This window comes from Gobius niger (genome assembly GCF_951799975.1).
Source record: "Gobius niger genome assembly, chromosome: 16".
In the NCBI taxonomy this organism is placed as follows: Eukaryota; Metazoa; Chordata; class Actinopteri; order Gobiiformes; family Gobiidae; genus Gobius; species Gobius niger.
In genome coordinates this window covers 2115730-2248626 of record NC_136867.1, presented here as the reverse complement: position 1 = coordinate 2248626, position 132897 = coordinate 2115730, and the positions used below count along the sequence as shown (strand labels likewise).

Here is a 132897-nt window from a genome sequence, read left to right as displayed (position 1 = left end):
AGGCTCAAACCCCTCCACTATGTTAAGGTGGCGGTTCCAGGAGAGGGTGAAGCAGTTCAATAAGGCCACAAATAATGGAGCTAATAATAGTTAATACTAGTTATTAGCAAGAAAGAGCTTAAATATGGAGGCAATATGTGTGCTGAAATATTTAAAGAAAGCATCGATGGGGAACAAGCGACACAGTTCAAGGCAAGACAGCAAAATGCAAACTGGAAAACAGCAGGTTCTGTGGATGTATGTTATCACCTAACCCCCAGATTGTTTGTTTTCAAAGCTCTTCGTGGTCTCATGGAGTTGTTGACCGTGCATCGCTCCAGCAGAGCTCTCTGGTCATCTGGTCATCTGATCAAATGGTCCTGGACGTGCTCAGGTCCCAGTACAAACAGTGGCTGATCGTTCCTTTTTGCCGCGCCTAAACGGTAGAACAGCTGCCCCCCAGTCTTCAATGGATCAGTCCCCTTGTAAAGACTCATCTCTTCAAACTTAGAACACACTGAATTATGCCTAGGATGCAATCATTGTGTCTTTTTAAATGGTTTTAATCTCCCTGTGAAGCACTTCCTGGTGTTGTTGTAAAGTGCCATATAAATAAACTTTGATTGATTGATGAGGGCCATGAGAACATGGTTCAGATCTTAAGGTCATGTACCTGACTGCCAATTGTCCAATCAGAAAGCGCCTTGAGAGCCATGTGATTTGAGTTGTCAAATCATACAGCTAAAACCAGTGGAATAAACCTAAATTTGCAACATAACGGCATACGTGAAGAGGACATTTTTAGTTTCGTGTCATAGGAAGAGAGAGGTTCCATATTCAAAGGATAGAACTGGGACATGTTCTCGACCCTTACATACAGTATGTTTGCATGGCGACAGTTATTATGCAGCGGACAGACTAATCATCATCTGAATTAAACCCTCCAAACGTCTGTGCATCCAGCTATGACTTCAAACCAGGCTTATTGTTCATGTTTTGTCTGATGGCTAATGCTAACGGCTAAGGGCCACAGAGTTCAGAAAGGTTCTCCAGAGTAGTTCCCTGCTTCCCTTTTTAGAGTTCTGGGTGTTTCCATCAGTGTGGAGGTGGGACGATTTTTGTCACGTGATGGGCGACCAAGAAGAGAAGTTCAAATGTAATCACGGACATGACACCCGCATAATAAAGAGTGATTGTCAAAGTTGGTTGCAGTGAAGCTCACAATGATCGCATAATTCATCCACTGATAATCAGAGCGAGCGCTGCACCTGCTCCTTGTCCGGTGCACGGAGGAGCGCCATATTGTTGAAACACGACTGATTATTCCCTTATCGTCACCACATCTGTGTCTCCGCAAACAATGGCCGCGTTCAGGACGGGAACCAGAGGCGGCGTGTACAGACTCAGCGGGATGGGGGGGGGGGGGGTGTTTGACAGTGCGCACAATGACGGCAGAGCTGCACGTGCGGCGAGGACGGGCCGCGGCAGCCATGCTATAACGGCACAGACCCGCGGCACAATGGCGCACAGCTGGCACATTCTCCTCCCAATCCTCCCCGTCTCGGCTTTGATTGGGCCCCACGCGAAGGGAGCCACTTCCTGTCCCTTTGTGCGGCCGTCCTTTGTGCGGCGGCGAGGTGGGAGGGGCCTGCGGAGGGGGGTTAACAGCTGCTGGAGACGACACAGACCGCGCCCCACTTCATACACGGGCACTATTTCACAGTTTTAAACACATGTGTGTGGGACTGGGCTGTGGTCAGGGTTTTGAGGTAGCCTGGAGCGCCCTCGGCAGGCCAGAGTGGGAATTGACGTTCCAAAAGAGCAAAAACAAGTGTTCACTATTCCAAAAAAACGACATGCTTGCAAAACAATGGTGCTGTGATGAACACACTTTACAGAATGGCTCAGAGCAGCTTCTGTGGTGGAGCATTAGTTTTAAAAACGTGACAGGCTGTTTTGTGCTCTTTTACTGATTAATGCAGGAGAGGAAGAAGCAATCAAAGGAAACCGCATCGCTCAAAACTGAAGTGAAATACATCTCCAGGTCTGTTTTTGATGAAGGAATCACGCTAGAACAGCTCAAAAGTGTCTTGATGGATTGATCTACAAATGCATTAGAGGACTGCACTACTTTGTGGCTGTTGTCAGGTGCTGACATACCACCCCCTGGTGCAGATATGGGCACACCTTTTGATGTAGGGGCCACATCGGGATTTTCAGACCAGGGTTAGAATTGTGTTGTTGTTTCAAACCAGTACAATTCTCAAATAGGCTGTAATTGCCTCAAGACATTTTAAAAAGCAACACAATTAGCTATGTGTTTTCTTTTTTCAAGTCTTTGAAAACATCTTACCCCCATTTTAGGCAATGCATTTTGGGTTTGATCATGTTTTGTTGGCCGCATTTGGCCCACAGGCCTTAGTTGGCCCACCGCAAATAAACAACGCTCGCTGTAATGTGGAATCCTATTGGAACTTACCTGACAACAACAACTTCACAGGCTCCGAAGAATATGATTGTTTCAAAAGACAGATTTTGGTTTTCAAAGTTTGCACGCAGGGCTTTGATGGGCCGGTCCTGGAGAGCAGTGGAGGCTCGTTGCCGCTCTATTGCAAATGTATCACTGCAGAAGTCTGGATGATCACTACAGTCCAGACATACAGAAGGTCTGCATTGTAGCTATTTGGTTGAGGACAATGACAGATGCAGGAGAATGAAGTCCTGGATATGTCCTTTAGCCCTGTAGGTCTGGAAAGTTTGCAACCTTATTTTAGCAGCTTGTCTCAGCTTTGGCAGCACCGTGGCTGAGTGGTTAGCTCTCTCACCACACCGCAAGAAGGGCCCAGGTTTGATTCCCGGATCCGCGCATGTGGGCTAAAGATGTACGGGTCAGCTTTTTATCCCACCCCCCCAACCCAACCTGAAAAAGAGTCCCAATTTGCCGACCCGACAGCGCATACGTGAAGCTGCTGTCACTCAAACGGGAGTGTGTGATGGGACTGTGAGTTTACAGTGGAGAAATGGTGCTTGATGCTTTGTTTCGTCACTGCACTGCTGAGGAACCTTTGAAATCGCCTTCAGACTTATCAGAAAATCAGTCGTTGCTCTGATTGGTTGATCCCGTCTGTCAATCACGCCCACCGGGAAATCGTGGAGGTCATGCTGCTCCCAGACTACATGTCTATATATATCTATGAAAAAGCAAGCACAATAGGTGAATCCTCCAGTGACACTGACCTTCAGCCTGGCCTCACATCTTGTGATGGGTCCCCACTGCTCCTGACGGGTCACCCCAGAGGAATGGAAGGATGTGTCAAATGCAGAGGACACATTTCACTATGAGGACAATAAAGTAAAGCTTAACCTTAATCCAGTCCATGAGCCTCTGCTGACCACAGTGAGTCTACACAGACACCGAGCTCTATCACTTTCACTGGTTTCCTCTGTTACACATTCAGTTCATTTCTAATAATGACTCACTTCCAGAACAGCTCTATACTCAGAGCACCATGAGTGTGTGCTGTGTTCAAATGACAAAGGTCTGATCTGAAATGTTGAAAATACCCCCTCCAGCCGCTCTGAAATTGAGTGTAGTCATTTCTGAGAGACGCCCGGGTGTGAAGGGAAGCGTGTGGTCTGTGAGCTCATCTGCAGATGTCTTCAACACTCCTCCGCTCCGCGAGGCGTTTGAGGAACTGCTCAGAGTGTGTTAAAGTTAGCGCTGACTCCGGTGCACTGCGCTTCCTGCCACACAAAGACACTTCTCTCCTGTCACGGCTGTGTAGTGCATGTGCCCAGCGATGGAAAATGATCACAGAGAACGCTGACAGGCTAAAGATAGAAACTAAAGAAGAAAAAGGCCGACCGCAAGACAACAATCACAGCTCCATCAGCAAAACAATGCAATGTTTTCCCTGCAATGTCAGTTTGAAGCGATTGCTGCAAATTGCTGACGGAAATATGAGGAAACAAATGTTTTGCAAGGTCCTGCCGTTTTATGTGTTCATAACCACCTATGTTTTCTATATAAGGGAAAGAGCCAGGTGTAAGTTTATGGCTTTACCTATAAACCAGGTAAAGGTTGAGTGTGGTCTATTCTATCATTATAACATTGAAACTAAGATGATCTTGATTACTGTTTGCAAGTGAGAGTCTCCTCACTTTTGTCATGTTAAATGTTTGCTTTATTTGTCATTGCTAAATTGTACGTTGACATTGTGTTCAGTTGTTGGGTTAGTCCTGAGCCGCATGTTTTTGGAGGTGGAGGAAATCGGAGTGTTACCTTCAGTGCACCTCTGAAACAGTGCAGCGCCTCCTGGGTTTGTCTCTGTTTCAGAGCGTGGTGTCCTGCACTGGTCAGCTCGTCCTCCTCTGTCTTTCTCCATCTTCTCCTTGTTTGCCCCTCCCTTGTTTCCTGTAGCTCCTCTTGTGATGCCTCCACTGTGCTGCAGCTGTGGGGGGCTCTTGGTGCCTCTTCAGTGTTTCAGAAGAAGACATTAATACAGTGGTATGCAAAAGTATGGGCCCCCCTTTAACTTTTCAACATTTTGTCATACTATGGATCATAGACATAAATACATTTAATTGAAATGTTATGTGAAAGACACACACTAAGTGACACACAACCGTGAAGTGAAATGAAATTTATACATGATTTTTTTTTAATGAATAAAAAACGTAAAAGTGTGATGTGCATAAGCACCAGCCCCCCTTTACCTTTTAGTGCAACCAGTTGCCTTCAGAAGCTCCCTGATGATTTCTGAATGATCACATGTTGACCTAATGACCTCATAGAGTCTACCTGTGTGTAATCTAATGTCAGTTCAAATACAGCTGCTCTGTGATGGTCTCAGGTCTGTTAGAGACTATTGTGGAGCAGAAGCATCATGAAGTCCAAGAACACACCAGACAGGTCTGGGATACAGTTATTGAGAAGTATAAAGCTGGGTTAGGTTATAAGAAGATTTGCAAAGCTTTGAACATCTCTCAAAGTACAGTTAAATAAACCATCCAGGAATGGAAAGAGTCTAGCATCACTGCAAACCTACCAAGACCCGGCCGTCCTCCTAAACTTACTGACCGAACAAGGACAGCACTGACCACAGCTGTTACCAAGAAGCCAATGATGACCCTGGATGAACTGCAGAGAGCTACAGCTCAGGTGGGGGAAACTGTCCACAGAACAACTATTAGCCATACACTGCACCATGTGGCTTCTGGCAAACAGCAAACGGGATTTCTTATGGTTTTCTTTTAAAAATGGCTTGTTCTAGCCACTCTGCCATAAAGACCAGATCTGTGCAGTGTATGACCATAGACTGTATATATAAATGGCAGCTTCTGCTCACTCCTCCCCGTTTGCCATAATGACTATGGTCATGGGGGAAGTCATGGTGGATTTACAGACTCCCCCTCCCCAGCTCTGACGAAGCATGTTCCTAAAAAGGGCATAAGGGCGGGATCTTCACTGTAGACTCGGCCCTTGCATGACGTGTAGCTCGCGCTGCTTCAATGCTAACAGTCCGACCCTCATTAAGTACGAGATTTCAAAAATTCTTTTTATGAAAACCAGCCTGGCTTCATACATTGTGACTAACCCAGCGTTATCTCAGGAGGAATATCTAGCCTAGTCTAGTGTTGAAAAAATTGAAACCAGGCGTTAAAGTTGTTTTTAAGGCGTCTAAACCCAAATGCTTTTCAATGGGGGCCTAGTGGCGATATGGAGGTACTACAGCAATGGCGGAGCAGTGTCGTGGTAATAAAACAGAGCAGCCAGCGCCCATTGTGTATGACTAATAGTTGTTCTGTGTACAGTTTCCCCCACCTGAGCTGTAGCTCTCTCTCTATACAGTAGAAGTATACATTATACTTTATATACTTTTGCACTATTATAACTCTGTCATAACTCTGTCATGACTCTATCATAACTCTATCATGACTCTATCATAACTCTATCATAACTCTATCATAACTCTATCATAACTCTATCATGACTCTATCATAACTCTATCATAACTCTATCATAACTCTATCATAACTCTATCGTAACTCTATCATAGCTCTATCATAACTCTATCATAACTCTATCATAACTCTATCATAACTCTATCATAACTCTATCATGACTCTATCATAACTCTATCATAACTCTATCATAACTCTATCATGACTCTATCATAACTCTATCATAACTCTATCATAACTCTATCATAACTCTATCATAGCTCTATCATAACTCTATCATAACTCTATCATAACTCTATCATAACTCTATCATAACTCTGTCATGACTCTATCATAACTCTATCATGACTCTATCATAACTCTATCATAACTCTATCATAACTCTATCATGACTCTATCATAACTCTATCATAACTCTATCATAACTCTATCATAACTCTATCATAACTCTATCATAGCTCTATCAAGACTCTATCATGACTCTATCATAACTCTATCATGACTCTATCATAACTCTATCATGACTCTATCATGACTCTATCATAACTCTATCATAACTCTATCATAACTCTATCATAGCTCTATCATAACTCTATCATGACTCTATCATAACTCTATCATGACTCTATCATAACTCTATCATAACTCTATCATAACTCTATCATAGCTCTATCATAACTCTATCATGACTCTATCATAACTCTATCATGACTCTATCATAACTCTATCATAACTCTATCATAACTCTATCATAGCTCTATCATAACTCTATCATGACTCTATCATAACTCTATCATGACTCTATCATGACTCTATCATAACTCTATCATAACTCTATCATAGCTCTATCATCACTCTATCATCACTCTATCATGACTATCATGACTCTATCATAGCTCTTGGGGTCATTCCTTGCACATTCCAAGGCTTCAATTTTAATTTCTGGATATTTGGGAGCCGAGCCAGAACAGATTGAAGAGTGTCCATTTCTTTCATATTCGCCGCCATTGCCAAACTACAACCAGCAAATCAGAGTTTACGGATGGCTAAGGCCAGGATAGGCTGGAACATGTAGGGGGAGGAAAATATTTGTTTTAACATTTTTTAAACTCTGTATAGTCCCTTTAAGTGCAAAAAGCTTTCACTTGTGTGGCATGCTCCGATGTTGGGCTGATTCTTGTGTTTTTTCGGGGGAGTTAAAACTGACTGGAATAAAGAACCGGCTCTTTTCACATTTCAAATTGTTCACATTAAAGAGCCGTTCAGATTAAAGGAGCCGTTCAAAAGAGCCGCTCGGTCACTAAATCTCATGTATGTGACCATGCTATTCCTCGTTTGAAGTGAGTGAAAGTCTCTTTTCTGTTCTGGGCCGAGCACAGGCCTTGTTAATCTTTCACTTTCTATGGAAGTTATTGTTAATACATAATCCAGGCCATAATGACGGGTTCACTGCCCTGTTACCCACCACTTTAGTCCTGCAGGTTTAGGTTGAAAGTCAGAGTTTAAAAGCATATTAACCAATGTTATATTTAGACTCACAGCACTTGCAGTCTTGTTTATCCCTCACAATCCTTAGTTTTTGTTGCAAAAAACAAAACAAAAACCATGTAATGCGAAGCGTAATAAAGAGTGAGCAGTTATTTGTATCAGTGCTCACGGCTGAACAGAGAAAATGAGCCGCATGTGATTTCAAATCACTGATGGGTTTGTGCAGATTCACCGATAATGTCCTCATTGTAGTGAGAGCATCGTCGGACACATGTGCTCATGTGGGAGGGACGGTGTGGGGTCAAAGGTCGTCAGCGTAGTCCTGTTTGCACATTGGAAAATTAGCTCGAACTGGAGGAAGGTCTTGAAGAAAATACTTCAATGAATGGTTTTAGTGACTAATGCAGTACTTTGAAGTAACACACGCAGTAACAGCTTGGTCACTGTTTGGTCTGATTGTTGATTGGATTTGAAGAATTTAAATTAGCATGGCATTTTTTTATGCTGGAGGCACAGTGACAGCAAATAGTGAAGGGCCTTTCTATGTGGGGCACTTAAAACATGTACAATCGGGTCAAATAGGAAAAATCCCTGCCTGTTTAGCCTTTTCTCAATCTGAATGTGGGTGAGCGGACACACCCTTCCACCCGGTCAGGACGTGGTGTAACTCTGCACCAATTTACACTCAACAAACACTCTTTGGTCTTCAAAAATATCGTTTATCGAAATATTTCCCCGCCTCAACATCTGGAACATCAAATTTTGTGATGGCGACATGCCTGATCATGTGTGAAGAAAAAAAACGCTATACAAAGAAGCTTTCCTTTTATTTATCACTGGTTCATATGTGAAAACCAGGAACATGTTTCACTCTGTCTTTCTGATGGGATTATCAGGGACGTTTTTGTGGGGATTCATTCAACATGGCCATGCCTCTTATCATCAGTAAAATGTGTACTTGATTTGAACATGTCGGACACTGAGAGGCTGTTTCTTCAGGTACAGCCTTGTTTACAAGTATTTGGCGTTTCCTTTAATTTCAGATGCCCACTCTGATCAGCCGTAATCACGAGGGAGACCGGGGCGAATGGTCACCCTCACAACACAAACACCACAAATGGACTGTGACAATGTGCCCCAATCTCCTCGGGTCTTCAGTCCAATTGAGGAAGTGATTATTATATTAGAAGAATATCAATAAACATATATCAGTACCAGCTGACGGGAAGTGAGTTTTGGTTTGACGGGGGCTCCCGTTGTGAGCGCACTCCCCCTTCCTCACACTTTCGGAAAGACGAGGCTATAAAGTGTTCCCAAGCTCCCATCCACGTCGCGCTCTGATGATGTTACCCATCATGCTTTGGATCAGATAAGAGCGGAGGAAATGAGAGGCCAGAGAGGCGTCCAGGGTGTGGGAAAAGAGTGGTAAAAATCAGTCACTCACGTAAATGATTCAGATGTGCAATGTGTGTGTGTGTGTGTGTGTGTGTGTGTGTGTGTGTGTGCGTGTGCGTGTGTGTGTGTGTGCTGCAGCTCAGAACCTTTCCTATATACTTTCTGTTTCCAGCGTTGTTCAGCAGTTTGCCACAACCGTCCACCTCACGCTGACCTGTGAATAGGTGCCGCGCTCTCACAGAGTAACACTGTAGTCAATGAAACACTTGCAAAGTTAATGTATGACCCACACAGATAATGATCGGCCTGTTGGGAAAGTCACGCAGCAGACAAGGGCAGGAATACCTCAGCGCAGAGAGGGGCGGGTCAGCCAATGTAAAAACAAGAACATAAGGCTCTTTTTATATTAGAGAACATCAGACAAAGAGATACAGAAGCCCAAAAAAGTCCAAACTAAAAGGCAGAGGGAAAAAGTGACGAGACGTTCCACAGTAGAGTTTGTGAAAAAAAAAAAACAGTCCTTCCTCTATACTAAATCAATACTAAAAATAGTATTGAAGCTAAATTTCAGCAGGTATCCATAGTCTCTGTTATTTCCTGCATGTTCAGCATAGCCCCGTGAGACCAGAATGACACGCCTCTGTATGTTTTATACAGAGGGATATCAGTCTGGGACCCTTGATGGCAGCAGAAACTCAAACGAGCCCTTGCATTTGTTTATTTGCAGTCACGTGTTGTTCACAGGATGCGGAAATCCCTCAATAACAATCTACGTGTGGCGCACATCGACAGTAGTCTGTGAATGTTAACGCAGAACCGCTAATAACACTGCAAATGTTCAGCACAGAGCAGCTCCTCTCTCCCACGCCCGGAGTGCAGTCAGTGCCATGTATCACAAGCCCATTTGAAGTCTCGCTGACGCTGGCCCTCAGAGAGTTCAATGTGAGTGGAGAGTTTGGACTATTGGGCGCTTGCTCATCCAGGTAAAGACTTTCTGCGCCCGTTGCTCCTCCAACGAAGAGGCCAAGGATGCTCCTGCCACAGCAAAGAGCGCTCTCCATGCTAAGATGCTACAAATGGTGACAAACTCCCTAAAGGAAGAACTATTGGCAAAAATGGATGTCACGTCTACTGAACTTCACACGGTTATCTAATCTGCCAACGACGACCTGAAAGCATAGATTGAATCACTCCAACGCCTGTTTGAATCTCACGAGGAAACCATAAAGGATCTCCAGAGAGCAGCCAGATCAGTGAGTTTCAGGCTTAAGTTAGCACGTTTACGACTCAGGTGACAATGTAAGGAACTCGGACGTTCTGCTCTCTCAAACCTTCGTCCACTGAGCGGCGCTGTGATCAAAAAATGACTCAGTTTGTTGCGGATCACACTTCGTGTTGCTATTATACTGCATTCAGACCAAACGCCATGGAGACTTGTTCAGTTTTGTTGCCTTACTGTTTTGTGCAGCCCTGTGAGGCGACTCCTGTTGTGATATTGGGTGACACAAAACCACTGATTGATTTAGACGTCAGGGGCGAGTGATTTTGAATGTGTTCTGAAGTGTAGGAAGGAGCTCTTGACTGAAACAGAACTGCTGTTTTCTAACTCTTTGTTACAGCCATGTCCTATGGATCTTTAACCATAGCTATACCCATGGTCTATGGGAGGATCTTACCAGTATTTAAGCACATATCCAGCCCATATGTCCGAATAAAAGACTATTATTTGTGCCAGTGGACAATAGTTATTCCAGGTTAGCCCCGTTAGCTTGTTACAATTGCCGACAGCTCATTGTTGATGAAAAGTCCGCAATAAACCACAAATGTGTCAAGTCCAGCTCAGTGTGTGATCATCTCAAAGGCTGCTTTATATACGTTATTCATGCATAATACTTGTTTACACCGGATCTATGCGTGCTCGCTGCTGGGCAGCCAGTTAGCTCCGGGCGAGCGGTTAGCAGCTCGGCTACGGACTTATTGACATGGCTGATGTTCTCACGTTGAAAACACAGACTCGACAAAGTTGTATTGGGCAGAGAGATAATCAGAGGCTGTCAGTGCTTTTACTATAGTCCCCCAGGCACAGCTCACAGACACCGGTTAGGTATCCGGCCGGCTCGGAGCCTTGACGGCCGAGACTGTAGAGCGGGACAGTGTGAAGGCAGGAGGGGGGGCGGGGAGGTACGAGCCCCAAATGTAGGGAGTCGGAACAGGCAAAGTTTGCATCATAAAATATCAGCTACAGAATTGTATTCCTCTCTTAGCAGAAGATGAAGCAAGCAGAGCGAACGAACATGCTACGGGAGACAGAACCAGAAGTTACGAAGACAAACGTTACCCTATATGCAACGCAAAAGTCTGTCGCTCCCCCGCCCACTGGATGACATTTTAGGAGAGCAGAACGCCCGATTAGAAGGCAGGCTGTGTATGAACAATATTCAGCAGGTGGGAGTCGCTTGGATGCTGCAGGATACGCTGTACACTCAAGATGACATGGTCAGAAGGAACAGTGTGATGACCCTTCTTTAGCCGCTGATTTGAAAAAGAACACAGTGCTCCAAATAGGAGCAAACTGTAGTATGCCACATTGCACCAGCACACCCCTTCAGCCTCATCAGTGTCCCACTGCAGCAGTCACCCACCTGCTGTGACCCACAAACACCTCTCACATCACATTCAGACGGCCCAACCAGGTCAGACAGCTGTGAAACCACTTTTATATACAGCCATTATTAGCGTCTGTGATACAGGTGTGTGCAGGTTTGCACAGCAAAGTTCAGTTTCTGACCCAAAAGGTCAATGCTTTCTGAATGAGCCCAGTCCTTATGGAGGACCTGCAAAACTGTGGAGGCACTGGAGGCAACGTGGGGGAAGTGTCTGGCCCAAGGACACAATGACAGTGTGTAACTGCAGGAGGCAGGATGACCTTCTGACCATGAGACGACCCACTCTACTATCTGCGTCACTGTCGCAGATAAAACAGAAATCTAACACACCATAAAAGTATTCAAGGTCTGTGTGTGGCTCTTCTTATTCTTATATGAAAACATCAAATAATAGAAAACAAACTATACATTATTGTCTCATATTTATATCAGTACTGTTCAGCAAAGGTTTGTATATATTTTCCCCCTATTCACCTGCAGCGTCCTAATGTACAGCCCTGAAGTGTTCTTCTAACCCCTCACCAGCTCCTCAGCAGGTAGAGCTCAGACGTGATCACAGCTCCATGCTGCTGGCTCGGGTACCATGGTTAGTCCCCAGTGCTGTCAACAATTCCATTTAAACTCTATACCGAACTTGTGGTCCATTAAAATAGTTAAAGGGACGAGACACACATGAGGCAAAGACAATCGTGCCATTGTCTCCATAAATCAGACTCTTTATGCAGTGTTTGTGAAGACACTATGATTTGATCAAAGTTGGGAGCACGGCCTGTAAAGTGCTCACTGGCTTTAACAAACAATAACGCTCACGTTAACACACAGTTAACAATCTTCTCACTTAGTGGCACATTAACAGTGGGACAAAGGCTGCCCAGTGCTGTGGATGTGGCAGGCACATGATCTGCACGAGCCCCTTCCTCTTTCCTGACCTCTGACCCCTCCCTGACCCCCATATAATGCTGTTCCTAATCAAACACAGTGATGGTCATGTATGGTCTCCTTCAAAGCTCACATACAGAACGAGCTACAGAATGAGCCTAATGGATCTTTGATAATGCCCATATGTAAACTCTCTGTGCTCTGACAGTTTGAGAGGTTCATGTTTGATAAAGCCTTTTTCTATTTTCACATCAAATGAAAGAATTGGATTAAACCTCAAACTACAGTCTTTTGGGGAACAACATAAATGATTTTGAAGACAGTTTCAGGCTTCTTGTTGAATTGGCACACGAGGTGGTACTTTTTACTGCACGTTTAATCATTCACACAATAAAGCCTCAGAAAGTAACATTTTATTGTGAGACAGAGCTGGTATTATGCTTCAAAGCCTAAACAAGGGAGTGGGGCATGGGGCACTTTTACTGCACTGACCACCTGTTAGCCTGTCATACAGCCAGGCTGACTTTATTTATGTATTTTATAAATACATATAAAGACAGTTTGAACGAGAGTGAACCAATCAAACACAAAGCGACTTTGCATTCACGTCCTCCGCCATGATTGTTTGTCGTCCACAATGTGCAGTGGAGTAAATGTTCCGGTGAAAGTGCTCAGAGCAGCTTCTGTGGCTTTAAGGACAAGTCCAGCTCATTCAGACGCACCATTAACTCCCGAGATTCAAATCGAACAATTCCAGACTGTATCCCCATGTATCTGTGAACATGGAGGATCAGTCACCAGCCTGTGGCCCTGCACACTTCCATATGTGGCCTTCCATGGAAAACCTCTTAGTTTAATTTATTAATATTATATACATTTTAGAGATGGATTAAAAAAGGTGTGGCGTCGCCCATCACTGGTCCGGTCTGATGGGTGTGAGGGTGGAGGAGGGCCGTCTTTGGTCTGGACTTTGCTCGTAAATCTGAAAGGCTTTGTAACTTTGGTCTTTAGTGATGCATCGTCAGCCGTACAAACGTCACCTGACATCGCTGCACTGCCACAGAAGACCTGAGCCCCCAAACTGTGCACAACAGTCTCAACATTTACATTCATGTTTACTTCCTCAAACGCAGTGCTCTGCCTGTGACATTGCATTTAATTTGAAATATCAATCGATATTCTCCAGACAGGAACTAAAGGCAATCTAAAGTGACATAAATAGGCGTGCGCTTGGCGGAGAGCCGGGTCTGTGCATCAGTACACTGCCATCTGTGTCTCTATAAATGTGCGAGCTGCCGGCAGCTGTGGCAGAGGGCGGACCTGCCCCAGCCCGCTCAGCCTCCTCAGCAGTGCGTGTGGTTGTGGTCAGAGGTATACATAGATGTGTGGTGTCCTGTAAAGGTCCGATATAGTTGTGAACACACCTGCTGTCAGGAGGGAGGCTCGGGTCCTCACTTAGGGCTGTGACCGTCTGGACATGAGCCAGGCCTTTTATGGGGACAGGCCCAGAAATCATTCATCTATTAACCCTCACCTGGACCGAGCACATTCCTACAGTTTGGTATTACCCAAATCTAAAAGCTTCTTGGACAAAGAGTCGAAATAGAGAAGAAGACGAGGATGAAAACACAAGAAAAAAGCAAGAAAAGAGTGACAAAAATGTGACCATGAAAGTGAAAAAACACTGCAACAATGTGAGATCGATCACTTTGTAGGTCTTAGCTTTCAAATGAGGTGTCGTAGTGGTCAATATGCTGTAATCTCTGCAATCAAGAAGCGTTTAGGTTTGGAAAAAGCTGAACTGGATGGGATTTTGGCCTCTCCGACCACCTCCAGTGGACAGTATGGACCTGTTAGAGCTGGGATCGAACAGTCGACCTTTGGAGTAAACAAAGTAAACAAACCCTCTCACCTCTGAGGTGCACGCCCACGTTTAAAGAGACATACAGTCCGACATCAGCCTGTTCAAAAAAAATATTCCCTGGCTCTTGTTGAACCTGGAAGTGTCTCAACTAGTTCAGTTCAGATTCACAAACCTCCGCTGTCGGTGAAAGAGGGGAAACGTCTTTAATTGAGTCCATGGAGTTCTTTACTTCAATCAAGAGCACTTTGAAGATGGGTTTTATGTAAAAATTGTAAATCAATAAAAAAAAAAAAAAAAGATAAAAGTGCTTGTGCTTTTATTTCTAAACGGTGAACTGTGCTCTTCTGTTTGTTTTTGTGTTGATGTGATTATTGTTGCTTTGTGCAGCACAGACACTGCTGTTGCTCCAGCATGAAACTCTGCAACACTGCGGTTGTTTTTGGTGCAGAGAAAATGTGCAAGACTAAACCTGAACCAACTTGCATTTCGGACATTTCTCCAGCAAGCTTCTGTTTCACTTACCATAGGACTAAGGGAACTGTTGTACATGTTTGCCATTTACAAAGGTGAACTCAGGAAAATAGAATGCATCATCTGAGGCACTGTACCTCCTCTTTCGACCACGTTTATCCCCGATTCATCTCGAGCGTTGGAGAGAAGAGGGGTTAGGGTTACCCTTAAAACATTTGTTACTCATTTATAAGCGCTTTAATAATGATGACATTATTGTTCACTCCATGAATAACTTTACACTCGATTATACTCACGCCCGAAACTGAAACATTTGTGACTTGTCCCTGACTTTAACCAGACTCTTGTGGAGCATGTGACTGAACTCTCTGTTTAGAGGCTTCTTCATGTAACAATGGTTCATAAACTGTGGAAATGTCTTGTAAATGATGATGAAGTATTTAACAGTGCATTACTGACTGCATGATCCATTTCAACACAAAAACACATTATATTCAAATGTGGTGTGATGGCACAATGTGCCCGACTTAAGGCTGTTTGTTTTCCATTGTGTGCTGATAAAACAAGAAGCCTGAGGGCCATTACAAACTGGACCTGAGGGCCACATTTGGGCCCCACTGGTCACAAGCAGAGCGGCTGTAGGTGTAGACTGGCAGCCATGTCTCTGCAGCTCAGCCCCGGGGCCCAGCTGTCACTTAGAGAGGAAAAAAAGCCTCACCATGGCCCAGTGTGACCGAGCGGAGGATGAATGAGCCTCAGACTGAAGCCACTGTGAGGGACGAGACACTTTATCTACATGAAAAAAAACAATGAGGGAACAGGACAACACCACACGTCTCTGCATCATGCAAGCAAAGACACGAAACATATAAAACATATCAACTGTGACTTGGCACATTCAGCCTAATCTTTACAACATCGCACCCATTCAAAGAAGCACCTGAAACAGTTTCACTTCTCTGTGCAAGAGAATCACATTTTGTGATAATGTTCTGTATTTTGTAATCATCTTCATTAATTTATTACAAAATGTATTATTACTATTTTTATTTTATTTTATGTATTTTATATCATTATGCAATAAGACGCAATAAATCGTGTGTTCACACTTCATGACGACAGCACACTATTAAAGTATCTGTTATATTTCATATTTGTAAAACATGTACAAAACTTTCCTCAGTTGTTGCTCATTTATGAGCAGTTTAATAGGATGACTTTAAGTTTACGCTCTATTATTAACATGCTCAAACCGTTTTCCTGAACTGTAGGATTGTCCCTGACTGTAACCAGACTCGTATGGAGCACATGTGACTAAACTCTCTGTTTCATGTCAACAATGGCTCATAAACATGAAGTATTTAATAATGCATTACTGACAGCAGTCATCCATTTGATTACAAAATGTGGAACATGCAGTTTTATTAAGCAATCAATGAAAAACATTGACATTTTGAACAGTTAATACATAATGTGGCTTTTAAATAACACACGAGGAGTGGGTGGGAGCAAGCAAGTGTTTTCAGCTCTTGAGGAGGAAAACTTTACTCAAATATAGCTCTAGATTCTGTATGTCATTAACTGGATGATAAAAACGTTCCGTTTTAGAGGTAAGAAATATCAGTCTGCTAAATCATATCAAAAAGCTTGTTTTAAGATATGCAAATTTCCTAAATCAAGTTTTTTATATGTAAAGAAAATATTGAAAATATGGAGAAGAAATCGGGGGGAAAATAGGGGCAAATGGGAAAGCAATGTAAATTCAGATGTTAGCAGCACATTTTTTAACATTTCTACAGGTTTGCAAAAATATAGCTTCATCATTGTTATCAAGTAAGTCCAAAAACATGCCCTGAGGATGAACTTGCAGGTGGAAGCGCGTTGGCGATGTCCCGCGTGGGCCTTTTGTCCACATGCCTTTAATGGGCTTTAACACAGGTTCCTTATGATCATCTCTGGTTCATATGTGGATGTGTCCTCGCTCGGTACAGCACACAGGGCCTCTTTTGGCTCGGCCCGCCCCGCGCTCTCTCTTCCTCTGTCTGTGCCCCCCCGGCAGGATCCCCACAGCTGCGGGGCCAGGTGCGATCCGCCCCGGCACGCACACGCACGCTCACAGGCACGCGCTCACACACAGCAGGAAGTGGCTAATACCAGTGCAAGAGAGATGCCAGTAACGGGGTGACACTGGCTGATAGTGTGCACACAGCTGATTGGAGACAGGACGTGCAGTGACGAGCCTACAGTCTGCTTCATTAGATCGCTTTCATCGGGCACAAAGTTCAAAAGCACTTTATTCAACTCACCAGGGCCTGACCCCGGAGGGTTCCACCTGCTGATGTCACAAAGTACTCCAGAGGTTTGCAGAAACCTGTGCCAACAGCAGTTCTACACACAGGACAGGATTTATTTACACTTTTGACTCATAGGTATAATAGTAATGTTCAAATTCAACAAGTGAATGAAAGAGGCATAATAAGCCTATTTAGGGGGTAAAGTATAATAGGAAACTAAACCAAGTCCAAACAGCGGCTACAACGCTCAGAGGGTTTAATCTGGAAAAACAAAAGAAAACTAAACCAGAACTAAACCAGGTTCAAACTAGGACTAAACACAGAAACCAAGGTCCACATTTGGGCAGTTGTTCTTGTGTCATGATGTAGCTGCATGTGGCTAATAGCCGCTAAAGCAGGAGGAGCTAACGCCACAAAATATTATTTACTCTCTCTCCACAGAAGTCTTTAATCCACAAAATAAACTCTTTATAAATCTTCATAAAACATGTCGTCCATGACTGAAAGTCCATCTCTGTGTTGGTCTCATCAGCTTCAGTTTCAGCTAAAGCTAATGCTAATGCTAATGCTGCTCTCACAGACACAGAGCAGGAGCTGTCAGCCAACCAGCATTCAGCTGGTGGGTGTTACTCGGCCAATCAGAGGCTGCTTTCTAAAAGAGAGCTTCAATGGGATTTCCCATGGAGCTTCAGCCGCTCTGAGGGACAGGGAGACGTCAGGTAAGCCCTCACTGAACCAACAACTGACTTTCATTAAACATTTAACACACTCTGGTGTATTTATTATGACATTAATACCTGCATTCACAAAGTAAAATGGATTTGAAACCCCCTTGAGATAAAAATATAAATAAAGTTGAACACAATACAGTATAACACAGGACAAGTTACACAACAAACAGTTACAGACAAACATTAAAGACCATTTTTTATATATATATATTTTCATATATTACATAATATAATTAATTTAATTTGTCAAACTTTCCTTGTAGTCAATGAAGCATACACTCCCATACTCCTGATCATTCCAGCACTCAAATTGCCTTCTCTGATGAACTCGTCTTGCCAATAGCAGTTTATTTTACAGTAGTCACCTGCAGCACAAAATTGGTGATCTGGTCCAGGGATGTCCAAAGTGGGGCCCGCGGTCCAAATAATGGTCTGTGAGATGGTGCATACATTTGTAAGGAGTGTCTTTGTTGATTCATGTTTGCAACAAACAAACATTACAAGTTACTTAGTTCTTTTCAATGTTTTATTATTATACATATGAAACATAATCTCTGATTCATTTCCATGTTGGTCCTCCAGGGAAATATCTTTGAGTATTCCTGCTATTTGGATCAAACACCTCCAGGTGCTACGGTTTCCCCGACCTCAAAAACATGCTGGTCAGGTTGGCTCACAGTGGCAGTGCAGCTCAGGAGAAACACCTCAACATTATTGTGTACTATGCACGTATGTAGTACAATGACAAATAGAGCACCAACTTACTACTTACTTACTTACTTACTTACTTAGTTATTCCTTACTTATTACTTATTACTCACTTACTTATTACTTACTTATTCCTTACTTATTACTTACTTACTTACTTATTACTTACTTACTTATTACTTATTACTCACTGACTTATTCCTTACTTATTACTTACTTACTTACTTATTACTTGCTTACTTAATACGTACTTACTTATTACTTACTTGCATATTACTTACTTAATACTTATTACTCACTTACTTATTACTTACTTTTTCCTTATTTATTACTTACTCACTTACTTATTACTTACTTATTACTCACTTACTTATTACTTACTTATTACTTACTTATTACTTACTTAATGCTTACTTATTACTCACATACTTATTACTTACTTATTACTTACTTATTACTTACTTATTACTTACTTAATGCTTACTTATTACTTACTTAATGCTTACTTATTACTCACGTACTTATTACTTCCTTATTACTTCCTTATTACTTGCTTATTACTTCCTTATTACTTCCTTATTACTTCCTTATTACTTGCTTATTACTTCCTTATTACTTCCTTATTACTTCCTTATTACTTCCTTATTACTTACGTATAACTTACTTATTACTTACTTCCTTATTACTTCCTTATTACTTGCTTATTACTTCCTTATTACTTCCTTATTACTTCCTTCCTTATTACTTCCTTATTACTTCCTTATTACTTACTTCCTTATTACTTACTTCCTTATTACTTCCTTATTACTTGCTTATTACTTCCTTATTACTTACTTATTACTTACTTCCTTATTACTTCCTTATTACTTCCTTATTACTTACTTCCTTATTACTTCCTTATTACTTCCTTATTACTTACTTATTACTTACTTACTTATTACTTACTTCCTCATTACTTTCTTACTTGCACTGCCTCAGCTTTACTAATGGCACCAGTGACAGATGTGTGACTCATGTGTGACTGTTGGTGCAGGTCCTGTTCTTGCGGTGAGGTCTGAGTGGGTTCCTCTGTAGTGCAGGGCTTCCTGCTCACAACAACTCACACCAATCCAGCTTCCCACAACAACAAATCATTGACAAAGCTAGTTATTCAGTTCTGCCTCGACCTGGACTTTATCACTGCCTTTTATTGCATTTAGGAAGTCACTGTGTTTCTCTTCAAATCAACAACAGGAAACCTATTCAACCCTTTCACACCAGTGTTCCCTGGTCAAACACAGACCTGGTGTAGTGTTTGTGTCCTTCATTTCATAAAGCAACTCCTTCAGGGAGAATCCACGATGGTAAAGAGTCTCGAATTGTTGTTGTGTTTTTTATTTTGGTGACTGTGGCTCACCACAGCTCTGTCTGGCTGCCTCCTGCGCAGACGCTCACAGTCACAGGTGCAAAGATCAGTGACAACGTGCAGACATAAGGCGTCTGCTCGGAGTCTGCATAGGTCTCTCCTACCACTAAAAACATGTACAATAGGCCACGATGAATGAGAGTGTGTTAATGTGTTACTGTGTTCGTGTGAATGGAAATGATGGACTGGAGATCCGTTTATATTTGAAGTGAGCCTATGGAGAGAGAGTTGGTGATTTGTACTGAAATAAGTGGGTGAAGGTCCTTGGTTCAGTTTGAGGGCCACAGTTTGTCCATACTGAGATATGTTCTTACCTGAGCTTAGACGAGTTGATGTGTAATTGTCTGGTCTTTGTGTGTGCGCTCAGTCACGCAAAACGACCAAAGATGTTGTTAGCATTTGGTCTCTTCCAATGTATTTGGAGCTATTCCAAACGGGGGTGAAGTTAGAAGTGACCATGGGCACGAAGACCAGACAGGTACGTATCAACCATAGACTGTAAAAAAAATGGACGTCTTATGCTCACTCCTCCCCGTTTGCCATAATGACCACGGCCGTGGGGGAATTCATGGCGGATTTACAGGCTCCACCTCCCCAGCTTTGATGAAACATGTTCCTAAAAAGGACATACGGGCGGGATTTTCACTGTAGACTCGGCCCTTGCATGACGTGTAACTCGCGCTGCTCCAATGCTAACATTTCAAAAATTCATATTTTACAAAAACCAGCCTGGTTTCATATATTGTGATTAACCCAGCGTTATCTCAGGAGGAATATCTAGCCTAGTCTAGTGTTGAACATTTTTAAACCAGGCGTTGAAGTTGTTTTTAAGGTGTCTAAACTCCAATGCTTTTCAATGGGGGCCTAGTGGCGATATGGAGGTACTACAGCAATGGCGGAGCAATGGCGGCCCCCACGTTCGTGGTCAAAAAGCAGAGCAGCCAGCGGCCATTGGTATCAACTCGTCTAAGCCCATTTAAGAACATATCTCAGTTTGGAAGAACTGTGGCCTGTTCCTTTAAAGGGGGGGCATTATGCAATGGACTTGTTCAAGCTTTCCATCATGTTATTCTGTCACTCCCTCATTAAAAACATGCCTGAAGTGTTGCCTTGGCACATTCTCGTATTTTTGAGTAATCTGTAAAAACTCTAATGGCGGCCATTTTAGGGATAGGTTTGCCTGAGTCCTCCTAGGAACGCCCCCACCTCCTGGAGACGCCTCCGAGCTTTCGTCACCAGCCGAGTAACCAACCACTGCTCCTCAGCAGAACCCCCTCCCCACTGATGCCACAGACAGCGTGTGGAGGGGGCGTGTCTAAAGGCTCAGAGGTTCTTAAAGAGACAGAGGCCTATTTCAAGACATTCACTACAGCCATTTTGAGAGAGACATTTTATACAAGGCAGTTATTCTAATTTACTGCATTTACAGACCAACAGAAGGTTTGTCATCATTGTAGTGTGATATAGACTGGTGCTGTGTGATTGAAAAAAGCACAACACCCCCTCTTTAACATCACGGTGAAGCCCTGTTGCATCGTCCCAAACAAATAAATTAAAAAAACAATTTCCTTTGAGCTGTTTCCACTTTTATTTTCTGAACTCTCTTTGATTGACAACAGTGGAAATTCCAGCTCACAGGAAATGCAACTGCTCCAGAAGTGGGCGGGGCTGACTCAGGTGAATAGATGTGATGTGTCCACTGTGTGCCCCTCAGTGCGCTGGTGGAAAAAGCCCCAGCTGCTGTTCTGACTGTTGTGGTCCGTCCTGTGATGGAAAGACACATTGTGCAGGTTTAAGTCACCTCAGTGCGGCCGCCTCGCGACCTCAAAGCTTTCCATTCACCAGGAGGCCACCGGATGTTTTTCAAGGTCACAGTGCTGCTGCTGTGAAGACGCTGGGAGGAGAGCGGAGGACTGAGGATGTGACAGCGGCTGCTCTCGAAAGGCTCACTGCTATTTTTAAGATAAACGCAGAATCTTTAGACGCACAGCACCACAAACCACAGCATGAAGGCACAATGGCAGAAGAACATCAGTCCTCCTCAGTCAGGCCAATTGTTGTAAAAAAAAGAAAAGACGGAGAGCAGTTTTTTTTAACCGCATTTTAACAGTTCAAAATGCCACCGAAATGTCCCCTGATTGTGTAATCAAACCAGTGCGTTACGACATAATGTGTCACATCTACGCACATTTTACTCACACAAGGGCCTGATTTGCTAAACCAGGTGACAAAGGTACATAATGACCTGAATTCTGGCTGTATTTGTGCGTTCACAAACACGTGGGAATCCGCCGGTGTGAAGCCGCGACAACATGAGCAAAACATGACAACACAAACGCACATAATGTTTGTCAAAACAAAACTTTGACTGTATTTTCAGTGTGCTTGATCCAATCAGCAGGAAAAGCCGGAGCAATCCCAGATATATAATGTTATTGTATCAATGTGGCTCCTGCAGGTTATAGAGCCAGGTTTGAATTGATGCTTATATTTGTGACACATTAGTTACATAGTGGGGACTTTGGATGTCTTGTTTAGTTTTTCAAAAAGCTAACTAAAAGTGAATAAAATGTTTAAAAAAAAAAAAATAATTGCCGCACTTCAAAGCTCAATAAATCAGGCATTCATTCATCATTTCATCCTCGTGCAGTCTACTCGGATCTACAGTAAAGGTGACCAGAGCATGTTAAACTTTGACAGAGATAAAAAGATTGTGAAAGCACCTGCTTTAGAAGCACTAAGGTTGATGTAAAAATAGTCTTGAGTCTTTGAGGAGAAAACACAACATCATTCTGAACATGTGAGGAAGATACAGTCTTCTCTGACATGGAGGCTGACTGCAGCGTGGGTCACATGGCGGGACCTTTAGGATAAGCAGACTGGAGTGAGGTGTTCTCCTGTGTTCTCCTGTGTTCTCCTGGTCAGGGCAGTGATGGCTGCCTCTGCATCACTCATGCCCTCCCCCAGCTCTTCACTGAGCAGCAGTTATTTGGGGATTTCCTGTGTTGTACTGGTAACGGCTGCAGTGGCTCCCAGGTGCTGATGGTGTCAGAGAGAGTAGGCCCCCAGCCAGGGCCCCCTAGCCCAGAGCACAGCCAGGGCAGTGGACAGATTGTCCCCTGGCTCCACAAGCCGCTCACTCTCTGAACAAAGGTTTGGATTTGGTTGTGTTTCAAAGTCCGACGGGTCGTAGAATGGGTCAAATGCAGACCACAGACTTTCCTTACGGGCGTCGTTAAGCCACATTGTGTAATAGCACTGCATTATAACTGACCAAAATGTAATAACACTTCAACTCATTGTGTAATAAAACTGCATTTGTGATACACTCTAGTCATTGTGTGCTATACTTGTTGCACTACACGGTTACACAACCAAGCAGTTAGTATTGCATTATTCATAGGCAAGGCAACTTTATTTATACTGCACATTTCGTACACAAGGCAACTCAAAGACCATAATAAGACATGTACACAGGTGACTGTATGTTAGCATGATGGGTCAGTCACATGTGCTCCACAAGAGTCTGGGTCACGTTACAGACACATTTGGTTCGGTTTATGGAAACGTTTGGCCGTGTTTAGAATCAGTGTTTTGGAGAATCCTTTTCAATTGTATTTAGATGCAGAATATTGAATACTTGCCTTAAAGTGTATTCTGTAATGTATTCCATTACTTTTACAATGATCAAAAAAGTATTTACAAATACTTATCATAGAATAAGTTATTGTAAGATGAGAGTTGGTTTTATTAAATGAAGAAGAGGATGGTGTTGCTGGTGTTGCTGGTGTTGGTCGGGGGGGGCTCCTGGAGCTGAACTCTCTTCAGGTCTATCCCTCAGGCTCTCTACATTTCCACTGTCAGGACCTGGCTCAGGGTCAGGCAGAAAACGTAGCAAGCAGCTTGAGCATTGTGATCTATTGTACAGGAAGCAGCAGAGCCAGAAGTGAGACTTTGGGTGTGGCAGACCCTCCAGGCCTCCTCTGTCATGCTGATTCCTCTGCTCTTTGTTCGGCTGGTTCACCATCACCATTGTGGCTGCAGCCCTCATGTCGCCACTGGCTGACTGGGAAATCAAGGTTCCATTGCAAATACGTGTGCAGTCCTACTTACTGGGGACTGCTCCATGGAAACCACTCAAAGGTGCTTAGACAGTGCTTGAACAGGCTGTGTGAAATGGAAATGTTGCTATAGAAATGGAGGTGTGAGAAGAAGAGAGGCTGAGTGTGAGAGTGAGTGGGCGCACCTCTCTGTGCGGCTGGCTCCGGCTGGGTGCTGCAGGGTGCTGCAGGGTGCTGCTGTGGTGCGTGGGTGCTGACGTCTGCATTAGGCATTAGCACAGTGTGGTTGTGCACCTGTACAGCCCCCTCACCGCAGCGGGGCCTTTCAAACACTGAAGAGCACTGTCCCTGAGAGCATTGTCTGGGCTCAAACATGAGTCCTGACTGGGATCTGAGACGAGCACAAAGGATAACCCTTACTTACTTTCATAACAGAAGAACTCAGTGCTCAAAAGACACATTTTTTTAGATTTATTGGTTTCTTTAGAAGAACCACCTCCGGGAACCACCACCTTAACGTGGTGGAGGGGTTCGTTTGAGCCCGAATGATCCTGGAGCTCTGTTGTCGGGGGCTTCGTGCCCCTGGTAGGGTCTCCCAGGGCAAACAGGTCCGAGGTGACGGGTCAGACAAAGAGCGGTTCAGAAGCCCCTTATGAGAGACTAACAGGCCCGGTTAATCGTGAGGCCGTCCTTCTGTGGACCCACCACCTGCAGGGGGAGCCATAAGACACACTCTCATTCATCCTGGCCTATTGTACATGTTTTTAGTGGTAGGGGAAACAGGAGTACCTGGAGGAAACCTACGCAGACACGAGGAGAACATGCAAACTCCACACAGAAAGGCCCCGTCCCTGGTGGGAATTGAATCCGGACCTTCTAGCTGTGAAGCACGAGTGCTAACCGCTGAGCTAGAATGCCGCTCATTTCTATTACACTTACAGCCTTCACAATAAAAGTAAAGAGTTCCTGCTGTTTTGGATAATGATTTGTAGAGAAAGCGATTTGAGAGGTGAAAGGATCAGAACAAGTCTGATGAAGCAAAGCGCTGACGCTTCATCAAAGTTGTTCTGATCCTTTCCCCTTTATAAAACACTTTGTGGGTTAGTTAAAGCCACAGTATGGAGCGTCTGCTGTCTGTGGATAGGTAAAACATAAACAAACCAAACACGCTCCTAAGGCTCCGCCCCACACTGACACTGGGTTATCAAAATAAAGCCATGTTTCCATGGAGACGAGCTGGTGACGTCCCGCTCTCAGCAAAGCTCCGAGTCAGGTTTGAGAGACTCAAGTCCGCTCACAGTAAAGGCACGTGTGTGAGACATCCTGGTTACTGAGCAGCACAAACGTCCTGCACTGCATCAAAGTGGATTCATCATGGCACAATTGTTTGTCTAGCCTGGCCGTTAGCTAAAATCCTAAGCCTTGTATATTCCGTTTCTCACTGTATCTTCATTCCTAATAACACGGTCCTCTTAAACTGTCGGTTCCATACATTATTTCAAGTGATGAGAAGTGAAAGGTGAAGGAGTCCTCTGGTGACAGTGCCATGTTGTGGTGTGCTCTGATAACAGCTGTGGAGCCAGAGGCCATCTGTGGACAATAGGCCCAGTCTGAGGGCACTGCCTGCTCACGCCCTGTGACACAAAGCACCAGGCCATCAGGAAGGCGTGAGGACGTGAGGACTCTGAAGCTGCGTGTACCAGCGGCCGACAGAGAGAGTGCACTGTATCCACTGCATAGACACATAGTGCCGCCCTGTTTAGGAGATAGGGGTTAATGTGGGGTTAGGGGCCTGTAAGGTTAGGGCTAAACAGGGAAAAGATCTAAAGTCCACATTACAAGAAAGCCACATGCAGAGATTCCGATATAGGATTTACGCATCCTCACTGAACCTCCCACAGTTTTGACGCCATGCTGCTTTAAAGGCGGCAGAAATGACAGGAAATTGTAGCGTTCATCCAGGCGTCTCAGCACAGAGCAAACTGACTCCATTATGGGGTTCAGTCGAGTCAAACAGGCGGTGAATAAAGGTTAGTGGCGTATATGTGGGAAAAGGCCAGGCCGTCACTGAACATTCGAAACGAGAGGGCAGACGTGGGCGGGGCCAAACCGCACGAGCCATGGCGTCATTCACAAATATCCCTTTAAACCGAGGAACATTCAGTCAGTGATGCCAAACAGTGGAACAGACAAGTGTGATACAGTGGACAGTGTGGGAGCAGAAGGAACTCACCGGGCGCCCCCCAAACTCAATTTGATATTTTTAAATTGAGTTTGCTGATGAATAATTACAGACGGATCTGCTGCGTGCACTGCAGTAGCATGTTGTACTACTGCATTTGTTTGATGCTCAGACAAGACTCACGGCTCAAACTCTGCTTCCCCCAAATTCACAGACCTTGCGATTCAGTCTAATGGAGCGAGCAGCGGTGACTTCTGCCTGTCCCCACTCCCGACCACAGACCCGCCGTACACAGAGTCTCACACACGCACGCCCACACACAAATCTGTGTCCCGGGACGGAAATAGGCCCGGAGCAACCACTGCACCTGCACGTCCACGCCCACACACAGGTGTCAGGAAGTGACACGCAGCCAGAGCAGAGGAGAGAGAGGAGAGGGGAGGAGGGGGAGAGAGAGGAGAGGGGAGAGAGAGGAGAGAGAGGAGAGGGGAGGAGGGGGAGAGAGAGGAGAGGGGAGGAGAGGGGAGAGAGAGGAGAGGGAATCAAGGGGAGAGAGAGGAGAGGGGAGGAGAGGGGAGAGAGAGGAGAGGGGAGGAGAGGGAGAGAGAGGAGAGGGGAGAGAGAGGAGAGGGAATCAAGCAGAGAGAGAGGAGAGGGGAGGAGAGGGGAGAGAGAGGAGAGGGGGAGAGAGGAGAGGGGAGGAGAGGGGAGAGAGAGGAGAGGGGAGGAGGGGGAGAGAGAGGAGAGGGGAGGAGGGGGAGAGAGAGGAGAGGGGAGGAGAGGGGAGAGAGAGGAGAGGGAATCAAGCAGAGAGAGAGGAGAGGGGAGGAGAGGGGAGAGAGAGGAGAGGGGGAGAGAGGAGAGGGGAGGAGAGGGGAGAGAGAGGAGAGGGGAGGAGGGGGAGAGAGAGGGGAGGGGAGGAGGGGGAGAGAGAGGAGAGGGGAGGAGAGGGGAGACAGAGGACAGGGGAGGAGGGGGAGAGAGAGGAGAGGGGAGGAGGGGGAGAGAGAGGAGAGGGAATCAAGGGGAGAGAGAGGAGAGGGGAGGAGAGGGGAGAGAGAGGAGAGGGGAGAGGGGAGAGAGAGGAGAGAGAATCAAGGGGAGAGAGAGGAGAGGGGAGGGGAGGGGAGGGGAGGAGAGGGGAGGGGAGGAGAGGGGAGAGGGGAGAGAGAGGAGAGGGGAGGGGAGGGGAGAGAGAGAGAGGGGAGGGGAGGAGAGGGGAGGAGAGGGGAGAGAGAGGAGAGGGGAGGGGAGAGAGAGAGAGGGGAGGGGAGGAGAGGGGAGGGGAGGAGGGGAGAGAGAGAGGAGAGGGAATCAAGGGGAGAGAGAGGAGAGGGGAAGAGGGGGAGAGAGAGGAGAGGGGAGGGGAGGAGGGGAGAGAGAGAGGAGAGGGGAGAGGAGAGGGGAGGGGAGGAGGGGAGAGAGAGAGGAGAGGGGAGAGAGAGAGGAGGGGGAGAGAAAGAGAGGAGGGGACAAGAGAGGAGAGGGGAGAGAAAAGAGAGGGGAGGAAGGGGAAGAGGAGAGAGAGAGGAGAGGGGAGGAAGGGGAGGGAGAGGAGAGGGGAGAGACACAAGAAAGGGGAGAGAGAGAGGAGAGTGGAGGAAGGTGAGAGAGAGGAGGGGAGAGAGAGGATGGGGAGGAAGGGGAGAGAGAGGGGAGGAGAGGAGAGGAGAGGAGAGAGAGCGAGAGAGGAATTGGAGAGAGTGGAGAGGTGAGGAGGAGACCGAGAGGAGAGGAAGGGGAGAGAGAGAGGAGAAGGGAGGAGGGGAAGGCACAGCAACCTCTCATATACCTGTGACTAGGGTTCCAAAATTCTGGGAATTTATGGGAATTAATCGGAATTTATGGGATTTTATGGGAATTAACAGGAAATGGATGCAGCCGAAGGTCGCTTCTGTACAGACAGATATAAATGTGATTGTTTTACACAGGGTCTGAAGAGGACCGTGCTTACGGTTGTGGCCGATACAAAGTTGTGTCCATCTTGCAGTATCACAATATTGTATTTATAGTTTAGTGCAGCTACACTCTTCCTGTTGGTCACTGTTTGTCATGGTCAAAGTTAGAGACAGGTGAAATTAACCAATCACAGTGTGATCAAACGAAATCATTATAGAAATCTTTGCAGTTTGTCAAATTTCGGTTTAGGAAAGTTGAGGATCATGTTTTGACTCTATGGTGACTCAAAATGTATGTTTCAAATGAATGGGTCACTAATAGTTCACAATGGTGTGTTCATGTCAAAGTTTTGGCACTTTTGCAGCCCTGTCATATGACTGAGCCTGAGAGCGGGTGGACTTTGAGCAGGACCTTCACAGGCTGTGACATGAGGAAAGCACACAGGTCATATTAAAGGTCTGTTCTGCAGAGGTTTACAACCAAACTCTGACCAGGTTCAGCATCTTCACCAGGTCTTTGTTCTTGGGTTGATCTTCACATTTCAGACACAGCACGTTCATCTGTGGGACACAGAACCCGCCTTCTTTCTGATCTGTATGATGATTGGTAATTTCCATCATCGCTTTAACCAATGAACCTGAACCTTCAAGTGTCTTGAAATTAAACCAAGGATGAACCAGACTTGTGCTTCAAAGGTCATGACATCATCATCTGGGCTTTCCCAAACTGTTTAAAGGTACGATTAGTATTCGCACACCCACACATCAAAACTGAGCTCAGGTCCATCCTGTTTCCACTGCTCGCTCTGAGATGTTTCTCCAGCTCTCCTGGGGTCCACCTGTGCCAAAGTCACTGGATCGGACGTGATTTGGAAAGACACACAGCTCTCTCTGACTTCCCACAGCTGACAGGAACTGTCGGACTCAGAGACAGGTTTGTATCGAGGAATACATCTGAGGAAGCTATAGAAGGACTGTTTTGAAGAGCACCGTGGGCTCCATCACTCGTTATAGTAGACGTTCAGAACCACCAGGGACCAGAGCACAGGAGCACATGACTCCTGTGCTGGCCTCTGGCTTCCTTTGACTTTTAGAATCCAGTTTAAAATGTTACTGTTTGTTCTGAAATCTCTCCATGGTCTGGCACTTTGCATGCTCCGGGCAGAACATTGAGCTCTTCTGACCAGCTGCTTTTAAACTGTAGCCCATGGTCCAACCGAGTAACCAGAAGTGACCGAGCCTGTGCTGAACTCTGGAACTCAGAGCGGCCTCTTCTGTTGACAATTTCAAGTCAAACTCTTTCCATAATTCAAGCTGAGCTGGACATTTTGACTCTGCTGCAGTTTTTATTTAAAGGGCTATTTTATATCTTGTACATGGCTGTAGTACTACATTCTGTTGTATTATTCCATCAAGTGTGTTGTGTGTGTTTTTTTATTGCCTTGAACTTGACCAGGACTCTTCCTAGAGCTAGAAGTGCCTTGGTCAGAGAAGAGACCACTCAGGAGAACCTACAGACGGACGACAGGCCTGAGAGCCGTAGACATGGCTTCATTCCTACATTTGGTTTGTTATTTTCTCATCAATGTACACACAATACCCCATAATGACTTAATGTCTTAATGCATGTCCCACTGGCAATCTTATTTCTACATAGTCCAAACCTATAATCTGCATTGATTGTCTTCATTCAAGCACATTTCAAGCCATTTCTTTCAGATCATTTGGCTTTGTTTGACCCGTGGCACCGGAGTGTGTTCTCTGGCCTTCTCAGCTCAATCATTCATAAATCTATGGAGTAACACTGACCCGGAGCCCAAGTGCAAAGATTAGGCAGTGAGTGAAGTTCATGTGGTTGTTCACTTTGTCCCGACACTGAGGAGAAACAATACAGTTATTTTGAAAATTTATTTGTACTGATTGCACTGCCACATGGTGAGAAAGTAAAAACGGACATAAAAGTCCTTCATCACAATCTGACACAGGCATGCTGATGTACAGTACTGTGGTGTAATGGCGCCACCTCCTGCTTACTTAGCGGTACTGCAGCCCTCTCAGCCCTGGCACACTACACCATTTACATCAGCGTTCAGAAGATTACAGGGGCCACTGAAATGATGCTGCATTTACATGAATGGAAGTGATAGGGCAGTTCTAAAATATAAACAGTATGTCCACTCATATCGATGATCACATGTATCTATCGCAGTAGTTGTAGTATTAGAAGAAGAGTAGTTTTCATATATATTTATTTGTTTTCCGAGGTTTCAATTCTCTTTTCAAAGACTTTTTGCCGTAAGTTTGTTTGTTTTTACACCACACACTATTTACTTTGATATGCCCTTTTTTACTTGTAAAACCTTAGATTAAAAGTGTGGATGTTTTCCATGTAAGTGATGAACACGAGGTGAACACGAGGTGAACACGAGGTGAACACGAGGTGAACACGAGGTGAACACGAGGTGAACATCGCTGATATTCTTTATGATCTCATCTCTGTGTTCAGATCTTTTGCACATGCAGTACCTCAGGTGTACTAATATGTGTCTGTAAAGCTCTCTCTGATGAGTAGAATTCACCAGGGTCACCAGGGTTGAATCTATATGGAGAAAATAGGCCTACTTTTCTTTTCTTTTTTCAGCCTTTTACTAAATCAAATAATAAAGGTTGTACTTTTTGAATATTGCCAAAATGATTATTATTATTTGTAAAAAAGAAGGTTGAGGAGCTCACCAGGATTTAAACCGGTGCTCATCGAGGTTCCAGAGTGGCTCAAAAACATGGGTAATGTTAAAAATGGGGCCGAGGCGTGAAGAGGTTTTGTGAAATGCCACACTGCCGTTTCTCTGGTTGGTTCAGTGCTGCACCCTGAGCCCTGCTTAGACCTGGTTTATTCCTTTTTATAGAAAACAATTGTGAAACCGCGGCACAATTAGACCCGGCACTCGGTGACCTCTGCTCTGAAGGTTTGTTTTGTGCATTCCAAGAGCCGATCCTGCAGCAAGTGATTGTAATCTAAAAGTGTGCCTCGTTTATCAAAACAACAATGAAAATGACTATATGAACACAGCGATACTACGAGCGTATGTTCACTCCGGACCTTGCTCTTCAAACCCACGCTCCACTGGGATCCCCCTCTACACTGCAGGTCTAGAAGAGGTCGGAGTAACGCCTACAGCTCCTCATGGTTCTCCTCGTGGTTCTCCTCAGGGTCATCCTCTGCACCTCCGCCCAGGGGACAGCTGACCCCCGTGCCCCGCAGGCCGCAGTAGCCCTTGGGCACCTTCTTCAGGTACTGCTGATGGTAGTCCTCGGCGTAGTAGAACTGTGTGCGCTCAGAGATCTCTGTGGTGATGGAGCCCAGGCCTTTCCTGTCCAGCTCCTGCAGAAGAAACACAACGAGAGGCTTAGTTCACAAGCAGACTGACGGAGTAGGTTTGTGCGGGCAGAGTCTCTCCATACACCGCTCTGACCCGGTCAGACTTTATGTGCTTCAAAATGAGAAGGACATAAGTGAGTTCTCTGTGACGCAGAAAGAGAGATGAAGAGAACAGGTCTGGTTCTGATGATGGCTTCACCATCACAGTGTAACAATGGTCAAAGCTCAGAGACTTTACATCCCCATCTGAAAAGTTAGGGAACCTCTATAGATCCATCAAAGTGTATCGGAATAGTTCTTAGTCCATTGAAAAGAAAGAAAGAAAGAAAAAAGAAAGAAAGAACAGAAGTTACATAGAATATTCTAATCCAGACACAATATTGTGTAAAATCAAATGCAACAATCTGTGCATTTATCATTTCTAAAAATGTGGAAACATTAGATAAAGCCAAGGAATTCAGATTTGGATATTTGATCAATTGTGTAGTAAAGATTCTGAAAATGGCACCAGAACATGCAGCTGAATGTGCTGGGGACCATACTTTGGGGATTTTTACACGAATACATGGCCTAAAAGATCAGGAAGTGTAGATTTAAACAACTGTAATGCTTTTCAGTGACATTTTTATTTATTTATTGAAAAAGTGGAACATGATCTTAAAAGGAGGCTGATCAAAAGAGAAACGAGCTCTCGCTCTACCTCCCTCCGTCCACAAGGTGGTGGTGTAATCCTACTTTCTAACTCCGCTCACACTGACCTGCTGTAGGAAACATCACTGCATTCAGTCCACATTTTGTTTTACACCCACTGAAGTCTGAAGAATGAACCCATGAGCTAATACTAGAAACAATAGCACCACCCAACTTGAGATTTTGATTTCATTTGTGACAAATGGTGTGATGTCCTTAACTAGCGGCCCACAGGGAGACACAGGCTGACCACCAATGGGTCACTCCAAGCTCGGACAGTGAGGATCCGGCTTCTCAAGGCCATTTTCTGTCCAAACTCTTCACTAGATAAAAGCCATCAGCCGCACAAGAACATTCCACATGGCTGGCATTTACAAAGGGTTTCCAAAGATAAAACATCTTAAAGGTCTCGTTGCAAACGTTCTCAAACTTGGATTAGATGCTTGATTTAGGTTTTAGATCCAGATTCAGGTCACTGCACAGAAGAAAAATGAGCCGCAACCGAATATTTAATGCACTTACTCCGCAGTGGTTAGCGCTCGTGGCTCACAGCTGGAAGGTCTTCCCTCTGGACCAGTGTAAAGCCTCATTTGAACGCTAAGACCTACAAAACAAATCTTTTTCCTTGCGTTGTTGCTGTGTTGTCACTTTTCTGCCTTTGTTGCATTTACGTCACACATTTTTGTCACATTTTCCATCACTTTTTTATCATCACGTATGTGTCATTCTTTTGATGCATTTTTATCCTCGTTTTCATTTCATTTTTGTTACTATTTTGACTCTTTTTTATCTAGAATCTTTTAGATTTGGGTAAAGCCAAACTGGAGAAAACGTGCTGGGTTCAGGTTAAAGGTCGTCCCAGCGCCATCAAAGGATGGGTCAAATAAAGCACCTTGTCCTTCATTAGAAGAAGAGGAAGCTGCACGTCCAGGTAAAGCAGCCTCTGGATTTTCAAAGCGAAGCTGCACAGATTTGATCTAACAGAAAATATCACCACCAGGAAAATGACACTACCGTCGCTACGTTGCCCTTAAATTAGGTTGGACTTATACAACTTATGAACGGTGCACAAGCTCAAAGTGACTTTTAAGAAGAAAAGCACAAAGGGAAGAGCCAAAAGTCCCTTTACTCTTTTTGAAACACAAAATGATCCATTTAGAATGTGGAGAAAGGGAAAACAGGAGAAACCATGTCCTCAACTCTGTCCCATTTGGTCCATTCATAAACAGCGGCACATTGGACACGCCCACGTCGCATTAGGACGCGCCCACGCACGGCCACGACTCACGGAAACACAAAGTGAGGGTTATTTTATTCTACACAAGCGCAAATCGAGTTGCAAGCAAACGTGGATCAGAGTTATTTATTCACGCGTCACATTTACACATCAGATCTGGAGCCCTAATTCTGTGAAACAAGTTCAAATGGTTCATGAGGTGCTGGATGATATTTAGCACCTGTCTCCATAAAGCACTCCCATGTTTTTGAGTTCATTTCAAAACAATCCTGTAAGTTTAAAACCAATGAGATACAGCAGTGCTTCAGTAGTGTTTCAGTAGTACTTCAATAGTACTTGAGTAGTACTTGAGTAGTACTTCAGTAGTACTTGAGTAGTACTTGAGTACTTCAGCATGCAGCATTATGTCAGATGTAAGTATGAGAATGCAGCGCGTCCCTCCACACACTAACCTTACAGTCTGTGGCTGCACTGCCTCTGCTCACTGCAGCAGCACAGGGGAGGGGGGAGGATGGAGGGGGAGGAGGGAGGGGGAGGGAGTGAGTGTGCAGAGAGTGAGGCAGCACCTCAGCCACATGAGACAGTGCCCCCTACTGTTCACCCAATGTTGTTTACAAAGACTAGCTTGTGTGAGTTGCAGTGTCCAGTTGTAACATCAGTCCCACTCTAAACTAGCAGCTTTATGAACTACTACAGAGGCCCTGCGTGTAGTATGTGTACTACATCTGACATCTTAGTACGTGTACTACATCTGACATCTTAGTATGTGTACTACATCTGACATCTTAGTATGTGTACTACATCTGACATCTTAGTACGTGTACTACATCTGACATCTTAGTATGTGTACTACATCTGACATCTTAGTATGTGTACTACATCTGACATCTTTGTACGTGTACTACATCTGACATCTTAGAACGTGTACTACATCTGACATCTTAGTACGTGTACTACATCTGACATCTTAGTATGTGTACTACATCTGACATCTTAGTATGTGTACTACATCTGACATCTTAGTACGTGTACTACATCTGGCATCTTAGTACGTGTACTACATCTGACATCTTAGTATGTGTACTACGTCTGACATCTTAGTATGTGTACTACATCTGACATCTTAGTACGTGTACTACATCTGATATCTTAGTATGTGTACTACATCTGACATCTTAGTATGTGTACTACATCTGACATCTTAGTACGTGTACTACATCTGACATCTTAGTACGTGTACTACATCTGACATCTTAGTACGTGTACTACATCTGACATCTTAGTACGTGTACTACATCTGATATCTTAGTACGTGTACTACATCTGATATCTTAGTACGTGTACTACATCTGGCATCTTAGTACGTGTACTACATCTGACATCTTAGTACGTGTACTACATCTGACATCTTAGTACGTGTACTACATCTGATATCTTAGTACGTGTACTACATCTGACATCTTAGTATGTGTACTACATCTGACATCTTAGTACGTGTACTACATCTGATATCTTAGTACGTGTACTACATCTGGCATCTTAGTATGTGTACTACATCTGATATCTTAGTACGTGTACTACATCTGACATCTTAGTATGTGTACTACATCTGATATCTTAGTACGTGTACTACATCTGGCATCTTAGTATGTGTACTACATCTGACATCTTAGTATGTGTACTACATCTGATATCTTAGTACGTGTACTACATCTGGCATCTTAGTATGTGTACTACATCTGACATCTTAGTACGTGTACTACATCTGACATCTTAGTACGTGTACTACATCTGACATCTTAGTACGTGTACTACATCTGACATCTTAGTACGTGTACTACATCTGACATCTTAGTACGTGTACTACATCTGACACCTGGACGTCATGCAATTTTAGAAAACACACAATAGCTTCTGAATGAAGCTGAGGAGCATCACAAACCGTGAAGAACAGGTAAAATACAGGTATACACGTATATTTGAGGTTGATAAGAAACAAACTAGTAAAACAGGAGGTTTCAATGTTTTCAGTCAACATGGGGCTCGTACATGTCGACTGCGCGTCAGTGTCATTTTTATCCAGCTGAATATCAATAACAAAACATTATTCATATAAAGATAGTTTCATTGAATGTCCTTCAGACAGAAGCAGCCACACACGACTGTAACCGAGCAGTCATTTAAATATAGTCGGCCATTTAACATGAGCCTATGAATAAAACACGGCTGGCACCTCAGCCTGAGCGGGACCAAAGACCTGCAGTAATGCTGCAACATCCTGTACTGTCTCTATAGGCTCCAGACTTTGGTCTGAGCGCTCCTCATCACTCCAACACCCACACCTCATCTTTGTGATGGGACTATGGATCTGCAGGAGACAGATCTCTGAGTCGTGTGTTTGAGAGAGCAAGTGTCGCACAACCAGCACTGGATGCACGCCTTCCTTCCTCTGTACATCCAGTGAAGTATGCAGACGACCTCACACTGACGGAGCTTCTGACGGGCTCAATGCCTGGTCTGATGCAGAGGGCTCTGGACTCTGTGGATGAGTGGGGTCAGGAGTTTTCCCTGGCAGTCAATGGATCAAAGACTAAGGACATGCTGGTCAGAACCAGGAGAGAGTCTAGCATCCCCTGCCCTCCCCCACCTGAAGTTGGTGGTCAGGCAGTAAGCAGAGTCACCAGCTTCAAACTGCTTGGTGTCCAGATATCATCTGACCTCTCCTGAGATGCTCATGTGCGGTACATGCTTTCTAAAACACGCCCCAGGATATACTACCTGAGTGTGGCCAGGAGAGCTGGACTTCCCTCTGATGTCCTCACAATGATCTGACTTTCATCAGACCTGTGCTGGAGTGTGCCAGTCCTGTGTGGGGCGGCCTCTCTGAGAGCCTGTGGCCCGGAGCAGGTGCAGAAAAGGTGCTGCAGGATTATTGTTATCCCACCATCCTCCATCCAATCTGTGAGTGAGAGGCGGGACATGGCCACACTGCAGACCCTCCAGAATATCCTGAAGGACAGTTCCTCTCCTCTGCACACCTTCATAACTCAGGCCCCCACCATTGGAGACCAGCTCAGGCACCGAAGACCATATGCAGCCAGGAAGAGCAACACAAAAAACATGAAATGTCTTTTATTCCTCGAGCATTAACGTTGTTTTACAAATCTGTTTTAAAGATGTTTTTATTCATTTTTTTGCATATTGCTGTTTTTATTCTTTTGTAATTGACACAATTCAGGTTAAACATTTTGTTATTTCCTGCAATGTCATATTTAATAAACCTAAACCTAAACCTGAACCTAGGTGGAGAGGGTGAAGAGGAGGCAGAGGAGGAGAAGGGATAGAGGAGGGAGAAGGGGAGGGCGAGGCAGAGGAGGAGAGGGTGAAGAGGAGCTGCAGAGGAGGAGAGGGTCCAGATGATCTGCAGAGGAGGAGAGGGTGAAGAGGATGGGAGGGTACAGGGGGGGCGGGGCCAGTGAGTCATGTGACAGAGGGATGTGACCTGATTTGGTAGTTTATGTAACGCTCCAGTCGACTGCGTCTCTTCTGTCAGCGTTGACCCGAGGGCTGGTTAGTCTGTGACTGCATATGTGCACCCTCGCCAACTCATGGGACTCACACACACACACACACACACACACACACACACACACACACACACACACACACACACACACACACACACACACACACACACACACATTCATGCAGGATATGTTTCCCTTTTGGGGTGAGGCGTAAGTGGGTCATAAAAAACATATGACGCAGCGATTCGTTCTGACAGATTTGACGATGATATAGAAATGTCCATATGTGACGATAACAGATTCTTACTTTTATCCACAGTCCGCCGCTCTCCGCAGAGCCTTCGCATTTACAATTTCAACGCAATCCTGGATTTAGAAAAGCTGCTTTGAAAACAAAAAAGCGAAATGGACATGATACGTTGCCCTGTGTGACCTCGGGACGGGGATGGACAGAGCAGAGGAGGAGAGAGCAGAGCGGGATGAGTGAGGAGATTAACGTGACAATGAAGGCGCTCCGCTCGCCAAACGCCACGGCGGAGCGCGGCGCAGAGGAGGAAAGCTTTTGTTCTGCCGATTAACATCTAAAAATACGAAGATGGAGCGCGGATTTGGAGCGAGTCGGCTGCGTCGCTCCGGGCCAAGGGGAAAACTTTTTCTTTGAAACATCCACAGCGCTGATATTGATTGTCAGAGTGAAGTTTGCTGGGAGAGGGACAGAGATGTTAGTCAGTGGAGCTCACATGCAGCAGCAGGAACACACTCACACCAGAGGAGGGTCTGCATAGAGCTGTCACAACAACAACAACAATCACAAGTGCGCTGTGTTGAGCCAAGAAACCATATTATTGAAGATGTTTTAAGGCCAGTCTAAATATGACAGTTTAAATATGAACTTTGTTTGAAAAGTATATGTCACACACGGCTCATCTACAGAAAACCCCACACATCAGACCTGCGTTCAATGAAAGCTTGAACCCTTGACTTGACCTTGGATCATATCGTGATAAATAGTAATTAACCGTGAATACAAACAAAATCCACTGTGACAATGTGCCCCATGTGAGTTTTTTATGTTAACTTGAAATTTGATAAGCCTTTGTAACTTTTTGGTTTCTTTTTAAATAAAAGGACAACATATTTTTAAAACTGTCGCAGCGTGATGCCAGATGTGTTCATGACACACATCTGTGTCTTTTGCAAATGCTCTGAGGTGTGAGAGGCACATTCACTAACATGACCCAAACATAAAAGCTAATGTTAAAATAAAATGTCCCACCATGTCATACCCCATGTGACAAATGACCAGTGTTGCCACAGATCACTTGAAAAAGTAACAAAGTTACTTTGCTGATTACTTGATTTTAAAAGTAACTAAGTTAGATTATAAGTTACTTTATTAGTTACATTCAGCTGCGGCCGACAACATCTCCACCGTCACAACACAGTCATGACAAACCTTTAACCAACAGTCACATCAACAAAGCTGAGCAGACTCAGTAAAGTCACGTATGTCCCCGTCTCTCCCCTACCAGTGTGAGTGTCCTTATATCACGTCACTCGCCCAGATTCAAAAAGAAATGTCTTTTTCTCCATAGCAAAATCACGAAATAGTAACTCAAAGTAATTTGAAAAAGTAACTTAAATCTGATTACTTGTTTGGAAATAGTAATGCGTTAGATTATTAGTTACTGAAAAAAGTAATCTGATTACAGTAATCCGTTACTAAGTAATTAGTTACTGGTCATGCGACAAATTACCCCGCGTGACAAATAGCCCCAGTCTCCCTTACTTCATCTTAAAATATCCCACTATAAACATGAAATACAGCCTACTTGAAGTGAAATGGAAGGTATTACAAAACTGACAAAAGATGGACATATAATAAATCAGAAAGGAGATTGTTTCATAAAACATACAATATCTCAGCTGATTTTGATCAAAACTGTTTTCACCTACGGAGAGCTTAGAGTCTGATCTTTCAGACGAGCCACAGCATGTGTCCATATATAACATAGAAGACGCTGTGGTGCTAAGAAGATCAATGAAAAAATGATCACACCACTGAAATAAGTTATGCTTGAATGTCATTAATTGCAATACATTAATGCCAAAGGCCATATTAACTTGATTAAAAAATGTAACCAAGTCCCACCAAATGAGGAGATGTCTGGTAAAACGAGGACTTCTGGTCGCCCTAAAGTTAGGGCTCATGTACAGTTGTGATCAAAAGTCGACAAACTCTGGTGATCTGGGCCTGATATTGTGCACACTACAAAAAGGTTTCAATGGCTACTAAAGGTCAGCATCCTCACCTTGACCTGTGACCTGTGCTTGTAATGACTGTGTGTGTATAAAAGGTCAGTGAGTTTTGGGATCCTGACAGACCCTAACATCTTTCATCCAGAGCTGCACTGACGTGTCCCTGAGTCATGAGGAAAGCACGAGAATTGTCAGAGGATCTGCAAGAAAAGGTCGTTGAACTGTGTAAAATGGGAAAGGAATATAAAAAAGATATCCAAGGTACTGAGAGCATCAATCAGCAGTGTTCAAACTCTAAGTGGAAAATGCAGGATTCTGTTGAAACCAAACCACGTTCAGGTCGACCGACAGGATATGCCAAACAGCACAGAGACAAGCCTCAACATTTCTGAAACAATGTCATTTAGAAAGATGAAACCAAAATGTAACTTAATGTAACTTAATGTTACATTTAGAGGATCAACAAGGCCTGTGATGAACAGTGACCATTCCTCCAGTGAAACACGGAGGTGGATCACTCATGTTGTGGATGTGTGAGCTTCAGGGACATGTTATTAAAGAATACTGGAGGAAAAGTGTCTCATCAGCCTGGAAGCTGCACATGGACGTTCCAACATGACAACGATCCAAAGCACAAGGCCATGTCCACCTCTCACTGGCTACAGCAGAATAAAGTGAAGGTTCTGGAGAGGCCATCTCTATCTCCTGACCTCATTATCATTGACCCACTCTGAGGAGATCTCAAATGTGTAAATGAGCAAACTCAGTTGTTTGACCACAAATGACTTCACACAACTATGAGTGAAAAAAGCCTTCTTGTGCTGTCATTCATATTCTCTGACAAATGGCCCCCAAAAAATCAAACACTCTGCCTGGGCTTATAAACTTTTGAGCACAACTGCATCATTTTAGTATCATTATACTCCACCAGCTGCTCCCAGCCTTTTTTGTCCCACTTTTAAGAAAGTAGCGGCGCAGTGCCGAAACATGCTTTCCAAAGTGGTGATCATCATGATCATCATGATTATTATTATTAGTCTTTCCTCTTTGCACATTTTCTGTCAGGGTAAAAAATCCTACCCACACATTCTGAAAAACATAAAGAATCCTACAAAGAAAGATGAATATTCAAATAGTATCCATGACGCCTTTTTTTGAATCCGCACTGCCCCCTGCTGAGTGCACGCGGACCCCCTGGATGGGAAACATCGCCGTACACTACACGTTTTACACGAAAGAGGAGCAGGCGAGCGACTGTACGACACGCTCCTCCAGCTTTTACAAAAACCCTTTAGCTTCTCCACATTTTGCCACGATCTGGTCCACAAACTTACATATATTTAGTTGAAATTTGATGTGAAAGACACACACTAAGTGACACAATCGTGAAGCGAAATGAAGTTCATACATTTCATTTGAGAGATGCTCAAAGCTTTGGAAATCTTTTAATAACCTAGCCCAGCTTTATACTTCTCTGTAACTTCATCCCGGACCTGGTGTGTTCTTGGTCTTCATGATGCTTCTGCTCCACAATAGTCTCTAACAGACCTGAGACCATCACAGAGCAGCTGTATTTGAACTGACATTAGATTACACACAGGTAGACTCTATGAGGTCATAGGTCAACATGTGATCATTCAGAAATCATCAGGAAACTTCTGAAGGCAACTGGTTGCACAAAAAGGAAAGGCTATGGAGACTTTTGCACATCACACTTAGTGTGTGTATGTTTTTGCAAAGATCCAGCACCAGCACTCTCCAGACCATTCCAAGTGACACCACCAAGTCTTTCTACATTTCAATATACGATTGAGAAATGCATCTTTGTCTCATTTCACATGTATTTATTTCTCTCTCTTGGTACGGCGTTTTTGTTTTTTTCTGCAACCTCCATTTGCAGTTTCTGTGTTCCACATTGTTTTACTGGATGCTTTTCTACATCTTTGCTCTGTTTTTGTGCGGTTCAGTGGATTTTTTTTTACTGCAGAGAGTCCGTACTGGCCATGAAGGACCCAGGGTCTACAGGAGCTACAATATGAGCTAAAGACATTTTACATGTCTTCTTCTGAAACACTGAAGAGGCACCGATCACCCCCCACACCTGCAGCACAGTGGAGGCGTCACAAGATGAGCTAAACGAAACAGGAAATGGACAAATGAGGAGGTATCTGGGCAAGGCTCACAGCTAAGCTACACACATTTTTTTTGATCAACTTTTTATTGGTGCAATGCCATTATTGCAATTTACAATTTTGTCCAGTATAGTATACAGGCTTAGCACCCCCCCCCCCCCACCCCCCCCCATTTCTTTTCCCCAATCCCTCTTGAGATGGGCATCATATCTGTTGAATCATCAAATGATACCCAAAACTGAAGAACCTCCGGGCATTGCCACACTATATGGAGAAAAGTACCATTAGTATTATTAGTATTATCTGGACAAAAATCACAATATTGATTGTCTTTTATTTTCATTAAATGTAGTCTCCTAGGATATAAGTACGCTCGATGGATAATTTTATCGTGGATCATTAAGTAATTAGGGTTTCTAGCTACACACATTTTCTGTCTCGTTTGTTCTGGCTAATGTATGTTCACTGGAGAAAAATACGGAATATATTCGTCTGCTACTAGAAGATGGTGAAAGACTGTTGTGGAGCGGAGGGAGCTGTGCAGTAGGAAGAGGAAGGAGGAGCCGACTAGTGCAGGACACCACGCTCTGACCCAGGAGGCGCTGCACCGTTTCAGAGGAATATTGAAGGCAATGCTGAAGGCAATTTCGTTGCACAGCTGTCCAATGACAGATAAACCATTTACTTACTTACTTAAAAAAAAACACTTCAGTTCCTCCGGGATTTTTCAATGATTATAACTATTCACACCAAATCTAGCAGACTCTGTGGAGAAGAATGTCTTCAATCTGGTTTGTTTATGAAATGTATGAACTCGAAGTGAAGGCTCTCACAGGTGCTGCTCTGGCCCTCTCATTATCAGTGACAGATCCTACTTACTGGCAACACATTCAACAGAACTCTATGTCAACATGTCACAAGTTCTTTGGGAAATGATACATTTATGAAAAGAAATGCACTTTTTTTAATCTCCCTTCCCTTTAGCCTTGGTATTTTTGTAGCTCACTGGCATAGGGGTGATTGGGAAGAACGTCCTCCCCAATCTGAACCCGCAACATCGCGTGGTGGTCAGGGACAGTGCCTTTGGACTGGCTGACCGGGGTGGTGGTCCCTCTCTTTAAGAAGGAGGATCGGAGGGTGTGCTCCTCCTACAGAGGAATCACACTCCTCAGCCTCCCCGGTAAAGGTCACTTCAGAATCATGTATTTATTAATGGCCACACAACAGAGATGGTGGAATCAGCACATTCTGCTCACATCTCCTGTGTCAGTCACATACAGAGTCAGTGCAACATTACAGACAGATTTAGGTAAAGTTACTATGGCAGCTGGGGAAAAAGTATTCTTAAATCTGTCTGAGTTGGCTTTCAAAGACCTGTAGCGCCTCCCAGAGGGCATGAGTGTGAACAGGTGGTGAGCAGAGAGTGTGGGGTCAGAGGTGATTTTCAACACTCGCTGTGTGACACGTCTTTGATACAATGTCTCTACAGATGGGAGTGTGTGGCCAGTGAGGAGGATTCTGGAGGAACAGCTTTCATCCTGGTCTCTATACTCTCAGTCAGGTGCTCAAGAGTTCATAGGAGTTCACCCAACCTGTCCACATGTGCTTTGTGGAAGTGGAGGAGTTAAAGTATCTCGTGGTCGTGTTCATGAGTGAGGGACGGATGGAGCGTGAGATGGACAGACAGATCAATGTGGCGTCGGCAGTGATGCGGTCGCTGTATCAGACGGTCGTGGTGAAGAGGAGCTGAGTTTGGGGACAAAGGTCTCAATTTACCGGTACATTCCTACTCTCACATGTGGGCATGAGATCTGGGTAATGATAGAAAGGACAATGAGTTTCCTTCACAGGGTGGCTGGGGGTGAGGAGCTCTGTTACCCGGGAGGAGCTCGGAGTAGAGTCACTGCTCCTTCATGTCGACAGGAGCCGCTGAGGTGGCTCAGCCATCTGTTACGGAGCCTCCTGGACGCCTCCCTTTGGAGGTGTTCCAGACACCTTATTGGGAGGAGGCCTCGTGGTAGACCCAGGACACACTGGAGGGACTATGTCTCTGAGCTGGTCTGGGCATCTCTGCTCAGACTGCTGCCTCTGCGATCGGGCCCCGGATGAAGTGGACGAAAATGGAAGGCTGGATGTATTTTTGCAGGTTAGTTTGTATTTTCTGCTCATAAAAAAATATTTCTATATGTAGTCATGCCAAACACCAACAGAGGGCACAGTTCTTCCTCTTTTGAGATAGTGAGCAGAGCAGAGCAGAAAGTTTGACCATGAAAAGGATCAGCACAAGTTCGGTGAAGGTGTCTCTAAACACGTCAGTGTGACGTCTGTCGGAGCATGCGCTGGTGTTCAGAGAGTTTGAAGGATGACCCACCACCTGCACGACAGACGTGGGGCCTTTGGTTTACTGTATGCAGAGTGTGATGTCTTTGGAAGAATCATTTGTCATCAAAAGCAAAGTGTGACCTACTTAGTCTCTCCGTTGCCATGTTTGCAGTCTCTCCACATCCTTTCACTGGTGTGTGATTATCAGTTTTCTCACGCCCTTCCCCTGCTCCATCCACACCTCCATCTGCTGAAGGACAGCACAAGCAGACCTTACTGTCAGGCCAGGGGTTAGAGGAAGAGCGGGGAGGTGAGGGGTTAGAGGAAGAACGGAGAGGTAAGGGGTTAGAGGAAGAGTGGGGAGGTAAGGGGTTAGAGGAAGAGCGGGGAGGTAAGGGGTTAGAGGAAGAGCGGGGAGGTAAGGGATTAGAGGAAGAGCGGGGAGGTAAGGGGTTAGAGGAAGAGCGGGGAGGTAAGGGGTTAGAGGAAGAGCGGGGAGGTAAGGGGTTAGAGGAAGAGCGGGGAGGTAAGGGGTTAGAGCAGTGGTTCAAAACCTGGGTTTGATCGAACCCCAGGGGTTCGGTGAGTCAGTCTCAGGGGTTCTGGTCAAGATACACCTGACTCACATGAGCCGTGATGACACGCCCCGCTTCAAGGGTCTGGTGAATATGAACCTCCAACAAGGTCAAGGACCACTGGGTTAGAGGAAGAGTGAGAAGGTGAGGGGTTAGAGGAAGAGCGAAGAAACGAGGGGTGAGGAAGTGAGGGGTTAGAGGAAGAGCGGGGAGGTAAGGGTTTAGAGGAAGAGCGGGAGGTAAGGGTTTAGAGGAAGAGCGGGAGGTAAGGGTTTAGAGGAAGAGCGGCGAGGTGAGGGTTCTCTCTTGCACCCTCTGCTATCCCCCAACATCCTCTGCCCTCATATCCACGCTTCCTCTGCGTTGCCACCATCATCTCCATCCTCTGCACCCTCTGTAATCATCCCACGTTCACGTCACTCTCGCCCATATCCACTCTCCTCATCTCCACCTCCCATCCTCTGCATCGCCGCCATTATCTCCATCCTCTGCACCCTCCCTCTCCCTCTCCCCCCCCTCTGCACCCTCCCTCTCCCCCTTGTTTTGCCTTTCATGCTCATTAAGTGGGGTAGCCTTATCAGAGGGCACAGTCGGCGCTGCGAGGCCCTCCGCACATACACGCGTCTCCTCACTGGCTCCATAAACCCTTTTGTTCACACGCCGGTACAAAAAAACCCCAGCCCGATCCTCCTCTTCGCCTCTCCAAAGCCCCCTCCTCCTCCTCCCCCGCCTCCTCCACCACCACTGCACTCGCTCCTAATCAAGCCCTCACATCCCTCTTCCCCCACACCCATCCCGCTCTGGGGAGACAGTCGGGCTGGGTGGAAAGCCTTTGATGTTCTGCAAATTTCAAATTTCATTATAGCGAACCCCTTCTTCTCCTTCTTCTGCTCCCTCTATCCTGCACGACTCCCCACCCCCCTCCGCTCGCTTTCTCGCTGCCAGCCCCAACCCCAGCTGAAGTTAAGAAAGTGAAAGCCCTGCAGAAGAGGCTCTTGCGATGGGTAAATTATTCATCGTCTTGGAAGCGTGGATGCGCCAAATGCACGTCTCCTCCAGAAAGTGGGGAGAGGAAGGTGGGACCGGGGTTTGGAGGAGACGGTCTCGTTAGACGGGACGTGTCTCCGAGAGGGACAGGGCTGAACATGTCCACAGGCGGGAGGTCTCCTGGTGTGCCTCCTCGGCCTCATGTCAATATAAACATGAACGATGTAGAGCAGAGTCAGATCAAGGCAGAGATGGATTCAGATCTGAGCCACAGCACCCACAGAGGCTCATGGTTAGAGTCACCTGCTGCAGGATTCATTGTACATGTTTTGAGTGGCACCTATACACAGAAACAGGGAGAACACACACACTCCACAGAAAGGCCCCGCCCAGAGGAGGAAACACACTGAAGACTCTCTGTGCTCGCTGCTCGTCTTCATGCCCCCTCACGTCTGCGGGGCAGCCCCCCAGCTGATCAGTGCTGGGTCCACCGGTCTGTTTGGGACAGTGGTCAGTTCTGGGTCCACCGGTCTGATCGGGACAGTGGTCAGTGCTGGGTCCACCGGTCTGATCGGGACAGTGGTCAGTACTGGGTCCACCGGTCTGATTGGGACAGTGGTCAGTGCTGGATCCACCGGTCTGATCGGGACAGTGGTCAGTGCTGGGTCCACCGGTCTGATCGGGACAGTGGTCAGTGCCGGGTCCACTGGTCTGATCGGGACAGTGGTCAGTGCTGGGTCCACCAGTCTGATCGGGACAGTGGTCAGTGCTGGGTCCACCGGTCTGATCGGGACAGTGGTCAGTGCTGGATCCACCGGTCTGATCGGGACAGTGGTCAGTGCCGGGTCCACCGGTCTGATTGCTGCATTGACATCAGTTTGAGAGTGACGCCTCTTAGAGAGCATGTAGGCGGGACTTCCCCTGAGGCTGAGCAGCAACAAGCCTCCACAGAGCTCCAACCTGTCAGTCAAAACCTCAGGCTGAAATGTTTTCATTCCATAGAACAAAAACCAGAATAGTTCAAAATCTGATACCCAACCCAGTGTTGTCACTTGGGTCACAGAATTTAAATAAATAAATAACTAAATAAAAAAAAGAAAGTGTTTGGAGCCAGGCTCCATTGGAATCCGTTTTAAAAAGTATCTACTGGAGTTGCCCGGCAAATGAATCTGAAAACAAAACAAAAAAGCTTCACACATGCACGTGCACGCACACACACGCGCACGCACACGCACGCACACGCACGCACACGCACGCGCATTATTTTACATTAGCGTATTTTAATCGCATAGGCAAAATAAATCAATCAGTCGATAAATCACTCTCATTTGTTATGAAAGTGCATTAATGGTGAAGATTCCCAATAATAAATACTCTGTGCAAACATTAGCAGAGCAATAATAGCTTATAATTCAGTTGTGATTAGAGTATCCAATCACAGACAACCTAACACGTGACAACGCGGTGCTATTGGCTGTCACAGTCAGCTGTGGAGGCGAGCGAGAGGGGGAGAGATGGCACTGACGGGATCTGATCCACATCTGAGGAGTCAAGTAAAGTTTGTGCGGGACACAGCTCCATCTGTGGAATTTGAAAATGCTGTTCAGTCCCGCGTAATGTGGGACGTCTGGTCACGCTAGTGGTACAGGATGAGACCCGGGGCCGAGGAGAGGCCAGGCTGAGGAGGGGCAGAGGAGGGTCGCAGCACAGCGGGGAAACGACTGAGCGCTGTCCTGTGAATGTTTACATGTTATGGCCAATACAAACATGATAACATGTAAATGTTTGTTTGGTATTAGTTTAAGCAGACACTGTTCATTCATTCTAGTGATTTTGATGAAGATCAGACCACATTTTATGACCAATTTAGGCAGAAATGTGAGAAATTCCAAAGCGTTCATATACATTTTTGGTGCCACAGTAGTGTCACACTGCGAGGCTTGGTGATTTTTAACTATTAAAAACTCTAAACAACCAATCTACACTCTACAAACGTCAAAATGTATCTTTTTTTTTTTTTAAATGAAAACGTGTCTTTGGTAGAAAAATGAGATTGATTTGTGCAAGGAAATGATAGAACTGTGTATCAGTATTTTAACCAAACCTGCAGGTGCTTGTATTTTCTACACATTGGATTAGTTGCATTGCCTAAATAACTATGTCAAATTTAGTTGATCATTTGAATCCTATGTGTGTTTTTGCTTTCAGAATTCTATGGAAACAGTCTTTAGCATCTTTACAAGATCTATCTCCGTCAATAAGAAGCACACAGAACAGAGCTGTAGAGTTACATTTACGGCTGGTTCTAACTTCTTATTTTGGTCAGCCAGTGAGTGCAGCTCAGGGTGGAAACTTAGCATCTTGCTGAATCTCCCCCAGCAGTACACAGCGGGACGAAGCATTGGTGATTGTTCCCACCTTTTGCTCTTTGTACAGCACAGCGATCTTTCCATTTTTATGTTTTGGAGACCGCCTTCACAGATGGGAAAGACCCGCAACATAAGGCAAGCAGAAACCAGCATGTTCTCGTGCACAGGGTCTATTTCCCTATGTTAGCTCTGGGTCTGACCTTTACGTCACCTACACTTCAGCACTGAAAACATACAGACTGTGTTAAGCATAATGCAGACTCTGAGATGATAAAGCCTTCTCCCTTAGGCCGATTGTAGAGAGTGGTGGTTAATACCTGCCGCTCCTGTGTAGTGATATTCTTCTGACTTACTCTTTCACAATAAATCTCTCAGTTGCTGGAACAGTGACAGCTTTTATTTTGTAGGGCCAACAGGAAGTGCAGAGGTCTGTACTGTCTATAGGTTTTCAAAGGAATCCCAAATGAAGCATGATCTGTGTGTGATTTGCTTGCACCAGTGCAGAGGTGTCTCTTGAAGCTGTTCTAGCTCTGGGCGAGTGCTTCAGGACCGTCCCCTGTGAGCTCCCTCTCCGGGCCCTGCATGATCAGCACATGAGGGGAACATACATTTTTCATGGCAGGTTGCAGGATTCCTGTTGTCGGCAAAAACATGGCATTGTTGGAGTTTTGAGAGCCATGAGTGAATGGATTATTGATGCTGTCATGTTTTATACACAAGCACCTTCTTCCACTTGGTTTACACTTGTTTGGAGATTCTGACTTTTAGTCCATTCACAGGAGCTACGTCCACACACACAAAACATACGTTGCATCTCACACGGAATAGGCCATATGCACGGGAACGTCATGATTCTCAGCCATCATCCTGTCTCTGTTATTTCACTACGTGGTCTTGTCTAAAGTGAGTTACTGGTGGACAGTGACAGCATCATGTGAAAAACATCGCGTCAGGACTCAAAGAATTGAAAGTAAGTTTTTTTCTTTTGAAGCTAATGGCTAACAATAACTGAACATGAAAATAGCAACAATATTTTGAACGAGCAAAAAAAAAAAAATGGGCCTGTCTTTAATATAACTACTTTCAAATTGTTTAATTGTTATGGTGGTGTTTTCTGATGCTAGCCGCTCTGAGAGAAAGGGCCAGATCTTGTGGTTCACAGCGCAGGCTGTAGAGCAGACGACTGCGCAGACGACTGCACAGACGGGTGGCGCTCCTTGCAATCTTCAGTGTCATACCTGGCGCAAAAAGTGGGCAGGACAGGAGGGGGGGACAGACTCGCATTGCGATGTTGTGGTGCCGCCCCCTCCCCATGCTTTCCCCAGACCTGCGGGAGGCGGAGGTTTGCGAAAGGGGGGGTTCTCTTGTACACGCGTAACATGCACGATGCGAGCGCAATGTTTAATAAAAATAAAATAAATAAAAGTGTCCCTCCGCTGCTGCAGATCCAAGACGAGCGGGCGGGACAGAGAGGCAGCAGCCTCGCGCTGGACACCGTTCGAATGCGCAAAGTTACGAAATGTACAGGATTTAATTGTTCAGAAACTGTCATATCGGCTGCGGAGGACTTGCAGAGTCATGCAGCAGTTGCAAGACTGACACACGATGGAAATGTCTCCTTAAAACTCAGATCAGACCTGGTGTTGTGGCACTTGAAGGCGTGTGTGGTTTATTTATGGAAAACTGTTGTTGTCTTGGTGTTGGGGGTGAGCGCGTTGATCTACAGTATCAAAGTAAACCCGTGCGTAACCTACGCTCAAACAGACTTTTCAAGGCAATTTCGCTTTTGTTTTCAATTTGACGTCGATTCTAAGGAAGAAGACAAGGCAGCGCGATGTAAAGAGGAACATAATGTGAAGGTTACCACAGAAGAGTAGCACGAGTGCTGCTTGTAATAAACCACGCCTCAGTCGGCCTCTTTTTCTTAAAAAAACGCCCTCTCCCTAGAGGCGCAGCAAACCCTGCGCCACATGCAAGATCGTGCGTGTATTATTTTGCGTTTAGAGTTGCGCACGGACTGCGCCAGTCACAAGATCTGGCCCAAAAAGTCCTACCTCAAAAAACGCAGACGTTTCCTGCAGTAAAGTTATACTTTATTAATCTCTGTAGATAAATGTGTTCTCTGCATTTGTCCCATCCTCAATGTCACTGGGAGACCTGTAGGAGCAGTGAGCTCCAGCATGGGCTGGTGCTCCATGATGTGGAGCCAGGCTGGTGGTCAGAAACACCTGGCTGGAGGATTAACCTATTGCATATGTTTTGACACGGGAAGAACATGCAAGCTCCACACAGAAAGGCCCCGTCCTGGAAGGAATCGAACCCGGGACCTTTAAGCTGTGAAGCACGAGCGCTAACCGCTTCTCCACCGGGCTGAAACATCCGACGTAATGTTTTGAACACATAGCGAGTGACTTCGATCAGGAACTCACGCTCAGGGATGTTTTCTTGAACTCTTCGTTACAGCGCTGTCTTAAAGGGCATGTGTGCACAGCTTACTGTGGCCAATGTTTGGTAAGTGACAGGAAATGACACTTTATCACCATGGACTGTTCGGATGCATGTTCAAAGGCAGGAAATATGCAGCACCAATTAAAATACACCATCAATGGCTGATTACTGCACTACATTGTGTAGTAGTAGTAGTAGCAGTAGCAGTAGCAGTAGTAGTAGTAGTAGTAGTAGTAGCAGTAGCAGTAGCAGTAGCAGTAGCAGTAGCAGCAGCAGCAGCAGCAGCAGCAGCAGTAGTAGTAGTAGTAGTAGTAGTAGTAGTAGTAGTAGTAATAGTAGTAGTAGTAGTAGTAGTAGTAGTAGACATGTGTCTTTGGTCTGTTCTCAGTCTCCTTTATGAAGGGCTCTTATCAGAGTTACATATGGGCTCCTGGCGCTCACAGAGACAGGAAGGAGCCTGTTTGCTCCACCCACTGTCCACAGATGATGGGTCGGGGGGGTACAGGGTTAATAATAATTACCCATTAAATCAGGTATTTTAGCAACAATCAGGGAAAAGGCTCGTTAAATCCTGGAGGGACTGTTTCTTATTGCCCTGGTGGGTCTGAGATATGTTCTTCAAGTAAACTGCGCTCTGTTTACGTGTCTGAGGGCACGCGTGAAGACCAGACAGCTACATATCAACTCGTCTAAGCTGAGGTAAGAACATATGTCAGTATTTAAAAACAGTGGCCTGTTCCTTTGACCTTACTCAGTAAACTTCAAAACAACATTTAGCCTCTCCATGTAAATATTTGTTTCAATGTGCATTTTTTATTTATTTCAACACCTCCATGAGCACTGTCAACACGCAGCTACCAGGGGGCGCTAGTGCAGTCACTTCCATGGAACAGAGTGGTTTAGTGTTGTTATTGTAATATTCAGGACAGTTATCTCCATATGGAGCTAAGACCGTCCTAATACTGGTCACAAAAGTATTGGACAATGGTCCACACTCCGCAGATGTGCTTTTATCCGTATATCTGGCGTGTGCCTGGGTCAGCGCGGGTCAGTGGGGGTCACCTGGGGGGGTCCGTCACGTAATGGTCTGTCACTCCTCTGCCTCTCATCTTATCGCTCCATCCCCTCCAAAACTCAAACCCACCCCTCGTATTGCACCGTCCCAGCTGTGACCCTGCCCGACCTCCGACCTCCTGCTCAAGGCCAAGGTTGAGAGGTTGTTGCCACGGTAATTGAACTTCTCCTGCCCCAGGAGACCACTGACCCCACGTCTCTAAGTAGCCATGACGATCTGCCCCCTCCCCATATTGTTCATGAATGTCATTTAAGGACAAAGCCCTGAGCTAACCAGGACAATGGGGATGGAGTCCATATCATCTGACACGTCTTCACAAACCTCTCTGTCACCACGGGCTGGACTCTGCATGTGCTTCATGTGAAGATGAAATGATAATAATAATACAATTGAACTGATCTGAAACTTGAAATCAATATAATATATCTTTTGTCCTTCGCAGAGACCTTATGGTGGTTTTCCATTGAATACATTGTTTGACCAGAGTACACGCGTTTGCCCGGCTTCACTCGTCTTCAGTTTCCATTAGAAACAGAATACACATTACTGCAGGGACAACAGAGCTGCCATGAAAGTTTGTGAGGCCCGATGACAACAATGTGGACACATACTGCCTTTCCATGGGGGTCATGGAATTAGCCAAGGCAAAAAACAGAGGACAAAAGCACCTAAATACTATATACTGTGAAGGTAAGCTACGTGCAGATGTGATGCTAACACTATCTAAAGCTGTGCTGAAAGATGATAACGTTACATCACCCTTTTTAAAAGAGTACGATGTTGTGAAATATTAAATCTCATAAGACCTGCCTATGTTAGTGAGGGCGGTCCTCTCTCGTCTGGCCAATCAGATTTGTTCACACCACACTAGCATCGGCGCTATAACGCACCACCAGCACAAACTCATTGTTGTTTTTCATATCCGCTAAGCTAAACAAGGATGGATGCAGTTCCTATGTCAAAACTCCATGTATTATGGCTCCAGGTTGTTATTTTATTTATATTTATATTTCATGTATTATCTCCACTGATGGGGGTTAATCAAGTTTTCTGAATTAGATTTTCCATCTCAGCATCTTCCAACAGTGTTTCAAATACTACCTGTGCAGTAAAAAAGACGAGTGTCAGACTTTGAATCCCACTATAAGGACCCAGACCTGCAGTCACAGCACATCTGACACACTGTACTGACGTCTGCGCTCACACTAATCCACAGTTAGCACTCACGCCTCACAGCAGGAAGCTCCCTGGTTCACGTTGAGCACTAAAAGCATGCACTATGATTCCAACCATTCCATGGGCCCAAGCATCGAAGGATGGGCCAAAAGCAAAGGAGCAACAATAAAGTTCTCCATAACACAGTGTTTTAAAACCACAAAGAGAAGTTTCCAACCAATAAGAAAGAGTCTCTTAATGGTTCCCCAAATCAAGGCAAAGCATAAAAACAAGGCACTCACAGAAAACACAATAGTTAGACCATCCAGAGGAAAGAGATCGTTCAGCCCATGTCAATCATCACACAATATATTCAGGATTTTTTTTTGTGAAATGTACATTTTTCTACCACATTGTCAAACTCTTGTCCTATATTGGTGATGTGCGGTTGGTGTTGGGGGACGGGTCGACAGAAGGACAGGAGGAGGACGCGTGTGGGGTCAGGGACATGTTGGTGACCTCTGGACCTGCTCATACCACCTCTGCCTGGGCCTTTGTGAGCGGCGCGTGGCGTGGATGGAAATGGGATTATCTTAACCAAGTGGAAGAGTGGGGGGTCAGCGCCCCAGAGACCTCTGCAGACCAGAGGGACAAATGGGGCGCTGCACAAAGGGTTAAAAATGCATGACTCTTTGGGCTCCTGTGTTCCATCTTTTCATACGCCTTAAGACCAGATGATTTTGTAGAGCAGCCGTGTCCCAACGGTTCCCCCTAAAGTAGGGGTGTTAGAATAGTTGGGCGTGATGATGACAGTGGAGGCATACATGGAGCAGAGATGAGGCGGCGTAATACACGTCCCACGCATAAACACAAGCAGAGATGTTGGAGAAACCTGCCGTCACAAACACACCATGGCTCTGTGGTTCCACAATGAAGTACCAAAATCACGTTACTTTGCCATGAGGAGTGACATGGTGACTCAGCTAGTTTAAAAAGTGACCACAGCCCAACCGTAAAGCCACATTCAGACCGAACGTGATGGAGGCAAAAACATTGCAGATTCCGTCAGGCGTTTATGGCTTGAATATTTGGGGATCACTGGCTTCTATCGCGGGATTGTCTCCATCGCTTCAGGCCGATCTACTGCGCCTGTGCAGTTCAGTGACCAACTTATTTCTTTCCTCCACACTTGGGGCCAGGTTGGGAACAGAAACTATCGCTTCTTATTTTGTTCACATATTATTTAATGCTCGTTGATCTAGCGCTAGAAAAGTTGTGTAACTGATATAATGCAGACTTTGACTGTTCCAACTCCCTACACTTGGCACTCGTATCTCCCTGCTTCTCCTCCTGCCTTTGGGGGACACTCAGTCACACATTGCCCCGCCCGGCTCGGAGCCTCGGAGGCAGCCCGGGATGGCTCATCGCTGCCCCCGGTGTCCGTGAGCTCTCCCTGGGGGAGACGACAGTAAAAAAGCAGGTCCATCTCATAAGCACGGACAATCCTCTCATGTGCTCTCTCTGCCCAACACTGCGTTATTGTGTCTTTATTTTCAATGTCACTAAATATTTCCAAGTCTTTGAGTTTGATCTGGTTTACATACGCTCCTCCATCGTGTACGGTCTGAATGTGGCATAAGAGGAACATATCAAGGAAAATGGACTTGACTGAAGCTTTGTGGTTCTCCGTCAGTAACAGACCTGCAGTATTTTGCTTCATGGACACAGGTTTGAGTAACCTTCACGTAGGTTGCTTCCTGTCGAAGTGCTCCAAGGTGTATTTCCTGGATTGAGTCGAGTAATAGGTGAACATCACTGGACCACATTATGAGCACTACTGCACGCAAGCTGTGCCGTTGATTTGTTAGCACGCCGGACAAACCTTCTTCCTTGCCGTGAGTGAGTGCATTAGACAGCACATCAGCACAGCGCCACCTGCTGTTGTGGAGTGTGCATCTTTTAAAGGGGACACAACATGTTGCACTTTGGCACTCTAAGCAAATATGAACAGCACGGGAAGTCCTTAAAAGGCCTTTGTTTAGAAGGCCAAGACCACCAGGTCTTCATCATTTATTAATATAAAAAGGTATATACTAGAGGCCATAGGTGAGTGAGTGAGTGAGTGAGTGAGTGAGTGAGTGAGTGAGTGAGTGAGTGAGTGAGTGAGGGGGTGAGGGGGTGAGGGGGTGGGGGGGTGAGGGGGTGAGGGGGTGAGGGGGTGGGGGCTGCTGCACCGAGGAGTATGGAGTGAATGAATAATGACAACATTGTGGCGCTTTGAGAAACTTGGTAATGCAGGCTTGTAAAGCGCAATACAAGTGTAAGACATTATTATTATTATGACTTTGGCATCTTTACAGAAAAGTATTGAAGTATCTTTCAACTGCAGTAAAGATCATTACAGAAGAAAAAGCTCAAGTGAAAGTAAAAAGAATGATACAAGTGAGTAAATGTATGAGTATACAGTATCTGCCTCTGTGCAGGCCATTGCCAAGTGTAAATGGACAGAGCTCGCGGTAGTGTTGATTTCTAGGAACCTTCCATATCAAACCAATGATGTGTCCGTGCTGTACCTCCTGATAGAGCGCCTTGCTCTGCAGCGCCACCTGCTGTTGCTCAGGACAGGAGGTGAAGATGACAGAGCGATACTGAGTGCCGATGTCGGCGTGCTGCTTCATACCTGCACACAACACAAGCATCTCGGGTCAGCCTGGAGAAGGTGGAGAAGGTGGAGTTAGTCCTTTCATGAGGACCCAACTCACAACGCAGATATGAGCTTTCATAATACTACGTATAATATTGAAATATTGTACACAATAAAAAAACACACACATTACAAGAAACAGCAACAACAGTAACGGAAAACAGTTCATTTCAGAGAAAATCAGTGACAATAGGAGAGGAAAACGAAAACATGGCTTTACAGCCAGTTTACAGTTCATTAAAAGAGACCTGATGCAAGTTGGTCATTTTATACTCATTTTATACTGAATGCTTTTTTATTTGTGAATAAATCAACATTACACAGTTTTGATCAAGGTTAAAGATGAGCGCATCAGTGGGTCCAGAGTTGTAGAGGAATGTTCAGGTGCTCTTCGAGGACAAAAACCTTTGCAAACATTGGGAGGAAATAAAAGTGTCCAAGGCTCTCTGAGAGATCTAGAATAAAAGTCCTTTATTGGGCAGGGGGCGGCTGTTTTACAGTTTTTATTTGAGTATGTTTACAGCCCGTGGTCTCATTCATCCTGGTCTATTGTTTGTTTTAAGTGGTCGGGGAAACCGGAGTACCTGGAGGAGACTGCGCAGACAAGGGCAGAACATGCTGGCTCCACAGAAAGGCCCCGTCCAGGTGGGAAAGCAGACAAGGGACCTTCTGGCTGTGAAGCACGAGTGCTAACTGATGCTCCACTGTGCCGCCCATACCTTTTAAGTTGACAATACTAGTTTCAACGGGTTGAGGATGTAGTGATATAATAAAGTCATTTGAATACATTCTTATTACTGATTTATTTGACCGGGACAAATGCAGTCAGACAGTAACAAAGCAGCTGATGTGATAAAGAGTCCTTCTCGGCTCCTGTCCCAGGGCCTTTCCACATTATCTTTACAATACTTTTACAATGACACATTCATTCATTGATCCTCCCTCGCTTACAGGTCAGAAAACTTTTTGAGAAGGTTTCTGACCTATAGGCGAGGATAAATGAAAATAAATGATACAACCTTCACCCCCAGTTCACTCCAATATGTGCAGTTTGGCTTGTTTCTGAGCTCAGTCGTTTAGTCCAGTGGTCCCCCTGTGCTCTGTGGCCTGGGCCAAGGCTGTCCTGCAGGGATCCATGCGCAGGAGAGCGGGTTAGGCTTAGTTAGAAACCATTTAGATGACTTTGTATTGTACATCACATTTCACTTGAAGATCAATGACCAACCAGAATGTTAGAGATGCAGTTTCTGCTGCAGATGAGATGTTTTGATTTGAAAATGCTGTTCTTCCCCGTGGCCCCGGGCCCTCAGTGCCCTGTCCTCGGCCTGTGCTCTGATGAAGCTAACATGGCCTCAGCCTCAAAGGCCACCACGCAGCGCTGCCATTGGCTGACCACCAGGGCCTCTGCTCTGATTGGCTGTTGGCAGGGCTTCTATGACTGTGCTGGCCTCAATGACCTCGGGCCCCCAGGCCACGCTCGACACTACCAACACTGTGCCACCAGAAGATCAGTGCCACCACGGGGAGCGGTGCCACTGTGATGTGAGGGACATCCACACGTTTCAAGTTCTCTGTTTCATGTTGCTCATTTGTGAACCTGTTCACTGACAATGGTAATAAATCTATTCTGATTCTGAGGTGGAGCTTTGTCAGTTGGCAAAGTGAATCAGGGCAGACTGCACAAATATATGCACTGATTTAGACTCTTGCTCCCCTGTTCATGATCAATAAGAAGTTCTGAAGCCGTCATCTGGACTTGGTGAAGACTCACAGCTGAACAAGTGCAGAGGGGAAGATGAGAGGAGAACATCACATCCAGTCTGTGTGACCCAAATGGACGACTTGAAACCTTTTGTCTCATTATTCCAGAAGGAAAACACTCTCCTCATCTGGTGCAGCGTCTGACCATCCAGCACTGGCACAAACCGGATCTGACCCAGAAAGTCATGCGAGCTCCACACAGAAAAGCCCAACAGTGAGGAAATCCAATCCAAGATCTTCCTTTCTGTGAACCCAGAACAGCATGGAAGGGAAACCAGCCCTGAATATAGGCCAGTGGCATCGTTCCAACGAGAGGAACTAGCCAGAGCTGTTTACAACGCCTCGTGTCTGAGCTCGGGTTTAGTGCGCTTGATGGAACAACAGATAAAGTAAGAGTTAATTAGTCCGCTCCATCAGCCGCTCTGTTTACCAGGATTTAGAGGATGGATTTGTGTTCGCAGACTCCATTGTCCCTGTAGGGAAAGTTGTTCTCTGCATTTCCCTGATCCTTCATCCGGCGCCTCAGGGCGGGCAGGGACCCTTCTCCAAATCTTGCATCACAGTTTTTGATTTGTTGTATCGCTGATAAGTCCAGGTAACTCAGGTCAGACAGACTCACTCTGTTGTAAGTCTTTAAAGGACTGTTGCCTGGTCTTAGCGTTACTTTGCACCTTTCATTCATTCTGCACTTTGTTCATCGTCATGTTCATCGTTCAGCCTGTGACAAACTAAAGGATTGTTTTGGAAGGTGAGCATTGTCAACGTACCGTGTTCTTTTCTTCTGTGACTCAATATTATACTTATTAAACGCAAGTGTAAAAAGGCCAAATGTGCGCATATACACTACAGCATTACAGATGTGAACTGGAAGACAGCTCAGTTGTCATGGCAACGTTTGGCAGACCAACATGGAGGCTCTGAGGGGAAGTTTGATGCAAAGTTTAGATGAAGGAGGCTGTGTCAGAGTGAGCGGATTAAATTAGAAAGGAAAGTGCTTTTTTATGAGAAGAGGAAGCTCCCACAGACCTGACGCTGACATGGTCCGTCGTCACGTGTGCCGCGCACCTCTCGCTAAAGCCAAGCTCACAGAAACAAACTCGCCATTCTCGCCATTCAGTGTTCCTTATCTCGCCATCCTTTCCAGAAAAAAGTCTGTTGTATAAATTGTGAATTACTGACTTTGCTGATCCCGGGCGACTGACCTTAAAAATGGCCTGACGTCCTCGGCCGCAGGGGTGTGGAAGTTGCTTGGGTCGAGGGCCGAAATTCAGCCCCCACGGCGGGTTGTGGGCCGCATATATTGTAAGGACTGTGGCAACAGCTTACACTTACTGTGCTTCATCAGCCTGTGTCATTCACTCCACACTCGATGGCAGTAAGTTACTATTGTAGCCACAGCCGCCCTGGGGAAGACTGACCATTAACCGTGTGGCTATAATATGCTGTTTATATCCTGATCTCTTATTATTAACACGTGTGGAATTATTTCCTTTTTTAAATGGAAGCTGCCCCCTAGTGTTTGAGGATAACATTAAATAGCTCCTTCTCACACTGGGTCAGGCTGTGCAGTCGTTCTATCTCTATCAGAGCCTTGACTGTGGAGCTCAGACTCTTGTGTATCAGTCTGACTCTGAGTATTTATGCCTCTACTGTGGAAGCACAGACAGACTTGAATGGTAGGACTAGCGCATTGTCTCGAGTTCATGTCTCCGGGTCCCGCACCGATGGTAAATAAACATCTCCTGTATAAGACATCCAGACTGCTGCCTGTTCATCTATCCTCTCCAACACCAGTGTTAATTCTCTAACACCTAGTGGCTGGAGTGAGCAAACTGGTTATTTCTTTAAAAATCCATAACTCATCATCTGGCCTTGACCTTTACACATGTCAAGGTCATTTCAGGGCTTTCCTCACTTTGCAAACTTGCACACTATCACTTTAATGTCCAACACTCATTGCTGTCATTTAGTTGTTGTTTTTTTTTACACATTTTTGTATTTTATGTACAGTATTTACAAATACTCAAAATATAAAACCATCATATTCATGTTGGTTCACATCAATGAGCTCACATTATTCATGTCCAAATCTAATTTTCAAACTTTTCTGGATGTGTATCTATAATGCCAGCCTGACTCTTTTATTTCTTTCCGAAGTGCATTCCATAAACTCATTTAAAAAGGAAACAAACAGCTAGCTTATGAGCTAAAGACATTTGAATGGACAAACAAGGGGGTATCCGGGCAAGACTCACAGCTAAGCTACACAAATCTTCTATCTTGTTATTGTTCTGGCTAATGTTCATTCACTGGATTATATTCGTCTGCTACGGTTTTCAAATCTTTCCTGAAGAAAATGAAAAGGGTTTAGTGACTTACATTTAAGATAAAGAGGGTTTGACAGAGCTCTAATATTATACAGGTATAGAGTGTTTTTCTTTGGAAGCTGAATAGTGATTTACTGATGTATTCCAAAACATGTATAACTGTGCTCACTTTCTATGAGAAATATTGAATCTAATGGAAAAAATGCCAGGGGTGCCAACACTCCTGTCCATGATTGTGTATGTTTTAATTCCAAGACATATATCAGACCACAACCCCGGCAAACAGCAGCCCCGCCCCCACTCCCCCCCCATCCAAACCGCTGTTCGTTATTTTACATCCATCAAAAGGCCGCAGTAATTATTAATGATCCCCTCCCTGTTCCTGTGCATTATGCATGAGTCTGGCCTCCGAAAGCGCCGGGTAATGGGGGGAGGGGCCAGGGTCACACGCGCACATTCACACATGCACACTCACCAAATCACTGAGGTCACAGCTATACGCCCACCCAGACAAAATATTAATTAAGCACCCCCCAGCAGTAATAGGCATGAGGCAATTTCAGGCTGCACCCAGTGGGGGTTTGGGGGTCTCCGCTCAGCTATAGGCGTCACTCTGTGGTCAGGGAGCTCAGAGCAGCATGGGGTCACGCCAGGGCAAGCACCAAATCCTCCAAATGTGATGAAAAGACAGTGTTTCCTGCAGGTCTTTCTGCTGGTAACATGAGAAAACAACAGCAACGTCAACCATTAGGGGCTGAGACGGTTGGAACGGTCAGGAACCGCACTTTCGGGGGTAACGGAAGGAAAAAATCTATCAAACAAACAGAGAAGACGAAGAGAGCTCGCAGGGAGGCTTCTTGGTCATTTGCTGAAGCTGCGTTGGACAGAAGTCTGCGTTCCAAATTATTATGCAAATGACATTTTTCTAAGATTTTCTAAATTGTCAACTCAAATGAGAGTCAGTATAATTTTCAAGTCTTTAACTGGTAGAGGATCATTTAAATGTGGTGGAAAAACTCTCCCAGTGATAACAGTATTTTTTTCATAAATAAATATAGTAAAAACCTCAAAATCTCCTGTTCCAAATGATTATGCAACTCATCGTTTCAATACATTTTAAAGCTTGTAATTAACTGAAAATGGTCATTTGTTGTATTTGTAGCATTAGGAGGTCATATTTACTGAAATCAAAAGCTATTTGAATCAAAAAAATATTAACAGGTCAAGTTATATTTTACCATAGGAGCCCTTGTGTGATAGCAGCTTCAAAATTCTTAAATCCATTAAACTTGTGAGTTTTTGACAGTTTTTGCTTGGATTTGTTTGCAGGATGTTAGAATAGCCTCCCAGAGCTGCTGTTTGGATGAAAACTGCCTCCCACCCTCATAGAAGTTTTTTGTTGAGGCTCCAAAGGTTCTCAACAGGGTTTAGGTCAGGAAAGGATGGGGTCCACATCATGAGTTTCTCTCCTTTTATGCCCATAGCAGCCAGTGATGCAGAGGTATTCTTTACAGCAGGACATGGTGCGTTGTCATGCATGAAGAGGACTTTGTTCGGGAAAACACGGCTCTTCATTTTGTAGCATAGAAGAAAGTGGTCAGTCAGAAACTCCACATATTTTTCAGAGGTCATTTTCACACCTTCAGGGAGCCTAAAAGGGCCTAAAGGGGCCGACCAGCTCTCTCACCATGATTCTGGCCCAAAACATGACTCCGCCGCCTCCTTACTGACGTCACAGCCTTGTTGGGACATGGTGGCCATTCACCAACCATCCACTACTCCAATGATTTGACCATCCAGGGTCACACGGCCTCATCAGTGAACAAGACTGTTGAAAATGAGTCTTCATGTATTTCTGAGCCACTGCAGCCGTTTCTGCTTCAGCTTCAATGAACAGTTTAGGGGAGGCCCGGATAGAAGGTTTATGCACAACTGCAGCCTCTGGAGGGTCCGACACCTTGATGTTCGGGAGACTCCAGAGGCACCAGCAGCTTCAAATACCTGTATGCTGCTTTGTAGCATCTGTTCTCTTAATCTAATGTCTAATGTCTGGCAGAAACCGTCCTCATTGTGCCTTTATCTGTACAAACCCGTGTGTGCTCTGAATCATCCACAAATTTCTTATCAGTACGATGATTACGCTTAATCTTTCATGAAATATCAAAGGTTTTCCTACCTAGACCAAGACATTCGACCATTTCACGCTTTTCATCAGCAGAGAGATCCTTTTTCTTTCCCATATTGCTTGAAAATGATGATCTGCTTAATAAAGTGGAACATCTTTTTTCAGTATTTTTTCCCCTACTCATCCCAGGTCTCTGAGATTGATGTCAGTGATTCAAAGAGTCCTGAGACACAATACCATCCATGAGCTTCATTAAATAAATATTTTTTTTCAACCTTTTTGACACAAAAATGCAATTTGCATAATAATTTGGAACACAGTGTACAGACTGGAGGAAATATGCCTCATCAGCAGCATTGGTCACAGACACAAAAACTCTACCCATAGAAAGTAATCCATACATGTAGAGGTCACGTCTGTAGCTTGTCAGCCTTTTCTCAGAATAATCTATTTAACTGGGCCTGTTGCAAAGTCTGGGCACTCCAGCTTTAGCTGTAGTCAGGCTGGTTACCGTGAAACAGTAGCAGTGGTATCATGAGATGATGATCAAGTATTGAAAGCAGGAACAGAATTGAAGGAAGTAACTTGGTTGTTTCAGCTCAAATAAATGATTTTTGCCATAAAAAAAAAAAAAAAAGTATCCTTATTTTTTTTGTTTTATAAATTTTTCCCAATGTTTGCCCCATTTTTCCTAAATTTTTGCGTATTTAGTTTGACTAATGTACCGGTGGGCTGTGACAGTGCACCGGTGGAAGTTGATATAGTTACATTTATAAGCTCTGTAGTGCATTTCAAACACAGTGCATGTGTGTCAACATCACATCACAACAACATAACCACTAAACTGAAGGCTTCTCCTGCTGATGACCAGGCTGTGGTGAGTGATCGATCCAGTGTGTAAAAATCCTAAAGAGAAGACTTAACCAGCACATGGCACACTGCATTTAAAAAACAACTTTAGAGCTCCACCATTTTGTTTTCTGTGTTGTTTTGCGTTATGAGCCCAGGGGAACATTTATTATTAAGAAGCAGATTTGAAAAATAGAATATTTCCCAATTTGATTCTGCGATTATAATATATGGCTTAATAATGAACATATTTCATTTCAAAGCCAGAACTGTACATATAAACGTGGAAGAGGACAGAGTGGTTCTGGACATGAGCCTGTTATTTGCATGACCTGAGCTTGGCTTTGACGTCCAGATCAGCTGCAGGAGTGTCCTGGAGTGTCCTGGAGTGACCCTGTCATCACTGACAGTTCGGGAAAGGAGCAACAGCACCATCAGCACTGAAGGCTCTGACCTCTGCACGACTCTTCAGGTCATTTGATGTTTTTCCTATAAAAGACATTTTAAGCCTAAAAAGCCCCAAAATTGCAAATATTTCTAGAAACGTAATCTAAAAAAAATGAATCAAACCATGTTTAAATGTAGTTTTATTAGTTATATCATTACTTTTGTTTCAGAGGAGATTTTGGATCTTAGGATTTTACTTTTAAAATCAGCTGTTAGTGGAAAAAATCTGAAGAAAAAATAAATCAAATTTCTTCCTGTCTCTTTAAATAAATCAGGCTCGGAATTATATTTTTTTTTTTAAAACTGAAAAACCATGGAAAATGTGTGTGTCTGAGCTACTGACACGGAGGGATTGTTGAACCAATGTGAGAAAATGCATTTTGAACAAATTGTTGTTGAAATGACTATTTCACAAATACATTTATTTAACACTGACTCAGTAAACATGTTACTGTGACGATGAGGGACTTTCCCAAAACATTTGTAACAAAGATGAGTTCATCAGTTTATCAAGTTGGTTTAGGAAGTGTCTGAGGGGGGCCTGATTTGGTCCCCAGGCCGCCTGTTGGTGAGTCTCATGCTGAGCTCCATGCATGTCTGATGGAAATGCATGGAGCTAAATGTTGGGGCCTTTGTGGGCGCAGCGCTGGAGAAAAGGTTCTCCACTCTCCCTTCCACCCCTCACCTCTGTGTCATAAAGTCTGCTGTCATGCTCCATCAGACCGTGTGTGTGTGTGTGCGTGTGTGCGTGTGTGCGTGCGTGTGTGTGTCTGTGTGTGCGTGTGTTTTCATGAACACATCTGATCATGTTAATGCTCTGCTGACTGTACACCAGTGGCTATCTGTGCACACACGTGTTCATGTGCTTCTTACTTCTTCCTGCTGTGTGTGTGTGTGCCCATGCACGTGTGACTATCCGTGCACGTGCATGTGTAAGCACTTGAGTTGCTGTGCCCCGCGGTCCCAATCTGACTATGTGCGTGCCAACCTCTCCCTCTCTCCTCTTCCTCCCCTCCTCTCTCTCGCCTTGCACTCCTCGCCCACTTCTCTCTCTCCTCCTCCCTTCCCTCTCCTCCCCCCTCTCTCTCTCTCCTCCCCTGCCTCACTCTCTCCTCCTCCCCACCCCCCCTCTCTCCTCCTCCTCCCCTACCTCTCCTCCCCCCCCTCTCTCTCTTTCCTCCCCTGCCTCTCTCTCTCCTCCCCTGCCTCACTCTCTCTCCTCCCCTACCTCTCCTCTCCCTCTCTCCTCCTCCCCTCCCTCTCTCTCTCCTCCTCCCCTCCCTCTCTCTCCTCCTCCCCTCTCTCCTCTCACTCCTCATCCCTCGCTCCTGCTGCTATTTTTGCTTGCTCTTATGTAAGCCGGTGGAAGGCGCTGGAGACAGAGGCAGAATAGAGAGCATCCCCAGCGGACGTGCACACACACACACACACATACATGGGCACGCTCTCACACGTGCACACCCCTCCTCTATGTGCTGTGTGTGTGTGGTGTAGAGCAGTGACAGGGCAGGATTATTTCCATGAAAACTGTGTGCAGCGCTGACATGAGGGGGATGACTGTGTACTCTGCCTTCGTCTGTGTCAGGAGCTTATTCAGTGACCTGGAGATCGACCTACACATTCCTACCACAGTCACATTAGGCTATTGTTAATCATTTATATCAAACGCACAACATACACTTACTAAAAATACACATTTGCAGTTTTTTTCCCGCGCTGCCTTACATGAAGCCAGAATTTACTTTTACTTTATTTATACTTTTTGTTTTTTTAGGTTTTAAGTACAATTTAAAAAAATATGTATTTCTATTTCTTAAATTCCAGAAGAATGAGAGATAGAATTTTCTACATGATTATATATTACTCTATACAAAAGAAAATGTTTACATACATTTTATTAATATTTTGTATCATTTCCTTCAAATTTCTCACAATAGTTGGAGGAGTTTTGGTCCATTTCTCCAAACAGAACTGGTGTAACTGAGACACATTTTATAGCCACCTTGCGTGCCTATGCCTTTTCAGCTCTGCCCATACATTTTCAACTGGACTGAGATCAGGACTTTGTGATGACCACCTCAAAACATTGACTTTGTTTTCCTTAAGCCACTGAATAACCAGTATTGACCATATGCTTTGGGAATTGTTCATTTGGAGACTCATCTGCCCCCAAGCTTTAACTTCCTGGCTGATGTCTTGAGATGTGAAGTTGTATTTATTTGTTCACCATGGATGCTGTCCGGTCACAGTATATAACCCAGACACAAAAGCAGCGGGGTCTTTTTCTCTGTGGGGCCCCCTCCTCCACAGACCGGCACGTGTGTGGGGCCCCCTCGTCAGAGCGGCACGTGTGTGGGGCCCCGTCCTCCATCTGCAGAGTCATGCCGCCTTGCATGAATATTCCATCTTTACAACAACGTCACCCCAGCTGTTCACGACACACGCCGTTTCCCCCGGGACCTCACCCCTCATGACCTCCCCCCCCACACCCCCCGAGGCCCGGCCCCTCAGCCCCCAGGAGACAACCTTGACCTCCGATCTCCGACCTCTGCCTCCCCCCCCCCCCCCACACGCCGTGTCCGGCACCCCCCATGACTTACGATTACATGCATTATTAATCTGAATTTGAAATGTATTTACGTAGAATTGCGGTTTCAGTTTAATATTGTGAGTTCTAACACAAGGAGAGCTCATAGAGAGTGTTCAAACACAAAAGCATGGATCATTAACTAAGACAGTTGTCATCTTTTTCTCACAATTTCAATGCAATTTTAAAGTGACGTGGCTGAAAAGACAAGAGAAAGCTTAATAGCAGAGCAGGCACCAGTGAACGCAGAGAAAGCTTTTGGAATTGGGCTGGACAATAGGGCAAAGAAAACAAAAGAAACATCTCCATCGCACTTTTTGATTTGATTTTTTCATCCTGAAAAAACAAATACATGGACAAGACAAAGCTTTATTAAAAAAAAAATCAAACATTTTCCACGGCAGCGTCTTTCCACACACATCAGTCTTCCATTGTCTCCTCCAAAGTCCACACCAGCTGCTGATCCTGACCATTATAAAGTCCATGATGATTATTGAGCTCGACCGAAGCTGAGATTGTGATTTCCATTTGGTTTATCAGAGTGGTTATATCTGCAGAAAAATGAGCCTTCTTCTCCTTCAAATGAACAAATTCCAAACAATCAACATTAAGAGAAAGTCCCATCTACAGATGTCCAGATCAACCAGTTAACGCGGTTATAAAAGCTTTATCTAGGGAACTCTTTCGTTATTATAGGGAATTCATGAGACACAGTAAGAGGAAGATCTTATTATACATACTTTTGAAAATATTCACATTAGTTTGTTTCCAACGGATAAATCAATGTTTAAAAAGAGAAAGAAAAAGGCCATAACATGTAAACTTTCAGCGTTGAACTTTGGGTCCAGCGGTCCACAGTATGTTTGTGCAGTAGTGCTGTGGAGCATCCAAGAGCTCCTTCACAAACCAAAGTTGAACAGTTTGGGAGGAACACACAACGTCATGTGTGGAGAAAAAATGGAACAGCTCCAACATCAAAACCCTCTCCTCACTGTGAAGTCTGGAGCAGGAGCATCATGGTGTGGGGCTGTTTTGTTTCCTCAGGGACAATCTGCTTTCACCAATGGAAACAGTTGCAGATCAGACGCTCACAACAATGAGGATACATCTTGAATCATTCCTCTTTACAAAACTGCTGCAGTTCAGTCAGATTCAGGGGTGTACTTACTTATTCCTCCATCTCCTGTGAATGTTTACATGTTATGGCCATTTAAAATATGATCAAATGTAAATGTCTGGGTGGTATTTGTTTAATCAGACACTCAGTCTTATGATTTTGATGAAGATCAGACCACATGTCATGACCTATTTAGCCAGAAATGTGAGCAATTCCAAATGGTGTACTTACTTTTTCTTCCCACTGTATGCTGGTGCTTGCCATATTATTAGAATATCATGAATACATTTATTTACTTCTGTTATTCAACTTAAAACTGTGAAACTAATATATGATATAGACTCATTACATGCAGCGTGACACATGTCAAGCCTTTGTTTGTTATAATTTTGATTCCATTTTCAAAATATTGTAATTTTGAGATTTTTCATTTCATTTAATAAAAGCTTAGCATATCTCACTTTGCATGCAATGAGTCGATCATGTATTAGTTTCAGTCAGAATAACAGAAGTGAATGCACTTTTTCGTGATATTCCAATTATATGCCGAGCACCTGTAATGTCAATGTTATGCACCTACAATTGCAGGTAGCACTAAATGATGAATGGAGCCTGGGTGTGTCTGTGGGGCCTGGGAGCTCACACTTGTCTGGAGAGCAGCCAGACTCTGCCCGTGTGGAAGCAGAGTACTTTCCACTCTCACATGCAGAGCTCTTAGTCACTGTGCTTACGTCTTATGCAACAGCGGCATGGTTTTCACAGCCAAATACTGCCAAACACCTCCTGAACCTCCTATCATAGGCCCAGAGCAGGGGCGGAGCTAGAGGGGAGGCACATACACGGATGCTGCGTGCTACCCGTTTACAGGTACTCATCATATAAATAGAATATCATGAAAAAGTGCATTCACTTGTGTTCTTCTGACTGAAACTCATATATGATAGACTCATTACTGGCTCCTGGCTCCGAAAGCCTTTTTATCACGGATCTCAGAGTCCCTGTGTAAGTCACTGCTGAAAAGTGACACTTTAACTTCTGAACCGAGCACATACATTTTTCTCCAGTTTGGTTCTACCCAAATCTAAAAGCTTCTCGACTGAAGCTTATGACCTATAGGCCAGTGTAACGCCGCATTTGAAAGCTAAGACCTACGAAACTCATTTAAGATTTTCCTTGCGTTGTTGTCACTTTTTTTCGTCTTGTTTTTGCCGCTTTTATGTTGCCAGTTTTGTTGCTCTTTTGTTGTTGTTTTTTGGATGCTTATTCATTCTCATTTACGTCTCGTTTTTGTCGCTATATTTAATGTGGAACTAAAAACTCTAGTAAACAGAGCCCAGCCTAGTATCTTGTTGTTTCTCCTGTTAGCAGTGGTCAAAGACAGCTCTCTGAACAGTGTGTTCTAAAATAAGCGCTGTGTGGCTGACAGGTGAAGGTCCAGCCGGTCTTGGGACTGTACCGAGCATATGGCAGTGTGTCCGCACCGTGGGGGATATTTGGTGCTGTTTGCCAAACTTACGGAACATATTGTCAGGCCGGTCTCTTTCAGACTGATTTGGTGAAAATACTCTGCAAGTACAAGTGTGAAGAGCGAAAAAGTCTTGCTCCCTTTAGGGATTGTCATTGCAACATTTCAAATGATTATGCAAATAGTATTTATGTGTCATAAAGGTAAAAAAAAGATTGATGAAACTCATGGATGGTTTTGTGTCTCGGGGCTCTTTGAATCACTGACATCAATCTCAGACACCTGTGATGATAAGTCGCCAGGTAAGCCCAGTTAAGCAAAAAACTACTGAAGAAGGACATTTCACAGTATTAAACAGACCACCATTTGGGAAAGAAAAAGGATCTCTCTGCTGATGAAAAGCGTGAAATAGTTGAATGCCTTGGTCTAGGTATGAAAACCTTTGATTTTTTCACGAAAGATGAAGCGTAATCATCGTACTGATAAGAGATTTGTGGCTGATTCAGAGCACACGCCGGTTCAAGCAAAGGCACAATGAGGACGGTTTCTGCCAGACAAATATCCGGCCTCCCCTAAACTGTTCATTGAAGCGGAAATGGCTGCAGTGGCTCAGAAATACATGAAGACTCATTTTGAAACAGTCTTGTTCACTGATGAGGCCGTGTAACCCTGGATGGTCAGATGGATGGAGTCGTGGATGGTTGGTGAATGGCCACCATGTCCCAACAAGGCTGTGACGTCAGTAAGGAGGGGGCGGAGTCATGTTTTGGGCCAGAATCATGGTGAGAGAGCTGGTCGGCCCCTTTAGGTGTGAAAATGGCCTTTGAAAAATATGTGAAGTTTCTGACTGACTATGGTACAAAAAGAATAGCCGCTTTCCCTAACAAAATCATCTTCATCATGACAACGCACCATGTCCTGCTGTAAAGAAAACCTCTGCATCACTGGCTGAAGGGATGTCACGGTTACCAGTGTAGCAGTAACCCCCGATGTTGACTATAACAATTACCATTTCAATAAAAAAAAAATATATATATCTCAATGAATTACCGCGCCCGCAGTGTCGGCACTGTGAGCGTGGTGTTGCGCAGCGAACAGCTGTAAATCCAACACTTCAAAGCAGGGCGGCTTCACATGGAAAGATCGAAACAGTTCAGATTTTAACATTTATCTGAGTTTTTAAATGGTTAAAATCGGGACGGCTGAGAAACATCCTGTTAAAGTTTTCAATCCAAGAACCAGAAGGCTGTTTAAAAGTACATGCCATAAAAAGAGATCGATAACACGCGGTGTTTCAAAACATGTCAACAATGTTGGAGAGAGGAGTTAATCAGAAAGGAGAGTGTTTCATAAAACATGCAATATCTCTGCTTCTAGAAAAAAATCTGTGATTTGACAAACTTGCCTCTGTTTAGCTTTGGATTTCTCACAAACCAAGTTAAAGTGTTTTCACCTGCGGAGAGCTCAGAGTCTCCCCTTTAAAACAAGCCATAGCATGTGTCCATAGCTATAACATAGAATATCCTGTGGTGCTACAAATATCATGAAAAATATCTTTGGATTTCAGTAAATATAACCTCCTAATGCTGCAAATTCAACAAATGACCATTTTCAGTTCATTACAAGCTTTAAAATGTATTATTGTACGGCTCTTCACAACGTAAGTAGAACGCTGCGTTGATTTGAATGGGACTTTCCAACGTTCTACCGGTCATTATTTTCTGATAAATAATGACACTGCCAATGGCAACGGAGTTGGTGCTTTCATATCACTCCGCATGTACGTAGTAGCGACACTATCTGTCCCGTCACTGCGAGAGAAGTTGGGGAATTGCTCGTGAAGTTAGCGTGAGTCTGACTTTCAACTTACCCAGAGATTTACCACCATTCCTCCAACTGCGCCTTCAACTAAGCAGCTAGGCTAGCTACTAGCCTTGCTGCTTCTAGCCTAGCAAACTTTTGGGAACTATTTGTCGCGGAAGTCATTAAATAAACCTTTCGACCTTCATAAAAGTGTACTACGTTTATGTTGTGTGTGTTCAGTTGGCAAATGGCCGTATAATAAGCGGGATAATGTATAGAACGCTGGTCATTATCGGTAAAATAAGCACCTTCAGGGCAAAACCAGACCCCTCTGCATCGCGTCGGGGTCCGGTTTGCCCTGTCGGTGCTTATTTTCCCGATAACGACCAGCGTTCTATACATTATCCCTTACTTGAAACACAGCTGTGCATAATCATTTGGAACAGTACATTTGAAATTTTTAATAAAAAAAAGATACTGGTAAGATACGGTTAAAGAGTTGAAAATTATGCTGACTGTCATTTGCGTTGAAAATTTAGAAAATCTGAGAATAACATCATAAATAATAATAATTGGGAACTCGGTGTACATAGCGCAAATGCCAATGTCAAGTTTGGCTTTACCTTTAAAATACAACGCACAAATGTGAGGTGCCCAGGGTGCGTGGGAACCCACAGTACGTGCCGATGTTTAGAAATGAGGCCACGGCAGCCATCTTAGATCTAGTCTGTCTGTGAGGTCTGTGAAGCCTGGGTACTGACACAGCAGCAGCAACATGAATACTGCATACACTCACAAAACAGAGGAGGGAACCGAGAAGGAGAGTGGAGAGGGGGAAGGAGAGGAGAAAGGAGAGAAGAGAGGAGGAAGGAGAGTGGAGAGGAGGAAGGAGAGTGGAGAGGAGGAAGGAGAAGAGAGGAGGAAGGAGAGTGGAGAGGAGGAAGGAGAGTGGAGAGGGGGAAGGAGAGGAAAAAGGAGAGAAGAGAGGAGGGAGGAGAGGGGAGAGGGGGAAGGAGAGAAAAAATGAGAGAAGAGAGGAGGAAGGAGAGTGGAGAGGAGGAAGGGGAGTGGAGTGGAGAGGGGGAAGGAGAGGAAAAAGGAGAGAAGAGAGGAGGAAGGAGAGTGGAGAGGGGGAAGGAGAGGAAAAAGGAGAGAAGAGAGGAGGAAGGAGAGTGGAGAGGAGGAAGGGGAGTGTAGAGGGGGAAGGAGAGGAGAAAGGAGAGAAGAAAGGAGGAAGGAGAGTGGAGAGGGGGAAGGAGAGGAGAAAGGAGAGAAGAGAGGAGGAAGGAGGAAGGAGAGAAGAGAGGAGGAAGGAGAGAAGAGAGGAGGAAGGAGAAGAGAGGAGGAAGGAGAGTGGAGAGGAGGAAGGAGAGAAGAGAGGAGGAAGGAGAGAAGAGAGGAGGAAGGAGAAGAGAGGAGGAAGGAGAGTGGAGAGGAGGAAGGAGAGAAGAGAGGAGGAAGGAGAGTGGAGGGGGGAAGGAGAGGAGAAAGTAGAGAAGAGAGGAGGAAGGAGAGTGGAGAGGAGGAAGGAGAGAAGAGAGGAGGAAGGAGAGTGGAGAGGGGGAAGGAGAAGACAGGAGGAAGGAGAGTGGAGAGGGGGAAGGAGAGGAGAAAGTAGAGAAGAGAGGAGGAAGGAGAGAAGAGAGGAGGAAGGAGAGAAGAGAGGAGGAAGAAGAGTGGAGAGGGGGAAGGAGAGAAGAGAGGAGAGAAGAGAGGAGGAAGGAAAGTGGAGAGGAGGAAGGAGAAGAGAGGAGGAAGGAGAGTGGAGAGGGGGAAGGAGAGGAGAAAGGCGAGAAGAGAGGAGAAAGGATAGAAGAGGGGAGGAAGGAGAGAAGAGAGGAGGAAGGAGAGTGGAGAGGAGGAAGGAGAGTGGAGAGGAGGAAGGAGAGTGGAGAGGAGGAAGGAGAGAAGAGAGGAGGAAGGAGAGTGGAGAGGGGGAAGGAGAGAAGAGAGAAGGAAGGAGAGTGGAGAGGGGGAAGGAGAGTGGAGAGGTGGAAGGAGAAGAGAGGAGAAAGGAGAGAAGAAAGGAGGAAGGAGAGTGGAGAGGGGGAAGGAGAGGAGAAAGGAGAGAAGAGAGGAGGAGAGTGGAGGGGGAAGAAGAGGAGAAAGGAGAGAAGAGAGGAGGAAGGAGAGAAGAGAGGAGGAAGGAGAGTGGAGGGGGGAAGGAGAGGAGAGGAGGAAGGAGAGAAGAGAGGAGGAAGGAGAGTGGAGAGGGGGAAGGAGAGGAGAAAGGAGAGAAGAGAGGAGGAAGGAGAGTGGAGACGGGGAAGGAGAGGAGAGGACGAAGGAGAGAAGAGAGGAGGAAGGAGAGTGGAGAGGGGGAAGGAGAGGAGAAAGGAGAGAAGAGAGGAGGAAGGAGAGTGGAGAGGGAAAGAAGAGGAGAAAGGAGAGAAGAGAGGAGGAAGGAGAGAAGAGAGGAGGAAGGAGAGTGGAGACGGGGAAGGAGAGGAGAAAGGAGAGAAGAGAGGAGGAAGGAGAGTGGAGAGGGAAAGAAGAGGAGAAAGGAGAGAAGAGAGAAGGAAGGAGAAGAGAGGAGGAAGGAGAGTGGAGAGGGGGAAGGAGAGTGGAGAGGTGGAAGGAGAAGAGAAAGGAGAGAAGAGAGGAGGAAGGAGAGTGGAGAGGGAAAGAAGAGGAGAAAGGAGAGAAGAGAGGGGGAAGGAGAGTGGAAAGGGGGAAGTAGAAGAGAGGAGGAAGGAGAAAAGAGAGGAGGAAGGAGAGTGGAGAGGGGAAGGAGAGGAGAAAGTAGAGAAGAGAGGAGGAAGGAGAGTGGAGAGGGGGAAGGAGTGGAGAGGGGGAAGGAGAGTGGAGAGGGGGAAGGAGAGGAGAAAGTAGAGAAGAGAGGAGGAAGGAGAGAAGAGAGGAGGAAGGAGAGAAGAGAGGAGGAAGGAGAGAAGAGAGGAGGAAGGAGAGTGGAGATGTGAAGGAGAGTGGAGGGGGAAGGAGAGGAGAAAGGAGAGAGGAGAGGAGGAAGGAGAGAAGAGAGGAGGAAGGAGAGAAGAGAGGAGGAAGGAGAGAAGAGAGGAGGAAGGAGAGAAGAGAGGAGGAAGGAGAGTGGAGAGGGGGAAGGAGAGGAGAAAGGAGAGAAGAGAGGAGGAAGGAGCGAAGAGAGGAGGAAGGAGAGAAGAGAGGAGGAAGGAGAGAAGAGAGGAGGAAGGAGCGAAGAGAGGAGGAAGGAGAGAAGAGAGGAGGAAGGAGAGAAGAGAGGAGGAAGGAGAGTGGAGAGGAGGAAGGAGAGAAGAGAGGAGGAAGGAGAGAAGAGAGGAGGAAGGAGAGAAGAGAGGAGGAAGGAGAGGAGAAAGGAGAGAAGAGAGGAAAAAGGAGAGAAGAGAGGAGGAAGGAGCGAAGAGAGGAGGAAGGAGAGAAGAGAGGAGGAAGGAGGAAGTCGAGGAAGAAGGAGACACACAAAATACAGAGCAAATTATGTAAAGGTAGAAAAATTATTCATCACTTTTAACAGCGGTTCTTTGGACAAGAATAATCGTAATGAAATAGAAAAACAAAATCACAATTTTGCAGGGTGTAAAATAGCTGTAACTTCACTTATTGAGGTCAACAAAACACCTCGCAGGCGCCTCATCACAAGCCTCCTCAAACACATCCTAAAATGCATGTGGCTCAAACGTTAATGCTCCTTGACCTGGTCCATTGTGCCTGCTGTAACCTAAATCAGACTGGCCCGTTGTATTGTCAAAAAAAAAAAAAAATCTCAGTTACTTTCTCTCTCCGAGCGGCTCCGACAGGGCACCTCTGCACGTATGGCTTTGCACACACTTAACCCCCCCCCCCCCCCCCCCCCCGCAGCGAGCCGGCGAACTGGCTGACCCGCGCTCCGGAGCCAGATCCCTCCGCTGTACATGTGGTCATCCATGCGTCCACTCATTACCAACGCACATCATCAACATCACCGCGTCGGGATCCCTCCACGGCCGGCGCGGCTGGAGGTACGGCGGCGGCGGCGCGGGGGGGCAGTCCAGTCCTGGAGAGCCGGCCGAGGCCCAACACTCTTCACCCCCCCCCCCCCCCCCGGCAAACTTCAAACCCGGACAGGCTGAAGTTCCCATACGATAAATGGGGCGGGGGGGTGGGGGGGGGACTTTATGCAACAATCCAGAGGCAGGCGGCAGATCGAGCCTGAGTATGGAAAGAGGGCACACGGCGAAGGCGGATGGGCGTTTGTGATTGGTTGCTAATGTTGCTATCCAGGCCGGGATTGGTGGAGGCGTCCCAGTCCGAGATCACGTTGCCGGGACTAAACCCTTTTGAACTGAAAGCAGAGATCTCCCCCAACACACACACACACACACACACGCACACACACCTACACAAGCACACACACACACGCACACACACACGCACACACACACACGCACACGCATCACAAAAGCAGACGATATGTAAAGGACAGTAATGGCAGACACAGCGCTCGGGCCGCTCCGCCGCGTCATGTCAAACTGTGGTCGAGAGTGGGAAGAACCAACTTTGGGTCGTTGGCGCGAAGGTGGCCGGAGGAGATTGGACCTAAGCATGCGTGAAGGCCCCCCCGTCCACACGGCGGGGAACGCTGAGGTCTGCGCGTGGAACAGCAGAAGACAGGGATTAGCGGCGGTCACGTGTGCCGGGGAGAATGTGCATACGAGTTTTGGCGTGAGCGTGACTTCATGTTGGAGGCCGGCTCGCGGCTGCTCGGGCGCCGGGCCCGGACCACTTTAGGGAGAGAATGATCAAACTGGTTTGTGATGTTTTTCAAGTCAACATTTGAGAACATCACGGAACACGAGCAGGAGCGAGAACGTTTCAGAGACGACTGAAATCTGACCTGCTGGACGGAGACAAGGACCAACATACAAAATGACACCCAAACTCCCCTAAGCCAGTAAACTACTACTACTACTACTACTACTACTACTACCACTACTGTTACTACTACTACTGCTATTACTACCACTACTGTTACTACTCCTATTACTGCTACTACTACCACTACTGTTACTGTTACTACTCCTACTACTACTACCACTACTGTTACTACTCCTACTACTGCTACTACTACCACTACTGCTACTACTCCTACTACTGCTACTACTACAACTACGCAGTGATGTGCGGTGAGGTTTGTTGCTGGTCAGGCAAATGCTGAATAGACAAAATGAAATCAACAAAAGTGCAGGACCGTCCTCTTCACACAATATCGACAACTGATAAAACATTTGGGCCTTTTTAACCACAAAACACTTTAAAATCATAGGAAATGTTTATCATCATCATAAACAACTTATAACAAATATTCTGACCGCACAACACTGCTACTACTACTACTACTACTACTACTACTACTACTACTACAGTAAATTTCTCCATTGTGAGATTAGTAAAGGCTATCTTATCGTATCTTATCTTATCTTACTACTACAACTACTACTACTACTACGTCTACTACTACTACTACTACTACGTCAACTACGACTACTACTACATATTTCAGAACATGTTAGTAGAGCTCTAAACCACTTAAGCTCGACTTTGGCTAATTGAAACCACTCAAAGGGCATTGTTCTTTTGATTGCAGTTCATCTGCTGAGTTATTTGTCGACATTTTGAGCAGATATTGAAATTGCACATTTGGATGAATATTTCAAAGAAACAAAAAGCTGAAGCTGAGTTAGACTTTGCGTCGTGTGCAGCCAATTACAATGAGCCCTCCTTAATGACCGTGGGTCTGGTCCACTGAGACTCATTTCCCATTGGATGATAAATATTACAGTTAAAAAGGAGCCTCTGTTTGGAGACCTTTGAAGATTGAAATAGAACGTGTGGCTGAGTGCATTCGGAGGAGGCTGACAGTGCTGCACGTCGTGAATTAAACATGAGGGAGACGAGGCGTGAGTCAGGCCCAACGCATGGCTTCTCCAGCCCCCAGTGCCCCAGGCGCCCACTCCAGCCCCTGTCCAGCCCCTGTCCAGCCCCTGTCCAGCCCCTGTCCAGGACTTCAATATTAACTGCAGTCAGAACCATTTTTGAGCACTTAGCGACAATAAAAAGGTGCAGATTAGGGATGCACCGATAACGATCCCAGTATCGAGTATCGGGCCGATACCACGTGCTGGTACTCATTTATCAGGTCCTGATACCAGAAACCGATACCACTTGACGTGTGTCCGGCGCTCCTACAGGACGCAGCTCCACTGAGGAGAGAAAATAATAACAAACTGGAGAATAGTTTAGTGTAAATCCAATATTCCACATAGAGCTGACTTTATCACAGACGACACTCCCTAAATCAGAGTCTGTTATGGATTTAACCAGAGCTAAATGTCGTTAGTGCTGCAGCGTCGAGTCTGCAGTTTTTACAACATACAGGCTAATGTTGCTAACTAGCTCGAGGCTAACAGTTCTGGCAATTCTTACGCCGTTTTATGCCCGGGGTTTATCCATCTGAAAAAACTAACCCAGCGACTAAAAAGTCCTCAGAAAATCCAAATTAAAGAGATACAGCTTTATATCAGTTTATATTGAGCCAAAATGAGCTGCAGCAAAACAACCAAAATGCTGAAGCTACTGGATAAGTTACTATAAACACACGAGAAAATCCACACGGAGCAGCAGTGATAAGTAACCATCTCAGTACTATTGTTAAATACAAATACATAAATGAATAAAGCACAGAGGGAAAAAAAAGGCATCTGTTCAATATTGATATAACTTCTCTTCAAAGTGTAGACTACTTTACTCAAGGAAACGTAAATGAGTAAATGAACTAATTGCTAACCAATCTGCTGTGAAAAAAGTCAGTCTTTAAACCGTCTATTCACTTCAAAGAGTATGTACTTGTATCGGTTTTCGGTATCGGCAAGTACTTAAATCAAAGTACTCGTATCGGTTTTACAAAAAGTGGTATCGGTGCATTCCTACTGCAGATATCTTCCAAAGAATCCTGGGCCTTCTCAAACCTGCTGACCATTGGAGTTTAGACACACTGGTGTTGACATGGTCCTTAAACACATCAAGTATGGACTGATGACCACATCATGTGGTGAGATCTGAGTATGTGCATGTGTGTGCAGTAGCTCAGCCTTTTGTAGTAACAATACAATGGAACACAGTGTCTACCTGCCAAAGGAAATGATCTCTCTTATTGTGTCAGTACACACAACACTATAGACCAGTGGTTCTCACCTGTGGGTCAGGACCAGAGCTTTTACACACAGGAGACAGGCAGTGGTCATTCAGCCCCATTCATAGTAATGGGGCCATATGGCCTGTGAAATGCACATGGCGCACCTTGCTCCTCCTACAGAGCATGTTCTTAAAAAGGCTTAAACAAAAACCCTTCCTAGAGTTGTCACATCGGTCACTGTGATTATTAGAAAAAGAAAACTCTTTGGAGCCAAGCTTTTGGGAGGAATAAAGACCCCATTGGAAGCTGTTTTAAAAAGTTTCTCTTGGAGTCAACGCTGGCCAGTAGGGGGTGGTACTGCAGCCATATCAGCTCCAACAACAAGCGCTTTCCAAAAGTGGGTCACAGGACCATTTTCAAAATGGTTGAATTGTTTAACGTAGATCAATGCCTGAATCAACAAAAGACAGATGACAAAAACAAACAGCTGGTCAGAAATGGCTGTACAGACACTTGAGTGGGGTCTTCTTCCACTCACATATCGCTGTGGTTAAACTGGATGAAACTGGGGAAGCCTCAGGTGCAGCTGTGGATCCAACATGGCTGCTGTTTACACTAAATGAGGTCAGGCTGCGCAGAGGGGACGAGAGTGACACATGCAGTGACACCAAAGACTACAGCAATGTCAACACACGCTCCGAGTGAGGGCTGCTCCTGACGGGCTTACCACGTCCTGCCGTGGAAAGAGCGAGGGCCAGAATGTGCTTTCTGCACGTTCAACTACCTCCGGAACGATACTGGGCAAGACCACGTGACAATTCACTTTATTTCAATGCTTTTGGGGGGCTGTGGTTGTGGACTTCAGTTACACCAGCCCCTGATAAGTAAAACCACCCAGCCTAAACAATCCTTATAAATGAGCCAATAAATGTTTGATCAAATATTTATCCAAACGCTTAGAACAAGGTCATTAGTGAAATCCATAATAGATGCTGCTGTAATTGCGATTCGTTATCGCATTAGTGGCCCCTGTGCGTTCAGTCGAGTGTGTTCACCGTCACATCAATGTTTCATACCTGTTCTCCAGCTCACCCCCCACAGCCTCGCCCTGTCCTCAGTGACCCACCCCCACCACTCCACAGTGTAGAATCTACACCGTGCACCTTTGCTGGCACTTCTGCCTCATTCATTATGTTTCATGCACAAACACGCTCTCATTCGAACTCTCTCACCTATTCTGGAGAGAACAGGATCGTCCAAACCCATGTAGACCCAGGAGATGGGACTGATTTTCCCCTGAGCCGATGGCACCTGCCTGGGCTGTTTCTCCACGGTGCCCACATTTCCTGACAGCAGTGGCATGACCATATTCTTGACATGCAGAACATCTGAATGGTCCCCTTTCAACTGGCCATACACGGTAACAAATGTGATCCAAATTCACTCGTTCCGCCACATTGCCAGAATAGGTCAAACAAACAGAACTCAATACTCTCTCATCTTTCTCCATTCCAAACACGAGTCAGTCTCTTGCCTCCACATACATCATCAAACAAACTCATCAAAGCGTCAGCATCGAGGGACAAAGGCGCGCCACTAACAACCCCCTCTTTGGCAGAAACAGCTCCTAGTTTTGGTGTTTGGACAAAGCAATGGAAGATCTTTGTGTGTTTCATGAAGGTGGAAGAAAGCACTTGTTATTAGTTTCGGTACTTTACTCTCCAGACGTCAGTATATGACCAGCAGTGAGTAGGGCTGGGTACCGTTGTTTTTTTTCGATACCACTACTTTAACGATACCTGCTGTTTGGTACCGGTGCCTTAACGGTACTTTTTCCAATACCTATGTTATTTTAATTGAGTTAAAATAATGTGTATAAAAAGTATGGTTCAGGAGAAAGTCCAAACACGGCACATCAGAAAACAGGAGCAGCAGCGTCACCTGGAACTTCATGTTTTGAGCAGAATTCCCACTAAAGCCGTGATAAAAAGAGAGAAAGGACGTTATTACCTTCTGAGCTGCAGGAACAGACCAGATCCACATCAGGCACCGTTTACTGAAGATAAACTTTTCTAAACTCACTGCACTGTTCGACGTTAAAGATCTGTTACATAGTGAGAGCGCTCACTCTGTCACTGAAAATGCACCATGACTGTTCCAAAAATGGCTAATGCAGAGTGAGCGCTCACCTTTTCCAGAAACAATCTTTGATCCCAAACGCTCCGGTGCAGCTGGAGTTTAAACAACAGCAGTAACTTCAGGCTAAAGGTAAAGGTAAAGCCGAAGAGTTTCTTGTTGTCACTGCCGTGTTGTCACTGCTTTTTCTATTTGTCTAAGAGTCTAGTTTCTTATTCAGTCCAGGTTTAGTCCTGTTTTTTAACCAGTTTACTGTAAGTCCTGGTTTAGTCCTGGTTTAGTCCTGGCTCAGACCGCGGCTCTGCCATCTCTGATAATGACTGAAGTGTTAGTAAGTTACAGCTTTGCTTCGCTTCTGCATTTGCGCTGAAGCTGCTCATGAGTTCAGGCTTTTTTAGACTCACTGCGGATCATTTATTGACGTTTGGAGAGAAAAAGTACCGAAAATTTGCACCGAAACCGGAGCTTTTTGGTCGGTACCAAATAGGTATCATTTAACGGTACCCAGCCCTAGCAGTGAGTGTAAAAAAGCAACATGAGTGCGTGCTCATAATGAAGAGCCAGGACTAAACCAGGACTTAGACTAAACTGGTTGTAAACCCTGGACTAAACCATGACTAAATAAGACACTAGAGTCTTAGACCAAGAGAAAAGCCCAACACGGCAGTGACTAGACAGACATAGCTTTAGCCACAGACCCAGAGAGTGAGCTCACGTGCTGTTTACTAAACTCCAGCTCACCGGAGGAGGAAACCAAAGGTTGACTCACTCTGTATTAGGCACAGTTTTGGTAAATTATTAGTGACAGAGTGAACGATCACACTGTGTAAATATCTTTGAAGTTGGTTTGACCTCAAGCGCAGCTTATGTTTAGAAAAGTTTAGCTGAAAGAAAGCGGTGTCATGATGTGGACCTGATGTGGTAATAATGTAATAATGTCCTTTTTCTCACTGCTCAAAACATGAAGTTACAGGTGACGCTGCTGCGGCCTGTGTGTCTTTCTGTTGTGCTGTGTTAGGACTTTTTTATATCCAGGTTATTTGAAATAAAATAAGCGACTCTGTGGTTATTTTAATGAAGTTAAAAAAGCGTAATGTTAAAGTAGTGCTATGGAACGGTACCCAGCCCTACTTGTTATTGAGCTGAGGTTTGGGTAAAAGTTCAGGAATGTATTTATTCATATTGTGAAAAAAATCAAATCAAATTTAAAATCGAGATACAAAATGCCATATCGTCCAGCCCTGACTTCCCTCACATACTGTACACATCTTACTCCGCAGCCACGTCACCAAAGAGGTCATGGTCCTTTTGTATAGCACATACTTACACGAGCACCCAAAACACTTCACATTTTATGTTTATTTGGTCGAGACAGTGTGTGTTAACACTCTCAAACACACTCTCACTCGACCTGGCCTACTGTACATGTTTTTAGTAAAGGGAAAAATCTTAAAAAGCTCCAAGAACTGCTGAGAAAAGGCCTCACATGTCCTCTGGAGCCGAGTGAGGCGAGAGAGGCGAGAGAGGCGCACAGAGAACACGTCTCAGCTTCTGGGGCACTAACCATTACACGTCCAATGATTTATTTAGTTTTCCATCTTTTGTGGTGCGAGTGGGCCGTGAAAGACTGGAGAGGTTTGGAGTGTCAGGTTGATGAAAGCCATATATAAGCAGAGGACATGGACATAGAGGAAGACAGTGTTGAGTCTGCAGCTCAAACTGCACCTCAGACACATGAGCACAGTCTGGGGTAGACACCACCCCCATACCCCGACCCACTGCCCCCTGCCTCCCAGGCCCACAGGCTGGGGCACACGGGAGGAGCCTACTTGCACACGTTTCATGGGGAAAGGAGACGGTTGTGTCCAAGAAGGGGGCTTGAGGAGCCGAGGATCTCACCTTGAGTTGGATCATGGTTCTCCCAGAATGTCTTCAGGAGCCTCTCCAGACTGATGTCCTCAGGAGAGAAGACCACCCGGACCACCTCAGCGTGAGCCGTCAGACCTGCACACATAGATCCACATGCTCTTCACTAAGTATTACAAAAGGTCTTAAAGGAGCAGGCCACCGTTTTGACACGAGCTTACCTGAGCGCTTTTTGGGAGTTTTTGTGACCATTTAGTGTTTTCACTAACCACACATGCTTGTTTTGCTCTTTCACAATCAGAAAAGTCAGAGATGAGTTACTGCTATAAAGACGACGTTCACTGCACAGTCACAGCTGGTAAAGGGACAGAAGTAGTGTGGTGCCTAAAGGTGTAACAACATGGTAATTATGGTAGAGTGAACTGCCTGATGAATCATTTGCATTAGGATAAATGGTAATGGGTGGTTGGGGATGTTTAAGCTCTTCTACAAAGTCATTTCAGATCAGTGTCGTGACATTTTAATATTTGTACTATCCGTGCTGTTGGTGAGGACATTTGTTCGTTTTAGCATGTGTATTCGTGGAACTATAAAGATTTTGATCCATCTCCAGGATCGATCCGTGAACCGCACAGGCTGTCATATTTAGGCTCAACAACAATTATCTCGACAAAGATCTCAATCCAGGCCAGGTCCAACCGACTTAATGATAGCTTCCTCCACCTGGCCGTCAATGCCCTGCCCTCCACCCTCCACACATATTGCTCTGTACATTGGAGCTGATACTGGAAACATAAATATCGGGTATTGGTTCCAAATATCCGATACTGAATCAATACCTGTTTTGGCTCTCACCATTTTAAAAACCCAACTTTCACCACTGAATCTAGGTGAACATGGACATGCTGCAGCTCATTGTGAAGCTCTGAGCCTGGAGAATTTAAGAGGAAGTAACAGCATGCTAATGCTAGTAGCAACTAATCAAGGCTGGGACAGAAACTATGATCGGATCGCCTAAAGTAGCCTAAAAAATAAAACTGTCCCCAGCCGAAGTGACCGAGTGTTTGTGTTTTAGTTCATGAAACACTGTTTCATAACAACATAACTGATGTGTCCAAGGATATTTAGTGTAGAAAAGTCCTTGATGTTTTTCCATTAGAAGCTGCGTCCCGCCCACGGGACGTGCGCCATCAAAGACCTATACGCACCACAGTCACATTGCCCGACATGTTCCTGCTCAAAATGATAGATTAGGCTAAGACAAAAGTCCCCTATAAAACACATGGACACATCCATGTAAAAACTTATGTGCAATGTTAATTTTACAGATATTGTTGACCTGTTTGAAATATATGTTCAAGTGATTTTATAGGCTCAGAGTGCGTTTTGTTTCCCACTTATCTATTGCAGCTGTGGACCTTTATTTTCATCAAAAAATGTAGGCGAGGTTAAGGAAAATGATTATTTTATTCAGTGCTGTAGTTGATAACTTGCCAATAGTGGATCTGATAGTCATGCTGATTGTTGTGGCTACAACGAGAGACTCACATGCAGAAGAATTATGTAAATTCCATAAGGGACATTAACAGCAATGGTTTTAATTTGGAGACGTCATTTTACAGGCGAGAAAATCAAAATGGCCCACTTCAGCAAAGGGTTAATAGATATAATTATTAATTAATCTGTAAAGATAAGACTGTATTGATCTCACACTGGAGAAAAGAGATTTACTTTTTTCACTCACAGCAGCCACGTTTAAAAAAGTCTCTTGGTATTGGTTAAAATCAGATATCGGCAGATACACAAAACACCAGTATCGGTATCGGAAGCCAAAAAGCTGGATCGGTGCATCTCTAATTATGAAGTGAGTTACTCAAAAGGAAAAGGAGAGAATTAGAGATAGTTTTAGCAATGGGAAGTCCCATGCAACATCAGCCATTGTTTCAGAGAATACAATGGCTACTTTTCCACATCCTTCCTACCCTGAGCGCTGTGTGAAAGAAGAAGCTGATTGTGGCTGAATGTGAAGGGACAATTGGGAGCTTACGGCTCAAAGGCACAGACAGTGGGATTTGGATGAAGGGCGCAGCAGAGGTAGAGTATGTGCAGAGGAGAGGGTTTGAAGCCAAAAGACTCATATCTGCCGCTGCCAGAGCCGGCGCGCCTCCACCAGACGCCCGCGGCCACTCGGCAGGTGAGGCTCACAGCAGGACAGCTATGGGGAAACATGTCCGGGCTGCTCCACTGCCCGGTCCATGTAAGCTAACAGCGCTAACATCTCTGAGGCAGAGCCCATGCTGTTTATAGTCTCATTCATACAAGTAAACGCTGTGTCCAAAAGCATTACTGGAGCAGGTGGGTCGGAATTAACCCCCATTTTGATGATTAAAATGGAAGGAAAAAAGACACGTCGATAAATGCTGAGTGTAAAGAGTAGAGTAATAGTGTAAAGTGATGGATAATGGGAAACAAATCCTGATTGTTCTAATCACATTGCCCAGCTCCTCCAGCTCCTCCAGCTCCTCCAGCTTTTCCAGCTTTTCCAGTGTGAGAGCTCAAATTGTTGTGCTTGGCTCACTCCACACAAAACTGTACAAAGCACCTCACTGCAATAAAACTAATTCATAAACCAAAAATGTGTGTACCTCAGAATTCTTATACACTGCGTTCCAAATTATTATGCAAATTGGATTTTTGTGTCAAAAAGGTAAAAAAAAAAGCAATAATAATGAAACTCATGGATGGTATCATGTCTTGGGGCTCTATGAATCACTGACATTAATCTCAGAGACCTGGGATATTATTAGTTTTCAGGTTAAGCCCAGTTAAGGGAAAAACTACTGAAAAAGGATGTTCCACTTTATTAAGCAGATCATCATTTTCAAGCTATATGGTAAAGAAAAAGGGACTTTCTGCTGATGAAAAGCGTGAAACAGTTGAATGCCTTGGTCTAGGTATGAAAACCTTCGATATTTCATGAAAGATTAATTGTAATCATCGTACTGATAAGAGATTTGTTGATGATTCAGAGCACACTCCGTTAAGTGCCGATAAAGGCACAATATGGACGGTTTCTGCCAGACAAACACATCAGATTAGGAGAACAGATGCTACAAAGCAGCATACAGGTATTTGAAGCTGCTGGTGCCTCTGGAGTCCCCCAAACATCAAGGTGTAGGACCCTCCAGAGGCTGCAGTTGTGCATAAACCTTCTATCCGGGCCTCCCCTAAACTGTTCATTGAATGTTCATGAACAGAAACGGCTGCAGTGGCTCAGAAATACATGAGGACTCATTTTCAAACAGTCTTGTTCACTGATGAGGCCGTGTAACCCTGGATGGTCAAATCAATGGAGTAGTGGATGGTTGGTGAATGACCACAATGTCCCAGCAAGGCTGTGACGTCAGTAAGGAGGAGGCGGAGTCATGTTTTGGGCCAGAATCATGGTGAGAGAGCTGGTCGCCCCCTTTAGGCTCCCTGAAGGTGTGAAAATGACCTTTGAAAAATATGTGGAGTTTCTGACGGACCACTGCTATGCTACAAAAAGAAGAGCCGTTTTTTCCCGAACAAAATCCTCTTCATGCAAGACAACACACCATGTCCTGCTGTAAAGAATACCTCTGCATCACTGGCTGCTATGGGCTTAAAAGGAGAGAAACTCGTGATGTGGACCCCCTCCTCCCCTGACCTCAACCCTGTTGAGAACCTTTGGAGCCTCAACAAATAATACTTCTATAAGGGTGGGAGGCAGTTTTCATCCAAACAGCAGCTCTGGGAGGCTATTCTAACATCCTGCAAAGAAATCCAAGCAGAAACTGTGATTATAATAACAGATATATCAAAGTTTTACAGACAGAGCTCCTGCGTGCACATAACAGCTGAGATCAGCGGCTCTGTGTTCTGGCGAGATGATGCCTTCTACAGACTTCTACAGTTGTTTAAACCTCAAATACCCTGGTTCTGCAGTGAAATCGCTGACACACGAGTCTGACACCTGTCCTCTGTCCTCTTGTCAAACACGGGATAATGAAAGTGAAAGTGATCACGTCTCCGCTTCATTCTAGCTTTTTCCAAGATAAGTCGAGGGGCTCCACGTAACGTGAACTGATTCATCAGTACACCGCAACATTTGAGAACAAGGACGATGATCATGTCATTATAACTACTATTACCTCCACTGAAGGTTAGGGGAAGGGCAGATGAAGGCAGAATGTTATACCCATCATTCAAAAGCGCTTGGATAGACATTCTACCTGCACACTTGCCCCATGTTGGGTGTTTCTTAATTTCCAGGATCCTTCCTCTGTGGTCCAAGAAAGGACAGGATCAGCGACTCTTCTCTCTGTAAACTTGCAGTCGCAATTCTATATTTTGAACTTTCATTCACTTTGCACCAAAGGTTCACACTTAACAACTTCTCAGTGAAACAACTTGCATCGGGTGCACCTGTGGGGCGAAGAGCTGGAGTACCGGTCCCTTGTGAAGGACTTCACCACCTGGAGTCACCTGAACCACCTTCAGCTAAACACCTCCAAGACAAAGGAGATGGTCCTGGACTTTAGGCCCATCTCCTCAGCCTGTGACCATCAATGGTGAGGAGATCGAGGTGGTGACCTCCAATAAATACCTTGGGCTACAGGTGGATGAGAAGCACTTTCTGAGGAGGTTTGCTTCTTTTAAGATCTGCAAGACAGTGCTCCAACTGTTCTACCAGGCAGTAGTGGCTAGTGCTCTTTTCTATGGTGTTGTGTGCTGGGGGGAAACATCAGGCAGAGGGACATTGACAAACTGATCTGTAATGTCAGTTACGAAGAGGAGGACCCTGGAGAAGCTGCTCTCTGTGATGGACCACAGGACCACCCCCTGCATGAGCTGGAGATAAGGCAGAGGAGCTCCTTCAGTGAGAGACTGCTCTCGCTCTCCTGCTCCGAGGATAGACTCAGGAAATCTTTCTTGCCCAGAGCGATTAGGCTGTATAACAAATCCTTGGGCTTAATGGGAATGATATCTTTACAGTACTTTTATTTATTCTCTGCACGGTCCATTTTATTGATTCCTTTTATTTTTCCTAGTTTTTAATCTGTTGTTTTTATGTATAATTTATGTGTGCAGCTGATAAACTGAATTTCCTGAGATTTATAAAGTATATCGTATCGTAAACTATTTTATAGCCATTGGACTTTGGTTCAGTGACAAATTCTTGACGGAGGTTTAACAAGGCAAAAGGACACGGCGACACTAGTGTGCTACAGGAGTGCTAACAGCTAACAGCTAACAGCATGATGATTTAGCATCAGAACAGACGATCTGCACATGATGACAGACTTATCTCCTTTCTCCCCTCACCAAACAGACTTTTACACCCTATCTCCTCCTCCCTCGCTGCAGAGGCTTATGAACACATATTTTCAGCCATGGTGACGTGTAAACAAGTAGCAACTGCTGAGTTTTTTTTCTGTGAACTACATTTATTACTGCCATGAAGGGCCCAGCTTTTTTAAAAGTAAACAAACAGCTAGCTATGAGCTAAAGACATTTGAGACAAGAGGCGCAACAGGAAACAAAAAAGGGACAAACAAGGAGGTATCTGGGCAAGACTTGCAGCTAAGCCACACAAGCCTTCTATTTCTACAATTGTTCTGATGTCCGTTCAGTGGGGAATCAGACAGATTATCTTCGTCTGCTATGCTCTTCCCAGAAGTCAGTGAAAGACTGTTGTGGAGCGGAGCGAGCTGCGCAGGAGGAAAAGGGACAAACCCAGGAGGCAGTGCACCGTTTCAGAGGAGCACTGAAGGCATGACCTCCGAAAACATGCTGGTCAGGCTGGCCCAGAGCAGCTCAGGACTAATCATCTCATATCTATATATATAATCTCATAAAAGCACATACTTATTTATTATTACATATGATCTGTATCATCGTGTGTGTGCTAAATATCTATGCACTGTATGTAAATGAAGATCAAATAAATACACAGACCTAAACCTCTTTTGGTTGTACTGCAGAGCCAGGCCGGTCTCTGTTCTCATGCTTAAGAGGTCCCACTTTTACATTGAACCCTACCTCATGATTTTTTATGATTTTAACTGCTTTATAATATCTTGTGATCTGTTGCTAGCCAGATGTTATACAAGTTGTAATAACACAAAGGTGTGTGTTTTTCTGTAGTGGGATAATCTATGAAACAACAAACTGATTCCTCTGTTCTTCAAAGTCCTGCCATATTGTCCCACTGGTCCCTCTTTTTATTCCATTCGAGGTGGCCACACTGTTTCAAAAGCAGAACAAAACACAGTCACACTGTTTCACCTGTACTTAAAAGTTTCTCACATCCATCCTTTCATAGCTCAAAACAAATATATGTATAAGCTACATGCTATATGCCAATGTTATAACAAAAATCAGTACAGTGTGTTCTTTCTCCAAACCGCTGGGAAAGCAATTTATCACCTGAGCTTCAGCAGAACATTTCCAGATTCTGTCACCAGTCAGGACCTGCTTCACTTTGAGTAAAAGTACTGAAATAAAACTATGAAGGGGCTCTCTCTCCTCATGGGCATTAGGACCAGTGTCTATATGAGAGTGAAATGTTGCTGCTTTTGGGACAAACTGATGAAAAATTAAGAATAACTGGTGGTATTTGTAGTAGAAACAACGTTGTTACATTTTTAAATCTGCTCTTTTTTTTAAAGTAAAATATCCGATTACTTGTGGATGTGAATAATCGATAGATGAATCGATGACTAAAATAATCAATAGTTGCAGCCCTCGTGTAAATAGTTTGATATTGTTTGGGTCTCATCTGTGAGCAGATCGGCCCTCATCGAAACACCGTCTCCATAAGTCCATCCATCTGTGCACCTGTCCGTCCGCCACTCCTGACTGCTTTGACACGTCCATCATCTCCCCCTCTCTCTTCTGTCCGTCAGTCTGTCCCTCCCTGTCTGCTGGCTGCTGACAGCTCCTGGCTCTGCTGCAGCCACTCTTCTGCTCCGTCATGGCCAGTGGAGCGGCGCCTCCTGTCTGTGGGCCGCGGACAGCATCCCCACAGCCCCCCTCTGCACTCTCTCTCACACTTAGGTTCGCTTAAACTCAGGCCCAATATCCAGGTCTTTCATGGCCGCCATCATTCCACGCCATACCAGACCATGTCCATGCCAGGAGCAGGCTGACTGACGGCTCGTGAGGCATGCTTTGTGTTTTGTTGGTTAAACTAAGAGTGGAAAACGTATGTGGAGTGCATTAGCATTAGCCTGCTCAATGCATTTTTCCTATAGCCGTAGCATTAGTCATTAAACATCACAAATTATGAACGATACAGATGTTTTCAGCTGTTGTCAACCCATCAATCACATTTAAATTATAAGATAAGATAAGATGATACTTTATTGATCTCACAGATGGGAGAAATTGCATTCGATGAGAGAGCATCCGGCAGTAGCACCCATTCAGTGCGCACCACTTTTTTTTTTTTCTTTGGTGAAAGATGGTTGTGTCGCGGCCGCCATCTTCCCTGCTTTGGTCACAGGAGGAGCACTGGTTGATGGGAAATCCGTAGACGATGACCACGGCGGTGGAGCTCTTGCGCTTGGCCACGATGTTCTTGGCCACACAGGTGTAGTTGGCCGTGTGGGACAGACGCGCCTGCTTGATGATCAGGTTGTGTCCACGGTGATGTAGAAGTTCCTGTCCTCGGCCGGGTCCATGATCTCGTTGTCCTTCAGCCACTCCACCCGCATGACCTTGGAGGATGGAGAAACTGTAGCTGCCCTCTGTCTCCTCTGATCATCTGAAACGGTGCACCGCCTCCTGGGCTTGTCCCCGTCTCAGAGCGTGGTGTATGAACACAATCATCAAAGAATGATATTTTACTTAAGACACAAATTACCGTAGTAAAAGTGTCCTCTGAGTTAATGCTAATTCAGTCAAGTTTCTGCTTTTTGTGGGTTGGAATCACATCCACTAAAGTAAAAATAAAAAACTACAGAGATTATGTAAAAGCCATGAAAAAGAGAACACATACGTCTCCATAGTTTAATGTTGTGCCTGGCTTCCCTATTCATGTGTATGGGGGAAGAATGTTCAATGTAAGTGGGAACAGGGCGATCCTGGGCGATGAGTGGCTGAAGCAGCCTGAGCAGCTGCGATGACTGGCTGACATGAAGGTGGGCCGTGGTTATGATTGGTAAAGGATGCCGTTGCTTAGGTGATGCATGAAGGCTGCAGGTACGTCTTCAAGGTTGAATTTGCGCTGAAGCTTCATGAAAGGCCTTTTAGGCAAGCCTGAAACACCTTTCGTTGTTGGCTCACACTATGCAAACAAATCAATGGTGCCATGGTTTGACTGTAAAAACATGGCGGACATGCACTGGTCCTATAACACACTACACAACAAAATCCGACCAAAGTGCGCAGCTGATGACACTGGATTACTCAAATCTTCACAAATGAAGCAAAAGACTTCGGTCAAAGCTCCAAACGTCCATTTTGCATGACATCCCATGCGACTTCCCCCCGCTCACTTCCGTCAATAACCTTTAGGAGTTACTGCGCGGACGTTTTGCTCCTCGTATCATTACGCCTCACAATATAGTCCCCCTTTTTATTTGCTTATAAAATCGACATGCTACATTTCTGTGTAAATATACTTCGCATGAAAACACTTCACGTAACTTTATTTAAATAGGGAACACGTGGAAGAGCTTGGTAGCTTCTATCGTGAGCTTTTTTGGAGCTATATGACATGTGGGAGAGGCTGCGTATGTGCTCTGTTTGCCTGGCAGAGCGCACGGACAAAGACCAGACGGGGATATATTAACTCAGCTAAAGTGAGGTAAGAGCATATCTCAGTATGTAAAATCGGTGGCCTATTCCTTTAAAGGAATAGGCCAGTGTTCTTCCATACTGAGATATTTTCTTACCTCAGCTTAGAGCGTGGTCGCTTCCAACTTCACCCCCGTTTGGAGCTATAGGAATATACTGGGAGAGGCCAAATGCTAACAACATCTTTGGTCGTTTTGCGTGACTGAGGGCACACACGAAGACCAGACAGGTATGCATCAACTCGTCTAAGCTCAGGTAAGAACATATCTCAGTATGTAAAAACGGTGGCCTGTTCCTTTAACACAGAGATAGAGAGAGAGAGGGGGCGCTGCCTGCCGCATGTGAGCCCATGTGACCTGTGTCTCGGGCCTGTTCTCACGCTCCGCGCTTTAGCCCCGGTTGTGAAAATCGAATGAACCGCTTTCTTCCATTTTCATCTCTAAACTCATAAACATGTAGTCATGTTTTAGTCGCCAAAGCGCGGTCTTTAGCTCGTCATCGTTGCGTTATCGTTATTACAAAAGGTGCATCAGCGTGAAGATATTGTTATAGTCTTCGTTGACAAAAACAAGATAGCATGAACTGTTCCATGTCACATCCCCAACTCGTTTCTAGCTATGCAGTATCCTCCTCTTCATGTGAATTGATGTGTTTCGGCACGTGTGTTCTCTGTCATATTCTGTATATCATATATCAAAATATCTGTCTTAAGATACGGGCAAATAACACAAGAAAGTGTGTCCCTTACTGCGAGAAGGCCGCCACAAGTTTGTTGCTCTGAACTGGCAGAAGTCTGGCCATGTAAATTTAAGTTGCCAACCGCCTGAACAGTTTCCCAAAGGTAGCCCACCGCTGTCAGCTCTCCATAATCAATGACATGAGAAAACCAGGAGAGCTAAGAGGAAAGATAAACCGGGACGGAGACTTTGAACAGCGAGATAGCTCACAGTTGAGGTGATTTACTTTTCTCTTTTTTCAGAAAAGGAATCCGACAGCCCCGGTTTCAGGGGAAAGCTTGGCAGATGAGAGTAGGTCTGCAGAAAACAGCATGGCTAACAGGTTTGTGCACAGAACCTCAGCCAGTCAGGCCCACTCCTCCCCTGGCCCGGGCACTGCACATCATGGCTGTCCACGGAGATGTTCTGCTGCAGACTCCAGGAACGCACAAAGGGACATGGATTCATCGAATTCTCATGTTCGTCTCTCAGTATCTGTTGTAGAGTTTTTCAAATATCGTCGATGGGGCTGGGTACCGTGAATGGATACCAGTCTGGTATCGGAAAAGGTTTACACTACAAAAAGTCAATATCAAGCATTGGCTTAAATGACTTGAATTGAGGAAATGTTTCTTGTTTTGAGCGGTTTTCACTCATTCAGACACTTTTCCTGATCGGACCAAGTTTACTTTGCTTGTTTGAGGACATTTCACACCAGTTCTAGGGTAAATCTCGCTTGAAATAAAGTAAAATTGCCAATGAGATAAGACCAATTTTCTTACCCCATTGGCAAAGAAAATGACCTGAAATAAGGACGAAATGTATCGAAACGAGTCAGAAACATCTCAGAACAAGTAAAATAATACAGGACAAATGCCCAACAACTTCTTAACTAGTCAAAACAACTCAAATCTGGATTATTATGCTCAAATTGAGATGTTTATACTGATCTAGTTAAATACTTTTTGCAGTGTAGGCACTAGCTTTCATATTAGGCAATATGAAATCTTTAGATCCAAGTTTTGATGCAGTTGGTCCAGGCACAGCACTAAAGGAAGTGACTTGATTCCCCCCCCCCCCCCCATTTTTGCCCAATTTATTATTATTATTTTTTTAAATTTTGTCCAATTTAAAAAAAAAAAAAATGTTGCCCCAATTTTTTTTCTCGTTTTCCCAATTTTTAATTTATTTTTTGCTAATTTTTATTACTTATATTTTCCCTATTTCCCCCCAATGTATTCCCAAAGGTTTTTCCAACACAAATTTTCCTTATTTTTTGGAACAATTTCTCACAATTTTCCCCCATTGTGGAAGCAATTATTTCCCAATTTCTTGACATTGGAGATGAACCCGATTTTCTGGTTCTAGATGGGACACTTTTCCTCCATCTTCAGAAGCTTCTTCTTCTGCTTAGGTCAAATGAGACGGTTAACATAAATGCGCAATAAAGAAGACCATCTTTATACAACAGACCACAGTTTTAGCATAAAGAGGACAGAGGGTGGTCATAAAGAGCTTAAATAGACCTCTCGCTTGTCTGACATGTGACCATAGGAGCGAGAAGAAGCTCCTAAAGATAGAAGTGAAATGTCCTCCACTCCATTAACCAATGCATTTCTCCACATGTTTGCAGAGCTCCCCTCGGAGGCAGGGTATTTGGTTATTTGCAGGACAAAAACATCATCGAAATTAATCCGCTTATGCAATTTACTGATTTGCAATTTGTGTCCAATTGCAATTAATATTGGAGGTAAGCAAATATGTGAAAATGTGTGACTATACAAGGTCTAAAATTGTATCTTGGGCGCCTTGTCTGCCAGAGCATAATCTCAAGGAAAGAAGCCAATTTATGCCGTTTCATACGCCATAACCTCTGTTGGCAAAAAAGAGAGAAAAAAAATCCGCAGTACAGAGCCCAATCCTTACAAGTAGGTCATGGGGGTGGGGAGGGTGAGCATCTGGAGCGCTGCATTCTGAGCAGTTGACTACAGATGAAGGCAAAGGGATGAGGGGGTGTACTTAAAAATAAAACAGCATTCTGTGTCTTCTCCTTTTCCCCCCACGCTTTTTTTTTTTTTTCACAAATTCTGGCTGATGTTGAACTGGCGTTCCCCTCGCCAAGTCGCACAGGGACCGGCACAGACATGGAGATCAAAGCTCGCTGTTGAAATCAGGTGAGCTGCTCAGAGTGCTTTTTAAATCTGGCAAAATGGGTAACCCTTTTCAGTCCCGACCGGCAACAGGGTTGTCTGTCCAGCCGTTTGCATCTGTTCAAAAAGCAGGACCGTCTGGAACTTTGCGAACAGCCAATGGAATCTCCAAAGGTTTCATATTGATCCAATCACAGAGCACGTTGTCCTGACAGGAAGACAGAATGAACTGCTCGTAAGATATTTCCTTAAATGTACTTAACAACAATGTACTTGCGAAGATGTTGGTGTTATTTTCTTCTTGATGCAGTATATTGAAAGTCCAGTTCCAAACGTACATTGAGTCACCGCCATTGGTCATGGCTGTTTCTCCACCCCACGCACTTCCCACTTCAATGTGCTAAGTCTGAAAGTGCGCTCCTCGTCAGCACAAAATGTTACGCTCCGGTCTGCTTTTAGAAACACAAGACGCAACTTTAGGTTTTTCTGGCAAAACAACACAGATTGTTAACAATTGTCTCCACTCTTCAGCCGATGCTTCGTAAAACCAAAAAACCTGAAAAAGTGTTGTTCAGGGATCGGTATCGTAAACCAAGTATCGTTAAAGTACCGGTACCTGAGCAAGAGGGGCTGGATTAGTTTTATGGTTGGTTTTATTTTGCACGTAACAGTTTGCAGGGACAGACCCCGTATCTGCCCGGCCTCTATTGGGTCACGAGAAGCCCCTGTTCACCGCTGGAGTTTAAAAAGAGGCAAGGATTTCATTTCAGATCACGACTTGACAAACAGGAGCTCCATACTTCAAAGATAAAAGATATTCACCAGGCCAGTCCCTCCTCTCCTGTCTGACAGAGGGCCTTGTAAATCAGCTGCAGGGACAGTCTTGAGCCGATACAATCCTTTATCACATGACCAGTCCTCTGGGAGTTTGGGTCAATAGGTACAACTCCTGGACGGTGTATAAGCAGAAGCCAATTTTTGGTGAACTAAACAAATTTGAGATTTAAATCCACAAACGGAAACAACATTCGGGGACTGGAGAGTGCCATGCCGGACACTCGGAATGGGACGTGAAGGACAGAACCAGGTATATTGTGTGAGTTGAAAGGCTGGTCCGTGGGCGTCACATGACTTTCAGTCATTTGACCGGTAGTTCAAAAGATGGCTGACCTGTGCAGACTTCTTCGTAGGACGGGTTGGGCGTCAATCCGCCAGCGTAGCCCACCTGAGTGGAGAAGACCCCGGGCAGGCGCCAGAGCAGACGCTCCGCTCCCCAGAAACAGCCCATACCTACAAAGTGTAAATAATAAATAATAAATAACAAATAAATAATGAAATCATGGGATGTAGTAATGGGGGCTGGGTGCACAGGATGTGTTGGCTCATCTTGACAGAGAAATAATGTGTGTGCTGATTGAGCTTATGGCAGGAATGGTAGAGTCACTAAGAGGAATCAGAGGACGGTGATGTCAAACTACAATCAACATAACTCCGAAAATTAGGATATCATATATATTAGGATATAATAATCCAAATTATAACAAAAAAAGGCTATACATATCTCACTTTGCCTGTAATGAGTCTATGATATATTAGTTTCACAGTTTAAGTTGAATAACAGAAATAAGATACGATAATCCTTATTGATCTCACAATCAATCATTGTACGGGGTACAAAGGTACAGTGGTCTTCTTTGATAAAACTAAGCACAGTGAGCATGTGTGTGGACCAGGCCTCACCAAACATGATGGTCTGCATGCCGTCTGGAAAGGGCTCCAGCATGGGGTTCCCATTGACCACGTGCTTGTCTGTGGAGAGAGGACAGAGTCAGTGCTGTAAGCAGAGGGCCCCTTACAGACGTCAGGGCCCCGGGAAGTGGCTCAGAGCATCTTATACTGCTGATCATACTTGGATTTGTGTATTTGTTTTCAAGTACTGCAGGTCAGTTTACAATGTGCGTTTTAAACACAGCCTTCATTTTTGAGGAAATGGAAATATGAACTGAAGAATTCACACAACAATCGAATACATTTGCAGAGCTCCAAACTACAGGGTTAGCAGAACACCCTTTACCCCCGAGCCCGAGCCTGTAGGGTTAAACAGGGTCCAGTTACAGTATAAAAAACACAGAGCACTGTCAACGTGTAAAAGGACATTACACAACATCAACACAAGAACAAAATATAGCCGCAAAGCGGCGATTATCAGCCCTCGCCGACCGCCCTGCCCAAAGCAAGGGGGCGCTTCGCGCCCTTTTGTTGCCCATTGAATTTTATGGGCTCTGTACAATTACAATGTTGATTTTTGCATTATATATGTATGTACGACAAGAAGAGCGCGTTAGTGAGTGTTTGAGAGGAGAGGAGCACTTCGCACTCGTTTCATGTGCGCCCCCGCGCACTTTGGGGGACTCTATACGATTACAAGAGGCCCTTCGCCAGCCCTGATGGCGCTCGGGCCTAACAAATGCCACATAAAATACTTGAAGTGCATGTGACTCATTAGACACATCCATCCATCCATCCATTTTCGGATGGATGGATGGGGGCAGCAGTCTCAGCAGAGATGCCCAAACTGCCCGATCCACACACACCTCCTCCAGCTGTTCTGGGGGGACCCCGAGGCGACACCAGGCCAGCTCGGAGACATAGTCCCACCAGCGTGCCCTGGGTCTTCCACGAGGCCTTGTCCCACTAGGACATGCCTGGAACACCTTCTGCGGGAGGCGACCAGAAGGAATCTGAAACAGATGCCCGAGCCACCTCAGCTGCTCCTTTCGACGTGAAGGAGCAGCGACTCTACTCCGAGCTCCTCCCGGGTATCTGAGATCCTCACCTGATCTCGAAGGGTGCGCCCAGCCACCCTGCGAAGAAAACTCATTTCAGGCGCTTGTATTCGCGATCTTGTCCTTTCGGTCATTACCCAAATCTCATGACCATAGGTGAGGGTGGGAACGTAGATCGATCAGTAAATCGAGCACAGTTTCTGCTAAAACATAGTTAACACAGTTGTATTTAAGATTTTGCTTCCTTTTGTGATGTTTATAGTTTCACTTCCTTATTGGACACTGACAGGTGACATAGATGTAGGTTTGTCTGGAAGTGCTCCAGCACTTCCACCCATCCCGTCAACAGCATGAGCGGGGGATTTAATTGATCTTTATTTCGAATGGGGTTTAAAAGACAGAGAGTAGTGCTGGCTAACAGACATGGTATTCCTATAGGCTACATGGCAAAGGGGCACTCAAGGCGTAGCCTAATGAATACTCCGACCTAACGATTCTTGTTGAATTCATAACCAGAATGATATAGTTGTGTGTACGGTTGTGGACAGCCTCAGGGACCAGTGGATGTACGCCAAGTGCAGAGAAAATAGTTACACCGTGAAAAAGGAAGACGTGCATTATCCTCAGGGAATTGGATCCAAACAGTGTGTCCAGAAGGCAAACCAGGAGACTTCAAAGAATTATTTTTCAGAAGACCTAACTTTATCTGGCATATACAACAAGTTGAAGAATTCATAATCACTTATTATAGACTTGAGCAGTGGTAATTTCCGAGCCAAAAGAGCGCACAATGACCCAGAGGCAATGGGTGGTGCGCGCTGGGAGATGGTCGTTTTCGGCCAAACTTTTAATTCAAGAGTAGCCAATGCTCCTTAACGAGATGAGTGGAAGTGCTGGACCATTTCAGGACGAACCTGGTGCCTGTCCGCGTGCTGGTGCCTCTGACACACTGCTGCAGTGGGTAAGACGCACCGCCTTCACGCAGCTCCTTGGGGATAAGCGACAACATTCACCCCCGGGTTGGTGGATAGTGCAGGTGCTGAATCTGTACGTATTCTGTAGGCTATGAGGTCCTAGGGACGTGGGCTGCACAACGCAGGAATCTGGGGCTGACCCCTCAGTCAGCTGGACAGGTAGACCCTCTCTTGATCTCGGGGCCTGGCTGTGCTAATCTGAAATTTGAGGTGATCAGCAGAACATTTGAAGGAGGGATACCTTTTTCCTGAAGGGAGCATCTCAAAAATGGCCCTAGCAGCTCGGTCTCAGGCATCATTAACAATTTGTAAAGCTTGATTTGGGAACCACCTCGTTCAAGGTCCTCTTTTCTTTCAGAGTGAGACCAAGCTGGTTAGGACACTCTCAATTACACAAAAGTAAACATTTACAATAACCTGAGTGTTTTGCACACATGCTCGAAGCTTGCGTTAAAAGAAGAGGCGCTGTCTGGCTTTCTTAGCAATATTGGTATTAGAGATCCAATTCAAGTCATGAGAAGACACCCAGGAATATACATTTCTCAACAATCTGCACCTCAGAATCATGGATCGTAATAGGCAACTTATTCCTATTAGGACAAAAATCAATAACAAGTTGACAAGCAAGTTGTTTTCTTTACTCTATTTAAAGAAGAGTCCATTGAATCAATATGTGGATACGGCTTGAACATTGATGGGCTATCATCCTCCTGACCATGCACTGGCCATTGATTGATTTTAAATGTAAATGACTGATTTCAGTTAACCTTGTGACTTTTGTTTGTGTTGCATCATCTCTCAGGCTGCCGACAGGCGCTGGGCCACTACGTCAGAGGCAGCAACAACACAGGCTGAATCACTTGGTTCACCTGCACGGAGGCTGTTCTTTTAAGTCAGATACAGACAGGGAGGAGGACAGAAAGCACTGAAAATGCAATGAATTGCTTTGTTAAACATAATCTGCTTGTTCTTGTCCTGCTCTTTCCATGAGTGTGATTATTTTCATTGTTTTCTATCTTTCACTCTGGTTGGTTTAGCTTGGCACTGATACGGCTCATATCAGATGGGTCTAGATGGTCCCTCTCCTATGGGCCTGCATGTGTTTGGAAGCACAGATGTGAGGCGGATTTGGCTTAAGAAGACTGAGGTGACTTAGCGTGTAAATCTGTGCTAAGCGAGGCTGGTTAGTGGTTCCTGTGTGGATAAACAGGCCACAGAGTGCACAGAGCTTAGGACCATAACCCGGGAGTGTGAGGGACACAGAGAGGCCACACCGCCAACTGTCATCTGATACAGACTTTACTCCACTCGGGATTAGGAGCACACGCATACTACTGCTGTGTTCTTAGTGCTTACTTAACAGCACCACATGGACATGCGCGAGCTTAATATACTTCTAGTAGTGAAACAAATTTAGTTTGTCCTCCAAATTGTAAACTCAGACAGTTGTCCATCTACTTACAAAGCAGTTGTCTCAATTTCATGAACTCTCTGGTGACTTTTGGAGGATTTCTGTGTGTAATCCTGAAAAGTGACCCTGCAAATTGTGAAACGTGCATATAATCTCGTCCCTGTGAAGAATAGGGACAACATTACAAATGTTACAAAAGGAATGAGTTTGGACCACAACATATATAACAACAGAATATTCATTTAGTGGCTTCCACTTTCATTGATTGTAATAAAAATAAAAAATAAATCAGGTATAGGGCCTTTAAAGGGGCTAGATGCAAGTTTGCCATTTTATACTCACTACTGCCATCTCAGGTCATACGTGTAACTGCACCTTTTATATTAAAGGGATATTTTTGACATAGGGCCTCATTTCCTAGTTATCCAGAGTGTTGCTGATTTCTGGAGATATTTTTTTTGTAATTCATGCAGTTCTTATATTTGAAGAGTTTCGTGGCGCTAGGCTAATGCAAGGCTAGCGCATTTCTACGATATCAGCTCGCCTGCATAAAAAACAGTGTGACCCGCTCCACAGCACCTGAGGCAAATCACTTATAATACCAGACTAATGATATAAATGTTTGTGTCGATAGAATAATTTTAACCATTTTGCATTTAAAATACCTTATATTTGAGCAGCATCTGCTTCGTGGTTGTATAAGCTACGCAGCGGCGGAGTGATCTGCTAGAAAATAGTCCCTCAAAATGCGATCATTCATGTGATGCAGGTCAGTTATATTCCAAACATTATTCTATGGACACAGACATGTATATGGTTAGTCTGGTGTTATAAAGTGATTTGCCTCAGGTGCTCTGTGGAGCGGGTCACACTGTTTTTAATGCAGGCTAGCTGATACCATAGACATGTACTAGCCTTGCATTAGCCTCGCCCCACGAAACTCTTCAAATATAAGAACTGCATGAATTACAAAAAAAAGATCTCCAGAAATCAGCAACACTCTGGATAACTAGGAAATGAGGCCCTATGTCAAAAATCCTGAAATATCCCTTTAAGCTCGTGCATGACGGCACTTCGGACCCGAATTAACACCTTTTTGAGTGACAGTGCAGGATTTTAGAGGCAGTTGTGGTGAACAGGTCTGGGCTCATGAAGGGGGAGGAAAGTACATTATTTTAAAATGTTTAACTCTGTATAGTCCCTTTAAGTCATAGAAGCTGATGACAAAAATGTGTTTGTAATAGTGAATACTGTTATCAGAAAAAGCCATTTTGAATATGCTGACCTTTTTTGTTTTTCTTTATATGGACTTATATGGAATATTTATTGACTAGGTTGGGGAGCAGGGCCACACCTCAGCCAATCACAATCACATACCAACCACTCCTGCTTTCACCTAACCACACCTCTAATTACCCACGAGCCATAGATACCATGCCAAGCCTCGTCCTCTCAGTTTGTTTGAAACTGCCGACCAAAGAGCTGGGCTCATCTCAGACGTAGCCCTGACCCACAGTCTCACCCAGATTCACTCCACACTACAACCTCGTGAATAAATGTTAATTGCACTTTGTTGTGGCGTGGTCCTTGCTAGTGAACACACCTTCACATAACAGGAGCTGCCCTAGCCCTGATTTAGACTTGGTAATAAGAGGGAAGAGGGTAAGTAAAGGTGCTATGCTAACCACCTACCGGTCACTGAAAGGTCAAACACGTATTATAATTAACTCTTTTCATAACATAAATAGTTGCATAGTGTACCTTTAAGTCAGTGGTTCTCAACTGCTGCAGCTTCAGGACCAATCATCAACTCAAAAAGACAAGCCGCGTGGTTAGCGCTTATGTTTAACAGCTGGAAGGTCCCGGGTTCGATTCTCACCTGGACGGGGCCTTTCTGTGCGGAGTTTGCATGTTCTCCCTGTGTCTGTGTAGGTTGCCTCCGGTTTACCATACTACAAAAAACATGTACAATGGCCCTCATTTATCAACAATGCGTACAAAAATGGTGTATGCGTAGGTGTATTTGCAATATACACCAGAGTGCGCGAGGCATTTATGAACCTGTGACCCGCCCACAAATATTCATAATCAGGAGGCCTCACCCACGGGTTTTACAGCACACACGCACGAAACACGGCAAAAAAAGAACATTTCTCCAACCAGGAAATGATAAAGAGTTGGTTTTAACACAACAGATGTGATATTTTTGTGCATGAGGAAAATGAAAGAATCTGTCAGTAAACCCACATTAACCTTATAGCCAAGATCACATTTACTAAATTAAAAAAAGAGGGAAAAAGGAATAGGCCAATAATAAAAAAGTGTGGAGTGTCTCTATGGCCCGCAGTCCAGGATCTAGTGTCTCTAGTCCGGGCTGTGCCTCTGCGCTCGGTCCGTGGGGTGGAAGCGCAACATTGAATCAAGTCTGCCCATAAATAGTGATGTCACGGTTAAAATGTTAACGGTAATAATTAATGTCTTGTTTTTGAGTAAAAATACATTATGTGGGTGGATTACCGCGCACCCGGGGTTTAGGCATAGTGAGCCTTATGAGCCGCCGTCTCATCTCCTGAAGTCAGCTCGCAGGCGCCTCTGTAGCTACAACCAAAACAAAACTTTCTCGAAGCTGGAATCATGTCCGACACGACAGCGCAGGATCAGCCTCAGAGACCGAGCCTAAAGTCTGGGCACATTTTGGGTATTTTAAGAAAGCTGAAGGGCAGTTGATAGAGACAGTTTTCCTGTTTGTGGAACGTGCAGGAAAAGTGTCTCTAAAGCAGCAAGACTTCGAACCTCTGACTCACCTGCGTGACCGTCTCCACAGCTCTATAGCTAACGTTAGAGTTTTAGCTGAAATGCTGATGTGGGACTTTGGGTTGAAGGAGAATGTAACGAGTGGCCCCATAGTGCGGCTGCAGCGCCACCGACAACATATAAACCGTGTCCGGATACCTCCGCACAATGGCACAATGCATTACGGGGCTCCCAGTGGCAGATTGCAATAGATTCATTCTCGCCGCAGTATTCTGAATTTAATAATGATCACTGTCTGATGGCATTTTCCCAAATCTGCAAAGCCAAAAGCTCACTGGAAGGACACAAACTGAGAACAATTTTCCTGATATAGACGGTTTATCGAGTTCAAAAATATTCTTCTTCTTCCTTTCTGGCGCTATAAGTAGTACATGTAATACCCTTGAAACGATCAACAACACATCGTTATAGTTCCTCTACTTTGATGTGAAAAGTTGCACTTTTGATAAGGCTTTGTCTTTTTTGTTTTGTTTTTTTCTTTGTTTTTTTTAAAGCACTGTTAAACTTTTTTGAAACTATTTCAGTTTGTGTAGGACTATCAATACTTTCTGAGCATATTTACACACATTAAAAAAATTAGAGAGTTCTTTCACACCTCAGTTATGGCCCCGTACCAACAGACGATACAAAAAGTTGGGGGTCAGTGATCCACCGCAGAGTCCAGTAACTCATTGAGCAGCCCCTTGTTTTTGAAGGCCTGGTTTTTGAAAACCTGCTCCAGAGCTCCGGAACTCAGACTGGGGCGACTGTTCACCTTCCAACAGGACAACGACCTGACGCACACAGCCAAAGTGACCAGGGAGTGGCTTCAGGACAAGTCTGTGAAGGTGAATGGAGGGTCTGACCTGAACACGTCCACCAGCCTCAGACTGAACTTTGACCTGATCATCTGTAACAGCAGACAGAGCTATCAATGTGCACCAGGGTTGTGATGGATGAGCAGCATCATGGACAGCCACCTTTGTGATGCCACGCCCCCTCCTGTCAGAAACATGCACTGATCTTCTGTGGGCCGAGTAAACCTACAAGCGTTGCAGGGATTGCGCTGTAAATGAAATCACAAATGTAACTCATTTGCATGCTAGTTTAAGTAAACCAGCCAGAGACATGATGTGTTAGCCGTAATTTAAATAAAGACTCAGCTCTGCTCTGTTTCTCTCTCTCTCTCTCTCTGAAAGCAGCTTCACTGTTAAACACTGCGTGGTTTTGCTTTGCTTTTCACACGGAAACTAAACAGCTTAAAAGTGCCGTAGTGGATCTCACATGGATGACATGAGTTAGCTGAGAGCGCATGGATTTCGATATTCTCGAAGGACCGAGAGAGAGGAGAGAGAGAGAAGAGGAGCAGGAGGTATAAGCAGACAGATCGAGCGGCGTACAGCGGCAGCTTTAAAAACATAGACCACGATGCAAACTGCTAAATATACATGTCCTGTTCACCCACTGTTTCTTAAAGGGATATTTCAGGATTTCCTAGTTATCCAGAGTGTTGCTTTTACCTGGAGATATTTTTTTTGTAATTCATGCACTTCTTATGTTTGAAGAGTTTCATGGCGCTAGGCTAATACAAGGCTAGTGCATGTCTATGGTATCAGCTAGCCTGCATTAAAAACAGTGTGACCCGCTCCACAGAGCACCTGAGGCAAATCACTTATAACACCAGACTAACCATATACATGTCTGTGTCCATAGAGTCATTTTTGGAATATAACTGACCTGCATCACATGAATGATCGCATTTTAGGGACTATTTTCTAGCAGATCACTCCACCGCTGCGTAGCTTATACAAACACGAAGCTGATGCTGCTCAAATATAAGGTATTTTAAATGCAAAATGGTTAAAATTATTTTATGGACACAGACATTTATATCATTAGTCATTAGCGTTTTAAGTGATTTGCCTCAGGTGCTCTGTGGAGCGGGTCACACTGTTTTTAATGCAGGCTAGCTGATATCGTAGAAATGCGCTAGCCTTGCATTAGCCTAGCGCCACGAAGCTCTTCAAACATAAGAACTGCATGAATTACAAAAAAAAATATCTCCAGGTACCAGCAACACTCTGGATAACTAGGAAATGAGGCCCTATGTCAAATCCTGAAATATCCCTTTAAACATTACCTTAAAATTGAGAAAATGCAAATAATAAGCTTTGATTTACATTTGTATTAGTGTTATAAGAGCCTTGGTTTTCAGGAGCAGATGATGCTCTGAATAAGTCGTTCTCCTCTCAGACTTTTACGCACGAGTTTTAACACATTTCTGTTGCAAAACTTGTGTTCCATGACTGTTCAGATCAGGTTTAGTTTAGATCCATTTATCCTGCAATCTCACGCTAACATAAATAATATGCCGCCTATATATAGACTATGTAAATGTAAAAAATGCTTATGATGAGAGATGGATGATCATCACGATGATTCACTGTAAACATTAACGGGACATCGGCCAACCCTCACGTGCATCAGTTTTTCACAGATACACCAGAGAATCACTTTGAAATCTAAGTCTAAAATTATTTATCTGATTAAGAACGTTTTTACACTGCAGAATCTGAAAATGACATACATTTTTCTGTTTGAGGTTTGAGGAGTGGATTTTCCAACCTCTGTATTCCATGAGGCAGGTGATTACTCTCTATAGAACTGTTCACACCAACCCTATGGACGCTACACCCGCTCCAGCCGAGGGGGCGCTTTCAACAACTTTCTCTGTCATATTTTTGGGCATTTCGAAGAAGTGAACTTATGTATCAAATCATAAATTGTCACCCACACACACTCGTTTGTGCCAAAATATCTGCACAAATGCAAATGACGTTCGAATCCTGGGCCAAAACCTATGTGATTTTTGGATTGAGCACATCAACATGGTCCTAAATCAGCTCACAAAACCAAATGTGTTGTAAACCGGAGTTCTCGAAGGCCAAGCAGGTTATATCGCACTCCAAACAGTCGCATACGTTTTCTCCAGAGGATGGTGTTGTGTTTGCGACCACTGAAAGAGCACTTTCCATCCCAGCGCCCTCTCTCAGGTGTCACCTCCACACATGCCCCGCACACAGACCTCATACATGTTGAATGCTCTGTGGCCTGTCGCTTCTGCATGACCCACTTCTGCTCTGTTCACTTCTCAGCCCTGTCATCGTTTTATTTCACTGCACAAAGCAGCTCCATTCCCCGCCGCGGGTAAGGCTGTTGAGTGGGCCGTTTGCTCCGCGAGAAACGTGAACTGAACGCTTTTATTATTTTTAGCCATGTCATATTAACCATAGCACCTGGCACCTGCAGCGCTGGAGGAAGAGAGTAAAGCGCTGACCCCTCCACAGCTCCCTCTGCAGTGGGCACTTAGCGGCAGCTTGTCACAGCGGTCAGTCGATGCTATCAGGAAATCTACAGGCTAAACACCTCCGGAGCCCGGCGAGACAGCAGAGGTGGCTTCTATCTGTGGTCAGCTTGGCTCGCTTCCACCTGCCTGCTCTCTGTATCAGGTAGTTTACACTCTGACTGCGCTCATGTCCGGTTTCACCAACGAGGGGCTGGACCGCTCTTGTCTGGAAAAGGAATTCAGAGTGTGACACGTGAAGCATTCAGGAATATGGAAAATAATTCACACTAGAACTTTGTGGCTCCAAAGAAATGTGGCTAAAATATATCAAATGATAGTTTTGCAAATAAAGGCAAGCATGTTCTCATGTTTGATCGCCTGTTATGGAGCTTCATAAATCGTAAGAATGCACAGTGTAAACTAGAGCTGCACGATGAACCTTTATCGAATGCATGTGGCTTTCTTTTTTTTCCCTGCTGTTTGAGTGACAGACATGTTCACCAATCAGGAGGATCAAGCATCGCTCGCTTTGGCTGCCGGCCAATCAGAGAAACTGCAGTCGCTCTAAAACAAACTCCATGTCCACTGTGTTCCAAATTATTATGCAAATGACATTTTTTTAAGAATTTCTGAATTGTCAACTCAAATGAGAGTCAGCATAATTTTCAAGTCTTTAACTGGTAGAGGATCATTTAAATGTGGTTGAAAATATCTCCCAGTGATAACAGTATTTTTTTTTTTTAAATAATGTAGTAAAAACCTCAAGATCTACTGTTCCAAATGATTATGCAACTCATCGTTTCAATACATTTTAAAGCTTGTAATTTACTGAAAATGGTCATTTGTTGAATTTGTAGCATTAGGAGGTCATATTTACTGAAATCAAAGCTATTTCAATGAAAAAAATATTAACGTCAAGTTATATTTTACCATAGGAGCCCTTGTGTGATAGCAGCTTGGAAGTTCTTAAATCCATTAAACTTGAGAGTTTTTGGACAGTTTCTGCTTGGATTTCTTTGCAGGATGTTTTCAGAGGTCATTTTCACACCTTCAGGGAGCCTAAAAGAGCCTAAAGGGCCCAACCAGCTCTCGCCCCGTGATTCTGGCCTAGAACATGACTCCTCCACCTCCTTACTGACGTCACAGCCTTGTTGGGACATGGGACACCAACCATCCACTACTCCATTGATTTGACCATCCAGGGTTACACGGCCTTATCAGTGAACAAGACTGTTTTTAAATGAGTCTTCATGTATTTCTGAGCCACTGCAGCCGTTTCTGTTCATCAGCATTCAATTAACCGTTTAGGGGAGGCCCGGATAGAAGGTTTATGCACAACTGCGGCCTCTGGAGGGTCCTACACCTTGATGTTCGGGGGACTCCAGAGGCACCAGCAGCTTCAAATACCTGTATGCTGCTTTGTAGCATCTGTTCTCTTAATCTGATGTGTTTGTCTGGCAGAAACCGTCCATATTGTGCCTTTATCTGCACAAACCCGTGTGTGCTCTGAATCATCCTCAAATCTCTTATCAGTACGATGATTACGCTTAATCTTTCATGAAATATCGAAGGTTTTCATACCTAGACCAAGGCATTCAACTATTTCACACTTTTCATCAGCAGAAAGACCCTTTTTCTTTCCCATATTGCTTGAAAATGATGATCTGCTTAATAGAGTGGAACAACCTTTTTCACTGTTTTTTCTCTTAACTGGGCTTAACCTGAAAACTAATCATCCCAGGTCTCTGAGATTAATGTCAGTGATTCATAGAGCCTCGAGACACGATACCATCCATGAGTTTCATTATTATTATTTTTTTTTTTACCTTTTTAACACAAAAATACAACCGCACCACGTTTATTTGAAAATGATTCAAATTATGAGGATTTTCTGGATCCTTAAAATCTCTTTTGCCTCTTGCAGATTTGTATCTTGGTGCCACATGAAGCTGAAATGTAATATGATGTTTAACAGCAGTTTAAAGTATATATGTAGTTCAATGCTCAAGGGCATGAAAAATAAACAGGCTATATACGACCACAACATTTGTTAGACAAATGGAGGCCCAGGTTAGACGTCCGTCTGTAGTCAGAGTAGGGGCAGTACTTTGGTGTCCTCTCTGCACAGAAACAGAGCTAAGTCTGACAAAAGCGTGAGGCCAGGAGCAGTTGGAGTGAATAAGCTGTGAGCAGAAGTCCGGTACACAAGCCTTTTGTAAGGAGGCTTTCAGAGCAGTGCCTTCGGGCACTGGAGGACAAACGGGCTCTCAGAGCACTCAATAAAGGAGACAGAAAAACAAACAATGAAGTTAGAGACATGTACAAGGCTCAGTCAAAGGCTGAACCGGCCTGAGCACCAATGGAATGGCTGTTACCTTCTACTGAAGTATTATCTCAAGGATTGTGGGATTCTAGTCCAGTCATAAGTCCTGGCTCTCTCCTGGTCCCCTCTCAAAACAAACATGGCGCCTAACTTGACTTTCGAGAAATGGAGCTGGATCGTCCAAACTCCAATTAAATTAGACAAACCAAACTAAACAACAATGGTCCAAGAGGAAAGAAGGACTTTATGTGTATCACACCTTTCCCAGACATGGTCACAAAGCACAATGCTACATTCACTCCATCACAGTGGTGGTATGTAACTTCAGTTTCCCCTGGGACAGGCCGACAGGGGTCAGAGCTTTGGAGTAGTATAGATACATTGATACCGAAGGATTTTGGAGTATCGATAAAGAGTATTGACACTCCTTAGTATATGTAGAATAAAAGGCACAGCAGTAATTACTGTATAGACACAAAAGGAATGACTTCATTGTTCTGGGACAAAACGCCCCACAGCAGCAGAGTATAGCACTGACCCATTAGGACAGGAGCTGTTTGTCCTTAAAGTAATATGCCCTATCGTCCCAGAAAAACAAAAATCGACTTGAAAATCGAGAACGATCAATAAAAAAAATAACTCTCTCAAATGTTAATAACATGCTTCAAATCTCCACTTGGAGCTGAATCTTAAAATCAAATTACAATCATCATCAATCATCTCACAGAAGTCGCGATCACATGTTCCTCACATGTTCCTGTGTGTGTACTGTATGCATGATTGCATTGTGGGTAACAGTCATTCAAAGACACTGTGCTCAAGGTCTCCCCTCCGCTCCAACAGTTTGGGCTTGTATCTGCTTAACTTCAGAGCTAATAGGATTTGGGTGTTCAAGGAGTAAAGTCAGGCCTGCTGTAAAACGACAGTAACCCCCAGATTTGCAAATTGTTCTACATGAGAAAGTCAGTAATTACAGAGACCCTATGAGTTTCAGCGAGGCTAAGCCGGATTGTTTGGAGAGATCTTCCACAGAATGACCTTTCCAGTCCTGCCATTCTTTTATTCAGCTCTCCATCCCACAAGTTTCATTTTCAATTTGGAGCAAGTTTTCTATCTCAAGATTTTTGATATGTATTCATCACATGATTTGCATACTAATGCGCACGTGACTAAAGGTGGCCAATCAGAATGCAGGTCGGTCACGCCTCATTTCATTATTCATTTATTGTATCATTTCTGACAGTAATGTTTTCCAGTTGGATTTGATTTTTGTTGAATATTATCATGGATTACTGGATGCTTGGCCCTCATAAGAACTGTTAAGTAATTCAATACTTTAGATTTTAGACTTTGTTAAACTTTCGACCTACTCAGAAAATGTAGTACTGTTTTTTCTTGTGTAAAAAAAGTTGAATTGAACAGATGTGTAAATGGCCTTAACTAATATAGCGCTTTTCCACCTACAAGGCAATCAAAGCGCTTTACAGTAAGGCTCCACTCACCCATTCACACACCACGTATGCATGTACGCAGACACTGGAGGCAAGGTGGGTGAAGTGTCTTGCCAAAGGACACAACGACAGTGTGTACCTTCAGGAGGCGGGATTCGAACCACTGACCTTCTGATCACGAGACGACCTGCTCTATGATGAATGTTCACCTTTGCACACAGCACTCTGTGAAAGTCTGGAAGTTCACATTTTTAGATTGTGTATGATTGACGCCTGGGTCTAACATTATGGGCCAGATCTTGTGGCGGCGCACGGGGCGGCGCAGGCTCTTGGCGAATTATTCTCCGAGTGGCGGAGCTACAGTATATGCACCATTCGCCTCCGCCACCTGTGAGGGGGCGACACAAGGGGAGGAGACTGCACTGATGGCACCGCTGACATTCATTTCCTTGTTTTCATTGCACTGCCTTGCGTTCTTTCGTAGCCTTCGGGTCTCGCAGGTCAAACTAAAAACTTTATTTACCCCATCCTGAGCTAACAATGTTCACGTCTCGAGAGAAAAAGAGCTACAGCGGCCGCTGTGGCGCGGGTCGACCTGCGCTTGGCGTGAACGTGAAACAAAACAAATGCACATGTTCACCCCACACTCCCCCACAGCCCCTCTCCAGGCCGCGGAGTCCATCTGGTTGGAGGAAAAAGTGTGTCTCCACCCACTTAAATGCGGCAAGTCTGAAGTGGTAAGATCATAAAGTGTCACACTATCGTCTGCGTTTTGAGACTCAAGATCAGGCCCTTGATGTTACAGGCAAGTTAGTGGTTCTCAACCTGAGGATCGAGAAAAAGAAATCGAGGGGTTGTCAGATCATGTAGATAAAAGAAGTTAAATGTATTATTATATTATAGTATTATGTGTGCTCTTTTCCCAGAGCGTCATTATTTTTCTTAATTTGATTCAACCATTTGTTTTATAAAGAATGACATGGGGTCATGTCACCTTTTCCCACGAATTGACCTAACAGAAATGTGACCTAACAGAAATGTGACTCGTTGTGAGAACCAAGGACACAAGTCGGCAGCCCAAGTTTCGAGAAAAACGCAAAAGATGTTTTTATTTTTTTTTAAATTGGTGATTTTCTCTTTTTTGCAGAATTGTTCAGTTGAAGCCGTGCAGTAAAAAGGGGCGTGGCTTTGTCTGTGTGTATTTACATACTGGGTAATCACCGGGTTGTGTTGGATGGACAAAGATTGTATCAGACGAGCTGAACCGTGGACGTTACAATGAACATGTTCTGAAGTGGATTTATTCATCACGGATTATGTGGCGCCGCTTCTTCACGAAATTGAGAAAAAGAAAATGAAAAAATAAAGCCCTTTTGTAAATATAGGAAGTTTCTTTGTGGTTTCACCTCAAATAAATGATACAAATGTGAAAGAAGTCAAATGGAAGGAAACGGAAAAAAATAGCATTATTAATCTATTTTATATTTCTATATGATAAATATTATAGTATAGGTATCAGATAAAGTGTCATTCAGGTATCGCTAAAGTGTTGTTAAAGGAACAGGCCACCGTTTTTCCATCCTGAGATATGTTCTTACCGGAGCTTAGACGAGTTGATGTGTATCTGGTCAGTCACGAAAAAAACATGAAAAAAGACATACTATAGCTCCAAACTGGGGTTAAGTTAGAAGCTACCAAGCTCTTCCACGTTTTCACTATTTAAATACAGTTACATGAGTAGTTACACGATCCAAGACAAAAACTAAACATGTGGATTTTCTAAGTGGATAAAAAGGGGAACTACAGTAAGGCGTAATAACACCTTAGGAGCACTTCGACTTTACTGCTACTATTTTTGTCTTCAAAAAATGTCGATATTGTCTTGTGGATGATATTGCCCAGCTCTCACGACATGATTCACACAGAATGCTTAGCCCAGAGCATGTTCCTCCAGTTTGATAAGGAAACACCACAGAACTCTCTCAGCGCTGCCTCAGTCCCACCTCTGAGGGCTGTCTCCCATGTGGAGAGCCTGGCACAGCTCCAGACAGTGGCTCTTTTCAGCTCGGTGCCTGCTCTCCCTGCTCTGCCACCGTCACCCCACGTCACCCACTTCACACGGCTCACAAAGAGACAAACCAACAGGCCGGGGCGCGGGGGACGCGCTCGCGGGAGGACGCCATTCACATTCGGATGATTACGGGCGGACTTTTTCACAATGACTTTTGTTTTTAGGGGATCGCTGGACAAAGCAAGGCAGACTGAAGAGTTAAGAAGACTTTCCTCATCGTCTGTAGGCGCCTGGACAATAATAATGAGATCGGACTCCGCCGCACAGCTAACTACTTGAGCAGAGAAAGGCGTTTGTTTTGTTCCCTACCCCACGGTCCGCTGGAGTCTGAGCGCTGTTGCCCACTCACGGTTTTAGCAGGAGCGTCTATCGTCAGGTGCCAAAAAGCTGGAAAACGTGTCCAAAAAAAATGTGTGTGTTTACCTCCTCTCCCCCTCCTGCGCTAGCCCGAGTTAGCTTCACACATGTTGGCAGCGCGTCAGGCACGAGGCGGCGGCTGGTGCTTTAAACTCATGCCAGTTTAAAGCAAGGGGGGGGGGGGACAAGGAACGGGGCAAAACACAGAGGAAAGGGGGGGCTGGGAGAGAGAGGATAGACAGAGAGTGGCCTAATTATGATTGGCAGCAGAAGTACAAACAAAGGTTTTGTCCAGTTTGGATCAAATGTTGTGAATTATGCATTGTAGGTTATAGAGGTGCATAGAGGTGCAAAAAGGTACATAGAGGTGCATAGAGGTACATAGAGGTGCATAGAGGTACATAGAGGTACATAGAGGTACATAGAGGTGCATAGAGGTGCATAGCGGTGCATAGAGGTGCATAGAGGTGCATAGCGGTACATAGAGGTACATTGAGGTGCAAAGAGGTACATAGAGGTAAGGAGGTTATTATGAAAAACCTCTTATCTGATGTCATTCAAGTCATTGAAGGCCGTTTTTCAGTCACTGAACTGTAACTACAGTCGTCGCTGATGGCGCTCCACACTGCGGTATGAAACAGTGTACTTAGCCAGTTGTTATTGTCCAGTCTGGTCTGTGAGATTTCTTTCCTGCTATTTCATTTGGAACATTGAGCATTTGTCACGTGACTTTGGTGACATGAGCAGTCTCCGATGCCCCTGATGAAGCGCAACAGTCTACGAGAAAATACCTCTGCCTTTACAGAGTGCCTCGGCTGCGTCGGCTCCTCCTTCTCGTTACTCACTACTTGACGCCCTTTAAGTCCGAAGAACTCCTGTTATGTCTCATTTCTTACTTCTTACATTAAAATTGTCAGTAGGATCAGGAAAAAAGTTTGACAGATAACAGGACTGAATAATAAATATAATCATCTGTATGCTCCCTTTTGTGACGTGTCATTTTTAAGTTCAGTGAAATAAACCCTTCAGTCTTTGTGAGGTCAAAAACTCTGGGTGAGTTTACTCACTGTTTGTGGCCAGTACGTCAGCCGTAAACCACGGCTTCTAAATCTCCTATGGTTAAGCTACCGCGTCCTTTAATAATGGTGGTGATCGGAAAACTGGTTAATCTTGACATCCCTCGTCCCCAGCCCACCTTCTCCTTCCTGAGCTTTTACATTTTGCAGCAGGAACTCGAGCGGCAGTGGCTGCTCAGAGTTCAGAGCGTCTTCCAGCCAAATGGAATGACTCTGGGATGTGTTAATGTCCCGCTTTAGCAAATCCGTGTTCTAACCAACCTGTGATTAGAACACAGGTGGAGCTTATGTACGAGTGCCATGTTTACGCAGAAACATGTCAACGTGTCTGTTTAGTTTAATTAGATCAGAGGTTTTACTCAAAAACAAGCAGAAAATAGTTGTTATGCTGTTTCCATAACATAAATAAGACTGACTTAGTTACAAAACAATACAACATATTTTTAAGTGAAGATATTTGACACGTTTGTAGGAGAGGAGATCGAGGAGTTTGAGCGGTGCATCAATGAAGAACCAATGGGTGAGTCGACCGCCTTCATCGAGGATGCTACAAGACCCTTTAGAGCGAGCACTTTAGAGCCATAGAGTCACTTTGCTGCCGGGTCACTAAACATATTGAAGTCTAAATGCTTCATGTGAGCGATCACTCCACTACTTTACATTTCCAAATCTCCACTGGCTTTGACAGCATAGCAAAAGAAAAGCAAAACATTTGCAGCAAAGTTGACTTTACTTTTTAACAACACCTTCAAAAGCTCATGGGAAAAGATCTGGAAGTTCTGCTAAAATTATTCCTTTACTTAACCTGATAACCAATCAAAATGAGGACAGAGAAAATGAAGGGCAGAGAGCACCCATACACAGCAGAGTCTGTCCAGCCCGAGGAGGAGCGCTGGACTCTGCGCACTACAACTTTGAAGGCATCCATGCATGCATTCTATACATACTGTATCATAGCAACAGAAAGGGTTGCTATGACGAGGGCTACCTAAAAGCACCAGAGCAATTATGCTCCAGGGCAAGATGGAGGCACACACCGCCTTCGCTCTGCCCAGCCCTGCCAGGTCTGGAGCTGAGCAGGAAGGGCCTGGTCGGTACTTGCATGAGCCTGTTTGAAAAAACCAGGAAGCCTGGGCGAATGTAGTGAGTGTGTGGTTAGTGGTGGTCGGTGCCCAGGGCAGCTGTGGCTACAATAGTAGCTTACCACCACCAAGTATGAAATTAATGAATAATTGTAACACTGTAACACTGTAAAGCGTCTTTAAGTGTCCAATCCATTATTATTTTCATCCTGTCGAGCCCGGAACATCTCACAGGACCGTTTGGGAGGCCGACGGGTGCTACAGTTACGGGTGCTACGCTGACGGGTGCTACAGTGACGGGTGCTACACCGACGGGTGCTACAGTGACGGGTGCTACACCGACGGGTGCTACAGTTACGGGTGCTACGCTGACGGGTGCTACGCTGACGGGTGCTACAGTGACGGGTGCTACGCTGACGGGTGCTACAGTGACGGGTGCTACAGTGACGGGTGCTACAGTGACGGGTGCTACGCTGACGGGTACTACGCCAACGGGTGCTACAGTTACGGGTGCTACAGTGACGGGTGCTACAGTGACGGGTGCTACGCTGACGGACACACAGCACAGTGTGGGAAAAGGGAAATGTTCCCCCAGAATCGCCCAGGGGCTTTGATGCAGGGCTTAGGCTCCAGTTCAACACCAGCACATGAGGAAGATTATTAGGAAAATATATTAGTAGTTACAGCTTTCGAAAAGTAATATGTTTGTATTACATATTACTATTTCACAAACACTGTACTCCAAAATATGAACTGAAAACTGTCATAATGTCACCGAGCAAAGAGTTCCATTCTCTCACACACATCTGCAGATCTTATTGATCAGCGTCCAACTTGATTTGGTGCTGCATTCTATACAAAACCATTTACACTCGGAATTGTAATGCCTAATATGTTGCCGTATTTTGTTTAAATAATATGTTATATTCCTCTTCCTTAAAAAACTAATATTATTTTGTGACTAAACATTACCCCCAACACTGTTGCATTTAGTCATCTCCATGGAATCGAGCTGGAGATGTCCTACACCCAGTGAAGTTCTACAGCAAACACACGGCCTTTTTTGTAGGTGTTATTCAACAATAAAATATCAGTAATAAAATAAATGGTTGTATCTGATTCTATCCATTAAGTGAAATGTTACACGACGCGGCTCTAAAATGGAAATACATCCAATGAGTCACAAAACAGGAGTGTAATTGGAATGGAAGTTAAACCCCAGTGTTTCCGTGATGCTCGGTGTCAGGGGGACCGTAGGAGGATTAATCCGTCCCAGCTGCAGGAGTGCGCATGTGGAAGACAAACTCGATTACGTGTGAAAGCAGATGAAGCAGCTGAAAAGGTAAACATTAATTTGATTCTGGCTTTACATAGACCCGCGGTGCATCAGCCGCTCTCAGTGGGGCCCTCGCGAGCTGTTTTTCCATTTACATCCACACTCCTACTCGCTCGCTACACTGCCCTCAGCATCAGCAACAGTCAGACAGCAAGGGCATCTGAAGATAACAAGAGATGGGCCCAAAACGGAGAAATACATCGCCTCTGTCAAGCTGTTTGGAAGAGTTACGGCGGGGCGCGGAGCAGAGATGGAGTTTGGTCAGCTGACCTCTCCCATCCTGTTGGGAAGAAATATTGGCAGTCTATCCAGCACTGACTCAAAATAATAGCCGCTGTGCCCCAACCATGTAGCAATCTGCCAGTGATCATCCCGGCCAAGGTCGGCGAGTACAGGACACGGAGCGGAAGGAGGGAGTGTGGAGGCTGGGAAAACAAGTTCAGCTTAAAAAACACGCCTTCAAAATTAGAAGTCGGACGGTTATCCTTGTAATGGTCGTGATCACGTGACTACTGGTATCGAGAAAATTAAAGTATCGAAAGCAGGTACTGAAAAAAAAAAAAAATCTATCTTTAGATCCAATTTTTGATGGTGTTGGTCCAGGGACAGCATCTTGTTGCGTTTTCCAATTTCTTTCCTGTCATTTTTGCAATTTTTTAAATTACTAATATTTCCCTATTTTCCACCATTTCTTTTAACGCAATGTATTCCCCATTTTTTCCAGATTTTACCCCAATTTTATTCCACATATTTCTTGACATTGGAGATGAACCTGACATTGTAAATTTGCAGATCTTTCACACATTATCGTTCTGTTTTCTGATTCTAGATGGCAAATCATTTCTTGGTATCGTTCAGGTATCAGTCTTGAAAACCATTGTTAAAGTACTGCTATCAAAAAGAATGAAACCGTACTCAGCCCTCAGTCAGGAATGTTCGGTGAATGGATTGGACAGATTTCAGACCTAAATAAATACAGTACTGCCAGCTAACTTTAGAGACAAGATAATTCTCATTAATAGTCTGTATTGTCGTTTGGCAAGAGGTCATGAGCTGTTGTTGCTGGACACCTTCACAAAAAAAGCCGCTGGAATATCTGCACGTTTACCGTTTAAGTGCGAAGTGTGTAGTCGCTCTGAGCAGAACCCGCGGGTGGATTTGTCATTGTCACTGCACTTACAGCACACGGGACTTGGCGGCTTAAAGATATTATGTCTGTGCAGAGAGTAATGACTCGCTGTTACCTCGCTGAGCCACAGCCGTACGGAGGAGACAAAGCCACTGCAGCCTCTCTCCTCCCCTGCAGGAGAGGGCACTAGCCCCCAATACTGAAGTATCCTCTTCGGAGCATGTTTTAAAATCCTCTACTGCACATTGCTAGCCATTTTTGCCTCAATCTGGAGGATATTGCGCTGGTATTGCACAGAAAAGAGTCACTTCTCCCCGTTATGGTAGTGATAAACTCCACTTCTTGAAGGAGCGTGCAAGAGGGCGGGGCTTTTGCGAAAGGTCACTTCTAGAATGTGGTTGTACCTACTCAAAGTGAACTGAAAACTGTCTCAAAGTCAGTCACAAATGAACATGGACCTTTTTACCAAAGTGGGTAGTACTTCGCCACATTTACTCAAGTACTGCTTCAGCAAGTGCTTATTTCTATCAGACAATCAGATTAATGTCTAGAAGGAACATAATCTGTAATCTGCTGTTACTGCAGCAATCTAAACACTGGGGGTTTTCACACTTAGATGTTACGAGTCTTCACCTCTGAGCGTTCCATCTGAACTCACTCATGTTAACAACATGGCTAAGCACAGGGAAGGGAATCTTATATGTATAACTCGTTTGAAAAGTCACTTAAAGCATTTCCCACAAGCATAGGCTAAAGAAGTCTCTTATCACCATTACATATTTCAGAACATTATAAATGACGGGTCTAGTGGATTGTGATTGTTCATATCTTTATTACACTGAGTTTTTATCATTCCGATGGACCACACTTCTCCCTGATGGACACCATTGTCACAATTCAGATCAATTTTCTACTTGAACCAGAACAGGACTGATGCTAAAACAAGAAGCCAGCGTTTCACTCCCTATCCAGGGAGCCTCCTCACGGCCGGGGATGGGGAAATAAATGGTCACAAGTCTTTTTGGCAGCAGGTATTATCTTTGTGGAAATGGTCCCCCATTCCCCATCACACACAGTGTGTATTCAAACAGTTACCAATGAGAAAAACAGCAGACTTAATTGATGGCAGTGAAGATAAAACTTATGTCATTTTGCTGAATGGATGAATCCAATGAGAGTTCGTACTCAGCGCTCAGTTTGAACTCCAGAGGTCTAAGGTTAGGACTGTCTGGATGTGATCACTTGGTCCATCCATGCAGGTGCATGTGCAGAGAGAGCGCCACCACACGGGCTGTTCCACCTAAGCTGCCCCCCGCGGTAGGGATGGGCGCGGGGGGCAGTGTGAGAGCTGCTCCGACAGAAGGAGCAGCATCTTCGATGGGGTGGAGCTCTCATGCGCAAAATTCCCAGATGGAGCTGGGAGCTGCAAAACACTGCAGCTAGACCTAACATTAGAAACTATTACAATACAAGGCCAACCTGTGCAGGCCTGTGGGGAGAGAGGGTCACACATCAACCATGCTTCAGCACATGGCAAAGTCTGCAGTTATTTTGGTAATATGCCTTTAGCAAACAACCAAGTCAAGTTTCAATGGAGTCTTAGAGATCAAAAGGCTGCTTCAGTAGTAGCTCTACAAACGTGATCTCAAAGGTAATCCATCTCCAGATAGAGCCAGGTCAATGAGTCACATCCCATCCAGACCCAGGGAGAATATGCAAATCTACACCAAGAGGCTCCGTCTGAGCGGGGACTGAACCCAGAGGATGGTTCCAGGTGTTCTCTCTCGCTTACCTGTAAAACTCAAACCTTCATTTCCTTCTCTAAGGTACTCCGGATCATCAAGACCTGTAGTTGCATCTAGCGACAAAGATAAGTGGGTCAAATGCACGGGAACAATTGGTTAGAACAGTGGTTCCCAACCTGGGGGGCGGGTGTTAACCTCTTTACCCCGTCTTAGCCAAGTGTAGTTAAAGCCTATAGAAGTGTAATGTTCTAAAGCAGAATCTTCACGACTTCCTTCTTCTTCTCAGTCTGTGACTGAAGAGCAATGAGGCCTCAGCCTTTTTAGGGAAAATAAAGAGCTCTTTATTTAGTGTCATGTTTCTGTCATTCACGGTGTCTGACCTACAGTCTAACTCTGAAGCCAATCAAATCACAGAGACTCAGAGTGGGTGGGGCTCAAATTTGACCAAACGCCAAGATCCAAGATCTGAGAGTAGAAAGGGTTACGTTTGACTTGTAAAGGTCCAGCCCACATGGGCCCAGACCCGTTCACCACAACTGCCTCTAAAATCCTGCACTGTCACTCAGAAAGGTGTTACTTTGAGTCCGAAGCGCCATCATGCACGAGCTTCTTTCAGGTGAAAGATTTGAACCGGATCTCACTTGTGAATAGAGACAAATCTTTTTTGGCAATTTTCCCCAGAACTCCCCTGAACGGGCACAAGAATCAGCCCAACAACGGCGCAGGACACACCCCAAAGCTTTCTGCTCTGAAGTCGAAGCTAAACGCTCTAAAAAATATCAATATAATATACTTTTTATTAGATTTGATTCACAAACACATTTTTCAAAATGATTTCAATTAAAAAGTGCCTTTTATCGATCGAGTCTTTGAGAGAGATATTGTGAGTTTTCTGGCTGGAATTATTCACATTTTAAAATAAAAACTCTTTGAAATAAACGGATCCCAAAGACTCGGCTCCCAGTAAAGAGCCGTAAATCCCATCACTAATGCCCCAGAGGAAATGTCAGATGAAGCGTGACACTTCATTAACTAAATTCTTTTTAAAACTGATCGAGGCTCCAGCACCATCTATTTAACCACATCACCTTTCATCTGTGCGATGTGATTTCAGGTCTTCATAAAAACTTCATCAAATTGATTAAAAAGTGTCTGTAATAAAACTCCTCGACTTGAGAACCTGCTGACGGTGTGCTCTTTCAGGAACAGTTCGAATCACACGTGCCTGGGCACCTCCCCCCGGCTGCTGTCCCGCTGGCGCCGCTTTAATCAGCCTATTCTTACCACTCGGGGACTTTCATGTGCCTCACCTCATGTACTCACACCTAACTCTACTGCTTTTAATGAATGTGCCCACTCATTCTCCAAACCACCTGTCTCAGCACCACGAGAGGACAGGCTCCACAACTTGGAACAAACAGATGAACACAATCCTATAAACAGTTGAACAGATCATTTAATCATCATATTGAATTGGGATTATAGTGAGAGGAAATACTGCAATTTGGGGATTTTTTATTATTATTCCCATTACGGAGGAAAATAGAGGAAATTTCTCAAAACCTTTAGAGTAATGTCTAAAGGTTTAGAAAGAAACAAGATGTATAGATTACATTAGTAATATAGTAGTTCTAACTACTCTTTTATCTTGATGCTTTTTACCGTTTGAGACAATGCATTCACACACAGTAATAAAGGAATCCAGTGAAAACCCTTTTAAAATACATCTTAAACACATCTCCGAAAGGCTTTTCTGCAAAATATAATGCAATATTTTGTATAATTGATATAAGATAATGATGATATTTTTAGAAACATTTTAGAGAGTGTGGCGCCCCCTATGGACCAGCCGCCACTGATCAGAAATGTGCTTCAAATGTAGACTAACACTGTAATAAGTGTTTCCTTGAATAAAAGCAATAAAATTGAGTTACGTGGTTGCATTTGCCTTTTTGCTTTCACACAACCTCTTTTCAACCTCTTCAGGGTGCTAGTTTTGGTCCGGGCATTTGGACGTAATTGGTAAATGTGGATTGACTTTCTTCAGAGTGAGACTTTAGGTCAGACACCATGAGTGACAGTAACATGACACTAAATACAGTGAGCTCTTTGTTTCCAGTAAAAAGTCTGAGGCTTCATCACAGACTGAGAAGTGAAGAAGGAAGTCATGGAGCTTCTGCTTTAGACAGAACTGCAGACTTCTGCATGTTATAAGACTTATATCATATTCCGAAAGTCAAATATGTAGTATAATAAAATATAATTATTATTTTACAAATAGTACTTAACTCAAGTTTATTGCTTTTATTCAAGGAAACACTTATTACAGTGGATAAGAGAATAGGCACCGATTGATCTGGCCATTGTTTCTCCCAGTAGTGCTGGCTTTCAACAACTGCTGAATGTTTGCTCGGAATATGGACTCAAACATGACATCATATACAACGCGAAAAAGAGTGCTGTATTGATATGTCGGACTAAAGGAGATAAGGACCTCTGTTTCCCACATTTCTACTTGTCTGGGCAAAGTCTTACTGTGTGCAACAGGACAAAATACTTGGGTCACTTTATTACAGACCGCCTTTGTGATGATATTAATCGTTAATGTCATATAATTTATGCCCAAGGAAATATTCTTGTCAGGAAATTTCACATGTGCTCTGACAGTGTAAAAATTAATCTGTTCAGAAGTTTCTGCACACCTCTGTACACAGCTCCTCTGTGGTGTAAATATAAAAAAGCCACGTTACAGAAGCTCAAAGTCGCACATAATGATGCTTTTAGGATGCTATTAAAAACCCCAGGTCCAGTAGTGCCAGTCTGCTGTTCAACCAGGCTCGTGTCAACAGCTTTCAGGCACTAATGAGAACTTTGTATTTTAAATTCATTTGTCGCCTCAACAACTTTGTGAACTCTTTGGTGGTGGCTCTGGTGAACCCCAGGTCTTGTGCTGCGCGGTACCAGTGTCCTTTATGGAAACACTGGTATAGCTGTCTTTTATAATGTATGTATTGTTTAAGTGAGTCTTGTCTATATATATGTCTTTTTATACTATGGACCTAGAGTCTGAATAAAGAATGATCATGTACCTGTGACTAGACATGAGTATTGATACTTTTAATACTGGCTCCAGAATTGAAGTATATACATTTTGGTTGGAGGTGTAGCCGCCAACTGTCAAGGGCCCCTGCAAACTAGTCCTTTCTTTATAAGATTGCAACAAACGCTTAGTATTCACAGATTCCCTGGTGAGTTTATTGGTGCAATTACACCTTCTCACCACCAACACCTCTGGCAATGTTGATCCCCATCATCCTGCATGCTTTAGTGAGTCATGGTTCCCTATGTTAACCTATAATGAGCAGTGGACAGACTTTTTTACTCATGGCTCCACCAGATTATATTTTTTAATAGTGAAAGCAGTTTATTGTAACACTCATCATCACCCAAAGAACCTCAGCCTTCTGTTTTGAGGGAAACTTATGCAGAGAACTGCATGATGGGAGTTGTCAGGGGACCCGCTCCTGCCCAAATCACGTCCTCTCTCCCAGTGCGCAGTACAACGGGCGGCCGCAAGAGGGCCCCTACCGACATTCTTGCTTGGGGCCCCTTGGTACCCCTGCTACGCAACTGATTACGATCCATCACCAATGTGAACAGACTTTACCTATCAAAGGCACAATGGGCGGCACGGTAGCGCAGCGGTTAGTGCTCTCGCTTCACAGCTAGAAGGTCCGGGTTCGATTCCCACCTGGACGGGCCTTTCTGTGTGGAGTTTGCATGTTCTCCCCGTGTCTGCGTCGGTTTCCTCCGGGTACTCCGGTTTCCCCTACCACTAAAAACATGCACAATAGGCCAGGATGAATGATGTGTGTGAGTGAATGTGTGGTGGTGTCAGAGGGTCCGTTGGCGCAGACGTGTGTAGTCGCGAAAGCGCCTCTGACAGTCTCCCCCAGGGGAAACTGAAGCTACAAACGTAGTTTACCACCACCAAGTGTGGAGTGAAACTGCACACTGTCTCATGTAAAGCGCTTTGTGACTATATGTCTGTGAAAGGCGCTATATAAATAAAGATCTTCTTCTTCTACCCATTCCCTCAGGCTTTCAAGCTGTGAAAGTTGAAGATAATTGACCATTAGCTGTTCAGCTCCTGCCCCAAATCGTTTCTCGTGCTCACAATACCTTCCTTACATCCCAATTGCCCATGTGGATACAAAAAGGCAAATGCAACCACTTAACTCAATTTTATTGCTTTTATTCAAAGAAACACTTATTACAGATGGTCAAGTGAAGGGCGGTTTATCACAGAAATCTGTCCAGAATCTTTGATTTAGACTTATTTCCACATTAGTGACCAGTAAAATGTGCTGTTTAGCTCTGACCGTTTGACTCTTACATTTAATTGATTACAAGAAAATCAATGGATTGCACAGAAATATGACTTTATAAACCTTTTATTTGAGCTTTTCCATGATCATTTAACACACTTGATATAATCTTTCAGAGCAATTTGGATTATGGCCTTGTAGACGACATGATGGCAAACATAGGCAAAGGGAGTTCTATGTGAAAGATTAAAATGAACATACTGTAATGATCCGTTCTTCCTCTTGAAACGGTGTCACTGAAGTGAAATCTCTTCCCAGCATACATCAACATGTGACTATAAAAAGGCTCCAAATCTGCTGTGGACCTGAATGAAACATTTTTGAAATATGTAATGCAAATGTAGATGTTCACTGTGAAATGGCTTGTGTGCCACAGAGCCCTTTGGAATCAGCAACTTGTTGTCATTGTCCTTCAAGGGGCCATGATGACAGGAACCCAGGAACCACTCATGCACACTGGTGACGGGGTGTAAATCTTCATGCCATTTCTACAGCAATATTAGAAATGATTGGTTATATCACAGTTTCAGATCAGTAGTGTGGCTCACTGCTTTCACACCCAGCCTTATTAGACAGATAAAGACATATTTACAACACATACTACAAATACTGTATATAAAACACACAGGGCCAGATCTTGTGGTTCATAGCGCAGGCTGTAGAGAAGACGATTACGCAGACGGGTGGCGCTCCTTGCAATCTTCAGTGTCATACCTGGCGCAAAAAGTGGGCCGGACAGGAGGGGGGGGCAGACTCGCATTGCGATGTTGTGGTGCCGCCCCCTCCCCATGCTTTCCCCAGACCTGCGGAAGGCGGAGGTTTGCAGGGAGGGGTTCTCTTGTACACACGTAACATGCATGATGCAGCGCGCAATGTTTAATAAAGATAAAAGAAATAAAAGTGTCCCTCCGCTACCCTCCAAGATGAGCGGGCGGGACAGAGAGGCAGCCTCGCGCTGGACACCGTTCGAATGCGCAAAGTTACGAAATGTACAGGATTTAATTGTTCAGAAACTGTCATATCGGCTGCAGAGGAGTTGCAGAGTTATGCAGTAGTTGCTAGAAAACTGTAGCGTATTGGAACATTTGTGCTACAGCTGCAGGATTCTTGGAGCGGCTGAAAAAAAAATTGCGATGCCCGTCTTTCTTTTGGACTGAGCTGTGGCTACACACGGAGCATCATCAGGAGGTAAACACTGACACACGATGGAAATATCTCCTTAAAACTCAGATTAGACCTGGTGTTGTGGCACTTGAAGGCGTGTGTGGTTTATTTATGGAAAACTGTTGTTGTTTTGGTGTTGGGGGTGAGCGCGTTGATCTACAGTATCAAAGTAAACCTGTGCGTAACCTTCGCTCAAACAGACTTTTCAAGGCAATTTCGCTTTTGTTTTCAATTTGACGTTGATTCTAAGGAAGAAGACGAGGCAGCGCGATGTAAAGAGGAACATAATGAGAAGGTTGCCAAAGAAGAGTAGCGCGAGTTCTGCTTGTCATGAACCACGCCTCAGTCGGCCTCTTTTTCTTAAAAAACGCCCTCTCCCTAGTGGCGCAGCAAACCCTGCGCCACATGCAAGATCGTGCGTGTATTATGTTGCGTTTAGAGTTGCGCACGGACTGCGCCAGTCACAAGATCTGGCCCACAAAGTTAATCAGAACCAATACATGCTGCAGCAATCCTTTTACTGTTTTTAACTGGTCTTTTAGGTTTTTAGAACTGGTGCCAAATGTCTGCGCTGAAAAGGAAAGAATCCATAGTTTTTCATAGTGAGAGATGTTTACTGTAATTTGAAAATATCAATGATATACATACAGTATTGGTCACATAATATGGAATTTAGTTTATGTACACTTGGATGGACAGTGCTGATTTTGTGCCCAATACTGCACAGACACCATGATGTAGAATGACTCCCAAGAAGTGGGAGAAGAAGTTGTCCACACACTCCACAGATAAACATCACAACCAGAGAAACTCTGCCTTCATGGAGAAGAGCTGTTTCACCCAGCGTATGAATGCCATAAGTAATCACATATACTAACCGCAATTAGATGGAACATAATCTCAATCTTGACCGTCATCTGAGCCCAACTCCTTCGTCTCATCCCATCCGTTTGTATCTCTGGATTCCATGTTTCACCCTGGTCATCATCCAAAACAACCCTGTGTAACACAATAATATAATTAAAAAAACAAAACCCAAATCCTCTTATTTCAATACATACGTAGCATTTTGAATGCTGTTGAATTCTTGTTCATCAATGTCCTCCATTTGTTCTTGAGGCAATAGAACATAGAAACAGCAGTGAAATATAATATGTAATATAATATATAATAGTAGCATGCTAGTATAAAATGGCAACAATGTACACAGACACATGTGTTTAAAAAATGTCAAGCAAAGGTCCAGAACAAACATGTAGAATTGATATTTTGGAATATTACTTTTTGTATTGTATAACCACCCATGTGCACGTTATTATTCAGAAATCCTAATCAGCACAAAACACTAACCTGTCCGTGAGTGACTTCAGCATTATTGTGGTAAGGGAGGCTCACCCATAGCTCATGTAACCAGGTAAAGGGGTTCACGTGATGTTGTCATAGCTGCAAACAGGGTTGCCAGGTCTGCAGTAAATCCGCGGAATTGGGCGTTTTTTAAAGCCATTCCACATGTGAATAAAAAATGTCTGCATTTTTTTGCCTTGCTGTAATCAATGTCAAATTGTCTATTTCTATCTTATTATTGATCAAAATCACTACTTCGAAGGCAAATCGAAGGCTCTGTAAGCTGGGGGAGGTAGGGGCGGTTTCTCATCATCGCAGGAGCGCATGCTCTGTTAACAAGTAAACAATATGGAAAATTCCAGGCGCCGTATGTCTGCAGGTTTTCTGCGGTTTTCAGATATTTTTGGGCGGGTTTGGCTCTCCAGACCTGGCAACCCTGGCTGTAAACACATTTACACACAATGTTAACATGCCCGCATGAGAATATTGTATTGTATTGTATTCTTCATTAAATATGTATTTTGAAAAATTAACGATTAATTTGTCAAAGTAGCCTACACTAGCCTACCACATTAGCATCCTCACGACCGGAGTAACACTGACGTTATACGAGCTGCCGAGTCTCACAAGTCTCCTGCTCAAAGTTGTACATGTCAAATAAGCGGCGGCACTTCTGTATTCTGAACAAGCGAGGGGCGTCTGCGTTAGTGTGTGGAGCAGGGAGTGACAGGAGCGGACAACCATTACTAGCTTAGTAGCTAATACTGTAGCCGAGGCTAACTGGAGAAATAAGAAAGTCCTACACAGTCACAGCAATGAAAATGCTGATCATTTCACAAACATCCCCGATCTAGCGTGCGCTTGAATAGTAAACATGAACAAGTATAGAACGCGAGGTTTTCGAGGTGCCAAATGGCCCGTGAGCACCAGCTGTGCCACGGCTCACTGTTCAGTCGGACAAACACAGGTGTGAGCTGCACTCTAGGGAATGGAAGTAGTATGTCCTCCGGGTAAAAGAAATGTTGATGCTTGTGCACAATCAATCGCCCCTTCTCCAACTAGCCGCATATGCTACTATAGTAGCCTCTGAATAAATCCAACTATTGACCTGCATTCCCTTAGTTGTCAACGTACAACTTTATATGTTTTTGACTTTACATGTTTACTAATTAACAAAATACAGTACTTACTAGAATATAACAGAATTTACCTGTCCAGCAGAAGTTTAGTGACCAAAGCATCCATCTTCAGACTCTTCAGCTCCTTTAGCTCACGCCATTGCTGAGAAGAATCTCCCAGACAGATCGGCTCCTTTTTCTTCCACTTTCTTTTTGAGGTTCAGCTACCTCAAAAATGACTTCCTTTTACATCTAGGTTGTACATGATTTTGTCTGCCTTTGCTGCTGCTCAACTTCAAACAAACACAAGAAGCTGAGCTGCCGCCATCTGCAGCAGCAGACAAACAGCGTGTGAGCTACGAGAATAACGTACTGGCGGCACATACGCAAAATGTTTGATTGACAAACCAGTAGCCAATCGACTTTGGAAAGGTGACAAAGTCGATTGGCTAATGTTTCTCTAATGCCTTTAATCAACAGGTTTACAGCCTTATCTTTTGAGATCTGTTATTTGTTTTTGTTTGAGCTGGGGTTTGTATAATGGTGTGTCCAAAAGAGCCGAACGCAGTCCTGTTTTTCCTGTTGGCTCAGTACTACACACTGAGGTCCAGGTTCAGACCTGCTCGCTTCTCTTTTTTTTTAGAAAACAATGGGGAAACAGAGGAACAATTTAGTTAACGATTGTGCTGCATAATTAATTGGATAATAAGGGTGTTTAGTGAACCACATTTCAGTCATGCCTCAGCCGGTTTAACAAAAATAAAAAGTGTCAGGGAACAGCTCTTTCTCTTTCTGTTCACCTGGGCCGTAGTGACCGCTCTGCTGCAGAGAGACAGAGAGAAAGACCTCGCAGCCACTCGACTCTGGGAGTTCATGATCAGGTCCAAAGTTTGGATGCAAGGTCCAGGGCTGGACAGGTTTGTGCATGGGTCCGGATTCGGACCGACACCCACCATTTCATGACCTCTGCTTTAGGACAACGCTCCGAACACTATCCACACAGATTGTTTAATCATTCACTATTCACAACATCGATAGCCGTGGCTAACTTGCAAAGTCCATATGTGCACTTAGACGTTTATAAGCATCTATTGGAGCTGATGTGGTTCTCATAAAGCAATGGCATCCAGATTACTCCAGTTACAGCGAGCCATACTGAGAGGAGATATCCTCATCTGCCTCCTCAGAAACAACAGATGTTTGCAGATGGAAGATTTACAACAACTACACCAACGAAGGACACAGCAGGAGTGACAAAGTGAACCCATGTGTCTGGACTGTCCACTGTCCCAAATCAATCAACCTATACTATACTATACTATACTATACTATACTATACTATACTACTATACTATATAGTCACAACACTTTTTACAAATGTTTATATCAACCATAATCTGTTTTTTTTTCCAGCCTAATGCTCCCTCTGGTTTAGTTCATTTGGTTCTTCTCATTTTTCAATGGGTTTTGCCCAGACAATGTCTGCCAATGTTAAATGGTCACCTTTATATGGTTTTCTACTTGCTTTATGCTCAAAGCACTCCACATCAAGGAGCCACTCACCCATTCACACTCTTACGCAGACACTGACGACAAGGAGAGTGAAGTGTCTTGCCCAAGGACACAGGAACATTGTACACCTGTGTGATTTGGTCACAAGACAGCCCGCTCCACTCTGCACCACTGCCGTCCCATGTGAACATCTAAAAACCCTTTCTAAGTGCGGGTGAAGCTTCTGTAATCATTGTTGTGGGGGATGATTTTGACCCAAAAAAACAGACAGTGAATTTGTGATTTTAACATGTTAAATGTAGCCCACATGTGTGTGCTTTATTGTTCAAACCACACTTGAATGAGTATGAGATGTTTCACTGCTGTGAAACATCTCATACTCATTCAGCAGCAACACGCCCCGCAGAGCTGTAAAGTTTCTCTCAGCCACACTCAGACTCTATGTGTTTACCTGCCACCACCATCCTGTCCTCTCTCCCCTTCAGAGCGCGCCCAGGAGCGGGCAGCACGTCCGGCCTGGACATGGTGTCAGCCCTCACAGCAGCGGCCCTCAGCGCACACAGCAGCAGCAGCAGCCCCGGGGACTGTGACACTCGCACGGGCCGAGTCTGAACAAGGAACCCGCCGTGCGCGGCCATGGCGCCACGTGGGCACGTAGTGTGTCCGCGCCGCGTAGGAGAACATGGAGGAGGGGCCTCAGTATGAATATTCATCCCGCGTGGGCCGCACCATGCGCGGCATAGTAACGAGGCGCGGGGTTAATGTGACTCTGCCGCGAAAGACAAATTAAAGTGAAATAAAGACCCGCGCGCTGGTCGGCATGCAAATGAGCACGCGCCATGAGACGGACCCAGATGTGTGAGCGTGCGCTGTGACGTAGACGGGAGCTACAGCATCTTTGTGACCAGTGAAGGCCACGCACCGAGCTGATAAAGGTTTCATCTGAAACCTTTGCAAATGAAAAGCAAAAGGCGTTGGGAGGAGTCAGTCATTCAACAGGAGCATGATGGAAACAGAGCAAAGAGTGAAGGAGGGACACTTACATTATCAACATGGAAATCAAACACATGGAAAGAGGTCACTAAATATTCTAATCTGGAAACGCTAGGACACAATCGTGAACATATTATGCAGGATTTCATTTTTTTAATGACAAACTGGGCAAAATAGTCGTGTGAAAGGGCCAAAATAAATACTGAAAATATCATCTACACATGCAGTGGAATGTGCTTTGAACTCCTACTTTTCGTATTTTTTTTTTTATAAAGATCAAGAAATTTATGGATACGTAGTAATAAAAATATTTCGGCATCAACTACGTTTTCCAGAGCGCCGTGATGCCCCCCAGAGCCTCGGACGGGACGACGCGGTACTGCAAAAGTAACGACTTACAGAAATATGGGACTGGTGGTAAATGTTTGTATTGATGCACAAACACAAAATGACAACAGAAATAAGATAGAAATAATCTGAATCTGCATTTTGTGGATTGTGAACAGCAGATATTGTGAAGGAGATGCAGCTTCTGCAGACGACTTACAAACTTCAACAAAGAAAGACTAAAGCACTGAAGAACACCAGGATACACTCTCTTTGTTTAGCTGAAATGGAAAAGTCACATGACATTGCAAAGCGAACATCATACTCCACATTTAAATGAGTCATGTGACCACAGTCGGTGAGGAGTTTGAGCACTGTGGCCTTTTTCTTTCTCTCAATCTCCATCTCTCTCCCAGAGCGACATAAAGCACTCATGACGAGGAGGTCTGTTCACTGACCACTGTGGAAACATCATCCAGAAACTCTGTCATCAAGTCCAGCTGAGGACTCTGGCCAAAGAGAAGTCCGACCTTCCTCGACATGAGTTTGAAAAGGCTCTCCATACATTTGTAGCATTGTGTCTGGATTACTGTAATGCCTTATATATTGGGCTGGACCAGCGCTCCTGCAGAGTGGACAACATGCTGCAGCTCCTGCAGAGTGGACAACATGCTGCAGCTCCTGCACAGTGGACAACAGGCTGCAGCTCCTGCAGAGTGGACAACATGCTGCAGCTCCTGCAGAGTGGACAACATGCTGCAGCTCCTGCACAGTGGACAACAGGCTGCAGCTCCTGCACAGTGGACAACATGCTGCAGCTCCTGCACAGTGGACAACATGCTGCAGCTCCTGCACAGTGGACAACATGCTGCAGCTCCTGCAGAGTGGACAACAGGCTGCAGAGCCTCCTGACCTGTAAGAGGTGTGAGCACATTCTCCTGTGTTGTGCTCCTTGCTCTGGCTCCCTGTCAGCTCTCGTGTTCAATTGAAGGTTTTGGAGATTGTTTTGAAATGTCTCCACTCCTTGGGCCCTCTCTATTTGAGTGATCTGTTGCGACTGTATTTCAAGTCAAGAGCCTTGAGGTCAGCTGACCATTTCCTGTTGGAGGTTCCTTAAAGTAGGAAGAAAAGGAGAGGTGATAGAGGCTTCTCTGTGGCAGTGCCTGGACTATGGAACAGTTTTCCTCTGAGTGTGTGGAACCGTTCAAGTCCAGACTAAAAACACACCTCCTCTCCCTGGCCTTCAGTATCAGCAAGTGTTTCTTGGCAGGTTATTGATTACTTGTATTGTATTTTCTATGTAATACTAGCTGAGACCCGGCCTTCGGCCGGGCCTCGCTAGTCTCCACATTTGATATTCTGAGATTATGAGTGATTACAAAGAAATGTCCAACCCGTCACACAGTTCAGCTGTAGACCAGTGGTTCCCAACCCATTCCAAAAGATATGGCCACTACAAATGGGTAAAATAATGAATGCTAAAAATAATTTCAAACAAACTGCAATTGGAGTGATTGATGCACCCGTACTCCTTTCTTATATACTACAACTACAATATGTTCGCTAAACTCAGGGAATAGAACTCAAGAGACAGTGGAATAAGCATGGATAAATATTAGGGGTTCAGCTCTAACGGTTCGGTTCACGGTGCAGGACCCGTGGTTTGGTGCATCACGGTAGTGTACAATCAAAAAAATAATAAGTTGGTTTGAAATGAAATAGCCTAATGATCGTTGTTAGACAGTATTTATAACCTTACAATAAAATTGGCAATGCGTTCAAAGCTGCTTTAGAATAAAATGTGCCTCTGGGCTCACAATACGTGAAAGCAAAATAGAAAACAAATGGTACAGCAGCAAAGTAAAAAAAAAAAAAGAAACTACGCAGTGCAGGCCGTGCGCTCGTTAAGTGGTAGTTTCATTTTCGCTTTTACTCACACGGAGGATAAATCAGTCGGAGCAGCGCGTTTGATTAGAGGCTCGTGTTTGAGCAGGTTTTGGGCAATGTTTTCCGTGTACTTTTTTCCGGAGACAAAGCCTTGGAGACGGAATATGGCCAAGATTGGATCTTACGCATTTGTCTGCGTCTCTGACATTACGCAGCACTGGATCTATAAAGAACCACAGCCTCGGTCACTGCAGGAGAGACTTAAACAAAGACACGCAGATGTCATGTGTGTTGGAGGATGTAACTGTACCGGTGCGGAGCGTCTACAGCTGCAGTTTAGGGTGAGTGACGATGGCACACATCGCCCTGTTTGGATGCGCGCACACATACATACACACGCACACACACGCACACATCGCCCTGTTTGGATGCGCGCGCGCACACATACACGCGCACGCACACACACATGCACGCACACACACACACACGCACGCACGCACACATCGCCCTGTTTGGATGCGCGCACACGCACGGCAGTCAAATCTCGTGCACTCGCGTTTTTGTGACGGCGGGTTGTCCTCGGACAGCAGCACCGCGGTCCATATGGACCCGTGGCCAATGCCCGCGGCCGTTGGGACCGTCAAAAGCAGGCCCTTCCCTGCTTAGCTTCCAAGGAATGGTCTCCCATCCCAGTCCTAACCAGGCCTGCTTAGCTTCAAAGTCGGTATGGGAAATAAACATGGCGGCGCCCACTGAGCCACTGATTCAAACACTAATAACATGGACACTTTAGATCAGACCCTACGCTGAGTGTCATTGTGCACCGTCAGATCGCCCCGTGGTCAGACCCCGTGGTCCCTCCCTGACAGGCCGGCTCCGGCCTCGGCCCCGGCTGGTCTCTGAGTGTCGTCTCCAGATGGAGCCGACAGAGGGGCTGGAGGTGCAGCTCAGAGCCCAGGCCCAGCTAAGCCTCCACTGCCCTACATACACCACAGCCTCTGCTGCAGATTAGCACCAGCCTGTAATCCCACACCAGCAGGACAGGGCCATGGTCACCACACACACAACACACACACACCATACACACACACACTATACACACACACACACAACACACACACCACACACATAACACCCACACCACACACAACACACACACCATACACACCATACTCACACACACCATACACACCATACACACACACACCATACACAAACACACACCACACACACACACACACACACACACACACATAACACATAACACACACACACCATACACACACACACACACTATACACACACACAACACACACACATAACACACACACACCATACACACACACACACTATACACACACACAACATACACACACCACATACACACACACACATAACACACACAACACACCATACACACACACACACACCATACACACCATACTCACACACACACACACCATACACACCATACTCACACACACACACACACCATACTCACACACACACAACACACACACATAACACACACACACTATACACACACACAACATACACACACCCCATACACACACACATAACACACACAACACACACACACACCATGCACACACACCACACACACCATACACACACACACACACACACACACACCATACACACCATACTCACACACACACAACACACACACACCCCATAGACACACCACACACACACCATACATAACACACACACCATACACACACCATACACACATCATAAACACACCACACACATCGTACACACATCATACATAACACACACACCATACATAACACACACACCACACACACACCATACACAGAGTCACCATGGCTCAGGACCAACCCAAAATCTGATCTACGCAATTTCAATACAATTGTTCAATGACAATAAATTCATTCAAATTCTTCATTCATTCATTGCGATACCGTACACTCTTGCTCTCTCTCCTTTAACCACCAAACCACCAAATGGAATCTCTTTAACCATGACCATGTTCCCAACCTTCACCTTTACCAGGTTATCAAGTCTTCATTGCCACAAGCTGCTTCTTCTCTTTCTAAACCATCCCTACTTGGACAAAATGGTGATCATTTTGTGAGTTTGACAGTGCAGCGTCCCCCTCCTCCTCCCCCGCCCCTCGCCCCCCGTGCTGAGCCGGAACAGCTCTCAGCTTTTGGACGGTCCAGTTCCAAGTTTGGACTAAAGCTCCCTGAAAGAACACATCCAGAAATACTCCATTCTCTGCACATAATCTGTTTTTCCTCCTAAACGTGTGCTTCTACCCGGCAACACCCATTCAAACACAGGCCCTTCACCAGCAGCACAATGGCCTCCTCCAACTGTGAGGAGGGAAACCATACAGTACTAGGAAGAGCTCAGATGCACTCCACAGTTTGGAACATATGAGGAATTTTTTGAGCTGCAGTTTTGAAGGTCAGACAGAAATGTGCTTCCTCACTTAGTGAAGATTCATCCACTCTGGTGTAAAATTCAAGAAAATGGAATCGATCCTCCTCCAAGTGGTTCTGTAGATGTGAGAACTCTAGGGTGACGACCACAAAACAGGACCATTTGGTGGGACATGGAGGACGCTTCAAGTAGCTGACACTGCAATTCTAATGCATAAAGGCACAAATAACCCATTTGCATGTAGATACAGGAAGTAGAAAAGGAGGAGGTCATTGCTTTGTTTGGAGCCTACTGAATGGACGACTTTGAGTATTCTCCTGCTGTTTAGGGTCATTTCTGTTTTCAGGCCACACCAAAGACCTGCCTCTTGTCTTAGATCATGCCAAAGCTGTGATGTAAGCACATACCCGCTTCATCAGCACCATGGACAGCGATCGAAAGGCTGTGGCTATGTGGCCTCATGCAAACAAGTTTGTGTGAAGCCCAGATGGAAATGAAAGGCAAATAAAACCTTTTGCTGTCTTGGGATCTTATTACTCACCTCAGCAACTTAAAGCTGTTGTGTGGAAAGGACGACAAGGACTGACAAACAGCAATTAGTGCAGAATAAGGCTTACTCTAATACTGAAAATTGCAGTATTCAACATAATATGCCTGATATTTGGTTGGAGAATTACAGTATATACATTTGGTTCGTAAGATAGGCTTGTATTTGATGCTGAGACATGTAGTTGATGGTAACTTTAATACTGGACAAACACTAACATGCTCAGAGGGATCTGAGATTGTTAAATTGTGTATTTTTTACCGATCTGAATGAAATGTTTAACAGCGAAATGTGATTTTAGGATGAGGACCACAGGATAAACAAACACACAAAGGTGTCATGTATCTGTGACCCGGACCCTGACCGAGTCTGAGCCTCGTATACGCCCGTGAGATCTGTTGGATCTTGTGTGCATAATCATTCATTTATTCAATGCTATTCATTCATTCACTTGGAATCTTATAGTTTCTTCTTTCTGGTTAACCAAAAGCAAGAAAATGAGTAAACTTGAAACTAGGAAAATTAAAACTACAAATGAAACAGATAATATGTATAATGAATCTAGTCTATTATAAAAACATGGACTTGGAATGCAATTGTAGAAATCTCTTGAGCAGTGTTGGAACACTTCCTGGATGATCAAGTGCATAAATAGTCCATTCTCCAAGCATAATCTCCTTTTCCTCCTCTGGCTCTCTTTTCCCTAGCAACACCCCTCAATCCCTCCCCCTCTCCCCTCGTCCCTCCCCCTGTCCCCGGTCCGGCTTGAGACCTGTCCTGACCACCTGGCACAGATATGCTGGTGCTCCTGCGGGTACTCCGGCGCTCGGACCTACAGCCGCTCAGATTAGGGTTAATCTGGAGCATCCTCTGCCCCCTCTTCCCCCCTGTACTCTAAAGAGGCTTTGGCTTAACCCGCATTGTGAACACCCGTCCCAGTGTCTCTGTCCCACTGCCAACTCCAACTGCATCCAGAGCAGGTTAGCATTTACCGGAAATACGAGTTCAAATACAATGTAGAGCTCAATCCGCTAACATGTCTGGGATCATAAGAAAGCATTTGGCCACTGCAGTGTGTTATTTACCAGGAGTGACCTGCAGCTAACTGAGTTGTTCTACAAAATGGTGGATTTTGATGGTAATGTTCATACCACTACATCATGACTACATACAG

The 132897-nt window shown here is 44.7% G+C and overlaps 1 protein-coding gene across 1 annotated transcript; it reads right to left on the bottom strand.

Annotated features, from left to right (window-relative positions):
* Positions 1 to 31157: 31157 nt before the first annotated feature.
* msrab (methionine sulfoxide reductase Ab) lies at positions 31158 to 126131 on the bottom strand (the record flags this gene model as incomplete). The annotated part of the gene is made up of 6 exons (XM_079574243.1): positions 125988 to 126131; positions 93871 to 93939; positions 93301 to 93420; positions 80475 to 80579; positions 54714 to 54820; positions 31158 to 31367 (listed from the first exon to the last, which is right to left on the bottom strand). Exons 1-6 carry the CDS (start codon positions 126058 to 126060, stop codon positions 31158 to 31160), a joined length of 684 nt encoding a protein of 227 aa, XP_079430369.1. The 5' UTR covers positions 126061 to 126131.
* Between the last annotated feature and the right edge of the window lie 6766 nt (positions 126132 to 132897).